At 40.5% G+C, this 144179-nt stretch overlaps 1 protein-coding gene and 1 non-coding gene across 4 annotated transcripts; one reads left to right on the top strand and one right to left on the bottom strand.

Moving 5' to 3' along the window:
* Positions 1 to 5705: 5705 nt before the first annotated feature.
* On the bottom strand, positions 5706 to 113893 carry MBOAT1 (membrane bound O-acyltransferase domain containing 1). Of its 3 annotated transcripts, none has more exons than XM_036870428.1 (13): positions 113377 to 113893; positions 56681 to 56826; positions 55717 to 55794; positions 51888 to 51983; positions 36593 to 36648; positions 34492 to 34546; positions 32956 to 33139; positions 30858 to 30984; positions 26109 to 26212; positions 24058 to 24122; positions 21817 to 21949; positions 19121 to 19272; positions 5706 to 7139 (listed from the first exon to the last, which is right to left on the bottom strand). In XM_036870428.1, the coding sequence occupies exons 1-13, from the start codon at positions 113470 to 113472 to the stop codon at positions 7013 to 7015; spliced, it is 1419 nt and encodes a 472-aa protein (XP_036726323.1). In that variant the 5' UTR covers positions 113473 to 113893; the 3' UTR covers positions 5706 to 7012. The 3 variants fall into 3 exon arrangements, with proteins under 3 accessions (XP_036726323.1, XP_036726322.1, XP_036726324.1); XM_036870427.1 differs by having other exon boundaries at positions 30858 to 31050; positions 113377 to 113891; XM_036870429.1 differs by lacking the exon at positions 51888 to 51983 and having other exon boundaries at positions 30858 to 31050; positions 113377 to 113892.
* Positions 102401 to 102507, top strand: LOC118904623. Its single transcript, XR_005022071.1, has one exon. It is a non-coding gene; the product is annotated as a U6 spliceosomal RNA (small nuclear RNA).
* Positions 113894 to 144179: the final 30286 nt, after the last annotated feature.

Genomic DNA, 144179 nt, shown 5'->3' on the forward strand with positions numbered 1-144179 from the left:
GCTCAGCTTTTGTCTCAGCAAATGAGTTTCCTAATTTTTCTTGGTTCTTCTTTATAGTCTCTAGTTCCTTTTTACAGTACTCTGCATTTCTGTCAATAGCCTTTCTTAATTGCTTCAGTATCTTCATTATCTCCTTTATAAAACTGGTGTCTATTAGACTGAAGAGGTCTGTTTCATTGTTTGTTCTTTCAAGGGAAGAACACTGCTTGTTCTTTCAAGGGAAGAAGTTCTTTCTTGGTCTTTTAACTGGAAGTGGTTCCTCTGCTTCTTCATTTATATTTCTCTTATTCTGGGGGTTTAGGAGAAACAGTTATCTACTGTGGTCTTAGAGGGTTATATATATGTGGGAGTGTCCCTGTGTAGCTTTAATATTTTTGGTGTGAGGGCTGTTTTTAGTGTGGATGTCTGTTGCCCCTTTCCTCAGTGTGTGCTGACCATTATGCGCTTGATAGGGACTGTGCAGACGAGGTGATTGGTGCTCTGTCCTGGGGTTTTTGGCGGCAGCAGCAGCTCACGTGTACCCCCAGAGCACACGATGGAAATGGTGGCAGTTCAAGACCTCTCCTGGAGTCCAGGAGTCCAGCAGCAGCGGCTTGCAACCACTCCTGTAGCCCAGGGGTGGGGGTGGGACGGTGGCTTGCGATTGTTCCTGGAGCTTGTAGCTTTATGTAAGTTTAGGGAGTTAGACAAAGCTCAGGTGGGCTGGGCCTTCTCTCAGCAAATGCCCTTCCTCTTGGGCCTCATCACATCATTCACTGAGCCTGGAACCTTCACTAAAGATCCTTCCAGGAGGGGACTAGCCACCCCACTATCTCTATGGGCAACTGTGAAAGCACAGCCTGCTCCTTTGGGTGGCCACTGCATTAACTGGTACTGATTTGTTGCAAAGGCAGCGTCCAATTTCAGGATAAGGGCAGGCTTAACTTCACCCGGACAAGAGGCTGGTGAGTGGTGACGTTGCTGTGCTGGGTAACCTTCAGGCACTGTGAGATGAGGTAGCTCCAAACTTACAGGAAAACAAGGATACAGTGACCAATCACTCTGTCATTCTGCATGCTGGGATTCCCCCAGGTATTCCTGCAGCACATGCTCTGGATCTTGTCTTTCTGGTCACATTGTGAGCTCTTCAAGGGCAGAGAATGGGTCTTCAGCATCTTTACCTGCAGTGCCTAACAGAATGCCAGACCCATTCCAGACCCAACAAAATTTGATAAATAAGAAAATGCATTAATTAATGGAGGGGCAGATCAGGGGGCTTTCAGACTATGTAAACTGCCTGCCTGAGTGGCTATTTCACATAATGTGCTTTCAGAATTCCCTGAAAACACATGCCTTTATTTCAAAAACTAATTCTGAAAAGCAGAAAAGATGTTTCCCAGCACAAAAACTGACTCCATCAAAACTGTCAAACCCAACAACGCATTAAACATGCTTTCAATTCCTCATTCATTCAATGAACACTTACTGAATCTTCATTACGTGCCAAGCACTATGACAAGTGCTGGAGACAAGAAGAGATAAGATGTGGTCTCTCGCGAGGCTGGGCATTGATCACTTTTTTTTTTTTTTAAATTCTGGCATTTTCTCTCTCTTTTTTTAAAATTAATTAATTAATTAATTTATGGCTGTGTTGGGTCTTTGTTTCTGTGAGAGGGCCCTCTCCAGTTGTGGCAAGCGGGGGCCACTCTTCATCGCGGTGCATGGGCCTCTCATTATCGCGGCCTCTCGTTGGGGAGCACAGGCTCCAGATGCGCAGTCTCAGTAATTGTGGCTCATGGGCCTAGTTGCTCCGCAGCATGTGGGATCTTCCCAGACCAGGGCTCGAACCGGTGTCCCCTGCATTGGCAGGCAGACTCTCAACCACTGCGCCACCAGGGAAGCCCTATCACTTCTTTTTAAACTTCCTGTTGTGGTTGTGATGTGCAGCCAGGGTGGAGAAGGGCTGTCCAGAAGGGCCCTCTGCTCACTGCCCTCAGCCTGCACAGTACAGAGGGCACACCCACCCCATTCTGGGACCACCCACCAACTCCTCTTTTGTCCTCCCGATTTCTGCCTTTTTCTCTCTTAGCCTGTCAAAATCTCAGACTGAAGCACTTACTGATTTTTTGCAGCTACTGAATAATGTTCCTCTTCTTTATGGTAACCTTAAAACTAAAATAGAAATGTTTGTAATTGAATGAAATATTCTTTAAAGTCTATAGTGCTTTACAATTTTCAAAAGTTTCATATACATGATTTCATATAATCCCATAATAACCCCTTTTTTCTCCTACCCCTGTGTTGCCCCTCCTTTCCCTCTCCCTACTGGTAACCACTAGTTTGTTCTCTATATCTGTGAGTTTACTTCTTTTCTTTTTTATTCACTAGTTTGTTGTATTTTTTAGGTTCCACATATAAATGATATCATACAGTATTTGTCTTTCTCTGTCTTATTTCACTGAGCATACATAATGCCCTCTAAGTCACTCCATGTTGCTGCAAATGGAAAAATTTCATTCTTTTTTACGGCTGAGTAGTATTCCAGTGTATGTGTGTGTGTGTACATACATATGTATATATGTATGTGTGTGTGCATGTGTGTGTGTGTGTATCTTCTTTACCCATTCATCTGTTGATGGACATTTAGGTTGCTTCCATACATTGGCAATTGTAAATAATGCTGCTGTGAACACTGGGGTGCTTGTTTCTTTTTGAATTAGTGTTTTGGGGTTTTTTTGGATATATATCCAGGAGTGGAATTGTTGGGTCATAAGGTAGTTCTACTTTTAGTTTTTTGAGAAACCTCCATACTGTTTTCCACAGTGACTGCACCAAATCTCACTCCTACCACCAGTGTACAAGGGCTCCCTTTTCTTCACCTTCTTGCCAACATTTGTTACTTGTGTTCTTTTTTTTTTTCATTAATTTTTATTGGAGTATAGTCGCTTTACAATGTTGTTAGTTTCTGCTGTGCAGCAAAGTGAATCAGTTATATGTATCCATACATTCACTCTTTTTTAGATTTCCTTCCCATTTAGGTCACCACAGAGCACTGAGTAGAGTTCCCTGTGCTACACAGTAGGTTCTCATTAGTTATCTCTTTTATACATAGTAGTGTATATATGTCAATCCCAATCTCCTAACTCATCCAACCCTCTCCTTCCCCCCTTGATAACTGTAAATTTGTTCTCTCCATCTGTGACTTTATTTCTGCTTTACAAATATGTTCATCTGTACCATTTTTCTAGATTCCACATATTTGTTTTTCTCTTTCTGACTTACTTCACTCTCTATGACAATCTCTAGGTCCATCCACGTCTCTGCAAATGGCACTATTTTGTTCCTTTTTATGGCTGAGTAATATTCCATTGTACATATGTACCACATCATCTTTATCTATTCCTCTGTCAATGGACATTTAGGTTGCTTCCATGTCCTGACTATTGTAAATAGTGCTGCAGTGAACATCAGGGTGCATGCATCCTTTAGAATTCTGGTTTTCTCCAGATATACGCCTAGGAGTGGAATTGCTGGGTCATATGATAGCTCTAGTTTTAGTTTTTTAAGAACCTCCATACTGTTCTCCATAATAGCTGTACCAATTTACATTCCCACCAACAGTGTAGGAGGGTTCCCTTTTCTCCATACCCTCTCCAGCATTTACTGTTTGTAGAGTTTTTGATGATGGCCAATCTGACCAGTATGAGGCGATACCACATTGTAGTTTTAATTTGCATTTCTCTAATAATTACTGATGTTGAGGAGATTTTCATGTGTTTGTTGGCCATCTGTATGTCTTCTTTGGAGAAATGTCTATTTAGGTCTTCTGCCCATTTTTTGATTGGGTTGTTTGTTTTTTTTGATATTGAGCTGCATGAGCTGTTTGTATATTTTGGAAATTATTCCCTTGTCAGTTGCTTAGTTTGCAAATATTTTCTCCCATTCTGAGGGTTGTCTTTTTGTTTTGTTTATGGTTTCCTTTGCTGTGCAAAAGCTTTTAATTAGGTCCCGTTTGTTTATTTTTGTTTTTATTTTCATTACTGTAGGTGGTGGATTGAAAAAGATCTTGCTGTGATTTATGTCAAAGAGTGTTCTTCCTATATTTTCCTCTAAGTGTTTTATAGTATCCAGCCTTACATTTAGGTCTTTAATCCATTTTGAGTTTATTTTTGTGTATGGTGGTAGGGAGTGTTCTAATTTCATTCTTTTACATGTAGCTGTCCAGTTTTCCCAGCACCACTTATTGAAGAGATGATCTTTTCTCCATTGTATATTCTCGCCGACTTTGTCATAGATTAGGTGACCATAGGTGCATGGGTTTATCTCTGGGTTTTCTATCCTTGTGTTCTTTTTGATGATAGCCATTCTGACTGGTGTGAGGTGAAATCTCATTGTGGTTTTGATTCACATTTCCATGATGATTAGCGATGTTGAGCTAAAATAGAATATTTTAAATCTGGCCTTTTCAAAAACAAACCCTAAAACGTATTTCTTTTAAACTGCAAGCTCATCAACCCAAAACATATTTATTAAATGCATATTATGTTTAGGACAACTAGGAACTCTAAGGCAATAGGAACAGTCCCAATCTTCTGTTTAAACTTTGGTCCTAAATTGAAATTTTTTCTATGGTTAAATGTTCTCAGGGGAAAAAAGGTACTAATTGCTCTTGGAGGTGTTGTCCTTTTAGTACTGAATAAGGCCTCATAATATGAAAAGGGTGTCCCAGGACCTAGCACTGTCTGAAATACAGAATCTATAAGCTCAGATTCCATAGGCTTTACTTCCATTCCATAATGAGTAATTGATTCTGAGTGGTCTCTTAAGGGACCAGTGGTCCTTGTTTGCCCAGGACTGAGAGGTTGGCAGAGTCTCTGCAAAGCAGGACTGCTGGTCTCCCTAATGATCACCTCTCCTCTTGCCACCAAAGTTCTTCTCTCAGAAATGAAGATATTAAATACAGAGAACCCCAGACGTAAATCATATTGCAAGTTCAAAGATTTCATTGTAAGATGGATTATTCCACACACTCCATGCCAATGGTGATGTATACCATTTTTTGCTGGTGTGCAAGATGGGTATTTTTCTTGGTCTTGGACCTCAAAATATTCCTGTTGGAGACAGACCCTGACAGATTTTAGGCACCTACATTCTCTTCCCTCTATCCACTATCTAATATTCCTCCCGGGACAGCAAAGTAGGGTTGCCACAAGGTTCCCTGGTTAAACTGGGGTGAGCCTCCTACGCTGGCACAAAAGTGCTACTTCTTAACTTCCATCGTCTCACATAAGGACTAGAGCTCTGGTTCTGAGCAGCACCAGGACCACACAAACTCTTTAAGGGACAAGCACATCGTTTCACATTTCATTGTCCAAAGAGATGCACCAGCAGGACACCTCATAGAAAGATCCATGGCCAGTGGCTTTCTTGGGACCGTCTTGGATTCAAATCTCAGCTCAAGCACTAAGTCTGTGACTGTGGGGCGGTTAGCAGCCGTCTTCCTGATTCTGTTTCTTCATCTGTAAAAGGAGGTTAATCCTACTTGCACCGTTAGGAACGAAGCTCAGAAATCAAACCAAAAACATCCAAGCACCTGACATGTAGTACAAATTGAACGTGTGATGCTCAAATAATAAGCAAGTAAAACCTTGTACACATTTGTTAAAACACACACAAAATACACACACGTGCTTCAGAACAGCAAGTCTGACACAAACAAAAAGCAATTCTTTTTAGAAATATTTCCTTTATGTAGAAATGCAGTATTGATTTAGTAAGAAACTCATTTTTCACCATCTGATTTGAACAGATTCTCTCCTCCCAAGGTATTTGATTGAGGGTACAACATTGTAGCATATATTTTATTATTATCATTATTATTTTCCACAACATTTAATGCCATGTTTCCTTCTCCCACATAGAATATCACCCAATAGAAGTTTCCCAAAGGAGCCACAGCACATTCATTACAAAGATAGAAAGGAAAACCGTTTTTCAATCTCTGCTTTCTAATAGGATGTTTTAACTAAAACAATGTCAGATTTAATCAGCTATGAAACTGAAAAAAATGGAAACCAGCCCAAGTGAACATCATGGCTGTGATCATGAACACCTCTGAGAAGTGAGGGGAAAAAAGAGAAATATCTGCCTCTTCTTCCCAAACTTCAATATAACTTTAAATTACTTTTAAAAATATTTATAAAAAGACATCCCTCTGCCTTAATGATGTGAAATCTGGGTGTTTTCTCAGGGCCATGCCTGGGCAAGCAGAAGGCACATATGCAATGGAAAACATTTGGAAAACAGTAGCCCCTCTGAGACTTCTGGTATGTGGACAGGAGACTTTCTGATTTCCAATCTTGGCTCATTTCAGAAGAAAGAAGTGTTACATCCCTGGTGGGGGGAGGGTTGGGGGGAAACGCAGCCACCTTCAGGGCACGTGCCTGACTTCCAATCCATTCAAGTGTCCATTCACAGTTAGTCCTCCAGGCTCATTGAATTTTCAGTATTCTGCAAACCTCTCTCCACACGGTCCCTCCCCGGCAGTCTTCTGAGTGTAGTTAATGTGTTTGAGAACAGTAATGTCACAAGGCAAAGGATTGGGGGACTTCCCAAGGAACAACCGTCTTGCATATGTTCTGGAAGACATGTCATCTCAGCTTTACCTTCTAACTTCTGGAGCAGACGCCCGGGTTCCCAACGTCCAGATTTCAGTGGTTGGAGATCATGCCAGAAAAGTGAAGACCCAGCTAGCCCAGAATGGACCGTCTCTGCAGTTCTAGCACATTCTCCACACACATCCATACTACTCAAATGTCCTAGAAAGTATTAAATCAACTGGACATGGCTGATTCAATGGTACAAAAAAAGCTTTATAAAAATACTCCCTGCACTTAAAAAATCAAAACAAAATAGATGCATGTAAACATCACCTCTAAGTCACTGGAGAACTCTGGAGTCTTTTTATCTCCTCTGTCCAGTGATTTGCAGTCTTACGTGTTCAGCTTTTGTTTGTTTCTTTTTTTTGGAGGTATCAATCTATTTTTTTCTTATTAACAGAGTTCAGAGTCTGAGGCCGCCTTTGATTATGAGCTTGTGGTTTGATTGGCAGGAATAGTATGATCAGGAGACTGATAATGTGTAAGTAAAAGTACATGGACCTAGGAATAAACACACAAATTATATTTCAAACAAGGGTGTATGTGTGAAATGTCACATGAAGCAATTACATCACCTTTTGGTACTGGCGGACCTGACTGCCCTCAGGCTTGCCTTGATCCACTCCACAGATAACTCCCTTTGGTGGGTAAGCGGGCCAGGGATGAACCAAAACCACGAAGCTGGGCAGAGCAAACCAACCAGCCCATCTGCAGACAGACGTATGGCGATGTCCCACTGATGTAATAAGCAGATCGAGAGAATCAACCCTGACAGCTAGAAACCCACCATATTAAAAGTCTAAGGAGGCATGGAATGAAATTGAAGCCCTACCCCAAACACAAATGCAACTGACACTTTAGCCAATGTGCTCCACTAAGTGTCAGGGGTTCTTGTATATATTATGAGCCTGAAGAATCCAGATTTCAAAAGCCTACTCCATAACTCGATTTTCATCCAAACTAAAACAAGTTTTGCTTATGAGGTTTGTGGACTTATTGCATAAGTGTGGTACTGGACACAGTGTAGATGCTCAATAAATACTGTACACATCAATGAATGCAAGTAATTAGAAACAGCTTTTATAAAATTGTTCTATATCCATTTGGGAAAACTGAACTTACACTTTCTCCAATGCTTTTTGAAGAGCAAAGGAAAATAATGTTAAGGGGCAGGGGACCCACAGTTGATTTACATATCATTCCCCAGCTTCTGTGATCATAATGTCAGGTCTATAGAATCGTTAAAAGCTCCAGCAGAAGCAAACATATCTTCATTTCTTCTTTCAATAAGCATTTACTGCCTAGGATGTACGAAGCATTGAACTGGGATCTACAAAAGGCAAAGACCCCACCCCTTCTTTTGGGAATGGAAAAGAAGAGACGTATAGACATAATGGTAGTAATTAGCAGAGGGGTGAATAGCCACAGGTAAGTGACCGTCTGATTTACTATTTAAACCAGGACATTAATGAGAGTGAATAACAGCTCTACAGATAAACACACTGGCTCAGCAAGTGTAAGCTGGGATTCTCACAGGCACACCCCAGGCAGAGGGAACTCCAGCTTTCAAAGTCTGCTCTCGTAAAATGTACTTGTTCTTGCATTTTGCCTTAATCTTTTACATGTGGCCAAATCTACACTGGAGCAATTTTGTTAGATTAAAGCCAAATATTCTGGAAGTCAAGGGAAAAAAAACTTCAATTTCCCAGGGAGGTTTAGTAACCTATTCTGACATTCCATACTTCTCTCAAATTTTAAGCAATACTTCCATCTTTTTGTTATGGAAAAACTCAGCTAACATTTATAGAGCATGCTAGGACTAAACTAGGTATTCCAGATACACAGATGAATAAAGCATAGTTCTACTCTCAAGGAGTTTTCTATCTACAAAAATTCCTACACAAATTCTAACATTCTTATACATTGAATTTAATAAAGTGTTATCTAGTTAAAGACAACAACATGAGATTTTGCTTTTGAAAATGATTTCATAGAAAGGTTCTGCTCTGGCTAAATGTTTGTGTCCTCCCCCAAATTCATACGTTGAAGCCCTGACTTCCAATTTGATGGTATTTGGAGAAGTAGACTTTGGGTGGTAATTTGGTTTAGATGAGGAAATGACGGTGGGGCCCCCATGACAGCATTAGTACCCTTATTAGAAAATAAAGGGAAATCAGAGCGTGAGCCTTCTTTCTCTGTGTCCCTCTCACTGTCCCTCACCCCATCTCTTTTGCTGTCCTTGTCTCCCTCAGTCTCTCTCTCTGCTACGTGAGGACACAGTGAGAAGGTAGCCTTCTGCCAGCCACAAAGAGAGCTTTCATCGGAAACCAAATCTGCTAGCATCTTGATCTTGGACTTCCCAGCCTCCAAGATCGTCAGACATAATATCTGCTGTTTAAGTCACCCAGTCTATAGTATTTAGTCATAGCAGCCTGAGCTAAGACAACTTCGTTCTTTTTTAAAAAATTTTATTGGATTATAGTTGATTTACAATGTTGTGTTAGTTTCAGGTGTACAGCAAAGGGATTCAGTATATATATATATATATATATATATATTCATTTGTATTCTTTTCTCATATAGGTTATCACAGAATATTGAGTAGAGTTCCCTGTGCTATACAGGAGGTCCTTGTTGGTTATCAATTGATATCTTATAATATAATAGTGTTTGTATGTTAACCCCAAGCTCCTGATTTATCCCCCCAATCTACATTTCCCCTTTGGTAAACATAAGTTTGTTTCTGATATCTGTAAGGCTTTCTGTTTTGTAAATAAGTTCATTTGTATCATTTAAAAAAATTAGATTCTAGATATGGGTGATACCATATGATATTTGTCTTTCTCTATCTGACTTACTTCACTTAGTATGACAATCTCTAGGTCCATCCATGTTGCTGCAAAAGGCATTATTTCATTCTTTTTTTTTTTCATTTACTTATTTATTTATTTATGGCTGTGTTGGGTCTTCATTTCTGTGCGAGGGCTTTCTCTAGTTGCGGCGAGCGGGGGCCACTCTTCATCGCAGTGCGCAGGCCTCTCACTATCGCGGCCTCTCTTGTTGTGCAGCACAGGCTCCAGACGCGCAGGCTCAGTAATTGTGGCTCACGGGCTTAGTTGCTCCGCGGCATGTGGGATCTTCCCAGACCAGGGCTCGAACCCTTCTCCCCTGAATTGGCAGGCAGATTCTCAACCACTGTGCCACCAGGGAAGCCCTCATTCTTTTTTTATGGCTGAGTAGTATTCACTGTATATATGTACTACATCTTCAGTATCCATTCCTCTGTAAATGGACATTTTATGTTGCTTCCACGTCTTGGCTATTGTAAATAGTGCTGCAATGAACATTGGGGTGCATGTTCCTTTTCAAATTATGGTTTTCTCTGGATATATGCCCAGGAGTGGGATTGCTGGATCATATGGTAGTTCTATTTTTAGTTTTTTAAGGAACCTCCAGACTGTTCTCCATAGTGGTTGTACCAATTTACATTCCTACCAACAGTGTAGGAGGGTTCCTTTTTCTCCACACCCTCTCCAGCATTTACTGTTTATAGACTTTCTGATGATGGACATTCTGACTGGTGTGAGGTGATACCACAATGTAGTTTTGATTTGCAGTTCTCTAATAATTAGTGATGTCGAGCATCTTTTCATATACTTTTTGGCCATCTGTATTGCTTCTTTGGAGAAATGTCTATTTAAGTCTTCTGCCCACTTTTTGATTGGGTTGTTCATTTTTTGTTTTGTTTTTTGACGTAGAGCTGCATGAGCTCTTTGCATATTCTGGAGATTAATCCCTTGTCACCTGCTTCGTTTGCAAATATTATCTTCCATTCTATGGGTTGTCTTCTTGTTTTATGGTTCCTTTTGCTGTTCAGAAGCTTTTAAATTTAATTAGGTCCCATTTGTTTATTTTTGTTTTTATTTTTATTAGGAGGTGGGTCCAAAAAGATATTGCTGCAATTTATGTCAGAGTGTTGTGCCTATGTTTTCTTCTAAGAGTTTTATAGGTCTTTGATGCATTTTGAGTTTCTCTTGCATATGGTGTTAGAGAATGTTCTGGTTTCATTCTTTTACGTGTAGCTGTCCCATTTTCCCAGCACCACTTACTGAAGAGACTGTCTTTTCTCCATTGTATATTCTTGCTTCCTTTGTCGTAGATTAATTGACCATAGGTCCGTGGGTTTATTTCTGGGCTTCTATCCTGTTCCATTGATCTATATGTCTGTTTTTGTGCCAGTACCATACTGTTTTGATTACTGTAGCTTTGTAAGTATAGTCTGAAGTCAGGAAGTCTGATTCCTCCAGCTCTGTTTTTCTTTCTCAGGATTGCTTTGGCTATTTGGGGTCTTTTGTGTCTCCATATGAATTTTAAAGTTTTTTGTTCTAGTTCTGTGAAAAATGTCATTGGTAATTTGGTAGGGATTGCATTGAATCTGTAGATTGCTGTGGGTAGTATAGACATTTTGACAATATTGATTCTTCCAATTCCAAGAACATGGTATATATCTTTCCATCTGTTTGTGTCATATTTGATTTCTTTCATCAGTGTCTTATAGTTTTCTGAGTACAAGTCTTTTGTCTCCTTAGGTAGATTTATTCCTATGTATTTTGTTCTTTTTGATGTGATGATAAATGGGATTGTCTCAATTTCTTTTTCTGATCTTTTGTTGTTAGTGTATAGGAATGCAAGAGATTTCTGTGTATTAATTTTGTATCCTGCAGCTTTACTGTTCATTGATGAGCTCTAGTAGTTTTCTGGTAGCATCTTTATGACTTTCTACGTATAGTATCATGTCATCTGCAAACAGTGACAGTTTTACTTCTTCTTTTCCAATTTGGGTTCCTTTTATTTCTTCTTTTCTCTGATTGACATGACTAGGACTTCCAAAACTATGTTGAATAAAGGTGGCAACAGTGGACATCCTAGCCTTGTTCCTGATCTTAGTGGGAATGCTTTCAGCTTTTAACCATTGAGAATGATGTTGGCTCTGGGTTTCTCATATATGGCCTTTATTATGTTGAGGTAAGTTCCCTCTATTCCCACTTTCTGGAGAGTTTATATCATAAATGGGTGTTGCATTTCGTCCAAAGCTTTTTCTGCATCTATTGAGATGATAATATGGTTTTTATTCTTCAGTTTGTTAATGTGGTGTATCACACTGATTGATTTGTGGATATTGAAAAATCCTTTCATCCCTGGGATAAATCCCACTTGATCATGGTGTATGATCCTTTGAATGTGTTGTTGGATTCGGTTTGCTAGTATTTTGTTGAGGATCAGTGATAATGGCCTGTAGTTTTGTGTGTGTGTGATGACTTTGTCTGGTTTTGTCATCAGAATGATGGTGACCTCATAGAATGAGCTTGGGAGTGTTCCTTCCTCTGCAATTTTTTGGAAGAGTTTCAGAAGGACATGTGTTTAACTCTTCTCTAAATGTTTGATAGCATTTACCTGTGAAGCCATCTGGCCCTGGAATTTTGTTTCTTGGAAGTTTTTAATTGCTGTTTCAGTGTCAGTACTTGTGATTGGTCTGTTCATATTTTCTATTTCTTCCTGGTTCAGTCTTGGAAGGTTGTACCTTTGTAAGAATTTGTCCATTTCTTCTAGGTTGTCCATTTTATTGGCATATAGTTATTTGTAGTAGTCTCTTATGATCTTTTGTATTTCTGTGCTGTCAGTTGTAACTTCTCCTTTTTCATTTCTAACTTTATTGATTTGAGTCCTCTCCCTTTTTTTCTTGATGAGTCTGGATAAAGGTTTATCAATTTTGTTTATCTTCTCAAAGAACCAGCTTTTAGTTTCACTGATCTTTGCTAATGTTTTCATCTCTATTTCATTTATTTCTGCTCTGATCTTTATGATTTCTTTCCTTCTGCTAACTTTGGGTTTTCTTTGTTCTTCTTTCTCTAGTTGCTTTAGGTGTAAGGTTATGTTGCTTGAGATTTTTCTTGTTCCCTGAGGTTAAGACTGTATTGCTATAAACTTCCCTCCTATAACTGCTTTTGCTGTGTCCCATAGGTTTTGGGTCGTCATCTTTTCATTGTCATTTGTCTCGAGGTATTTTTTGATTTCCTCTTTGATTTCTTCAGTGATCCATTGGTTGTTTAGTAACATATTGTTTAGCCTCCATGTTTGTTTTTTACAGTTTTTTTCCTGTAATTGATTTCTAATTTCAAGTGTTGTGGTTGGAAAAGATGCTTGATATGATTTCAATTTTCTTAAAATTACCAAGGTGTGATTTGTGGCCCAAGATGTGATCTATCCTGGAGAATGTTCCATGTGCACTTGAGAAGAAAGTGTATTCTGCTGCTTTTGGATGTAATGGTCTATAAATATCAATTAAGTCCATCTGATCTAATGTGTCATTTAAGGCCTGTGTTTCCTTATTGATTTTCTCTCTGGACGATCTGTCCATTGATGAAAGTGGGGTGTTAAAGCCCCCCCCATTATTGTGTTACTGTCAATTTCTCCTTTTATGGCTGTTAACATTTGCCTTATATATTGAGGTGCTCCTATGTTGGGTGCATACATATTTACAATTGTCATATCTTCTTCTTGGATTGATCCCTTGATCATTTTGTAGTGTCCTTGTCTCTTGTAACAGTCTTTATTTTAAAGTTTATTTTGTCTGACATGAGTATTGCTACTCCAGCTTCCTTTTGATTTGCATTTGCATGGAATACCTTTTTCCATCCCCTCACTTTCAGTCTGTATGTGTCCCTAGATCTGAAGTGGGTCTCTTGTAGACAGCATATATATGGATCTTGTTTTTGTATCCATTCAGCCAGTCTATGTCTTTTGGTAGGAGCATTTAATCCATTTACATTTAAGGTAATTATCAATATTAATGTTCTTATTGCCATTTTGTTAATTGTTTTGGATTTGTTTTTGAAGGTCTTTTTTTCTCCCCTTCCTCTTTTGTTCTCTTCTCTTGTGATTTGATGTCTATCTTTATTGTTGTTTTTGGATTGCTTTTTCTTTTTTTGTGTGTGTATCTATTGTAGATTTTTGGTTTATGGTTCCCATGAGGTTTTGATATAGCGGTCTATATATGTACAAGATTGTTTTAAGTCGCTGGTCACTTAATTTCCAATGCATTTCCAATATCCTGCATTTGTGCTCTCCTCTTCTCACAATTGCTGGTTTTGATATCATATTTGTGTGCAGATGATTTCCTACCTTTACTTTATGTTTGCCTTTACTGATGAGCTTTCCCATTCTTAATTTTCTTGACTTTAGTTGTGATCTTTTCTTTTCCACCTAGAGAAGTTCCTGTAGGATTTGTTATAAAGCTGGTTTGGTGGTGCTGAATTCTCTTAGCTTTTGCTTGTCTGTAAAACTTTTTCTCTGTTGAATCTGAATGAGAGCCTTGCTGGGTAGGGTATTCTTGGTTGTAGGTTTTTCCCTTTCATCACTTTATATAATATCATGCCACTCCCTTCTGGCCTGCAGAGTTTCTGCTGAAAAAAATCAGCTGATAACCCTATGGGGATTCCCTTGTATGTTATTTGTTACTTTTCCCTTGTTGCTTTTAATATTTTTTCTTGGTCTTTAATTTTTGTCAGTTTGATTAATATGTGTCTCAGTGTGTTCCTCCTTGGGTTTATCTTGTATGGGACTCTCTGCATTTCCTGGACTTGATTGTTTCCTCTCTCATGGTAGGGAAGTTTTCAGCTATAATCTCTCCAAATATTTTCTCAGGCCCTTTATCTCTCTGTTCTCCTTCTGGGACCCCTATGATGTGAATGTTGGTGCATTTAATGTTGTCCCAGAGGTCTCTGAGACTGTCCTCATTTCTTTTCATTCTTTATTCTGTTCCACGGCAGTGATTTCTACCATTCTGTATTTCAGCTCACTTATTCGTTCTTCTGCTTCAGTTATTCTGCTATCGATCCCTTCTACTTTATTTTTCATTCCAGTTATTGTATTGTTCATTTCTGTTTGTTCTTAAATCTTCTAGCTCTTTGTTAAACATCTCTTGTAACTTCTTCGTCTGTGCCTCCATTCTTTTTCTGAGATCTTGATCATCTCTACTATCATTACTCTAAATTCTTTTTCAGGTAGGTTGCCTATGTCCACTTCATTTAGTTGTTCTTGTCGGTTTTTATCTTGTTCCTTCGTCTGGAACATATTTCTCTGCTGTCCCATTTTGTCTAACTTTCTGTGTTTGTGGTCTTCTTTCTGCTGGCTGGAGGATCGTAGCTCCTCTTGCTTCTGGTGTCTGCCCTCTGGTGGGTGAGGCTGGTCTTGAGGTTTGTGCAGGCTTCCTGGCGGGAGGGACTGGTGCCTGCCCACTTGTAGGTGGAGCTGGGTCTTCTCCCTCTGGTGATCAGGGCCATGTCAAGGGGTGTGTTTAGAGGTGGCTGTGAGCTCAGTATGGCTTTATGCACTTTCACTGTCTGCTGATGGGTGGGGCTGTGTTCCTACCCTACTGGTTGTTTGGCCTGAGGCATCCAAGCACTGGAGCCTGTAGGCTGGTGGGAAGGGCCATGTCTTGATGCCAAAATGGCAACCTCTGCGAGAGTTCACGCTGATCAATATCCTCTGGGGCCTCTGCTACCAGTGTCCTTGCCCCACCCCACCCCCAATGAGCCACAGCTGACCCCTGCCTCCCCAGGAGACCCTCCAAGGTTCATAGGTAGGTCCAGCCCCAGCTCCTATGGAGGTACTGCTTTGTGCTGGGTCCCAGTGTACATGAAAACTTGTGCACGCCCTCCAAGAGTGCAGTCTCTGTTTCCCCCAGTCCTGTGGAGCTCCTGTACTCAAGCCCCACAGGCCTTCAAAGCCAAATGCTCTGGGGGTTCCTCCTCCTGATGCCAGACCCTCATGCTGGGGAGCCTGACGTGGGGCTCAGGACTCTCATTCTTGTGGGAGAACCTCTGTGATATAATTATTTTCCAGTTTGTGGGTCACCCACCTGATGGGTATAGGATTTATGTTGCAAAAGCACCCCTCCTACCGTCTCACTGTGGCTTCTTCTTTGTCTTTGAATATAAAATATCTTTTTTGGTAGATGCTAGTCTTTTTTGTTGATGGTTGGTCAGCAGTTAGTTGTGATTTCAGTGTTTTCACAAGAGGAGGTAAGCTCAAGTCCTTCTACTCCACCATCTTTTTGGAATCACAAGTTCTTTCATAATACATTTACATGTTCACTTGGGGCTCATTTACAACTTAAAGGAAAAAAATTAGACTAAGAAATTTAAAGCTGGGATTTGTAGTCACTGTACATTGAAAAGTGACTACACAGAAAAATGAAGCCCATCTAACATTTAAATGTCAATCAGGGAAGGGTATCCTGAGAAATGGATTTGCATACAACTGCCATTCATTGCCAGTTATTTAAATTATCCCCTAGTGAGGAACGGATCTGGAATGCATCTAGAGCCACCTCGACTAAAAAGATGATTCAATTTTAATTTCTTTTGCCAGATTCAGTGATTCTCTTAAGAGTTTCTGAAAATAATTATTTTTAAAAGATTCTGAAAACTATTTTTGAGAGGCAATCTATAATAGCCATTGGCAACATGTGGCTGTTAAAATTCAAATTAGATAAATTGAAAACTCCGTTCCTCAGTCACACTAGCCACATTTCAAAAGCTCAACAGCCACATGCACTGGTGGCCAACATACTGGATGGTATTTTGGTCATTGTAGAAACTTCTATTGGACAGAGCTGATATAGATAGGGAACTTAAATTATATACATAAGCAACTATGAAAACAACGTATTAGGTTGAATTGCTTGTAATTGACAGAAGTGACAGAAATGTCAATTTCACCCTAAACAAAGGTGTTTTCTAAAAAAAAAATAAACTAGATTGTTTTTAAAAAGAAATGGAAATCTACATGAGTGATCTGGATTGATAATGATTTAATTCTTTCCTTAGAACTCCTGCCTAAATATAGAAATTAGCATGCTTAGTTGGTTAAATGCATGTGATCACAAACAAATCACCATTTTGTGCTACTCCCCTAGCAGTAACATTCATCCAAAATAGCTTCTCCTAGAGAAATTTTTAGTAACTGCACTACTGCTCTTGCTGTTTAAAAAAGAAGAAAAAATTTTGCATCTGAAACTCGGGCCTTGCTGTGTGAGTTTTGTTTAACTGCTCACCCTCTCTGAGCCTCCACTTCCATATATGATAAACAGGGACACTGATACCTACCCTTGTCTCTTCTCAGCTCACTGCTCTATACCTTGGATTGATTCTATATTCTGCCCACACTCATGTTTCTCGGGGCTTCCTCCTATCACAATGGGGCTTATCTATGCTGCTCCCTGGGTCTGGAACACAGCCCACAGTGTTCCATCCACCACTCTCAGCACCCTCAGACTCCAGGACTCAAACGCTGCTTTCTCCCAAGAGCAGATTCCTGTTACATCATAAATCTTTGTACCATTCACTCAGAGTATGATGTTAGTGGGTATTAATAAAATTTTCAATTATTTCCTGTCACTTCCACCAAGCTATCTCTTCCATGGAAGTAAGAATGATTTCTACCTTTTGCTCACCATCCCATCCCCCAGCTTCTAGAAAAGTACCCAGCATACTGTAGGTATTAAATGGTACTGAGTTAAATACAGGCATTTCTGCTACAACATGATACATATATTCCTGAAAACAATCTTGCGTCTGGCAACATCATGTGCTTAAAACACCAGGACTAGGGTGGTTTTTCTGTCTCTCTCCAGTTCCTGTTTATTAGTCCTCATAGGGACTTAGATTTTCCAAACACTGGAGGAAACCCTCAGCCCCATCCATCTTACTCAGGAATGCAAGTCAATGTGCTTCAATGCCTGTTATAAAAAAACAAGTACCTCTTTTTTAAAAATCTGATTTAATGGACCATTTTTTATTTCACCGTTCCATTTCTTTATAAAGTCATCTCCTCACTAGCAGCTCTCTCCCCTAGAGTAAGGGAGTGTGGAGGGGGTCGGGCACCTCCAAAGAAAAGGGAGAGAAGGGCCCAGGGTTACAAGTTAACCTATGAAGACGGAAGCAGACAACTCAAAACCTATGAGACTCTGTAACCAGAGCGCTAACACAGACGATGAGCACCCAAGCCAGAAACTTGGACAGCCAGGCAGATAGCGCAGTTGGGCTAAGGCTGCTTCAGGGGGCAATAACAGTCCCAGATAATGAAGGGCAAATGCTGGCTAGAGGGCGCTGAGACAAGAGAAAGGACAACAGAGCTGTGAGCAAGTGGGGCTGCCCGGAGAGAGGGTGCAGAGGAGGTAAACCAAGATGGTGCAGCTTGGGCGGGGCGCCTGTGAGAAGAGGGAGCCCAGCGCGGGGCGGGCACTCATGGCTCCTAGTTCACTGTAGCAGCTGAACTGAGGGCTTTTTTTGGCTGAAGATTTCATTGTTTTTCCACTATTCTGGCACCCCTTGTCTAGAAAAATTTGTGTATAAACCAGCTCAACTTCCATATTATACGGACATAACTCCTGGGACCTAATCGGCATTATAGAAACAGATTTCATTGAGGAGCATGGTGTACTTCCCTCTACCTTCCTTTCCTATAACCTGGAAAAAAAAAGTCATCCTAGACTTTGATACCTGTACCAAGTAGTAAAATTTCTTTGATCATTCCTGACCAGTGAGTCCAATCCCTGATGTACAATAAGGCACGTTTGCATGTTTATCTCTAAGCCACTTTTCTGACTGTAGCTATGGTCCAAACTCAATCTGCAAAAGTCTCTGCAAATCAGTAAATAACACAAGTTGGTATTTATCGAGTACAGACTACATGCCAGACACTGGGCTGAGCCCCTTGCACGTTTGCCTCATTCAATCCTAACACCTAAAGGTGCTTGGAGGTGAATTCTATTCTTACCTTCATTTTACAGTTGAGAAAACACTGGTAAAAGAGGTTAATAACTTGCCAGAAGTCATGCAACCATTTCTCCAAGAGTAGAGAAACACGACTAATTCAACAAAAGAGGGAAACAATAAAAGTAAGCACAAAGAGGTCTGCAGTTCATCTGGAGGGCTGGTGTTTGAATATAAGGGCCTGACACCCTTTCCCTAAGACACCCTTTCCCTAAAGGCCTCTTGTGTGTAGGCTGAACCCAGCCCCAGCTGTGGCCTGCTCCTGTCCCTCGCTTCTGTCCCTCTCTGAGTGCCCCACGGCCTCCAACATAGCCTAACCCCAGGAAAAAGAGGCAAAGGCAGTGAACTCACCCTCTGAGTTTGTAATCTGGATACATCCCTTCAGAATTCACTGCCATAAGCATCTCTTACTTACATTAGGCGTGGCTGAAGGGCTACCTGTCAACTCTGCTCACTGTATTACTATTTGTCTGTTGGCATCTCCAGGAGAGACACTTCCTCTTAAAGCTTTCTCTAGACATTTTCCCATCGAAACCATACATAGAGATTGTCAGTACTGATTGATTCAATTTGCCAACTCCTAAGTCAAACACAGAGAGAAGAGACAAGTTTACTATAGAGCAATCGAGAACAGTGGAAACTTACTTGTATAAACTGATGGTGGGTTCAACGGCCAACATAACGAAGGGGGCGACTGTATAAGAGACGGCCAGCTGAGTGACAGCCCAGGTGACTATGTCATAGAAAACCTTGAGGGTTTTTGAAGAAAGGAAGTAATGTCTGTAGTTGTTCCTCACCTGCTCACCAAGGAAGTCATGGTGTATGGGGGGATGCAAAAAATAGAAACTTTTACTCCATGCATGCAGGTAATACCCCTCAGGAACACAGGAGATAAAAACTACCAACCATCTGAGTTCTATTTTCAACTAAAAATACCACTATGGTTTTTCTTATTATTAAAAAAATGTATGTTCATTCACTGTAGAAAAATGTTTAAAGAACAACTAAGCAGAATCAGATTTTTTTTCTTTAATATCTCCCAGAGAAAAGCACTGTTGAAAAACTTGGCATATACCTTCCAAGTCCTTTTATATTCATATATATCCATATTTACGTTTCCAGTGGCGTCAATATATGTTTAGCCTGTTTTTTCATTTAGTAACATAGCATGAATGTTTTTCCATGTCATTAAATATTAATCTGATACAATTTTAATTATGGGAAAGTTAGTCTCCTATCCCCTGCTATTGTAAACAATTCTGTGATGTATACTCTTGTAGAAAAGTCTCTGCACTGTTTCCTAATTATTTCCTTTGAATAACAGTAATAATATAATAGTATAATAACATGAGCTACGATTTATTGAGTGCTTACTGTGTGCCAAGCCTGTGCGAATTCTTTATGGGTATCATCTCTGTTGACTCTCCCCACAGGCCTATCATGTAAGCATCAGTATGCCTATTTTCCAGACAAGAAAACAGCATTCTTTGAGATGGAAAATGCTGGGTCAAAGGATACTCATTTGTAGGTCTTTTGACACAGATTTGGCTCTAGAAAGACACCTAATTTCCAGATGCCAGAACCAAAGACAGAGCTGAAACAATGGCTGGCTTATAGGTAGGTCAGCCTCAAAGCAGGAAAGGCTGCCTGGGAAGCTGAGAGTGCCTCCTCAGCTCTGAGTTCCTCAGGACAGAGGCTAGAGGTCCATCTGTGGGCAGTATTGAAAAGCATGTAAGAGATTTTACTAGGTAACTTCCCGGGCCTGAGACACTTCATGACTGTTTGAGTTCATTCTCCTTTTGGAAAAAAAATGGAAATACTGTTCTATCAACCCTCTTCCCTCCATCTCTTACCTAACTTATCTGTGAAAAACATTTCCAGGTCACCCAAGAGGCTTTACAGAAATTAATCCTTTTATACCCATTGAAATCAACTAAAGACATCTTAAGAAATAATACTCTGAAAGTATTAACAAAATTCTGGCCTTTGTTCAAGTTTGTCCTCCCATCTGTTTTTTAGTTTTGTGATCCAAGTTAGTATATGTATGGGAGAAAAGAAAATGTCTTCTGTTTTCAATGCACAAATACGTAAAATATGTACTTTAAAGTGTGCTAATCAGAATAATCAATTATCCATCTTGTTCACACATGTATCCCCACAAACCTTCTTCTAACTAAAAAATTCCATGGGCGAGGAACTTTTGTTCACTGCAATAGCCCAGCACCTACTAGCATATAGTAGGGCTCATGAAATATTAATAGAACAGATGAATTCAAGAATGAGTGAATAGCTGAAAGAAATGGAAAAGAATTCCCACTCTACCTGTCTCTCCATTTAACAAATATGAAGATGTTATCCATTTCTATTCCCAGCACTAGACCAGAAGCAGGGGCCACATCTGTTCTACTCTCCATTTCTTCTCCAGTACCCATTACAGTACTTGGCACGTACTAGGCACTCAATAAATATATTTTTAAAATAAAAAAAAAGAATGAATGAATAGCTGTGCTGGGGCTCCTAAATCCACATCTAAAATACAGCTCAACAAATCTCATTAAAAGCTCTTGGCACCTGAATAAGGAATGCCACAATCATTATCAAGTATTGAAATGAAATAAAATTCAAAGCTCTGTATTTGACAGTTAGAATACAGTGAATTGTAATTACTTATATACATGTTCACCTCATTCTTTGAGGACAGGCATATTTTTAAATTCTGTTATTATTCTTGCTCTACAGCCAGCAAATGGCAGGAACAGTCTAGGACAAACTGAAGGCTACCCCCAAAACCTAGAGAACCAAATTTATCAAATTCACAAAGGACTTTACACAAACTAATTTAATTGGATCCAACATGAGAGCTGAGAGCAATCTTTAAGAGAACAGTTCCTATAGCTGCAATTTTACCGGTTGCTCAGAAACCAAATTATTTTTAGGTGTAGGATAATGAAAAGAGAAATTAAGTAGAGTATAAGCAAAATGAAGTTTTACAGAGCCTACGTTAATTAATAATCATTGTCACCTGTAATTAGTAGACTGTATGTTTACAGCCTTTAATGATTAAAAATGTTTTCATCTCTTAAGGCACTAAACATTGTTCCTAAAAGTCCTTTTGTTTTGCAAACACCCCCTGCAAGTAATATGAAAATAAAATGCTTAACCATTTTATGACCATAAGTTCCAATATATTTAAGTATTTCTTTAATGGGAAGACTTGTTGATTTTTCAAAACATCACTCCTACCATCACCCCCAACACCACTTCTGCCGGGACCTAAAAGACAACAAACACACAGGCATCCGATTACTAAGGAAAAGACCCCACAGCCAAAGGGAGCTTACCGTTCTGGCTGCTAGCGTGACAAGGATTCCAGTTAAGAAGGTAAAGTAGTATCCAGGGTAGACACCATGCCACAAGGCAGACAGGATGAAGGTTAGCACTGTGGGGTACCAGGGAACCCGCTCATAGCACACTCTGTGAAGACAGGAAGGTACAACGGGCCACAGGTCAAACATACCAGAAACTTCCATCTACACCTGCATCATTTTGGAACCAATCATGCAGAAATCATTTGATCCAATATTGATGGCATGCCTGCCTCACCCTATTCAGGCACTTGCAGCGCAATCCAAGCAGCTCTGAGCTCTAGTTTTCTTAAACACTCCCAGACGGGCCATTCACAGTTCAATCTCTTTGTAAGATGCATGAATGTTTAACCTCTGTAGGACTAAATGATCTGGACCCCATCACACAATATCTAATAAAAGTCAGAATGGTCACTTTTCCCCAACGAGAGCTCCTGCCTTATAGAAGCTTATTCCACCAATGGCCTAATCTACCAGGGATACTTATGGATAAATAAGTGCCATTGGCACTAAAACTTTTAGAATCAGGGTAAGGGTCTTTAGAAGTGAGATCTTTATTTTGTCTAAATTAATTTACTTTTCCACGCTGGCCCCAATGTCATCTAACTCATCAACACTGCAGCCTTCTCATCTCTCTTGGCCATGACTCCAGCACAAAATCAACGTGTCAGTTACATGTCTTCTTCAGTCCTCAGTGTCTACTGGATTCCAATCCATGAATTTGCCTTAAAGAGTGAGGACATTGTAAGACTCTAGAAACTGTCAGCAAATACCCTGGAGATCTTTGGCTTCTTGGTTGTTTATTAAAACGACGTGACAGGGGACTTCCTGCCAAATTCAGTCTACGGATTGCCAGTGGCACCGTAGGAGCAACTACATGGCTTCCTAAATGCGAGCCCAGATGAAAAGTAAAACAGAAATCCCAACAGTTAACACCAATCCAGCCTGGCTGGGCTGTCAAAAGTAACCAAGTTAAACCCAAACTAAGGACTACAGCTCTCTCTTCATAGGAAGAAAGGGAATGCATTTGAGGAAAGAAACACAGGATGGGACTCCATTTGTAATGTTTCTTTTTGAAATGAGAGGTAGTTGGCATGGGTATTTGTTTCTTACCCTCTGTATCTTTTTGTATGAATGAAATATTCCATTTTCTAAAATGATTTTTAAATAGTTTTTTTTCATTTTTTATGTGCCCACATGTATGTTCAGTCACATAAAAAATGTTTATGTAGAACGAACTCCTAGTGGAGATTGTAGGACTCTCCATACATTGGGATTATTCAATATACAGAAAGAGGTTTATGCTAAAATGACTTGCAAAATGAATAGCAATAACATTAAGGGCAAATTTTCAAAAACTGCATGTTCAGAGTAGTTGCATGAGTTTACTTTGTTGGAATTATTATACATTGTCTCTTCTTTTACCCCGATGTTTTAACTGATGAAAAATGCTACTTATCAAAAACAACAGAATCAACAGCTTAATATTTTTATACTCTCCCTGCACTCATGTGATAGGAATATTCACAAGCTCAAGTTTGCCACTTCAAGGATAGCATATCATTAGTTCCACAATAACTAATGTTTCTAACTTTGGAATGTGTAGAAAAACAAAAGGACAGAGAAACAACAAAAATACAAAGTTGAAAAGCATAAGCATTTGGGGTACCATAAAGCTTTCGATACGGGGGATGAAATAAACACAGCAATCTTCAGTGATCTGATGCTGACATTGACCCTCCATGACATCTGAGCAATCGGCTCTCCTCTAGATAAGAGGCAGCACATCATAGAGCTTAAGAGCCTGGCTCTGGAGAGACACTCATATCTATTATCTATGAGATATGGGCTCATATCTATTGCTCATTAGCTATGTGACTTTGGGCAAGTTACATAACCCCTCTGTGCCTCACTTTCCTCATCTGTAAAATGGGGATAATAATTACCAACACCTCATGGGATTGTTATGAGGATTAAATGAGTACCTGGTACACAGTAATGGCAGTATGAAGTATTTGGTACAGTGATATAAATATGCTACATTGTGACCTCAAATTAACTGTATTTCTACTTTTTCATTTACACAGCATAGATGTTAATACCAAACACAAGTGTCAGATGAGGTTACCACTGGCAGACTATCGCTGTTCATCTAATGACACCCATCTAAACATATCCCAGTGCCATGAGTAATGAGGTCGTTTTTGTTTTCCTTACCGCTTTAGCCAAGTAGCTGTCTGAATATTCCAGTTTTCTAAGTACATTTTGAAACTTGTGGCAGTCTAGAAAGGAGAAAATAACACCTATCATTAGCTTTAAAAATACCCCAAGAAATGGAAAGTCCTCCCCAGAATTTCCCTGGCGGCAGATTAGACGTGCTATTTCAACAGTGACTACTGACTCAGGAGCAGATCCGCTGTTCCATCGCACACAGTCAAATTTTCTGGGGTTTATAAGATTTACTTTGCAACTAAAACTTGGCTCACAAAGTCTCAATTTTTCTCAATCTATTTTCAAATTATAGGACGACTAAAGGAATGTTTTGTAGGTTTTCCTTCCATTCTGGTGAAACACAAAATTTAAGTCATCTGAATTTTAAAACTAAATACTCTAAAATGGGATTTGCCACCGGAAAAGTTTCATCATGTGAATTTAGCGCCATTACGGAGACGGCTTGAATTTAATTGTCATCTTTTCATTCTGTGGCCATCTGTAAACCAGGTCAGTCTGGTGACGTTATTCTACAAATAGCTGCACAGGTTCAAATGCTTCCAATTGTATCTAGAATAGTAAGGAGATTTTATGCATGAAGGAGTCACAATACAGAAAAGAAAACAAACATCACCCAACTGGCAATGATGCAGGTAAATCAACCATTGAGGAAGAGAGATTCCAAAATAAGTCGTCAACTGGGTTTTCTCATTCAAAAGAAAAAAGAAGAAAAAAAAGACTTAATAAAGGCTGGTGGTAGAAAGCATGAAGCAAACCTTTAAGAACCAGAATTCCTAACGAAGTTGAAAAGTGCAAATGTCACTGTTTTCTGTTTCAACCATAAGAAAATCTTAGGCCACACACTGGCCTAATGTAATATGTTTGGAAGGAAGGAAGAAAGGAAGGGAGAGAGATATCAGACCAATGATGGACGGATAGACAGACTTTTGTACTATGAGTTTTTAATGTCAAAACCCTACGGAGTTTTATTTATCCATTTAGACACCTTCTACGGCTAATAAAATGCTATACACACAGCTTCAAGGTGCCTTAAATAAGACAGACTTCCTTGGTATTCTTTAGCTCCTTGCTCTATATCAACTTTATTGGAAATACAAACTTTCTCCTTCTGGTTTTCTTTTATAATAAATACATAACTCAGCCCTTTACCCAGAACACAGGTCCCCTGATGGCCTAGTTTCCACCAAATGTGGGTGGCAGGTGGTCAGTCTCCACATCCTGGGCTTCCTGCCCTATATGGACATCCCCTTTCTGCCCAAACTCTCCAGTGGCACTCTGCCTGCCCTGTGGCGGGTGGAAAATCAACCACCAGCAACCATGAGTCACCTGGCTAGAGAACCAACACTTCGGTATGTTGAGAATCATGCCCTTCCTCCCAACCAGCTGCCAGGAGGAAAAGGGCCCAAGACTTGGCATTTCTTTCAGCTCCTAGGGATGACAATGCCAAGGAAACCAAGAAGGATGTGGCCCCAGAGAGACCATCACTAGAGATGGAAACATATCCAGAACTGTGGTCCAAGAACAAAGCCAGCGAAAAAGAAAAACCACACTGATTCTAGTGGTCTAAAAGCTGTGCACCAATTACAATTCTTAAAAGTGAATGCATTATAAATGTTTCTAAAGGAACCACCGAGAACACTGGCAATATTGAAATCTAAATACAACTGCTAGTCTGTACCCTTGACTGACGAAAGGAGAATGTGAACAAGAGAAAATGATATCTGTACTTTCTAGCTGATAGAACAGGAATGTAAGCAACAAAAAGATTTTCCTGGCTCTTTTTCAGATTTTTCGTGTGTTGTTATTACTTGAACCATTAATACTGCCAAGAAAGTAGGCACCTTAAAAGAAAAGAAAAAAAAAAAAAGGAAAGAAGTTCCAAGATACAAAATGTCCCCAAGCCTGCTGGAGCCAGCATTTCCTGATAGCAGCTTTTCCTTGCACACTGATGATAAACTTCTATGGATACCACACTCACAGCAAACCATCTGCTTTATTCACAATGGCAGCTTGATTCAAAAGCATGATAAACTCACCTCAATTTTCCAGATGTTTAGGTTAGAAAGCAGATCCCAACAGAAATTTCCATTCTTATCCACTCCGCTGAACCCAAAGCCAGCTGCGTTATTCACTGCATCAGCTATGGTTTTTAAAACAACACATTAGGATGTGGAACAAAAGTCACATTGCTGCTTTAAAAGATACTAAATGTCTGTCTAGTTTTGAGATGAAGAGAGACAGTTTCCTTGGAAAAGAAACCAAAATAAATTTAAAGGACCTGGTACCATTATGAATCAGTTTTGGCTCTTGGGTGACCTCAACTTTTATTCATTCATTTTTATTCATTCACTAGCATTTAGTGACCACCTGCTAAGTAAGAAGGAAGGTGCTAGATGCTCATAGAATGCAAAATGAAAAAAAGAGGAATGAAGAAGCAAAGCAAAGAAACAGGAAGATTTAGTGACCAACTGGATATAAGGGGAGAAAGGGAAAAAGGTGAAAATACATATAAGCTCAGAGACCAGAAGATATAGGGGACTCCGTCCAAGGGCTGTCATTAAAGATGGCGGGACACAGGCTGATATCATTATATCAGGAGGAGAACCAGCTCTGAAAGAGAAAATGGAGCTTGTTCTGGACATGTTAAGCATGACATGCCAGTAGGATATCAGTGGGGGCAGCCAAGATACAGTTAGAAAAATTTAGAACCTAAGAAAAAGAACGGTTCTAGAGATGTGAATTTGGGACCAGCTGCCATAGAGGCCACATGTGGACACAATGACCAAAGCCACCCTACCCACAAAGTCAGTCCTGTGTCCATCGTTATGTCACTTCACTGAACTCTATGAAAATGTCCCCCGGCTGTATTTCAGTTCTACTCAATTCCTTAATGGAATTTTTTACACTCAAAAAGAGATCTGATGAAATCAACACAGTTGTATTATGATAGCCAAGAGGCTAATTTTTTCTCTTATCTTCTTTCAAGTTCAGTCTGTTAGAATATTTTCCTAAGAAAAATAAACTAATGAAATTATAAAGTCTGAGATCTGGGGGAGAGCTCAGAGAAAACTTTCCTTCGCTAGCTCTGTTCATTCCATTTCTATGGGAGTTCAGGTCCAACTCAAGCTGGACTTCTGAAGAAAAAGCAGCCACTCTAAGTATGCCTCCTTTCCTTTTGGCATCGTTGATGATTTAATATCGCTTATCTTATGCTTAGCTTCACTGTAAAATGATCTGGTTTCTTTTAGAAGAAAGGAGGAAAAGTACCGAGTCCTAATACATCTTTCTCCCAAGCCGACCGGAGGGAAACTCAGTGGAAAAGAAAAAGAAGAACAAAGGCAGGGTGTACCAGTTAAGAAACCAAGAGTTTTAAAATGTGTGGGCACAAACTGTGAATGACAGAAATAAACTAAACCAGGAGAGGACAAGCCCTTGAGGGTTGTGTTGACAACTAAAAACAGGGCTGGGGCTGACCATGCTGGGACCAGCATAGCAACCCAGGAATTCCCTCTCCCATCTCCAGCGTCAGATCTGAAAAAAAAAAAAACAAAAAAAACCAGAAGACTAATGACTTCTTTTTTTTTTTTTTGGTCCTTACTATTTTCCCAGGATTCTGTAAAGCATTCCACAGACATTTCTCATTTAATCACACCACTGTGAGCAAGATGGTGGTTCAGGGTGGGAATAACAGGTCTCCTGGATTCCCTTCTCCACTTGGGAACAGGGTCCATTCACAGCCTTGGGAGAGTTGTCTAACTTCTAGAAACCTATTCCCCTGAGTAGAAAATGGATGTAATAACAGTACCCATTTTAAAGGGATGTTGAAAGGATTAAACCAAATTGAATATATGTAGAGTGCATAACACAGGGCCTGGCCCAAGTCAGCACTCAAGAATGGTTAGCTGCCACCATTATTATTGTTATTATTACCACCCTCATCTTGCTATTAAGAAGACTAAAGCTTAGTAATGTTACCACCTGAGTGATCTTAATGTTAAACAGTGCCAGAATCTGAATACTAGAACTCTGGCTCCACAGCCTGAGTGGCTAGGAGTCATCTGAAAGATAAATGTAAGAACCAGAAGCAGTGACTCTCAGAACTGCTGCATTTAGACGAGGTCAGAATTCCCTGCTCCCCTTAGCGCATTCTGCTACCCTGTATCCAAGACTGGTTTTTGCTTTAGAGAAGTTAGAGGTTCTAATTTCACCAGTCTAAAACTGGCTTCGCTTGCATTGTACACGGCTCTAACATATGACTGAAGATAAATTCATTTGGACACCCATATTTTGGAATCTGTGATATTTAGAACACAGCCTGGGCTAAAACTGAGTCTCACTAATTAGTACTAATTAGTAGAAGAAAAACAACCAACCAGCCTCGTATGCTAAGAAGTCCAAAGAAAATAGCTGTACTCTTTCAATAGAAACAGTAGCTAGAACTAGGCTTACACAGTGCATCTCAGCTGAGATTCATCAAGAGGCCAGCTTTAAGGATTAAATTTATAATCATGTACAATTAGTACATCAATTATATGTAAATGGTGTTTGAAGGAGCTGGATAAAACAATTATTCAGTTAAGCAGTTTAAACATTCCCTGTTACACTATTCATTGCTTCTTTACTCATAAATAATACAAAGGTTAATTTCAGACCAGCCCATGCAATCTAAACTACAACAAACTTCAAATTGAGGCCATACAAAGTAATGAAGTGTTTCTACTGAAGCTACGAGAAACAACAAAGAAAGGGCAGTGGGGGAGAATAGACAAAGAGGTAAGTCCACGGAGAAAGCTGTCCATGGAAGGGGTCACTCCTCTATTCCAAATATCTGGGGTCACTCCGCAACGAGCAGACTGACGGCAGACACCCCTGTGCCCCGTAAGCCCCTCCCCACCCAGGTCCCCGCCAGCACAACCCACCTCATGTTAGACTTTCCCTATGAGACTACGGAATGGCCTTTCTTTCCTCCTTAAATCAGGAGCTGCTTTAGTCCAGGAGCCAGCCCATAAGCCCTGGGATACAGAATATGGGAGCGGGAAGGGGAGGGAGAGGGGAAAAGAAAAGGAGGAAAAGTGAAGAAGTAGAAGTTAGGAAAGGAGTGAGATTCTATTACACACACACACACACACACACACACACACACACACTCTCTCTCTCTCTCTCTCTCTCTCTCTCTCAAGGTTGGAGCAAAGCGAAAACTCTACTTCACATAGAAAAATATGCCCAGTATTCCATCCATAGTAGGCCTAATGCCTACCTATGAAGGAAATTATTTTTCAGTAATAAAGCATCTGCAGAAAAAGGAATCAGATACAAGGAGACTCTGGAAGCCCTCCCCAAGGACCAGTCCATGTACATTATCCCCTCTGTAATCCTACTACTGGGACAGCTCCTGACGTGTATTGCCTCATTGGTGTACGCGTCTGTGTCCTCACAGGCTGTAACGATCTTGGGGGCTGAGATATCTTACTCACCTTTGAGTTCCTCATAGCACACGGACTGGTACTCCACAAAAAAACTCCTTGAATTAAACTGAATGGGACCAGAAACAAAATTTCCCCCACGGCAGATTTTGGAAAAGCTCTGAAGTCTCTCTCTGGTCAAGTGTAACATAAATACTGCACTAGACTGAACTTGTCTCTGAACGTTGTGACCTTTAAAAATAATTTGGACCAGGAGCAGGGAAGAAAGAGGAATGGGGGGGTTATTGCTTTGTTTAATGGACAGAGTTTCTGTTTCAGGAAAAGTTCTGGAGATGGATGGTGGTGATGATGGTTGCACAACACTGTGAATGAACTTAATGCCATTAAATCGTACAGTAAAGATGGTTAAAATGGCAACTTTTACATTAGGTATATTTCACCGTAATAAAAATAATAAATGAAAAAAAAACAGTAGCTACGAACTTGATTTGGGGACTATAAACTTGGAGCATGAAATGAGAGAAGAGAACTCAATTAAGTGCTGTGCCCTTATGAAATATGGACTAAGCACTAGGAACTGTTTAATAATCTATTTGACTTCATAAACCAAGTCACTGTTCCCTGACATCAAGCCCCAGGTCACTGGCAGCTAAGGTGTTAAGCTTCCATTCCTGAAAGGGTTCCAAATGTGAAATAGATAGGGTTACCATGCCTTATCAAAACACTTTACCATTCTTGGTAAGTAAACAGAAGGTTTATTGCTCACTTTAGCAAAGGTTTCAACTTTTCTGGTCTAAAATTATTTAAAAGGAAAGAGATGAAAGGTTAATATTGACTAAAGTTATCTCACAGGAAAAAAAAAAGTGTGATAATACCAAATAAAGTTGAACTTTCTACCTTTAAAACAAAAAAAGTCACTTGAAATCAGTTTCTAAGGCATAAAGCTTAACCAACAATTTCTTAAAGAAGAAGTGTAACCTAAATGAGCACATGTGTTGATAAAATTAAGTCAGTGTGTATCCTGTATTACAGACAACCCAGAAAAATTACCAGAAAGCCAGATCATGCCGGAATTTTTCCCTAGCTTTCCAAGTTTGATTGGTAGAAGCAGCAGCTTCCAGGTTTTGACGTCTGTTAATAACAACAGCCAGGATTTCCTTCCTCCTTATCACAGATAATTGAGTTTATGGGCTGCGGGAAAGAAGACGGTTAGTCTGCAAGGTAGAAAGTGACCCCGGCTCAACTGCCTTCCATCACGCACTGGACTTTTTTCAGATTAGGCGATCCAAATGTTGCTCTGGCCAAGCCATCCAAGGAGTATCATTTTTCCCTCATTCATTTAGCACCCTCCAACAAACTCACCTAACGTCCAGGCAAAGTAATACTTGGGCTTCGAGGCTTGCATGACAACATATAAGTAGCAGAGTCGGGTCAGAAAGTTTGCTTTATGAACAAACCAGTCGTCAACCAAGCAGGTGACAGGGAAGGTCTTCGTAAGCGTCAAAAACAAAAGGAGAGACACCAAGGTCAGGCACAATTTGTGTATCACGGCTCTCTGAAAATGGGGGGAAAAATGAGGTAACTATTCAGAAGACACTGGTATGAGGAAAACAATTTCAGCAAAGGCACATTGAGAACAAAGCCATTTCAAAGCTGCCTTGGCAATATTCTCCAGAAGGAGTGGCAAAAGGCATTCTTCCTCAGGGCACGTATTGGATGATGGGCATTATGTGCTATATTTAGATGCAGAATACACCTCTGACACCTGAGGTGGATGGATCTAAAACAAAAGAAAACTTTTACCAGCACATTCTACCAACAAAGGGCAGGTGGTTTTATTACCCAAAACATAAGAGAAATCAGTAACATTACAGGGTGGCGATCTTCCATCAGAAAGAAAGAGCCATTGGCCTTGCGGTCCTGCAGCCAGCAGAGCCAAGGAAATGGGTTTGAATCGCCAGCAAGGAGCACAGAGGCTTAGTTGGGAAGGATTATGTGCACATGATTACATGTCTGAGCCAGGACGTGGGCAGGTAGTAGAAAGCTTTAAGAAAACCTTTCTGGATGGTGTACATGTAGTCTGCTCTGGGGTTAAGCTATACAGAGGTTTTAAATTCCTCTGGATGGAGTCGTTTTGCCTGGTTCCCCTGACATTCCAAACATCAACAGAATTATAGTTCCCAACTTTATAAAAACAGACTTCTTTTACTTGTAACATAGGGATAGCAATAGCACCTCCCCCAGAGGGCGGCTTGGGGTTTCAGCGCGTGAATATTTACAAGGGACTGAGAGCTGGGCTGGGCTCCCCGTTAAGCGCGCACCACGCTGAACTATGATGACACCGCTGACGGGCCAGCAGCTTGTGTGCACCAGCCCCTCCCATCCGTGTGTCCTAAACCAAAGTGCAACCTCACCGCTTCATGTTCTCTGTGCACAAAAAATGCGAGAGTCTCCTTGGAGGGTGATGTGAAGACTCTCTGATAATGTTATTTTCCAAATACAAGTATGTGAAACGCGGCACTCCTGTGACAGATACTCCCTAGAAACACCTGTGGTTACTTTGATGTTTCCCAGCCACGGTGACCTCACGCCTAGATTATGTCAATAAAGCCTCTGGGGCCGAGACATCTAAGTAATCATAAAGTGCAGAGGACCCAAATGTGTCAAAACTCTCCAAAAATGCATGCTTTATTAATCAATCACTTAAATTTTCAAGTACTTAATGGTGCCTGATGGTAGCACTTTAAAAATATTTAAATTATCCTCAATTTCTCCCTTTCCAATGTTCCCCATCCCTTCAATTAATTACAGATTTCCCTTAAATATAGGATATTTGATCTGGATAAATTCAGCATATTTGGAACGTTCAGTGAATTAAGCGCATGTTGACTAATTTGAGGTTAATACACTTCAGATTAAAATTAAAATATTATTTAAAAAAACCACCTAAACTCTCTCAAAGTCAGTATGACCAAACTACAGGCATGCCAGTGTAAAACTGGTTTTCCTTGCCATAAAAGCAGGATCTGCAATAAAAAGCACATTTATTCTGGTCCCACTCTTTCCTCCTCCACCATTTATGACATAGTATCTTTTGGCTGTCTATGAATTTCTATTCATAAAGAGAAAACACTCATAAATTTGAATGTGTTAACAAGCACAGTCATAGGCACATTGTAGGCACTAAATATTGGCTGGTTGGCAAATGGGTTAATTGCTTCAATATTCCCAGCCAATGAGCTTCTCTGTGAAATAAACATCTGTTGCTCCAATGCAGAGAACTACTGCAAATAAATACCAATATTGATATTTTAAAAAAACAGGGGGAAAAAGTTATCGGCCAAGATTTCTGGTAAACTGTTTGGCTTTTTAATTAGAACAATTAAAAGTGACAGTCAGCCCTGGCAGCAAAGCTCTATTTTCTGGACCTCTGGGTAAATACTTGGCACTAAAAACTTACAGTGGGAGAAGGTTCTGGCAGGCTGTGGAAGCCTTTTTCCTTCCAGTTCACTTCCAGCAACTTCATGTGTATATGTCTCCCCTCAATGAAGGCTATATACTCCTTGAAATTGTTACAAGGGCCCGCTATGACACTCATGAAATTGAGAAGGTAGCTTACGTATTCCAAAAAGGAGGGTTTTGCTCTGCGAAAATAAAGTAAAAAGTTAAAGGGTCTTCAGTCTTTGATTTTTCGTTCATATTTGCAAATATGCCGATCGTAAACACAGGTGTTGTCTTTGTGGGTTGTTAAACGCGGCATGATCCTTCCTTGTTGTGGTTCTTTAAAGATCCGTCTAAGGAGAAATCTAGTTGAAAGGAAGTTATTGAGGTGGGTGGCGCAGAGAAGGCACAGCACTCCGTGGCGCCCTCTCCTGGTCACCCACAGCTATAAACGCGGAGGGCCAGGAGTGGGCCAAAGGCAACCCTGAGGTTGGGAAATGTTCTTTCTCAGCAACCCTGGCTGTCTGTCTACCAGAGAAAAGGGTAGAACCGGTTTCCACTTGAGGCCACACAAAACTACTGCTGTAACAGCCTCTTGTCTGCTTTGGCATCCAGGCATGAGGTCCTGGACAACAGACAAGGGTAGTGGCAGGAAAAAATTGTCTAGAGACCAGTTCTGTTTCGTGTTTTAAGGGCCTTTTAAAGGGCATGCTCTTCAAGTAGGACAGAATTGTGGGGAAAGGCTTCCTCAAATGCCATTGCTAACCAGTCGCTGGAATGATGCCCTGTAGCATTTACACCCCCATGATGATTAGCAAAGAACTTGGTTCATTAGACTCTTCCAATGATACTTTCTACGTTGCTTCCAAGTCCCAATTTCTTAATGAAGGAATGGAGCTGGGACCCTCTCTTACATATCCCAGTTATTTCCCCCTGCTCTCTGGTGGGAACCCTCCACCATGGCTGCACCTCTCTCCCCCACGTGCTACCCCATAAGCCATTTCTGCTCCTCTGTCAGTGTTATTCTCCTGCTTTAGACGGCCTCCCTTCCTCTCCGATACCCATCCCCTTTCTACTACACATCAACACTGGCGAAGTCCACCTTCAGCCTTCAGCTTCCTCCTTCCTCCTATTCCCCAGCCCATATTTATCTCTCCAACCCCACTTCCTATCTCTTTTCATGTCAGCATAATCATACTGATAGGCACTGATAATCAACTGTTTCTTGACAACCCTCAGACACGTGCCCAATAAAAATAATTTTGGAATAAAGAGAACAACCCCACTGAAGGAGAATCCTGTAAAACTAACAAAATACAGAGCCATTTACCCTTCGATCTAGCACTCTCAGTTCTGGGAATCTATCCCACAGCTATACCCAAACCCATTTAAAATGACCTATGGACAAGGTTATCATGGCTTACCATTTATAAGAGCCAAAGACTGGTAGACAACCCAAGTGTCCATCAATAGCAGATTCATTCAATAAACAACATTAAGGAAGATCTCTGGATACTGATACCCAAAGGGCTCAAGAATATGTTGTCAAACTTACTTTACAGCAAGCCGATGTTGCTCCGTGGAAAGATCTTCAGCCTTTCGACCTAATCCTATGAAAAGAAATATTGAGAAATAAGATGTTTTAAGTGACGTAGATAACTTAATCCTTAAAGAGGCTTATAAAAACTCATTTGAAAGAAGTGATTCGTTTTTGTTTCATCAATCATAAACAGTCCCCGTTCTCCATTTTTTTCAGTGGATCAAAGGGCTGCCTATAAGGACACGTGTGAGGAGGAAAGTCTCTATAGGTTCTTATGAAGAGGGGAGAATTCAGGGGTTACCCCGATTTAATTCACACAGTATGAACATGGATCCCAGAGAACCCTTCACACCTCATACACTCCTTACCACACTGTATACGTTTTCATTGCTCCATGAGAGACATAAGCCTGCCTTTGCAGCCTGCACCTGCCTAACTGCCTTCCTGATTATGCTGGGTGCAGATACCTGGTATAAGCTGGGAATGCAATGGAATGGATGGGGAAAGGAATAGGGGACTTTCCTCTTCCAAAAAAACAGGAAACGTAACCCTGAATGCACGGAAAACACAAAAGAATTATCAAGAGGTTTTTCTTCTTTTAAAACTCATCCATGCCAGAAAAACTCCCAACCAAATCACATTTGTGCTTCCTATAAAATCTGTATGTTAACTAATAGTCAAGGATACTGAACTGTCATCTTAAGAGCAGAAGAAGCCGACTTTAAAACTGTATATTCAGCTAAGACTGATTAGGGTTACCGACCATCAAGGCAACTCAAAAACATGCCTAAGAGAAGGCAGAGTGTTTCTGGAATTTACTTGTTCCTCCCACACACAAGAAAAAAAAAAGAAAAAGGCAAATAAACATTTTGCTGCATGTAAGGGATGTTCCAAAAAACAGGGTAAACTGAGAATGCTTTAAAAAGTAAATTTAGGCAAAAAGCCTATGTATTAAAAACAAAACAAAACCAAGAAGCAATGTTAATTAAAAAAAAAATCACACTCACTTTTTTCTAAGATCTCATCAAATAGTACAGCTCTGGCAATCCCAGGAATTAAATTGATTTTAGCTATTGACTTACGGTGCTAATGTGAGTCTATAATGACTACCAAATGGTTTTCAGGTACAAAAATATTGACCAACTCACCCCATTTTGCCCAGGACTTTGCCAATGTGGGCACTAAAAATCTCATATCCTGGGAAACCTCTGGGTTCTGGGCAAACCAGGACATTTGCTCACCCTAGAAAGACTCCATCCTCAGAATAAAATTACTCAGTTCTCTACAGAATGACTAAATCGCCAAGTATGAACTAGGAATAAACAGGGTCAAAATGAAATTAAATCAGCTCCCCAGCTGTAAGGAAAAACAGGAAGACTCGCTAGCAGAGACTAAATCTTCCCAACCCGTCAACACATAAAGAAGTTTCAACAGTCGGCCAGAGCCATACAAATCCGCAGAAGATCCCTTTACTAATTGCACCTGGCATCTCTTAAGCCCATACTGAAACCTTCCACCTGGATGGAAGGGCCATCCTCCTTTCCTGGAACCCAGTATTAACAGTGGAAATAATCACACTTTCTGGCCATTATCAGGAAGGGCCTGAGCGAAGAAAATGTTCAGTTTTATATAAAGAAAAGATTCTTTTTCTTCCCAGCTTTTTATAGGGTTGGGCTAATCTCATTAGATAATTTTCCAAGCTGCCGCACCCCAAAAAGTGGTTAACTAGCCAACGCTGTTTAACCTTTTATTACCTCATGAGCTTCTCAGAGATTAAACCAAAGAAAAAGGATTCCATTTCTTCTGAATGGATTTGGAAATGAGGGGCAGAGAGCACCATACATTAACTTAAATTTAAAACACTGTAAAGCTAAACAGAAAACCCACCATTCTCAATACAAACATTTTAGCCAAGACTACGGATTCAGCTGGGAAATGGTAAATAATAGCTGGGAAAGTAAAAAGCTATGATTAAAGTGGGCTGCAAATTTTTTTTACAAGATACGGCAAGATCTGTCAGCCCTTGTCTAACCTTTGGACTGTGTATACAGTAGAAAAGAAGAGCTCTGAAGGTCAGGCTCACTCTTAGAACCAAAAGGAGGGCTCTTTTTCTCACCGTCATGAACTTGGAACGCCAAGGTTGTGATCTTCTGAGTGACAATCATCAAAGGCCTAAAAGGAAGATAGAAAACAATCAAGATTGGCAGGACTGCCACTGGAGAAAACATTTATTCCATTTCTGGGCATGGTAGTGTTTCATCTTGAAAATTATGAAATAAAATACAAAACCATGGAATTCAAACAATTTTTTTTCCCTTCCAAATCACTTTAAATAAGTAGATAGGCAACAGTGAACAAGAAGATCACCGTAGAAACTCCCTCTTGTATTCTTACTCAAAGCTAAGTTCTAGGACCAGCACTGCCGACATCGCCTGGAGCTTGTCAGAAACACAGACTCTCACACTCCATTCCCAGCCCAGAAAATGAGAACGTGCATTTTAACAAGATCTCTATGGAATTCAAATGCACATTTAAGTGTAAGCAGCACTGGTTTGGGAGATACCTAATCCAGTGCCCTGGTTCCACCTGGGTGGATATGTATTTTGGCTTCTTCATGCTAATATGCTCTAACATGCTTTGTTCTATTTAAAGGCAATTCTTTCATTCACACATAGTAAAAGATACATTTGTAAAATGTAGCTGCCTGTAAATAAACCATTTAGTGACCGAAAATAGCACCAATCTTATTTTGAAAAAAGCCATCAAATACAAGCCTAAGAAGTGACACCCATGTCAACAAGCATGTCAAGATAATTCAGTGTATACCTATATCCCCATATATATGTATACATATAGCTGATTCACTCTAGCAGAAACTAACACAACATTGTAAAGCAATTATACTCAATGAAGATGTTAAAAAAAATCACACCCACACAAAAAGATAATTCAATGGAAGCAATAGTCTTTTCAACAAATAGTGATGGGACAACTAGATATCCACATAAAAAGCATACAAAAAGTAACTAAAAATGGTCCAAAGACCTGAATATAAGAGCTAAACTATAAAACTGTTAGAAGAAAACACAGGCATAAATCTTCATGACCTTAGATGTGGCGATGACTTCTTAGATGTAACACCAAAAGCACAAGTAACAAAAGGAAAAAATAGATTAAATGGATATCATTAAAACTTAAAATTTTGTGCTTCAAAGGACACACACAACCAAGAAAGTGAAATTCACAGAGTGCATGAAAATATGTGCAAATCATATATCTGCTAAGGAACTCGTACTAGACTATATAAAGAACACTTCCAACTCAATAATAAAAAGACAAAAGTAACAATTTAAGAATGGCCAAAGGATCTGAATGGACATTTATATTAAAAAAATATATACAAATGGTGAATAAGCACATGAAAAGATGCTCAGTAGTAATCAACCATCAGAGAAATGCAAATCAAAACCACAATGAAATACGACTTCGCAAGCACTAGGATGACCAGAATCAAAAGCATAGATTGTGTTGGCCACGAGGTGGAGAACTGGAACCCTCACACATTACTGGTGGGAATATTAAATGGTGCAGCTACCTGAGAAACAGTCTGGCAGTTCCTCAAAACGTTAAACATAGAATTACCACATGACCAAGCAATTCCACTCCTAGGTGTGTACCCATGAGAAATAAAAACATGTCTACACAAAAACTTGTACATACATGTTCAGAGCAACATTATTCATAACAGCCCAAAAAGAAATAACCCAAATGTCCATCAACTGATGAATGGATAAATAAAATGTGATATGTCCCTCTAATAGAATATTATTCAGCAATAAAAACAATAAAGTACTGATACATGCTACAACATGGATAGACCTTGAAAACACTATGCTAAGTGAAAAAAGCCAGACATAAATGGCCACATATTGTATGATTCCATTTATATGAAATATCTAGACTAGGCAAATCCACAGAGAAATGGATTGCTGGTTGCCTAAGTCTGGGGGAATTGGGAGGAAATGAGGAGTGATAGCTAATGCGTACAGGTTTCTTTGGGTTGGGTGGGTGATGAAAATATTGTAAAATTAACTGTGGTAAAATGGTTACACTCTGTAAATTCACTCTGCATATGTGTTAAAACCTGCTGAATTGTATACTTTAAGTGGGTGAATTGCATTGTATGTGAATTATATCTCAGTAAAGCTGCAATTAAAATGACACCTGAAAACTGAACAGCTACACGTAAAAGAATGAAACTAGAACATTCTCTAACACCATACACAAAAATAAACTCAAAATGGATTAAAGATCTAAATGTAAGGCCAGTCACTATAAAACTCTTGGAAACATAGGCAGAACAGTCTCTGACATAAATTGCAGCAAGATCTTTTTCGATCCACCTCTGAGAGTAATGAAAATAAAAATAAACAAATGGGACCTAATTAAACTTAAAAGCTTTTACACTTTGAAGGAAACCATCAATAAAACAAAAAGAAAACCCACAGAATGGGAGAAAATATTTGCAAACGAAGCAGCTGACAAGGGATTAATCTCCAAAATATACAAATAGCACATGCAGTTCAATATCAAAAAAACAAACAACCCAATCAAAAAATGGGCAGAAGATCTAAATACACATTTCTCCAAAGAAGACATACAGATGGCCAAGAGGCACATGAAAAGCCGCTCAACATCACTAATTATTAGAGAAATGCAAATCAAAACTACAATGAGGTATCACCTCACACAGGTTAGAATGGGCATCATCAAAAAAATCTACAAACAACAAATGCTGGAGAGGGTGTGGAGAAAAGGGAACCCTCTTACACTGTTGGTGGGAATGTAAATTGGTACAGCCACTATGGAGAACAGTATGGAGGTTCCTTAAAAAACTAAAAATAGAGCTACCATATGATCCAGCAGTCCCACTCCTGGGCATATATCCAGAGAAAACCATAATTCAAAAAGACACATGTACCCCGATGTTCATTGCAGCACTATTTACAATAACCAGGACATGGAATCAACCTAAATGTCCATCAATGGAGGAATGGATAAAGAAGATGTAGTGTGTACACACACACACACACACACACACACACACACACACACACTGGAATATTACTCAGCCATAAAAAAGAATGAAAAATGCCATTTGCAGCGACGTGGTTGGACCTAGAGATTGTCATAGTGAAGTAAGTCAGACAAAGACAGACAAATATCATATTGCTTATATGTGGAATCTAAAAAATGGTACAAAGGAACCTATTTACAAAACAGAATAGAGTCACAGATGTAGAAAACAAACTTGTGGTTACCAGGGAGGGTAAGGGAGGGAAGGATAAATTGGGAGACTGGGTTTGACATATACACACTACTATATGTAGAACAGATAACAGATAACTAATAAGAACCTACTGAATAGCACAGGGAACTCTATTCAATACTCTGTAATGACCTATATGGGAATAAAATCTAAAAACGAGTGGATATATGTGTATATATAACCAACTCACTTTGCTGCACAGCAGAAATGAACACAACATTGTAAATCAACTATACTCCAATAAAAAATTAATTTAAAAAAAAGACATCTGTTTTTCCAATCATCTAGCCTAGCTTAGTACCTTTAATAGCTCTATCCTTGCCCAATGAGACGAGATAACATCCCACTGCCCAACTACCCTACTTTCCTTCAAACCTTCTAAGTTTAGCCTGGTTATCTGATCTCCATTCTCATAGCTTCTTATTGAATTTGCCATCTCTGACCCGTATGGACTGATGACTCATTTACATAGAAAGCTGAGGTTTGGTCAACGTCCTGTGACAGCATCTCTGGGATAAACCTAGGATGCCACACAGCCTCTGTGCCCTGAGCTCAGGCCATGCCCAGGTGTGGCAGGATGGGATCAGATGCAAACCATCTTTAGGCCAAGGCTGATGTGTCCACTGCACTTGGCCACCTCTCTGTGAGTCCATTTTCTTTAATTCCTCTCGTTCTCATTTCCATTTTCCATCTCTTTAAAATAACAAGCATGTAATATTTTAAACTGTCAATATAAACTAATAAGATAAACTATTTTAAAGAAAGTGCCAACAAATGCCCTTTGAAATCTTAACACCTACGCCCAACTTTATATCTTATTTGTAAAAGTCCAGTGGCCAGCGTTTGAAACAAGCTTCCTAATGTTGTGTAAGGCGAAGAGAAAGGGGAGTGAGTTGTCTGACTGTGGAAGGGAGGGGTGACTTGCTCTCCAGGACTGGGGAGAAGTGGGGGGTGGCAGACAAGGGAGCCCCCAAAGTGGTCATTCTAGGGCAGCAAGACATGCTCACAGCTGACACTAATTTTGACCACTCTCTTGTATAGTGAGAAAAATAACTGCTTCCAGAACACCGAGGTTTGGGTCCTAGAAATAAGGATTACATCAAAACTTTCTACAAGAGCAATTTCGTCTTACAGACAAATATATAACGTCACAGCCCATCTTAGTGATATTCAACAATACCTCCGACCCAGAATGTGTAACAGATGCCGGGAGCTGTTTTTCTCAAAAGGGACTCACACTAAGCATTACATTCAATGTAGTTGCCAAATATGACTGTTTTTGTTTTCAAAGCCTCTTTGTGCTTTTTTTCCCCTGTAAGGTTGTAAGCCTGAGGAATCACTAATAGGACTTAAACTCCCAGCCTTCTTTACACAAAGCCCATCACAAATTTTTTGTGTTTTGAGACACACATTCTGGTGACCATGCAATTTGCAAACCAAGTTCCTACATTTGATTTAATTGACAACTTCACTTTAAAAGGGTCTAAAAAATTGATATATCCATAAAGGAAACGTGTCATGGAATTAGCCTGACCTTCTGCCTCTACAGAAATGTAACATTTGTTTTCCTCTTTCTGGGGTTAGATTTAATGTATTCCATAATTAGGCACATGTTCAGCAAAGCATTTAGAGTCTATTCGCAGAAGTGGTGGGCATGAGAAAGCACCTCTCAGACTGGCTGCTGGGGGTGCGTAACTGGCTGCAGCTGCATCCTCTGACGCCACCACCTGGCTGGGGCTCCTCCCACGCCTCCCTGAGGCTGCGTCCAGCCAATGACTGAGCGCAGCAGGGTAGCCACGCCCCCCAGACCAGGCGTGGCGCTCCTCAGCCAGGGAATTCCAGCTCGAGGACTTATCCTTGAACTCGCTGAAACAGGCTCAGAACTGCACTACAGTCCAAGACCTCCCTTCCTTCCTTCCCTCTCCCATCTCAGGGGTGAGATGTGCATTTTAATCTGATGGCTCTCCCAGCCTCATCCAGTTCCCTCCCTGTTTTCCCCCACAGGTATTTCACCCAACAAATCTCATACATCTGTTCCCACGTTGGCGTCTGCTTCTCAGAGAACCCAGACTAATGCAATACACACTACTGAATATCTAGATCAATGTAAATAAGTAAAAATGACTCCATGTTCAATCTGTACCTTTGGGCCTATGTAAGAACCACATTGTTACCATTCTTTAGGGGAAAAAAAATCTCCCTTTTGGGGGAAAAAATAAGAAGCTATAGATCAAATTTTGTTACCCATCATCTAGACTATACTTTTAATAATATATCGCTTCTGTTTTAAACATCTGAAGAAGTTTCTAGCAACTTAAATAAGAAGCGACTCACACATGTGATCATGGGCTTATAAAACACAACATACTGACAACTTGCAGAAAAGGAAATGGAGTTAGACAACTTCTACATTCTTACTTTTCTGGGGGTGTAAGGAAGAGCGCCATATGCTCCTGTTCAGAGGAAGTCCATTCTGAACGCTTTTCACTGATCAATTTATTTAAACCGATGGGTAGATCAGATGCCAAACTCAGACTGCACAGCTTACTGAGATTTCAGAGTCAAATCCATAGAGTTACCAACTTAGGATAAAACTCAAATACCGGGACTTCCCTGGTGGCACAGTGGTTAAGAATCCACCTGCCAATGCAGGGAACACAGGTTCGAGCCCTGATCTGAGAAGATCCCACATGCCGCGGAGCAACTAAGCCCGTGCGCCACAACTACTGAGCCTGCGCTCCAGAGCCCGTGAGCCACAACTACTGAGCCCGTGTACCACAACTACTGAAGCCAGTGTGCCTAGAGCCCGTGCTCTGCAACAAGAGAAGCCACCTCAATGAGAAGCCCGCGCACCGCAACGAACAGTAGCCCCCGCTCGCCGCAACTAGAGAAAGCCCGCGCGCAGCAACGAAGACCCAATGCAGCCTAAATAAATAAATAAATAAAATTTAAAAACACTCAAATACCATCGATGTTGCATTTCAATCAAAACATAATATAATCTAAGACGTGTTTGTTGGTCTGTGATCGGAATTCATGCTTTTTCCGGAAGAAATACAAAACCCAGGAGATAGAAGCACATACGACAAGCACACAAAGGACACAGAAAGGCTCCTTGATGCAGCCAAAGGACTTCCTCAGGACAATGAGGCCTTAGAAGCTTAGCTGTACTCAGATTACCCACCCCCTGAGAAGTAGGCCCTGTCCTTGGATTTTTGCACACTCACCAGTCAGAGGCCCCTGCCCTTGAATCTATGGGAACCACCTGACCAATCGGAAACCAAGGTTTGAGTCCAACAGGGCTGAGATGGGGCCACTTCTCTTTTGTCCTGTGAATTTTTTTCATAATAAAAAAAAAAAAAAGCTGAAGAAAAATTTTTCTTCCTGAACCTAAAATTATTAGTCTAATTTGGATAAAGAAATATAGGGGGAAATAAAGTACCGGGAAAACAGGCAGATGGAGATATGTTTAGAGTAAAAAGAAAGAACTATGCCACTCTGCTCTCCCCACCACACACACACACACACACACACACACACACACACACACAATCAATGCCTTCTGATACAGACTTCGGGCAATTTACCAGTAGTGGTACCCATTCATCCATTTCCATTTCCCATATCAACTCCCAACAAAAGATAACCTGTTTTTAAAACACTAAGCAAAACTCTGTTTTGAGCAGTATTCCAGTATAACCTGCCTATTTTACCTTAATCTTTGGACCTTAAGTGGTTAAGTTCTCTGTCCTGGTAAAGCTAGGATGGAACAATGAGATGATGCAGTCATCAGTTAGAGGTGTCAAAAGAGCCAACCAATCACAGCTGGCTGGACAGCATCAAGCCAAATCTGACATTCAAGGATCTTATTTTCCCTAATAGGTAATTTTAGCCGCAAAAAGTTATACTTTATATTTTCATCAATTCTTTGCTTATAATACAAATCCACTTTCAATGCATACATACTAGGAAAGCAAGGAGTCAGGCCAGCAAGAAGTTTGACAGGATGGGAGAATCCAAGTACAACAAACTTCCAATCAGCCACAATCTAGGACGGGGCTGGATCTTGCACAACAACTAGGGGCGCCAAGATACAATGCAAACTGCAGCCCATGGCCCAGACCCAAGAGCTGAGGGACAGACAGGAGGCTGTTGCTTCTGCCCCTCCAGTATCCCGCTGCTCCCTGGATTACTGAAGAGGGGGGTGATGATATTACACCTTTAGTACAATGCTCCCAAACTCCTATCAACTATGCCAGCCTGGGGGAAGAAAACAAGGGACTCCTGGAGTCATAGCAAAGAAAGTACATGTTTCCACCAGGCTTCCTAGGGCTGCAAATGAAGGCAATGGAAACTCCTCTGGACTCACTTCAGAGTTCACTGTTATCTGTTCAGACCCATCTAATCGCTATACTTTGGCACTCAACAACAACAAAATCACCAGCTCTCCATTTTAACAGGAACCCACCAAATATACTTGGTATAACTTATACTCATGTCCTCAGAATTAAATTCCAAGTGATGGTGCTAATGACTGAAAAGCTGGCAGCAGACGGAAGGAGAAACATGAAATACGCTAATCTGGAAATCTCTTTGCAAATCTCTTCTTTTGCTCATATTATAGAACCCAGTTATTTGCACATACTGGGCTGGTTAGATGGAGTGATCAGGATATCATAAACCAACAGAGGAAAACATCTCGCCTGGAACAATAGGGCAACGATCTCCACTACTCCAAGGGATGTGGGCAAGTGATACTTCTAGAATGCCCAACAGGATAACCAGGAACACAAACGGCTATTGTTCCACTGGTGTAGGCTGCAGTTCACCATGATATGCATGCATAGTATGCATTCAAATATATTTAAATAACATTTAGAATTTATTATTATAATCATATAAAATAACAAAACAATTATTAAAATCACCAATAAAGACCACCCCCCCAACCCCAGACAGAATCACTGTCTTAGCATTTATTATTTCCTTCCACTCTTTTTTCTACACATGTCCACATTCATAAAAATGGAATCTTAATACATGTATTTGTTTTGTGGTTTTGATTTTCCATTATATTGTAAGCATTTTCCAATGTCATTAAATATTCTTTGAAGACATCATTTTTAATGGATGTATATTAGTACCATAATTTAATCATTCACCTCTTTTGGACCAATTAGGAGCTTCCAATTTTGCACTATTATCGACAACAGTTGAACACGCTTATGAATAAATTTGATTTCCTTAAGGTAATTCAGTTCCTAGGAATTTATCCTATTATAGGATATAAACTTTAAAAAAAATTCTTGCTTAAAATTTATGGCTAACTTGCCTTCCAGAACGGTTGTACCAATTTATACTCCCACTAGCAGCGTATGAGTTCTCATTTCATAATGTTTTCAAAAACACATGGGTAACCCAAATTGCCAACATGATGGGAGAGCAATTATCTGCCTGAATCTGGCCTCGCCTGCAAAAGGAATTAAGGTTCCTTCTTGCTTCTTCCCTCAGAAGAAAACTCGATTTGCACCCTTCTGTGAGCAAAAAGGAATCCGTTCACTATCACCAACTTAAAAGGAATCAAGTATCAGCTTTATTACAAGCAGTTGTTGAGCTTTCCCGGGGAGAACAGTAAATGTTCCAGTATTGTTAATAACCCATATTCACAGAGAAAACACGGAGGACACTGGCTTCTACATGTATTGATACAAACTACATTAGCAGCACGAATAAAAGTGTATCTTGTGTGTCATCCTCACCATTAACATCAGTCTTGATTACTTTCAGAATGGTAAATAAAACTGCGAGCCCCAGAATCATCTGAAGTACAAGTTTATGTGCTCCCCCCAAATTAAAAACATATATACGTCATTGGACACAAACACTGACATGATCCAATCCTGTTCAATTCCTGTCTGTGCTCTTACTCTAAATAAGTATGTTAAGCACATAGGTTCACATGCATGCTCAAAAGAGAATAGCTATCACATCAGGCTGCTTTAAAACGCCAAGTTCAACTTCAAATCACTGCTTGATTCCTCAACAAAATCCTAAATAAGATTTTTAGGCTAAAATAAATAGTAGTGTTAAACAAATTCCATTCTGAAGGAGAACTGGTGGTTGCTTGCATGTTCTTAATGAGACTAGACACTGGAAAAGAATCTCTCTTATTGACCATTTGTGATTTAAAACATCTTGTCAATTTCAGTAAGTACCCCTCCATTTATGTTTCTGACATTATCCAAGAAGATGGATTTATATCAGTGAGGCACTGTGCATTTATGGTGACAGGAAAAAAAATAATGCTGCTGCTTAACAATGCCCTATAATTTTTTTTAAAAAAGACATACCCTCCAAGAACTGGATAAAGTATGGTCACTCCACAATCAGGGATCTAAATCACATTCTACTTATAGGAGCAGACACATTTTTGTTGTATCCTTTCCCAAACAAAAGTGTCCTTTCTCATTCAAACAGTCTACACTTTTGTGTGTAAAGTCAGAGATTTCTTAATACAAGGAGATCCAAAAAATGCCAGAGAACAAACATCACCTAAGGAAATTTATCATGACTATGCCTATGCCACTGAAAGTGGAATGGACAGGAACTGATTTCCATCCTCCCCTGCTGTCAAACCCCAAATCCACCCCATTTCATAAGCACATGACTTATGCTTTCAAAAGAAAGCTGGAGTAGCAATTCTCATCATATCAGACAAAATAGACTTTAAAATAAAGACTATTACAAGAGACAAAGAAGGACATTACATACTAATCAAGGGACCAATCCAAGACACAACTGTAAATATTTATGCACCCAGCATAGGAGCACCTCAATGCATAAGGCAAATGCTAACAGCCATAAACGGGGAAATCGACAGTAACACAATCATAGTAGGGGACTTTTAACACCCCACTTTCACCAATGGACAGATCATCCAAAATGAAAATAAATAAGAAAACACAAGCTTTAAATCATACATTAAACAAGATGGACTTCATTGATATTTATAGGACATTCCATCCAAACACAACAGAATACACTTTCTTCTTAAGTGCTCATGGAACATTCTCCAGGATAGATCATATCTTGGGTCACAAATCAAGCCTTGGTAAATTTAGGAAAATTGAAATCGTATCAAGTATCTTTTCCGACCACAACGCTATGAGACTAGATATCAATTACAGGAAAAAAATCCGTAAAAAATACAAACACATGGAGGCTAAACAATACACTACTAAATAACCAAGAGTTCACTGAAGAAATCAAAGAGGAAATCAAAAAATACCTAGAAACAAATGACAATGAAAACACGACTACCCAAAACGTATGGGATGCAGCAAAAGCAGTTCTAAGAGGGAAGTTTATAGCAATACAATCCTACCTCAAGAAGTAAGAAAAACCTCAAATAAACAACCTAACCTTACACCTAAAGCAATTAGAGAAAGAAGAACAAAAAAACCCCAAAGTTAGCAGAAGGAAAGAAATCATAAAGATCAGATCAGAAATAAATGAAAAAGAAATGAAGGAAAGGATAGCAAAGATCAATAAAACTAAAAGTTGGTTCTGTGAGAAGATAAACAAAATTGATAAACCATTAGCCAGACTCATCAAGAAAAAAGGGAGAAGACTCAAATCAATAGAATTAGAAATGAAAAAGGAGAAGTAACAACTGACACTGCAGAAATACAAAGGATCATGAGAGATTACCACAAGCAACTCTATGCCAATAAAATGGACAACCTCAAAGAAATGGAAAAATTCTTAGAAAAGCACAACCTTCCGAGACTGAACCAGGAAGAAATAGAAAATATGAACAGACCAATCACAAGCACTGAAATTGAAACTGTGATTAAAAATCTTCCAACAAACAAAAGCCCAGGACCAGATGGCTTCACAGGTGAATTCTATCAAACATTTAGAGAAGAGCTAACACCTATCCTTCTCAAACTCTTCCAAAATATAGCAGAGGGATGAACACTCCCAAACTCATTCTATGAGGCCACCATCACCCTGATACCAAAACCAGACAAAGATGTCACAAAAAAAGAAAACTACAGGCCAATATCGCTGATGAACATAGAGGCAAAAATCCTCAACAAAATACTAGCAAACAGTACCCAACAGCACATTAAAAGGATCATACACCATGATCAAGTGCGGTTTAATCTCAGGAATGCAAGGATTCTTCAATATACACAAATCAATCAATGTGATAAACCATATTAACAAATTGAAGGAGAAAAACCGTATGATCATCTCAATAGATGCAGGAAAAGCTTTTGACAAAATTCAACACCCATTTATGATAAAAACCTTCCAGAAAGTAGGCATAGAGGGAACTTACCTCAACATAATAAGGGCCATATATGACAAACCCACAGCCAACATCATTCTCAATGGTGAAAAACTGAAACCATTTCCTCTAAGATCAGGAACAAGACAAGATTGCCCATTCTCACCACTACTATTCAACATAGTTTTGGAAGTTTTAGCCACAGCAATCAGAGAAGAAAAAGAAATAAAAGGAATCCAAATAGGAAAAGAAGAAGTAAAACTGTCACTGTTTGCAGATGACATGATACTATACATAAAGAATCCTAAAGATGCTACCAGAAAACTACTAGAGCTAATCAATGAATCTGGTAAAGTAGCAGGATACAAAATTGATGCACAGAAGTCTCTTGCATTCCTTTACACTAATGATGAAAAATCTGAAAGAGAAATTAAGGAAACACTCCCATTTACCACTGCAACAAAAAGAATAAAATACCTAGGAATAAACCTACTGAAGGAGACAAAAGACCTGTATGTAGAAAACTATAAGACACTGATGAAAGAAATTAAAGATGATCCAAGCAGATGGATAGATATACCATGTTCTTGGATTGGAAGAATCAATATTGTGAAAATGACTATACTACCCAAAGCAATCTCCAGATTCAGTGCAATCCCTATCAAACTACCAATGGCATTTTTCACAGAACTAGAACAAAAAATTTCACAATTTATATGGAAACACAAAAGACTCCGAATAGCCAAAGCAATCTTGAGAAAGAAAAACAGAGCTGGAGGAATCAGACTCCCTGACTTCAGACTATACTACAAAGCTACAGTAATCAAGTATGGTACTGGCACAAAAAGAGAAATATAGATCAATGGAACAGGATAGAAAGCCCAGAGATAAACCCATGCACATATGGTCACCTTATCTTTGATAAAGGAGGCAAGACTATACAATGGAGAAAAGACAGCCTCTTCAATAAGTGGTGCTGGGAAAACTGGACAGCTACATGTAAAAGAATGAAATTAGAACACTCCCTAGCACCATACACAAAAATAAACTCAAAATGGATTAAAGACCTAAATGTAAGGCCAGACACTATCAAACTCTTACAGGAAAACACAAGCAGAACACTCCATAACATAAATCACAGCAAGATCCTTTTTGACCCACCTCCTAGAGAAATGGAAATAAAAACAAAAATCAACAAGTGAGATCTAATGAAACTTAAAAGCTTTTGCACAGCAAAGGAAACGATAAATAAGACAAAAAGACAACCCTCAGAATGGGAGAATATCTTTATAAATGAAGCAATTGACAAAGGATTAATGTCCAAAATATACAAGCAGCTCATGCAGCTCAATATCAAAAAAACAAACAACCCAATCCAAAAATGGGCAGAAGACCTAAATAGACATTTCTCCAAAGAAGATATACAGATTGGCAACAATCACATGAAAGGATGCTCAACATCACTAATCATTAGAGAAATGCAAATCAAAACTACAATGAGGTATCACTTCACACCAGTCAGAATGGCCATCATCAAAAAATCTACAAACAATAAATGCTGGAGAGGGTGTGGAGAAAACGGAACCCTCTTGCACTGTTGTTGGGAATATAAATTGATACAGCCACTATGGAGAACAGTATGGAGGTTCCTCAAAAAACTAAAAATAGAACTACCATACGACCCAGCAATCCCACTACTGGGCACATACCTTGAGAAAACCATAATTCAAAAATAGTCATGTACCACAATGTTCATTGCAGCTCTATTTACAATAGCCAGGACATGGAAGCAAGCTAAGTGTCCATCGACAGATGAATGGATAAAGAAGATGTGGCACATATATACAATGGAATATTACTCAGCCATAAAAAGAAATGAAATTGAGTTATTTGTAGTGAGGTGGATGGACCTAGAGTCTGTCATACAGAGTGAAGTAAGTCAGAAAGAGAAAAACAAATACCATATGCTAACACATATATATGGAATCTAAAAAAAAAAAAAATGGTTCTGAAGAACCTAGAGGCAGGACAGGAATAAAGACGCAGAGGTAGAGAATGGACTTGAGGACACGGGGAGGGGGAAAGGTAAGCTGGAACGAAGTGAGAGAGTGGCATGGACATATATACACTACCAAACGTAAAATAGATAGCTAGTGGGAAGCAGCCACATAGCACAGGGAGATCAGCTTGGTGCTTTGTGACCACCTAGAGGGGTGGGATAGGGAGGGTGGGAGCGAGATGCAAGAGGGAGGAGATATGGGGATGTATGTATATGTATAGCTGGTTTACTTTGTTATACAGCAGAAACTAACACACCATTGTAAAGCAATTATACTCCCATAAAGATGTTAAAAAATATATTTAAAAAAATCAAGGGATTACAATTAATCCTCTAAAGGACACATGTATGTTATTGTTAAAAATAAAATAAAATTACTTTTAATGCTATAACTTCACGACTATATTGTTATCTTTGTTGCTGCCATAGTTTCCATATTTTGTTAGCAATACACATTGTTAAAAAGTAAAGAAGTTTGTGAACATGTTTCAAAAAAATTGAAAAATTATGCCCTACAATCTGGGAGGAAAGGAATAAAGAAAGGAGGCAATTCAAAGAGAAAAAGGTAAAATTGAAAGGACCGAGGGTAAGAGGAACCGATGCCCAAAAAGCCAGTCTTAGACCAAACTACGGTCATGGAAATCCCAATGCAACAGTTTTTGTGTCCCAAACAACACTTTGCCTTCCGAAGCCTCTTCACAGTGGGACAGTTGCACAACTTGCAAAGTTCACACCAATGGGCAGTAATTTGTAGCTCTTTATTTCATTGACTATTCTCTACCAACTCATCCAATGAAAGGCAATTCAACCTGAGAGGAGAACCCGGGCTCTCCCTGACTCCAGGCTGCCTGCAGAGACCAGAACCAAACTCCTAAGGAAGTAACGTGGATAATATACAATGTGTCATGAGGAGTAGCTCTGCTTTAGTACCCATTCCACAAGATTCATAAAAAGTTGTTCCTAAACGAATACCAACAGAGCAATAGAATTTTCACTGATCCACCGTCGTCTTCACCCAGTGACCAATCAGGAGAGGGGTGGCCCCCAGGTTAAGGCTATGGTAACAGACAAAATTTTTAGAAGAAGTATGGAGACCCCTGCTGTGCCAGGCATTGCCCTTCTCAGCGCTAGAAGTCTGGGGGATCTGGGGAGGGGGCCAGGGCAGCCAGGGGGCACTCAAGGGGCTCAGGGTAGCAGCTATTCATCAGCTAGTATGGAAGAATTTTGTATTATTAACCAGTAAGAGATAAACACCAACTCTGTGTTAAGGGCCTTAGAATAGGGGTTTTAAAAGGCAGACTTTTCCTGTAGAGAGCAAGATTGTAAATATTTTGGCTTTTGTGGGTCATATAATTTCTGTCATAACTACTCAGCTCTACCACTGTAGTGCAAAAGCAGCCAGAGGCAACACATAAATGAGTAAGTGCCTGGGTATGTTCCAGTGTAACTACAAAAACGGGTGGCCGGACAGATATAGCCCATGGGCCATAGTTTGCGACCCCTGCCTAACAACACAGCAGAGCTCACCGTCCTACAGAGCAATCAAATCTTCAACCTCAACCTCATTAGCAGAGTCTTACCAACTGATTGAACGAGCTGCCGATGACTCTTACGTGCATACTTGATCTTTACAGACCCCAAGGGACCGAGTCAAGGGACTCAGCAGTCAAGGGGCTGCTGGACTGAGTCAGCAGTCCAACTGTCCCCACACAAATTAAGATACTCACCCAGAAAAATCTGTAGTGAGAATGCCATAGTGGAAGATGTATATTCGGCTGATGTGGCATATCGTAAGGTAGCCCATCGCTACAAAAAAGGAGTATCTGGAACCAAAAACACAGAGGATCAGATTGTTGTGCACCCACTCAATCAACTTCCTCTTCTTTCTCTCCCTCACCCTCCACATGCAATTAGTCACAAAGTCCTATCTGGTCCCTCTCCATCCCAGCCCATCCCCTCTCCTCACTTTCACACCCACTGCTCTGAGCCCTTCATCTTTTCTCACCTGGACCACTGTAGTAGTTCTCAACTATGGCAGCATAATGGAATCACCTGGGGAGCACCGGGCCCCACCCCCAGATACTCTGATTTCATTGGGATGGGGTGCACCTAGCAGGTATAATCCCAACGTGCAGCCAGAGCTGGGAACCGCTGGCCTGTAAGGTCCTTCGCTCAGATTCTCCTCTTCACAAACCATCCTGTTTACACAATGATCTTCCTAAAATACAAACCATCATCATACTGCCAACCACTCCCTTCCCGAAACACTTTGTTCTCTTGGCTTCCATTCTCCTTGTTTCCTTCCCAGCTCTCTGGTCAATTCTTCCAAGGCTCTTGCTCAGCTCATCTTCCTCCATCGACTCCTTAGGTGTTAGCATTCCCAGTGGTCTGCTTAGGACCCTCCCTGCTGATGCCTGAGGCTTCAATTACCTCCTACTCATGTTCACTTCCCGGTCTCCTTCAGAGACTGGTCCTGACCATCCTATAGTATAAACCCCCAATGCACACACACACACACGCCATTCAGAACATTCATCAACTTGTACACATAAAGATAGGTGATAATCTGATTAACTACTGTCTCCCTTACAAGCCTAAAAGCTCCATGAAAGCAAGGATGGTCACGTGTGTTCCATTCACCACTGCCACCTACTGTGCGTTGAGTGAATAAACAATAAATGAATGTTCCTGGTCTTAAAAGTCTCCAGTGGATCCCACTATCTAATCACATCAAAACTCCTGAACACAGTATCCAAGGTGCTTCGCGTGCTAAGCTCTACTTTTCCTTCTGGACTCATCTCCAGCCACGTTCCATGTCCACCCTGTGTTAAAAGCACAGTGGACTGCTCCCTTTCCACAATTACATCCTGCATTTTCAGGCCAGGAATCTTTCTCCTTCCTCTGCCTGCAACTCTTTGCTCCCTCCTATGGTCTATCTGGAAACTAACTATCTGATGAGGCTCAGCTCCAACGTCACCTGGCATGGTCTTGCTCTATCCATCCCACCCCCACTCGCAACACAATTCACTGCTCCACTGCCTGTATTTCTCTAGTGCTACATGCTAACACATATAATTATAATGTTAAAATCATACGTATGGATCTATTTCCCCAACTCTGAGCTTTCATTTTTCTCCATCTCGGGAAAAAAATCTGTATCCTATAGAGTTGTGCTAGAAAGAATATATTAGCAATAATGATAGGAAATATTAAGTGTAATAGTATATTAAGTGATATACTAAATAAGAGTCTATAGAGCAAAATAATGAAACATAATATATTTATGAGTGCTCAGCCTAGCATCTGGCACCAAGCAAGTACTCCAAAATTGGAAACTGCATCACCAAGTTCCCACATGAGGCCTTCCATCCCAGGAGATACTATATTCTGTTCCAGTTGGTTCATATGAGGTAAGTGACCACCTGTGATTTCTGCCCAACAGAGTGGCTTGGGAAGGAAACAGAAACGGTACCCCAAGAACTCTCTAGATAAATCCTGAATAACAACAATCAGTCCTGAAATGGGTTAGTTCCACATAGCTGCAAATATTAACTGTCCCCTCCTATTCCCAGCTATGCATAGGACAGGACTCATAACTCGGTGAAAGGAAGAGGAAAACAATTCACAAAGAACACAGAAATCCTGGTCTTGAAGAGAACTTAAGCTCAAACCACCACAAACCCTACATTTCATAGGCAGGAAACCTGACATGCAAAGAAGCTGCCTGGCTTTTCCAAACCCACACTGCTGGAAAGAGCCAGGTTTCCTGACTCCAGCTTCGTTTTCTTTCCCAGAGGCAATAGGAAACAACTTCCATCCATCGGGAAATGTGAACCACTCCCTATTTCTGCAGTATTGGCAACCACACAAGCAACGAAAGAGGGGAAGAACTTGTTCTGGCATTTTTTCTTTGCGGTCTTATGACATGGCTCTCTGCTACCACAACATTATTTTGGGGAAACAGTCAGAGCCTGTCTGTAAAGGTCTCTGCCAAAGCTGGAAGATTCCACTCCTGGCCGGAGACTAACACAGAGAACCTGGAAATGCAGCTTGACCCTCTGCAAAACAGACTGCACCTCACCAACATCACATAAGTGTGGGGAAAGCTGACAAATTACAACTGGTAAGGTAGTTGGAAATGTGCTCTAGAGATGCAACAACACTTTTATAAATCATTTAATTGCTTCCAACATCAAGTGCAGGAAAAGCCAGGCATCTTTACCTCTCAGTGAAAAAAGCATTTTGTCATAATACGAAGCATTTCCAAAACCCATTCGTACCAAATTATAGAAATACGGATTTCCTATTTCCCTTCTGAAGGAATGACTCTATCCCCTTCAAGGAGGGCACTTAGAAGAGAGATGATTAGAATTCAAATTTCCAGAGCTCCTTTGAATACAAAGTTGAATGACTATCCAAGTTAAAAGCAGGCAAAAATAATTTCCCTTACAAATCAGAAATTTATTGGAAGTAATTACAAGATTATACACTCAAAAATTAAATTACAGTACTTTTAAGAAGGAAAACAATTGTGCTAATAGTCTTATTAATCAAAGAACTTTCTGAGGCTGAAATAAGGCATCTGCTTTTTAAGAGAAGCCATCAGAAAGGAAGCCATAGAAGGGTGAAGCTCTTTTCAAGTATATTCAGTCATTCCATAAATATTTATTGAGCCTTTATTTGTGCCAGGTATTGTTCTAGGCTCTGAGGCTATAACAGTGAACAGGAGAGAAAAGTCTTTGTTCCCACAGAGCTTCCATTCCAGTGTTACTGAGAGGCTGAATTATTTCTGAGGTTTCAGAAAGACCATGGGAAACAGAGACAGTGCAAAACAGCTATTCCAGGTATCTACCTGGATTGTTCAAGCGTGTAGCCTTCAAGGGAGAATTAAATTACTTCTGCACTTTGAAGTCAAAATAGCATAGTAAGAATATTTCTTCCTTTTTTTAAAAACACTTATTGGACATATGTAAAGTATACAAAATTTTTGACCTATTTCATACTCAGAAAACCTCAGCCAAGTTCAAGATAACAGACATATCCATCACCCCCCAGGTTGCTTCATGCCTCTTGTGGTTCCTTTCACGTCTCCCTGAGCCATCTCACCCCTGGTTACCTCTGATCTGATTTCTGTCACTACAGATTAGCTTGCATTTTTGAGAACAGAATTTGTGGGTCCTCCTTCATTCAGCATACTGATTTTGAGATTGATCCATGGCATTGTGTGTAGCAATCATTCATTCTTTTCTATTGCTGAGTAGTATTCCAGAGTGTGACCATCTGGGTTGCTTCCAGGTTGGTGCTATCACAAATGAGGCTGCCTAATTCTGACAAACTCTCTTTCACCTGAGTCCCAATTCACATCACACTTTTTTTCCGTAAAGCTTTCTCTGAAGACTCCTAGCATTTAAGGTTTCCCATCCCTCCTTTCTGATATCCCAGAGCACTTAGGATACGCCACATGTGGCAAATGGGGAGGGCATCCCTTCATCCTAGAAATATATTTCAAAGATCATGAAAAGCCTCACCTTGCATCATTCATTCCCAGGGTCTTACCTGTGAACATTGGATGCGCTTGCAGTGACCATGATTCCATAGCACATTAACACCAGCACAAAAAGATGCACAGAGTACCTGTAGAACATCATGGGGAGGAAAGGGAAACACTGAATATATTTCATATTAACATACCTCTTGGCCACCCACACTGCACCTCCACCTCCACTCCCACAAAAAAGCAAGTGATCAGTTACCCCATGTTTATGTAGGAGAAAATAAATCAAGTATTTTCGTTCTGTGTAATTAAGATACTGTATGACACTAGGAAGGCATGACATAGTCTGCCAACTGCAGTGAAGAGAGTTCTTTCTTTCAATTTTAAAGTATCAAGACCAAAACTGAGCTGCCCCAGATACCAAAATACTCATCATCCTTTCTCAAATTTTCATTGAAGGAGGAAGAGCCATAATCTACTACCCTGAACAAAGTCACAAATTCCCTTAAGTTGTACTTCTAGAAATGTTCATTCCTAAAACTTCTTCCCCAAGAAGTACCCCTCCCAAGGGATTTGCCCAGCTTTCCTAGTAGAGAAAGTCTTAGACCACAGGCTTTCTCTGTTAAAGAATGACACATTCCCTAACACCAGCACGAAAACTATTGTTCTACTCTAAATGCAGGATTAACACCAGTATCTCTAGCAGTGATGCAAGAAAAACACCAATATCTACAACAGTTAGGAAAGGTCCCTCGTTGGGAAAATTAAACCTTAGAACATTCCATTTACATGACCCAGGGTGAGATCAGCAGAAGTCTTAATTTTAAGAAAAGTTCACTGAATTGATTTCTAATAGAGTCCGTTTATTGGTTCCAGTTTCTTACAGTAAATGGAGATTACTCAACATCCCCAACATTTTAGAATACGAGTAAATATCATTTTTTTTCCCTTAGTGCCTGGGAAATGCCAAGAATATCGCTACAAAACCAAATGATAAATATTAGAATTCAAGAGGCTCATACTCACCAGCCAAAACAAAAGATGACAAAATAGATGCCAAAAATGGTGGCAAACGCATGCCGGACATCAGGACTGGTTTTACCAGGACTCAAGTAGCTGCGGAACCAGAAAGCAGCAAACAAAGCAAAGAGCTGGCATGTCACAAAATTCACCTGTATGGGAAAAAAAAGAGAGAATCGAGACTTTTACTGTTTGGCCTGTGTGTGAGTTTTCCCTACTTCTTTCAGATTCTACGTCAAGGTGCATCTCAGACTTGGATGTTTTCCTCAGTAGAGCATTCGTTTGGAGGAGGTGCGAGAGACTGAAAAGATAACCATACCCTCATCTGGTATAAGAAGTGACAAACCCAAAACTTTCTTCTCCAATCTCTGAGACTAGCCAAAGCTGCTTTCCCACCAACAAACCGGAGACTTTCTATTGGAAGGGGCCTTATCAGACTGTGAGATCACTTTGCTGGGTGTCTTCCCCTCCCCCACCACCCAGCGTTATGTTCTTCTCGAGATGCAGATGAATCAAATCCATGAGGCTTCCCTCATTGGTACCTCAGCAAACAAATGCTTCTCCAAAACAATCATCAGCTGTTTTCTGAGTCTAATTTTTCTCATTTTAAATTAACACGAAATAAGCAAGAACATTGCTCAAATCCAAGGTGCACCACTAAAGACCCACAAAGTAAGAACCAGCCCTGCACTGAACTTTCAACACCAAAACTATCCAGTTATGCAAAATAGGCACCACATCTCCTTAGAAAAATCTCAGTGATCTCTCTCTCAAAAATATTTTACCTAAAAGAAACTAAAATAATTCCCCAATACCCTTAGAAAAGATCAGCTGATTTAACACAAAACCAAAATACATTAAGTGGTTTAACCATTAATTAACATTGGAAAAGCGGTTTAAGCTTTTCAGAGTATTCAGAATGAAAACTTCGGTATCAATTTGCTTTTAGAACGGACGGAGGATATGAGTATCTGAATAAACCCTCAACTTCAGCCTCGAGAGTTTTTCATGCTACAAAAAACTGCGGCTGTTAGTGAAATTCATCAGGGTTTGCTCCAAGGTAGGGCTGGAAGTAGCCCACGTCAGCTCCACCCAAGCTCATTTGTTTTCCCAATAACAAGAATACTTTAAACTCCTTACAATTCATAGAAAATAACACTTGCAGAGAGTTTTTTGTTTTTAAAGTTGACTGTGCTGAGTTTCCCCTCTATTTGGAGATCACTCTTCACCAGTCTTTCCAAAAACTTATTCCTACTACTGCCCATGCTCAATTTCTACCTTCAAAGACAGGAGGTGAACAGGGATCCTATCCTGCATGATGTGGTCATATCTCTTTATAGCCGAAATGCACAACCAACAACACACACACACACACAAACACATACACACATAGAAAAATAACTGTCTTAGCAAGGTTCAGAATGTAAAGGAATTGGCAACTAGAAAGTCAAAGTTATGATTATTTGTAGACGATCAGTCACACGTTCTTTCATTCTCTCAGCCTGCAGACCAGCCCACGGCGAGAGCAGAACATAGTTACTCAGAAGAGCAAGCAAGGGGAAATTTGCTCCATTCTTTTTGGCTGGCCAGTAATTACTGAGCATCCTTGTACGTGAAGAATGGTTCAGGGGCTAGAGCAGCAGTTCTCAAGAGTATGGTCTCCAGACCAGCAGTAGCAGGATCACCTGGAAACTTGTTAGAAATGCACACTCTCCGGCCCCGCCCAGACCTACTAAATGAGACATTCCCAGAGTGCGCCCAGCAATCTGTGTTTTATCAGGCCCCCCAAGTGATTGTGATGCACACTCAAGTTTGAGAGCCAATAGGACAGAGGAGAAAAAAGGCATGATCGCTGCCTTCAGGAGTTTATAATCTAACTGGCAAGAGAACACAAATAACCTACAAGTAATTGTAAAGTAACATTAACATTGTGTGCCTTTAGATCCGAAGTAAATGACAAGAAGTTCATGCTTAAGGAGGGATGAGATTCAGGCAGACAATCAGGAAAACTGTTGAAACTGGTGAAAATTGAGGGATGTTACGAACATTAAAAAATTAAAAAATAATGCCTGGGTCCTATCCTCAACCATTCTGATTTATCTGGCCTGTCGTCAGGCCTTTTCTAAGTGTTCAGGTGATTCTAATATGCAGGCAGGATGGCGACCTCCTAGACTAGAAGTATAAAGAGAGAGACCTACAGAGGCACCCATTAGGAGCTGGGCTTTCCCAGAATGAAAAACACAAATACAGGACAGGGAGGTGGGACCGTGCAAGCTTGAGGCAAGGATGAAGTGGAAGAGATTTAAGAGTGATCAAAGCCTGACTGCCATCACTCAGCCAACCCAGGGCTCCTCAGGTCTCCTGAGCTGGGCTGGTCGTCTTCAAGACCCCTTCAAACATATCTCCAAGGAAGAGAGGGCCTCACTGTGGGAAAACTACATCTAATCTTGTCACCCCAGCAATTGAAAAGGAGAAAGAGAAGACTCACGTGGCCATTGAAGCAAACTGCCATTATTTAGTCACCATAATGTCATATGTAACCAACTGAATGCCCTAGTCCTGACACTAAAAAGCCAACTTGGGGCTTCCCTGGTGGCGCAGTGGTTGAGAATCTGCCTGCCAATGCAGGGGACACAGGTTCGAGCCCTGGTCTGGGAAGATCCCACATGCCGCGGAGCAACTAGGCCCGTGAGCCACAACTACTGAGCCTGCGCGTCTGGAGCCTGTGCTCCGCAACAAGAGAGGCCGCAATAGTGAGAGGCCCGCGCACCGCGATGAAGAGTGGCCCCCGCTTGCCGCAACTGGAGAAAGCCCTCGCACAGAAACGAAGACCCAACACAACCAAAATAAATAAATAAATAATTAAAGGTGCTAATAATTTTTAAAAAAAAAGAAGAGGAGCTTTACATGCTCTGGGTTTCAATTTCCTTTTATGAACTGGTCTCTAATGCCTCTTCCAGCTCTAATGGTCTCTGATTCCATACATATCTAACCAGAATCTTTTCCCTTAACTGTTCATGGTAAATGCGCAAATGCAACACTTCAATATGGATTAAAAGCCTTCCCCTATATACAAACACAACACACTCCCCCAGCCTCTTCCCAGGAGTAAGTCACAGATGGCTAGCTGAGGGTTCAGGGCAAACTGTTCCAAGGTAAAAGTAGAAATACACAATAGCAGCACTTGGTTCTCGCAGAATTGCTTTTCAATTACCAGAGGTACATCTTAAAAGGTACAGGCTGAACCACAAGTAGACACCACTTCACACCATTAGGATGGTAATTATTTTAAAGACAAAATAATGAGCATTGGCAAGGATGTGGAGAAATTAGAACCCTTGTGCACTGCTGGTGGGAATGTAAAATGGTGCAGCTGCCATGGAAAACAGTGGTTCTTCAAAAAATTAAAAATATAATTACATACAATCCGGCAATTCCACTCCTGAGTATATACCCAAAAGAACTGAAAGCAGGGTCTTGAAGACATATTTGCCCACCATGTTTATAGCAGTATTAACCACAATAGCCAAAATGTGGAAACAACCCAAATGTCTATAAACAGTTGAAGGGATAAACAAAATGTGGTATATAGACATACAGTGGAATATTATTCAGCCTTAAAATGGGGAAAATTCTGACACATGCTTCAACATGGATGAACCTTGAAGATATTATGCTAAGTGAAATCATCCAGACACAGAAGGACAAATATCTAATTCCACTTATATGAGGTACCTAGAAGAGTAAAATTCATCAAGACTGAAAGTAGAATAGTGGTTGCCAGGGACTGAGGAGTGGAGAGATGGATGGTGGTCATGGTTTCATAACAACGTGAATGCACTTAATGCCACTGAACTGCGCTATATGCTTAAAAATGGGTAAAGTGGAAAATTTTACATTATGTATATTTTACTACGGTTTTTAAAAATGTACAGGCTGGAGCACAATACCAATTTCTTTGTGTTTCCTAGTTCATATCAATACTGGTAGCTGGTAGGAACTATGACCATCTCTGCAGCCAAGAGTGGCTAGCTGCCGTGACAACAATTCGTATAGGAACATACTTAGATCTTTGTTCCCTTCCTCTCTAATGGACTAACAAAATTGGAGACATTATATTTTAAAAATATATCCCAAAATGGGTTTGATTTAATGTATGGGATCTACTTCCAAACAATCTTGAGGGGATGGGAAGAGTGGAGTGAGCATAGATCCGTGGTCCTCAGCTAGGGATGAACTGCTCCCCAGGGGACACTTTTGGTTGTCATAATCAGAAAGGGGGTGGGGGGTTGGTGCTACTGGCATCTAGTAGGTAGAGGCCAGGGATACTGCTAAACATCCTGCAAGGCACAGGGCAGCCTCCCACACAAAGAATTTTCCAGTCCAAAATGTCAGTAGTGCCAAGGTTAAGAACTCCTGGTATAGATGAAACAAGATTGGCCATGAGCTTCAAACTGTTGAGGCTGAGGGCTGGGCACATGAAAAGTTCACTCTACTCATCTCTCCACTTTCACATATTTTTGCCCTTTTCCCTAATAAACAGGTTTTTAAAACTACACAACTCTGGAAAGCAAATCACTGGCCCGAGATGATACAGAGTTTAAACCCTAGTGATTCCAAGTAGTTGAAACGGAAGTCTCTTTATCCACATCAGAGAAACAGCTAAGTTAGTGAGGGTATATACGTAAGTATAGAAAAAAACCAAAACAATAAAGGGATGATGCCTTCCTAAACAGGAAAAGAACCACCTTTTATGAAATGATCAAACTCCTGAAAGAAGAGAACCAAATTATACCAAATGCAAGAGAAAAGGATTTCCCGTCAATAATAATCAAATTAAGTACTTGTGGCCTCCCAGCCCATGACCAGCAACAGAACCAGCGGTTACCAGCAGAGGCAGACTACTGGGCTGCAAGACCCAGCTTCACCACTTACTGGTTGAAGAGCTACAAAGCTCACTTCGTCTTGGCTCCTGGTTCATGTGATGGAGGCAGTAACAGTATTACTACTTCTCAGGTTGTTTTGAGGGCTAAAGAAGTTAATGTAGAAAATCACTGGAAACAGTCCTGGCACTGACAGGCACTTGCTATTAATATTATTCTATATCCACTAAGTTAACACAAAAATTGTGCACAGATTAAACTCAATATGCGGTCACCACTGTTGGGCTGTTAAGAATCGGCTTCCCCAGTCTCCTCCCTGCTGCTCTTGGACTGATGCCCTTTCCCACCCATCATTCAGGCAGCTGCCTGAGTCTTCCACGTACCCATTCTTCCACAGGGAGAGGCAATGCAGCCTAGGACGAAAGAGTCAACCCCTGGGTTTTCCAGTTCCTGATTAGAGTCTTCTAAACCTAAAGCAGAGGTAAATCTGAAAGTCAAAGCAGTCTCCAGAAATTTAGGAAAGATCTCTTTTTCCTTTTTAATCCTGAAAGCTTATCTTCACAGATCAGGAGCAAAACTGAAGAATTTAAAGCATTGGAGTTTCTACCATAATCCTAGAGGGAAGAAAAGCTCTTAATGATTTAAGAGCTATTTTTCGGCACAAAAGTTGATAAAAGAGTTTGGCCAGGGATCTGAAGGAGGGATTCCGTGGGGCAGGACCAGCACTTAGACATGGGGACAAAAGGGTAAGAGCAAAGATGCTCAGACATTGAAATGGATGGGATCCCTGGAGAAGCCTGGAGGAAGGATGCAGGTTATCACAGAAGAAGAGAGGGTTGCCCGGCTTCTCAGAATGCAGCCCGGGGAGATGGCCAGCCCTGTAGAGAAGCACTCCAGAGGACCACAAGATGGGCTCCTCTTGAGCAGAGGCCAGCAAGGTTCCAATGGCACGGGAACCCAATGCCTGCCAAGGCCAGGGGGAAGGTCTGCTTCTCATTCCCAGGTGCAGAGGGAGACGAACCTTTACAGCCTTAAATGGGAGGTGAGCTGCCTAAAACTGGCAATTTAGCTTGAAAGGTAAATTAAGTTTAGCAGGGAGAAATTTTAAAAGTTCCATTTTTGCGTATCTGTCTGTGGCTGTAAATTTTTTTTTTTTTAAACATCTTTATTGAAGTATAATTGCCTTACAATGGTGTGTTAGCTTCTGCTTTATAACAAAGTGAATCAGTTATACATATACAATATGTTCCCATTTCTCTTCCCTCTTGCATCTCCCTCCCTCCCACCCTCCCCATCCCACCCCTCTAGGTGGTCACAAAGCACCGAGCTGATATCCCTGTGCTATGCGGCTGCTTCCCACTAGCTATCTATTTTATGTTTGGTAGTGGATATATGTCCATGACACTCTCTTACCCTGTCACATCTCACCCCACCCCCTCCCCATATCCTCAAGTCCATTCTCTAGTAGGTCTGTGTCTTTATTCCCGTCTTGTGTGGCTGTAAATTTTAAACCCACTGTTATTACCTCTATTAGAAATGTGCACCAAATTTTTACACACAAAAAAAGTACACCTCAGTATTATTTCTAGTAGCAAGAAGAAGGAACCTAAAAGTTCAACAATTAGTAAAGATGCTGGTTAACATATAAAACAAAGGATGCACCTTGCACTATAATCCTTTTCAAAAAGAATATGGTAGTATTTGCTACAAGTCATACTTTTGACCAATTCCCAGAAATGTATTCATTGGTTGGTTGATAAAAAGCTTAACGCTGAAAAAATGTCAAGGCATTATTTACAAGACAAAATAAAGCAATATCTACCTACATATAGGATAATAGAGGGATAGTAATTAATGGTAAACCCGTTCAGTATAATAGTATTAAAATGGGCATTACAAAGCACCTATAATGAAATGAAAAACATTTGTTGTAACTAATAAAAAGCAGAATATAAAACTGTATGGACATGTACAACCATGTTTTAAAAAAAAACAATAATGGCGTATGGAAAAAGGCAAAGATAACATGTAAAATTGAATATGGCTGTTTTATCAACATGACAGGAATCCAGGCAAATTCTTTGTAAATTTTTTTTCAACTCATAATATAATTTCCATAATGAATTTCTCATACACACACACACACACCCCCTACACACAATCAGGGCACTCTAAGAAACTCACAACAATTCTTATTTAATTCTACTCTATCCTCAGGGTTGCATTTATTGGCACCTACTGTAAATAAAGTTTAGGGAGGAGTTAGGCATAAATAGAAGTCAACTTGTAAAAAGTTTCACCTTAAAGAAAAACGCCCTTTTTACAGGCAGCAAAATGTCAGGAGTAACCGTGATATGCATGGCCAGAGAAGATGAAAATAGGTACCTTTACACTTAATAAACTCTTCACATTTAAAAGGAAAGTGTTAATTCTCGATATCACTCTGCACAGTAGCCAAAGAGTCAAGTTTTTACTTTTAGTATTAGAAACTACATGAATAAATGTATTTATAAACATATTTGTGCTAGTAATGCTATACTGGATGCACTATTTAATTTTTAAAAATCGCTTTTAAAACCTCTTTTCCATTTCTTAAATTTTACTATTTTGAAACAAACACGCCAAGCGGCAAGTTAATTTCAAGTTCCATTCTACTATTTAAACTCATATATGAATATTACATTCTGTCAATAGCACAGACCACAGTATTTTCATTTAAAACATGTAAATTGTATTTGCATATTTCAACTGTGTATTTATAAATTTTTACGGGACAACTTTGTTACTAACTAGACCTCTAAAATTACAAAATTATTTTGTTTTTGCCTTAGTAAAAAAATTAAATTAAAAAAAAAGGAAGGTGTGCCAAGTTTTTATTTTTTTACTGATGCCCTCCCTCTAGAGCAGGAAAGAAAGCTGCACTTTTATTCGTGATCTCCGACAATATGCCCTCCACAATTAAACAATTATGTGGGCCTTTCTACAGAAGGAAGCAGTAGAGCACAGCTGTTTTGATCCAACATAACCTGGATTCAGCAAGAGCTCAATTTTCACTGCTCTCGCAAGATTTCAAAGTCACGTACTCAAGGGTTTGACTTCTTATTTCACCAAAGCCCAATCACACTGAGCTGCAGTTTTCCAGTGTAAGTTTTCAATCTTTCTGCTCTCATGTGCTGCTAGAAAGGCATTTCTTGGGGATTTCTGTTCCACGGCCTTCATATGCTTCTCAAAAAAACCAAACTTTGCCAGGAGCACAAAACATTGCCTTCCTCCTAATGAAGAGATTCAAGCAGGCTATTTTTAACAAACAGCAAAGATTAACAGTCCAAAATGATTTCCCTGCTACAGTGAGTTACCAGAGGTTCACCAATGAGACGGAGGCAACTGTCCAGGCCTGGAATGCTCTTCTCAGCAATGCTGCCTTATATGTTCCAAGACAAAACCAATCTAATTAAGCAATTCCTTATTTAAAGGCGGGCTGTCCCTCCTCCACAAACAGTGCTTTTTGTGCACCGCCTCCTACAAATGCGTGTGGCCCAGGAAAGTATGAAAAATGCTATTCCCTTCTGTACCACAGAACAAAAAGTGGCTGTCCCATACTCTTTAGCTACTTTGCACTTTCAAAGACATCCTTGTTATACTTTAAATCTAAACTCGTTGGAATGCCAGCAAGAAATGCTTTTAAATCTGTAATAAGCCAGTGTTTTCCAAGCTTGTAGATGAACAAATATGATTTAAGACTGATAATCAATGTGTGTAATGTATAACCACACAAATTTCTAGTTGATATTCTGTCTCATCATAACAATAAATGCCTTTTTTTTTTTAGTGCTTACCAAGTGTTGGGCACAGTGATAAACTTTACATAAATGATGTAATTTCAGCTTCACAACTTTATGAAGTAGCTTACTCCCACTTTACACAGTAGGAGAAGGAAAAACAAAGGCTGAATTCACAAAGCTAGTGAGTGACACAGCCAGGGTTTAAAACCTGCCCTGAGTCCTCACTCATTACATTGTACTGCTTCCCCTCAACTTCAAACATTCTCCCCAGAAATACTGTCACAGGGAGAATTTAGTAGCTGCCTGGATTAATTTCCTCAGGCTGCCATATCAAAGTACCACAGACTGGGGGGCTTAAAGAAGAGAACTTTATTATCTCACAATTCTGGAGGCTCTGAATTCAAGATGTCGGCAGGGTTGTTTTCTTCTGAGGCCTCTCTCCTTGGCTTGTAGACAGCCGTCTTCTCCCTCCCAGAGGGTCTTCCCTCTGTCCGTGTCTGTGACCAAATTTCCTCTTTTTCATAAGGACATCCGTATTAGGACCTACCCAAATGACCTCATTTAACTTAGTTACCTCTTTAAAGACACTATCTCCAAATACAGTCATGTTCTGAGATACTGGGGGTTAGGACTTCAATATCTGGATTTTGCAGGAACACAGTTCAACCTCTAACACTTCCCAATAAAAATCCTCTACTCAAAGACATGGAATGAAACACACCTCATTTTCCTTGCTCCTGCAGGTGGGAAGTTAGCAAGACCCAAACCAAACTGTGAGGGATGTTGTGTCTCGGCATAAGCTGGAGCCCCCTCCTCGCCTGGAGATACCTCTGTGCAGGGAAGACTTGATAGAATTCAGGACTGTTTGGGGAATCCTGAAAAACCTTGTCCACAAGCACGCTGTCACCCACCTCCTCTGGAGATGTCATTTCGCCATTAGAATGAATTCCATTGTTAGCCAGTTAAAATATTATTATTAATAATAATAATATTAGCTAGTATTTAGGGTGCTTACTATATCCCAGCACTGCTCTAAGTCCTTCTGTCTGTAAGTCACAGAGAGGTTAAGAAATTTTCCCCAAAATCACACACCTGGTAAGTGGCAACACTGGAACTTAAACTTGGGGATACTGGGTCCAGAGTCCCTCCGCTCAGCCACCCCAGAATGATTCAGTTAGTTCAATCTTCTCATGTAATTCCAACATCTCATTTTCCGGATAAGGGAAGTGGAGCCCAGAGATGCCCGCTCACTCAGCCTGGGTCACACAGTCACCGAGAATCAGACTGGGACAAGAACTAAGGAGGCCAGCACACCTTCCCAAAATTCCCCACCAGCCTTGGGTGTGGGATGGAAATAAAACAGGGTGCAGGGGGTCAGACAGGCCCATCTAGAAATAAGTTCTGAGGAAGGATCCCTGGACCGCCAAAGAGGGGAGGGGAAACAGGCTTCTGTAGAAAACACCACTGAACAAGCACGTGCAACGTCTGCAGATGACTTTATAATCTTTTCTTTTTTTTATTGAGATACAACTGACATATCACATTATATTAGTTTCAGCTGTACAACACAATGATTTGATATTTGCATGTATTGTAAATGATCAATACAGTAATTCTAGTTAACAGCCATCACCACACACAGTTACAACTTTTTTTTGTTGTGATGAGAAATTTTAAGATCTATCTCATAGTTACCGTACAACACAGGGAACAATATTCAGTATCCTGTAACAACCTATAATGGAAAAGTAATCTGAAAAATATATATATATGGTAGCAACTTTCAAAGATACATTTCATTTTCTTATAAAATTAATAATTGCTCATTTGAACAAATGAACAAATACAGAGACGTGCAGGGAAAAAGCTCAGTTTCCCCACTGCCAACCTTCCACACACACTCTCCACCATTCTTCTTAGCAAACTACAGTATGTTTTTAAATACTTTTTTCTATTTGCAAAAATATACCCATATACACGGTTTCTCCTTTGAATATAATCACGGTATAAAAATTACCTGCAACTCAATTTTTCACTAACAAAATATCATAGACATCTTCCCAAGTCTGCTCACACTGAGCTAGTTTATACTTTAAAAAGTAAAAAGCTCCATGATATTCCAAACTACGTGTTGGGGGAGAGGGGAACACTCCCCACTTCGTAGATTTCCATAAGGACAAAATAATTTCCACTCCATTCCCTAGGAGGGAAAATACAAAATGAGAATTTCCACCTTCTGTCCACCCTGACCCCTTGCTTCCTCCTCCCCAGGGAGGGAAGAATGACTTAGCCAACTGGTGAATCGCAGAGGAGACACTGGGCATGCCTGGTTCAGCCCCCTGGGACTTCTGTCTTTGGGGTCCAGTCTGCATTTAGACAAGGACATTCTCTGCTCTGTGCTCCCTGCCCTGCTGCCCTTCTCCCATCAGTACCAGTAGTTGGGGGCATAAGTCTTTCTCATTCAAGGGTAAAGAAACAGGAAACTTTTGGTCAATCAGCTTTATCACTAATAAAGATAATATTTTGATCTCCCTCTGGCTGTCTCTTGGGTCTTATTTCCTAATTGGTTCCACATCTAGGAGAGGAAGAAAAGGATTTTGTTGATTAGTTTCCCAAAACGCCAATATTATGTATGTGACATAATTTATGCAAGCATCCTCCAACTGCCAAGTGATTTCCAGCTTGGGACCATTACAAATAGCACCATAAAAAAAAAAAAAATCCTTGTACATACATCCTTATGTACTGGTGATTTTATGTCTCTAAGATAAATTCCTAGGAGTTTGATCAAACAGAATATTTATTTAAAATTTCAATAAATATGACCAGGTTACTTTCTCTAAAAGTTTAAGCAGTTTTGTAATAACTGCTGGCCCTCCCGCCAGCTACATATGAGCATGTGTCCTTTCCCCACACCCTTGCCTGCAGCAGATGCTATGAATCTGTTTAATCTTTCCGATCAGGTAGAGAACTGGTAGTATATTAATTTCAATTTGCATTTTCCTGACTACTGGTTGAGCATCTTTTCATTTATTTTTGGCCTTTGGCCAGTGAATTTATTAGCCACTGGATTAACATTTTCATTATAGTAAAAAGGGAGTGATGCAGATCAATTAAGCACTCAGATTTAATCAACAGTACAGGGTCCCTCAGTATCTGTGGGGATTGGTTCTAAGACCCTAGCAGATACCAAAATCTGTGGACTGTTGGCCCTCCTTATCCTCAGGTTTTATCCACGGATTCAACCAACTTCACATCCGCAGACAAAGGAGGGCACACTGTAATGAGAGCTAGCAGAGTATAGAGATAAGAGTCCAGGCTCTGGAGCCAGACTACCGAGGATTGAATCCCACCCTAACTTACCTCCTAGCCGTACAACTTTAGCTAGTTATCTAACCTGTACTCCAATTCTTCTGTAAAATGAGGATAATAATATAGCTACCCTCATAGAATTAAATGAGTTAATACATGTAAAGTGATGAGCAGGGTGCCTGTCTAGCATGAAATGCTCAAAGTGTGCTAAATATTATCTTTCTTTCCCCATCAAGCTGTTTACCCAACACAGTAACAAGAAGAAAAGCTCAAATTACTAATTAGAGTTGATCAATTTCTCTGCACATCCTTTAGTAAAAAGCATATAAATGATGAACGTCCCCCCCATCACTTATGGCCTACCAAATGCATAATAAGCTCCTATATGGTCAGCAGCTGTCCTAAATGTAAAAATGCAATTCGTCCATCTTCTCTCCCAAGTGAGATTCAACTGAGTACTTTAAAGAGGCCACATTCATTACTCTAACATTTAAAAAAATCTCCTTATTATTTAACAGTTCTTAGACATTACCGATCTGAAATAGTAGAATTAATCAATAAACATAAGCCCAACCGGAATGGAGCATGAATCAATCACACTATGATACTATAATGTCATCTTATAAAAAAAAGTAACTAGACACACACACACACGCGTGCACACACATGTGCGCGCACACACACACACACACACGCACTGTATTTGGTTATTTCATGTCCCTAGGGAGGCAGTATGTACAAATATCATCAGTGTTTCCCCAGTGGGTAAAATGGAGAGGTTAAATAAGGTTTATTTAACGAGAGAGAGGAAAACAGACTCCCAAATCACCTCTTTCCCCAACAACCTATCACTGCCTCCTAAACAAAAAACCTGACCTGAACAATTTCTTTCTTGGTGGACTTAAGTAAAAACTTTACCACTCCAAAGAAAGGGCCTTCCACAGATGGATGTGCTTTCCCATCACCCATAATACTACTTACTATTTAAGATGATACTGTGAGTGAGATCTCTGGGGACAAGGGAAAATGCAGAACCAGGGCTATATTTTCTTATGCAACACCCTAGGGTGTGACCAATTATCTCAGACTGTTATGAAATTCTCAAAAGTCTCGACACAGAATTAATTTTAATTCAGTTTTAAGTTGAAAATAAAACATATCACCTTTTAGCTTTTATAAAACAGAGCTCTTGGGGAGCCAGACGGGATGCAACACAAATGCCACAATTCCAAGAGTGGACAGACCCAAGGCCTAGTGGCCATCGTACAACCAGGGAACAACAAAATAGGAGTATCTGTGATTCTGCCTGTCCCTAAGTACTAAGCTATTTCCAGTTTCTATTATGTAATCACCTTCTCTAAAATATGTTTATAATAAAAGGGAAACTCCAATTTGGACTAAGAGTCAAAGGAACTGTGTATCCCTTTTTAAAAAAACAAACGAACAAACAAAAAAAAACCTTAGCCTACTCAACAGGAAACAAGACAACCGTTTTCAAAGGCAGGAAACAAATGACCAACTACAGGTTAAAAAAAATTTTCAAGTAGTAGGCAAACGTTTCTTTGGTGCTTATTAATTCTCCCACCTATAGAGTCATAGGGAGGGACTGGGTGAAGGATTTGTACTTTTAAAATTTAATTACAAAGAACCCCTAAAATCAGACTCTATTTCTTAAACTCCCCTTCATGCCATAAATCACGACATATCCCTAACACTCCAAAACCACTACTCTGACCAAGTCACCAACCATCTCCTTGTTTGCTGAAGTCAATGAACCTTACCCAGTCTTTGCCTGCCATGAGCTCTCAGCAACATCCGACACAGTGCATTATCCTCTGTTCTTTCTTCTTGACTCCCTGACATTCCCTCGGTTGTCTTTACCTTCTGATCACTCCTTACCCCTCTCCTGTGAGAGCTGCTCCCCTGCCGCCCACCCCTACTAAGATGGTGCCCTCTGGGGGCCATCCCAGGCCAGCTTCGCTTCCCATGCCGAGTTATTGCCAATATATGCCAAAGGATCTCTCTTACTCCTGTGCCTCCAATTACCAGCCGATGACTTCCAGATCTTCTTCTGCAACCCAGATGTCTCTCCTAAATTCCCAGGCATACACCCCCGTGCCTACTGGAATCCTCACTTGGATAAACCACAGACACCTAAATTTCACGAGGTCCATAACAGCTCAACATCTTCCACCTCACCTAGCCCTTTTCGCCAGGCCTCTTATCTAAGGGTGGGCCCTTCAACCATCCAATTATTCAGGCCAGAAATCAGAGAACTGTACCTCTCTCTTAAATCCCATAAATGGAATCAATCTCCTCACTATATTAATTCTACCTCCTAAGTCTCTCTTAAATCCATTTGCTTCCCTCGCTACATCTACCTTAATTCAGGCCATCGTTCATTTCACCTGGACAACTTCAACAGCCCTTTAACTAATCTCCCAGCCTCTGACCATGCCCACCCTTCCCTCCCCTCCTCCTCCATCCTTCTAATTGCAGCTTAGAAGTCACCTCCTACAGGAAGTCTTCCCTTCTGCTGCTCCCCAGCACCCAAGCTTCTGCGGTCACAGCACTTCTCGCACTGTGTTGTAATGATCTCATTACCTGGGCAATAGCTTCAAGAAGGCAGAGGTCAGGTCTATCCTTTTGATCAGTGTATCCATAGAGCCTGCTATATATTGGGTTCTCAATATTGGAATGAATGAATGAATGAATGAATGAAAAGCTCAGGAGCAAAGGGGGTTAGTCAGCACATTAGGGGGATAAGAAAAGGTAGGTAAAGGAAAGGCAGAGCAGAGAATAAGTAGTAAAGGGCTCTGAAGGCCATGCTTACTCTTTATTCTGTAAGGAATACAGTTCCAGGCCTCTACCAGGCATTCAGAAAACATTTACTAAAAAGCTGATGTGCAAGGATGGACTGTTTTGGAGCCACGGGTGACATCATCAGAAGTGTTTCTTCTTTGAGATACAGGTGTCACTTTTTAAAAATGATCAATGTTATTTCATGTGCATACATTTAGAGGAAATTAATACAAACCAAACCCAACGATCTCTTTCCAATCTAATCCTTCCTCCCAACTTCAACAGTAAACATTACAGTTAACCCCATCAATCCAACCCCAGCAGCACTGCTAACAGCAGAGGATCCTTATACATTCTTGAACAGAAGCAAAACAAAAGAGAAGATAATAAATATGCTGTGGTATAAACTGCTATGAGAAACTGATTCCTAGGGATGCCTCAATTTTCCGACACTCTACCTGCAAATCAGAGGATCTGCTGCCTTGCTTTCTCAACTTTTGCTCTTTAAACCAAACAGAACGTGAAATCAGCTTGCTTGCCTTTCCAAATCTGTAGTTAGCAAATACCGTTTTCTTGTTCCAAGAAAAGTAAATTCCCAGAACTACAGTGAAAAGTCCTGCAAACACATAAATGTAAAATATGTGTGTGTATGTATACACACATATACATATATATATATATATATATAACACCTTGGTGTAGATCTACAGATCATCAATTGTATATTTAATAAACATTTCAGTATGATAGGATGTACAAAAACATATGGGAAAAAAGGCCAAAAGTGTAGAAATGTATGAACATGGTTTAGCTTCCTGGATGGACTCTATGAAGAAAAGGCAAGTTCTCCTCCATGTCACACAAAACTGGAATTTTGTGGTCTCTGAGTAATAGAAACCGGTATTCTCTAGACCTCTGTTCCCATACAAGAAAAAAACTTCTGAAAGTTAATCCAGGATTTAAATCTTAAAATTCCATAAAATAATCATAGAGATGCAAACTGGTTTTTAAAAGACACCACAACTGAATGGAAACATTTCATCAGAAATGATTAATGACTCATTTTGGAAAATACCTGAAATAAAGTCAGAATACATTTGGCTGTTCATAAGTAGGAGGACACAAAAGAGATTAAAAATTCTGTTTGACTTAGAAGAGACAGACCAGAAATCGGACAAATCTTTAAATCTGAGTATTACATGAAGAACTAGGCGGTGCCAGTAAACATTTAGGAATACTGGGTTTAAAGTACAGAGAAAGGAGAAAGACAAAAATGTTGGGGAAGGGAAATAAACAAGAAGGGAAAAGACAAAAAGGATATGGTTTAACTGCTGCTTCTTACAAGACTGTTCTAAAACTCAGATGAGGTCCTAGAATTGGCAGAATAGTGTAAACAATTAAAACTCTAGATACAGTCTATTTTTCAAATAGAATGTGAGGGTCTCACGGACAGAAATCTAGTGGCTTATTACTCTTTGGATTCCTGGCACCTAACACAGTACCTGGCACATGATAAGCATTTAATCTCTGTAGAATAAATGAATGAATGAGAAAAGGCATAAAAAAGAAAGCTAAAGAAAACCTAGGAAAGAAAGGAGAGATACTAAGACAGCTACAACAGGTATCACTCAGTGGTGCCCACAACTGGTGGCTCCAAAGAATGACTCTAACTAGTTCGTCTCCCTTCTTGGCTTTACGGTAGATCACAGCTATGTGAGTAAAGGCAAAATGATACCCAGGCTTTGCTGACTGGAAGACTGCTTACTTCTTTTGTCTCTAGAGTTGAAAGGCAAAGGTCAATCTACCCTGATGTTCTCACACTCCACCCACCTCTTCTCAATGCCCAAGGGACCAACCAGTCCTACACATCACAGTATGCACCAGGCTGGGGGGGGCAGGGGGTTGGGGGGGGGCCGGGGAGCAGCTCTCTCTCCATCCTGTGGACCAAGCTCCACAGGCTACCTCTCCCAGTAACCTGGGGCCAGCCACTTACTGGGGCCTCTGCAGACTCAAATGAAAAACGGGACTCATAATAACTGTCAGGACCTCTGCAGAGATCTGCGTGTTTTACAAAAAACAAAGGGTTTGAAGGAACCTTGGAAATGATAGCACAGTAACTCAACAAATCTGTGATGGCACTAATTGCAATGCTTGTGGTGCCCTCCAGAGCCATCGCAGTCCAAGAAAGGCGTGTGTGTGTGTGTGTGTGTGTGTGTGTGTGTGTGTGTGTATGCATATACACAATGTACATGGATGTCAGTGGACCACCTCTTCCAGGTGGTAAGGACGTACTTGTTCTTAGATAAAAACTGAGCCTCATAATACGGTTCATGCTGTTTAGTATGCTCGAAAGAGGAAAACTAAAACATCTGAGGGAGAAATGGGGAAAAAAAAGTATCACGTGTCCAGGTGCCCAGGCCACCAATCTATAGAAGGGAGTGTAGCGCGGCCACACCGGTCACCTCCAGGCGGCCCCTCCTGGTGTCACGCACAGTACCAGGTGCCCTGCTGTGTGCAACACTGGGGGGTCAAGAGTACTTGAAAACAGTTCCACTCATGGGATCCACGCTGAATAAAAATAATACCAAGTAGCCAATTATGGAGAGGAATTTTCAAAGCAAAAATTTAGTTACTATTTTAAAATTCCTTCGATTTCTATTTTCATGTCTGATATGATGGGGACACACCAGAAGAGGGGCAGTGACATCCAAGAGAGGCAAATTAATCAACCCTGGATGTATCATTTACTAAGACAGTCAAGAAAGAGAGTTCACAGCAAAGCTGCTGTTTGGTAAGTTCAGAATGCAGAATGAAGATGTCTGCGGGCAAGGAGGGGAAACAGAGAAGTAACCAAAAACCATTCCCTCCCCTAAAATCTGGTCCCCTTTAAGAGCCTACAAAAATATGTTTTTTAACTAATAAAAATAATATAGCCAGAAAGGCCCTAGGAGAGAAATTATCTGTAGCACAGACACTGCTTCCTCTTAAATGGAGAATTTTAAGCTTAGGTTCTTAAGAGAAATTTGTATTTTTCTCTTCAAGAGAAATTCAAGAAAAAAATATTACATATTGAAAAAGATATATATAATTGCAACACATATCAAGTAACCCAATAACATCACAACTGTTGTTGGCAAAGAGCTATTTGGAGCTTGATTATGAGGGCATGTGTGTTTTTGGTTTTGTTTGTTTTAGGATTAATACAGTGCAGCGTTGTGGTTAAAAGTTAATTTTTTTTAAAGCTGAAGTTTTAAGCAGTCCCAAAGTAAGATGCAGAAGGGATACTGGCATTTACCATCAGTTTTTACTCCATTTCAAAGATGATAAAGATGTCTAGCCTCATAATTATTAACTATAAAAATGGATAGAACTGGACAGTTTACAAAGCTATTTCATACATAGTAGAAACCCTGAAATTTTTTTTAACAGTCTAGCCTACCATCAAGAATTACCTGTCCATAGTCACTACCCAGATGAAAACACTAATAAAGACCCTAATTGTTGGTGTTTCAGCAATTAAAAATAGGCTGGTGCTTAGTCACCTTTCGCCAGTGAGTTGGCCTTTGATCTTCAGGAAGTTACATTCTCTACTGCTTCATGAACTTGTGCAGCAAACAGAAGGGTTCAGACCTGCCTTGGGGACGTTATAATAACAAGTATGCCTATAAAAAAATCCACCAAGGTATGTCGATATGGACAATACAGTGAAGCACAACACTGGATTTCTTATGAAACTTGGCAAATGCTTCTGACGCATCATCCTAAAACATCTGCTTTCTCTAAAACTTTATTTTCTCACTTTTGTTTTTTCCCCCAAAGCTCAGCCTGTCTGCTGCCACCTCTACCACCTTGCTTCCCCCTCCTTCCCTTTACTCTGATGCCAGCTTCTCTAAGTCCCTGGTGGCAGGATGAATGACGATGGGGCAGATTAGCTGGCATCAGGTGTCACTCACAAGACTCACATCCCACAGTTGTCTGAAAGGTTCTACAGGTGCAGGTGAGCATTAAAGCTACTCCCTGTCAGTGTGGAGGGAAAAGACCTTTGGGTTTTATATGTAACCCATTCATCCTCTAAAGTATGTAATTTAATTTTTTTCAGTAGTGTAAACATAAAAAAAAAAAATTACTCACCTCAGAAGCCTACTAAGCCAAGATGCGACTTCCTGTCTCCTACTGTGGTTTTTCTATTTGTCTTACATTTAAATCTGACCATTCCACAGTACAAGGCAGAAGTTACTGCCTCCTGCTACTGGCTTCCAATGATGTAAATTCTATGGGGAAAGAGGAAGAGGCAGAGGAAGAGGGGCACCTGCACATGATGACCAGGAAAGTCCCTACAATGTGTACGTACTGTACACACAGCCATGACTTGTTTACTCAATGAACGGACTCCTAACACCACCCCACATGACACCATTTTTCTTTAGAGCAAAAGCTAAGCTTGCCATGGCTACCTACTTCTATGAAGATTCCACGGTTGCAATACTTAACAAGTAGCTAATGCCACAGAGACAGGACAGTGTTAGAGAAGGATCATAGGACTCTGGGAAATATTTAGTTGTTGTTCTAAATGTGATGGCCCTTCCAAGGACACCTGGAGTCAGAGTAAGGCTCTCCATTCCCTGATCTTGGACCAGACACAGACTGGCTCTGAGATAGGCTCATTGTGGGCTGCAGTCAACGACTATTATATACTGAACATCAGACGACTCATCTAACCCCCGAGGTCCTAAGCTTTCCAAGTGGAAAACTCAGGAGATCATACTAATGATCCATAAGATCCTTTCTAACTCAAAAAATTCTTATAAATGTTTTCAGTGCTTTGGCTGGGATGAAGTGACTTAGCCTAGGGAAGCAGGCTGACTGCCATCTGTCAGGCAATGATGAACTGACTCACTTCATGTAAAGTCACTGGTGACTACACCGACAGCATGGGAAATAAATCCATTATACTGACACCAATAGAATGGTTAGAGCCCAGTAATCCCACCGAACGGCCACTCTCAGAAAACCAAACCTACAGTGGGTGCCTCGTTGGTATCAGGGACTTGCTAAGAGTTGGATTTTAAAAAAGAAAAAGCCAGTAGCTTCTCAAAGAATCAGAGAGAGGCAAGCATTGACTCTCTCCCTCCCTTCGGCAGCCACTGCAATTGCCTTATGCCAGCCTGTTGCACCCATCACATCCTATCTAGTCCCCTAAGTATCTGTGTACATGCCATCTCCACTACTAGGCTGTTTCTTCCCTGAAGAGTGGATCCTTACCCGGATGATCTTGGCACTGCCCAGAAAGTAGACACTTCTCGGCTCTTTTTGACAAACCTCTGATGTAGTTTAATACCCTCCGACCTGTTTTAATTTCCCCCTCATTCCTTTTTCCAACCACTTCCAATCCCCCTTGCTCTTACTCCTGGCCATTTTCATATATTCCCGATTCTCCTGCCCATCTTTCCCCACGCTGGCCCTGCCATTTTCCATCCTTTGCCCACCCCTGCCATCTCCCCAGGGCCTCCCAGTGTGGATTCTCAGGCCTCATGGGCAGCTCACTTACCCCTTTCTTGTTCCAATAACCGCCAGTGGCCCTGGATTGCCTGCACCCCACATTCTGCCCCTCACAGAATCAGCTGCTCTGATATTTTGCTAACTAAACTCAAGGGTCATCTGCATTTGGTGACTCTGCCCACAAAATTCCACTTTGAGTTATACCCTAACATTATTTAAATTTCTGGCCTTTAAATACGACACCAACTCTCTCTTCTACCACCCAACAAATACCAATTAATTTTTGATACCAATTATTTGTTAATTTTCATTTTTTAACTTCAAAACATACAGTATCCATGGACAAGTGAATTTAATGAAAACTTCTAGTTAATAAATGGCATCTCTTATGCAAACTTGTAAAATGTTTTCCAATTGGAGGTATAGAATTTTAAGTTCATTAGAACTTAAAATCTAAGAATGAAAGAAAGTGAAATGACCAGAAACCAGTTTGATGTCGCCCAAACTGAGTTTAAGGAGACTTATAATTAAAATAGAAATAGTAGCAAATGATTACCTTGAACTGATCAGTTTTAGGCAGTGCTAACAGCAGGCTAAAAAGAGAAACCAGATAATTTGGGGCTTCCCTGGTGGCGTAGTGGTTAAGAATCTGCCTGCCAATGCAGGGGACACGGGTTCGAGCCCTGGTCTGGGAAGATCCCACATGCCGCGGAGCAACTGTGCCCGTGAGCCACAACTACTGAGCCTGCGCGTCTGGAGCCTGTGCTCCGCAGTGGGAGAGGCTGCGATAGTGAGAGGCCCGCGCACCGCGATGAAGAGTGGCCCCCACTTGCCGCAACTGGAGAAAGCCCTCGCACAGAAACGAAGACCCAACACAGCCAAAAATAAATAAATAAATAAATAAATTTATATTAAAAAAAAAAAAAGAAACTAGATAATTTAATCTTGTCTGCTTCACAGCTGCCAGAGGACTTGCCCGTTGAGGGCATTTCCCATCTTGGTAGCTGCAACAGAGAGGGATGAATTAGGAACGACCTCTGGCCACTGCTGTAGTGATTCCCCTCCCTAAGCACCCACCCACCCCACTAAGACAAGCGTGATCAGAGCCACTCAAAAGGGTAGGACCATCTCAGGCGGAGGAGGAAGCACAACATCCCGGACCTGTGTCACTTCTTTCTTCTTTTTTAAATTTCTTTTCTTTCACCTCCACATTATCAGTTTCCCTCTGTCCTCCTCTTCCTGTTCCCACTTCATTCTGTTTTCAACTGCTGGCCTTTCCTCTCCATTATATTTTCTTCTCTCTTAAACTCTAAAGTATATGAAAAGTAGTCACTTAAATTTATTCAATTAAAAAACTAATCCCAGAGAGCCCGTCTGAGTTCAGGCATTGTGCTACATGGTACCATATGTACAAAAACGACAGGTGCTTTGGTGCCCACCTTCTAGAGAAAGGGGTAAAGCAAGTGCAACAGACCACAAAGCACAGGCATCATCGGTCCTCACATACAGGAGACAGGAAGCCCAAGGGCGTCCAGAGGAGAGAGCACACGTCTGCACGGGGACCAGGTGATGCAGGAGGGACCATCTGAAGTGGAGAGTGTGCTTCCAACACAGAACACAATTCAAGGGCACAAGTGTGTATATTTATGATCTATTACCTCAGATCACTGAGAGGCTATTTTACACCTACAGTAAATTTAAGAAAGGGATAACAGCATACACATTTTCTCATAGGTGACCTGGTGGCCTGAGTTTTGGAGTCTGGGGGACTTAGGTTTTGAGTTCCTGCTCTCCTACATAGATCTGGGTGACCCTGGACAAATTACTCAAACTCCTCAGTTATAAAATGGGAGTGAGTATTGGCCTACTTCTAGAGTTGTCAGGGGAATCTGAGTAATGCTCGGTTACTAAAACTTTTACAAGCTGTTAACCTTTCCTCCTGGGCCCATACATAATCAAAGACTTCTCATCTCTAGACCTTTGGGAAGAAACCATCCTCCATGTTCTCCTCTCCCTCACTCAGTCTGCACGAGGAACGGCAGGATGGACACTAGGGAGAACCTCCTCCCCCTAGAGGAGGGGAGCGATGCATTGAGGGTCCACCCTCCGGCCCTCTCTCCTGGGACGCCTGGTGAAAGGCTGCCCAGTCTCCCCCTCCCCTCCCTTCGGGGGCAAGCGCCCAAGGCAGCACCGTGCAGCTCTCCACCCACCACTGGGATAAATCAACTCAATTCAGGTTGCAGGAGCTCTCCATTTGAGCTTTCTCACTAGCAAAGATGTTATCTAGAACCCTAGCTGACACCTGTGCACATTTCTCAATTGATTCACAACCCATAGGAAGGGAAGAAAATGGAACTCTCAAGCCCCCATATTTATTATGAAAAATGATGGGGAATTTTTCACTGATGAAGAAAAATTTGGTAATCAGAATGGAAAAAAATTGGTATTACATTTATAAAAAGAACAAGTTGACATACAGAGCTCTCCAGACACTGAAAATCCCCCCACCTTATCTCCCACCCTTCTTCAGAGAGCTGAGCTATAGCCACAGCCAAAGGGAACTCCCCGTCCTCTGGTCCCCTCTGTTACTCTCTCACTCAAGATGACTGGCAGGCCACCGTGTCCTCCAGGCTGGAATGTAACTGAAAAAAAGTGTAATCTAATCCGTGGTACTATGATCTAGATAACGTGTTTACAGAAAGGGGAGGTCTGCAAGGATTTCATTAAGAAACAAATAAAAAAAAGACAAAAGAGTTGACTACGTGAGCACCCTCTAGGTAAACAGGTACAACAACCAGCTGACTCAGGTACAGCCATACTGGGTCCATCTGGCCAGCCTGGCTCAATCACCGTGACCATGATGCCCACACCCAGCTGACTCCACTTATTTCTGATCCGGCTTTGAATTTGCAGAGAAAGTCTCCTATATGGGAGATAAATAGAATGACTACCCAACATCAGTATTTCCATCCTGCTTACCAGTTGTATTAGTCACAGTGAATGGATAAGATGGCATTCTGTTTGGTTGGAGTCTGTCACTGAGTCCCATCAAGTGTAAGTTCACCAACAAAAAAATCAAGACTCTAGACTAATTAGCAAAGCTAACAACAGGACCTCTAGAGTTGTTACTACTGCTGACAAGGCCCTGTGCCAAAGGCTTGCCACTCAGCTCCAAAATCTTTGACATTGCTTCTCCTTAAATTGAACAGTAGCTTAGGAATCCATAGCCAATAATTCACAGCAAGACAGAAGGGAAGAGGCAGGGACCTACCATCAGGGTTACCCAGGAGGGGAGCATGTTGGGGACCATCTAGGGGCTGGTGTTAACAGGGAAGTCCAGCCTGGCTGCCAAAGGCAGCTCTGTTGATCACAGCATCTTTGGTCACTGTGCAGCTGGGGTAGGTGGTGGCGCAGGGGGAGGACGGGACTCTGTCTACAGTGATGCCATTCACAACAGGTAGGCAGAGAATAGTTGGGACAATGCAGGTAGACTAGACTAGACTGGAAGCCCACACTGGCAGACAGGCACACAAGGGATGGGCAGTTACCCTGGAGAGCAGGACTCTTGTCACTAAGCCAAGGCTGAGGGTTGGGCCTCGATCGCTGGTTGGATAACTAGCCCCTGTGTGACTATAAGACTCGCCAAAGTTTGTGGTGAGCAATTCGTCTATACTTACCCAAACCATCCTCCACCAAATGAACTGCTTAGAACAACCCAGCCATGTCTCTCCCAGGCTTAAAGCCCTTCAGATACAGCCCAGCGTCTGCCATCATCTGACCCCCAACTCCCTACCTAACTCCCTTCTCTTGGAAACCATCTCTTCATTCCCACCCTCCAACCCCCATCTCTGGACACACACATGCACACAGAGCTAGGTATCTGCCTCTATATTACCTCTGTACTACCATATGTATCTAATATTTTAATTGGCACACATAATTGCAATTTTGTGTGTGTGTGTCTATATTCTAGCTACGTTTGAATTCTCTGCAGCCAAGGAACAAGTTTTACTCATCTATATAAGCCTAGCACCTAGGAGAGTGCCCACCACGGGATAAGTAAAATTAATTTTATTCTCTATAGTCTTAGCACTTTCCATATTTTTTCATTCCATCCTCTTAAGAAAGCTGTGAGGCAGGTATTATCATCTCCATTCAAACAAATGAAAAGACTTAAAACTCAGGGAGGACAGATGGCCAGGAGGCACATGGAAAGACGCTCAACATCGCTAATTATCAGAGAAATGCAAATCAAAACTACAATGACGTATCACCACATGCCAGTCAGAATGGCCATCATCAAAAAATCTACAAACAATAAATGCTGGAGAGGGTGTGGAAAAAGGGAACATTCAGGCACTGTTTGTGGGAATGTAAATTGGTACAGCCACTATGGAGAACAGTATGGAGGTTCCTTAAAAAAGCAAAAGTAGTTTCAGTTGCATTGCTCAAATATATGCATTGGGCATATATCTGGAGAAAAACATGGTTAGAAAGGATACATGAACCCCAATGTTCATTGCAGTGCTGTTTACAATAGCCAAGACATGGAAGCAACCTAAATGTCCAACGACAGATGAATGGATAAAGAAGATGTGGTACGGGGGAGACCTTCAAAATGGCGGAGGAGTAAGAAGTGGAGATCACCTTCCTCCCCACAAATACATCAGAAATACATCTACATATGGAACAACTCCTACAGAACACCTACTGAATGCTGGCAGAAGACCTCAGACCTCCCAAAAGGCAAGAAACTCCCCACATACCTGGGTAGGGCAAAAGAAAAAAGAAAAAACAGAGACAAAAGAATAGGGATGGGACCTGCACCAGTGGGAGGGAGCTGTGAAGGAGGAAAGGTTTCCACACACTAGGAAGCCCCTTCGCGGGTGGAGACTGCGGGGGGCAGAGGGGGGAAGCTTCGGGGCCACAGAGGAGAGCGCAGCAACAGGGGTGCGGGGGGCAAAGCGGAGAGATCCCCGCACAGAGGAGTGGTGCCGACCAGCACTCACCAGCCCGAGGGGCTTGTCTGCTCACCCGCTGGGGCGGGTGGGGGCTGGGAGCTGAGGCTCAGGCTTTGGTCGGATCCCAGGGAGAGGACTGGGGTTGGCAGCGTGAACACAGCCTGAAGGGGGCTAGTGAGCCACAGCTAGCCAGGAGGGAGTCTGGGAAAAGTCTGGACCTGCCGAAGAGGCAAGAGACAATTGTTGTGGGGTGCGCGAGGAGAGGGGATTCAGAGCACCACCTAAACGAGCTCCAGAGACAGGCGCGAGCCGCAGCTATCAGCGCGGACCCCAGAGATGGGCATGAGATGCTAAGGCTGCTGCTGCCGCCGCCGCCACCACCACCACCAAGAAGCCTGTATGCAAGCACAGGTCACTATCCACACTGCCCCTCCCGGGATCCTGTGCCGCCCGCCACGGCCAGGGTCCCATGATCCAGGGACAACTTCCCCGGGAGAACACGCAGCGTGCCTCAGGCTGGTGCAATGTCACGCTGGCCTCTGCTGCCGCAGGCTCGCCTGGCATCCGTACCCCTCCCTCCCCCCGGCCTGAGTGAGCCAGAGCCCCCGAATCAGCTGCTCCTTTAACCCCATCCTGTCTGAGCGAAGAACAGATGCCCTCAGGAGACCTACATGCAGAGGTGGGTCCGAATCCAAAGGTGAACCCCGAGAGCTGTGTGAACAAAGAAGAGAAAGGGAATTCTCTCCCAGCAGACTCAGGAGCAGCGGATTAAATCCCCACAGTCAACTTGATGTACCTGCATCTGTGGAACACCTGAATAGACAATGAATCAACCCAAAACTGAGGCGGTGGACTTTGGGAGCAACTGTAGACTTGGGGTTTGCTGTCTGCGACTGACTGGTTTCTGGTTTTATGTTTACCTTACTTTAGTATTTAGAGTTTATTATCATTGGTAGATTTGTTTATTGATTTGGTTGCTCTCTTTGTTTTTTTTTTTAATATAGATATATATATATTTTTTTTTCTTTTTCTCTTTTTGTGAGTTTGTATGTGTATGCTCCTTTGGGTGATGTTGTCTGTATAGCTTTGCTTTTACCATTTGTCCTAGGGTTCTGCCTGTCCATTTTTCTTTTTTCTTTTTTTTAGTATAGTTTTTAGCACTTGTTATCATTGGTGGATTTGTTTTTGGGTTTGGTTGCTCACTTCTTTCTTTCCTTCTTTTTTTTATTACCTTTTAATTTTTTAAATTCTTAACAATTTTTATAATTTCTTATCTTAATAACTTTATTTCTTTTTTATTTCCTTTCTTTCTTTTCTCTCTCTCTCTCTTTCTTTCTTTCTCCCTTTTCTTCTGAGCCATGTGGCTGACAGGTCTTGGTGCTCCAGCCGGGTGTCAGGCCTGTGCCGCTGAAGTGGCAGAGGCGAGCTCAGGACATTGGTCCACCAGAGACCTCCCGGCCCCACATAATATCAAATGGCAAAAGCTCTCCCAGCGATCTCCATCTCAACGCTAAGACCCAGCTCCACTCAACAACCGGCAAGCTACAGTGCTGAACACCCTATGCCAAACAACTAGCAAGATAGGAACACAACCCCACCCATTAGCAGAGAGGCTGTCTAAAATCATAATAAGTTCACAGACACCCCAAAACACACCACCGGACGCAGTCATGCCCACCAGAAAGACAGGATCCAGCCTCAACCACCAGAACATAGGCACTAGTCCTTCCACCAGGAAGCCTACACAACCCACTGGACCAACCTTAGCCACTGGGGGCAGACACCAAAAACAACGGGAACTATGAACCTGCAGCCTGCGAAAAGGAGACCACAAACACAGTAAGTTAAGCAAAATGAGAAGACAGAGAAACAAACAGCAGATGAAGGAGCAAGGTAAAAACCCACCAGACCAAACAAATGAAGAGAAAATAGGTAGTCTACTTCAAAAAGAATTCAGAGTAATGATAGTAAAGATGATCAAAAATTGTGGAAATAGAATGGAGGAAATACAAGAAATGTTTAACAAGGACCTAAAAGAACTAAAGAGCAAACAAACAATGATGAAAAACTCAATAAATGATATTAAAAATTCTCTAGAAGGAATCAATAGCAAAATACCTAAGGCAGAAGAACGGAAAAGTGACCTGGAAGGTAAAATAGTGGAAATAACTACTGCAGAGCAGAATAAAGAAAAAAGAATGTAAAGAATTGAGGACAGTCTCAGAGACCTCTGGGACAACATTAAACGCACCAACATTCGAATTATAGGGCTCCCAGAAGAAGAAGAGAAAACAACAGGGACTGAGAAAATATTTCAAGAGATTATAGTTGAAAACTTCCCTAATATGGGAAAGGAAATAGTCAGTCAACTCCAGGAAACGCAGAGAGTCCCATACAGGATAAATCCAAGGAGAAACACGCCAAGACACATATTAATCAAACTATCAAAAATTAAATACAAAGAAAAAATATTAAAAGCAGCAAGGGAAAAACAACAGATAACATACAAGGGAATCCCCATAAGGTTAAGAGCTGATCATTCAGCAGAAAATCTGCAAGCCAGAAGGGAGTGGCAAGACATATTTAAAGTGATGAAAGGGAACAACCTATAACCAAGATTACTCTACCCAGCAAGGATCTCATTCAGATTCAATAGAGAAATTAAAACATTTACAGAGAAGCAAAAGCTAAGAGAATTCAGCACCACCAAACCAGCTTCACAACAAATGCTAAAGGAACTTCTCTAGGCAGGAAACACAAGAGAAGGAAAAGACCTACAATAACAAACCCAAAACAATTAAGAAAATGGTAATAGGAACATACATATCGATAACACCCTTATATGTAAATGGATTAAATGCTCCAACCAAAAAACACAGACTGGATGAATGGATACAAAAACAAGACCTGTATATATGCTGTCTACAAGAGACCCGCTTCAGACCTAGAGACACATACAGACTGAAAGTGAGAGGATGGAAAAAGATATTCCATGCAAATGGAAATCAAAAGAAAGCTGGAGTAGCAATTCTCATATCAGACAAAATAGACTTTAAAATAAAGACTATTACAAGAGACAAAGAAGGACACTACATACTGATCAAGGGATCAATCCAAGAAGAAGATATAACAATTGTAAATATTTATGCACCCAACATAGGAACACCTCAATAGATAAGGCAACAGCCAAAAAGGGGAAATCGACAGTAACACACTCATAGTAGGGGACTTTAACACCTCACTTTCACCAATGTACAGATCATCCAAACTGAAAATAGATAAGGAAACACAAGCTTTAAATGACACATTAAACAAGATGGACTTAACTGATATTTATAGGACATTCCATCCAAAAACAACAGAATACACTTTCTTCTCAAGTGCTCATGGAACATTTTCCAGGATAGATCATATCTTGGGTCACAAATCAAGCCTTGGTAAATTTAAGAAAATTGAAATCGTATCAAGTATCTTTTCCAACCACAACGCTATGAGACTAGATATCAATTACAGGAAAAAATCTGTAAAAGATACAAACACATGGAGGCTAAACAATACACTACTTGATAACCAAGAAATCACTGAAGAAATCAAAGAGGAAATCAAAAAATACCTAGAAACAAATGACAATGAAAACACGATGACCCAAAACCTATGGGATGCAGCAAAAGCAGTTCTATGAAGGAAGTTTATAGCAATAATCCTACCTCAAGAAACAAGAAACATCTCAAATAAACAACCTAACCTTACACCTAAAGCAGTTAGTGAAAGAAGAACAAAAAACCCCAAAGTTAGCAGAAGGAAAGAAATCATAAAGATCAGATCAGAAATAAATGAAAAAGAAATGAAGTAAAGGATAGCAAAGATCAATAAAACTAAAAGCAAAGATCAATAAAACTAAAAGGTTCTTTGAGAAGATACACAAAATTGATAAACCATTAGCCAGACTCATCAGGAAAAAAAGGGAGAAGACTCATATCAATAGAATTAGAAATGAAAAGAAGAAGTAACAACTGACACTGCAGAAATACAAAGGATCATGAGAGATTACTAAAAGCAACTACATGCTAATAAAATGCACAACCTGGAAGAAATGGACAAATTCTGAGAAAAGCACAACGTGCCAAGACTGAACCAGGAAGAAGTAGAAAATATAAACAGACCAATCACAAGCACTGAAATTGAAACTGTGATTAAAAATCTTCCAACAAACAAAAGCCCAGGACCAGATGGCTTCACAGGTGAATTCTATCAAACATTTAGAGAAGAGCTGACACCTATCCTTCTCAAACTCTTCCAAAATATAGCAGAGGGAGGAACACTCCCAAACTCATTCTACGAGGCCACCATCACCCTGATACCAAAACCAGACAAAGATGCCACAAAAAAAGAAAACTACAGGCCAATATCACTGATGAACATAGATGCAAAAATCCTCAGCAAAATACTAGCAAACAGAATCCAACAGCACATTAAAAGGATCATCACCATGATCAAGTGGGGTTTATCCCAGGAATTCAAGGATTCTTCAATATACACAAATCAATCAATGTGATAAACCAAATTAACAAATTAAAGGAGAAACACCATATGACTATCTCAATAGATGCAGAAAAAGCTTTCGACAAAATTCAACAGCCATTTATGCTAAAAACCCTCCAGAAAGTAGGCATAGAGGGAACTTACCTCAACATAATAAAGGCCATATATGACAAACCCACAGCCAACATCATTCTCAATGGTGAAAAACTGAGAACATTTCCTCTAAGATCAGGAACAAGACAACGTTGTCCACTCTCACCACTATTATTCAACATAATTTTGGAAGTTTTAGCCACAGCAATCAGGGAACAAAAGGAAGTAAAAGGAATACAAATCGGAAAAGAAGTAAAGCTGTCACTGTTTGCAGATGACATGATACTATACATAAAGAATCCTAAAGATGCTACCAGAAAACTACTAGAGCTAATCAATGAATCTGGTAAAGTAGCAGGATACAAAATTGATGCACAGAAATTTCTTGCATTCCTATACACTAATGATGAGAAATCTGAAATAGAAATTAAGGAAACACTCCCATTTACCATTGCAACAAAAAGAATAAAATACCTAGAAATAAACCTATCTAAGGAGACAAAAGACTTGTATGCAGAAAACTATAAGACACTGATGAAAGAAATTAAAGATGATACAAACAGATGGAGAGATATACCATGTTCTTGGATTGGAAGAATCAACATTGTGAAAATGACTATACTACCCAAAGCAATCTACAGATTCAATGCAATCCCTATCAAAGTATGAATGGCATTTTTCAAAGAACTAGAACAAAAAATTTCACAATTTGTATGGAAACACAAAAGACCCCGAATAGCCAAAGCAATCTTGAGAAAGAAAAACGGAGCTAGAGGAATCAGGCTCCCAGACTTCACACTATACTACAAAGCTTCAGTAATCAAGATAGTATGGTACTGGCACAAAAACAGAAATACAGGTCAACGGAACAGGATAGAAAACCCAGAGATAAACCCACGCACATATAGTCACTTTATTTTTGATAAAGGAGGCAAGAATATACAGTGGAGAAAAGACAGCCTCTTCAATAAGTGTTGCTGGTAAAATGGGACAGCTACATGTAAAAGAATGAAATTAGAACACTCCCTAACACCATACACAAAAATAAACTCAAAATGGATTAAAACCTAAATGTAAGGCCAGACACTATCAAACTCTTAGAGGAAAACATAGGCAGAACACTCTATGACATAAATCACAGCAAGATCCTTTTTGACCCACCTACTAGAGAAATGGAAATAAAAACAAAAATCAACAAATGAGACCTAATGAAACTTAAAAGCTTTTGCACAGCAAAGGAAACCATAAACAAGACGAAAAGGCAACCCTCAGAATGGGAGAAAATATTTGCAAATGAAGCAACTGACAAAGGATTAATCTCCAAAATTTACAAGCAGCTCATGCAGCTCAATATCAAAAAACACAAACAACCCAAGCCAAAAATGGGCAGAAGACCTAAACAGACATTTCTCCAAAGAAGATATACAGATTGCCAACAAACACATGAAAGGATGCTCAACATCACTAATCATTAGAGAAATGAAAATCAAAACTACAATGAGGTATCGCCACACACCGGTCAGAATGGCCATCATCAAAAAATCTACAAACAGTAAATGCTGGAGAGCATGTGGAGAAAAGGAAACACTCCTGCACCGTTGGTGGGAATGTAAATTGATACAGCCACTATGGAGAACAGTATGGAGGTTCCTTAAAAAACTACAAATAGAACTACCATACGACCCAGCAATCCCACTACTGGGCATATACCCTGAGAAAACCATAATTCAAAAAGAGTCATGTACCACAATGTTCATTGCAGCTCTATTTACAATAGCCAGGACATGGAAGCAACCTAAGTGTCCATCAACAGATGAATGGATAAAGAAGATGTGGCACATATATACAATGGAATATTACTCAGCCATAAAAAGAAACGAAATTGAGTTATTTGTAGCGAGGTGGATAGACCTAGAGACTGTCATACAGAGTGAAGTAAGTCAGAAAGAGAAAAATCAATACCATACGTTAACACATATAGATGGAATCTAAAAAAAAAAAAAAGGTTCTGAAGAACCTAGGGGCAGGACAGGAATAAAGACGCAGAAGTAGACAATGGACTTGAGGACACGGGGAGGTGGAAGGGTAAGGTGGGACGAAGTGAGAGAGTGGCATGGACATATATACACTACCAAATGTAAAATAGATAGCTAGTGGGAAGCAGCCGCATAGCATAGGGAGATCAGCTCGGTGTTTTGCGACCACCTAGAGGGGTGGGATAGGGAGGGTGGGAGGGAGACGCAAGAGGGAGGAGATATGGGGATATATGTATATGTATAGCTGATTCACTTTGTTATAAAGCAGAAACTAACACACCACTGTAAAGCAATTATACTCTAATAAAGGTGTTATAAAAAAAAAAGATGTGGTACATGTATACAATGGAATATTACTCAGCCCTTAAAAAGAATGAAATAATGCCATTTTTAGCAACATGGATGGACCTGGAGATTATTATATTAAGTGAAGTAAGTCAGATAGAGAAAGGCAAATATCTCACTTATATGCAGCATCTAAAAAAATGATACAAATGAATTTATTTATAAAACAAACAGACTTAGAGAAGGAACTTATGGTTACTGGGGGTAAAGGGGGGATAGATTGGGAGTTTGGGATTGACATGTGTACAATACTATATTTAAAATAGATAACCAACAAGGACCTACTGTATAACACAGGGAACTCTGCTCAATATTTTGTAATAACCTAAATGGGAAAAGAATTTGAAAAAGAATAGATACATGTATAACTGAATCACTTTGCTGTATACCTGAAACTAACACAACATTGTTAATCAACTATACTCCAACATAAAATAAAACATTTTTTTAAAAATGCAGGGAGGGTTAGCCAATTGTCCTCACAGGGAGTTAATACCAGCTCTGACTCCCTGCCTTTAACTAATATTGTACATCAATAAATGATTGGGAGGAAGGAAATGTGGGTAAGAGGGCTGGAGTTTGCCGGAAGCTTCCATACGGTGCTTATCTGTATCTGACTCATCTCACTTAGCATAATGCCCTCAAGGTTCATCCACGTTGTCACAAATGGCAAGACTTCCTTTTTTTGGGGTGGCGGAGGGCTGGATAATATTCTATTGTACATATACAAGCCACACTTTCTTTATCCATTCATCTGTCATTGGACATTTAGGTTGTTTCCATGTCTTGGCTATTGTGAATAATGCTGCAGTGAAAATGGGGATGCAGATATCTCTTCAAGATAGTGATCTCATTTCCTTTGTAAATATACCCAGAAGTGGGATTGCTCAATCATACAGTAATTCTATTTTTAGTTTTGTGAGGAACTTCCACATTGTTTTTCATAGTGGCTGTACCAACAAGTGTTCCATCTTCAGTGATGCTTCTAGCATACATATTCCTACTGTCCTCATTCTCCAGGTCCAACCACTTACAAATTCATGTGTCCTGAGTTTCACCACCCTTCCAACAGCCTAGGGTAAGTGAATGAGAAACCACTTACAAATTCCTGTGTCCTGAGTTTCACCACCCTTCCTACAGTCTAGGGTAAGGGAATGAGAAACAGAAGGAGAGGCAATAGTGTGACCCTGTGTAGAATAGATAAGCACTTGCTCTTTGAAGCAAGTTTGCCGGGCAAGTTCTTCCCTGGCTGGCTGCCGGGCCTGAATCTGGAGGGTCAATGAGGCCAGACTGAAATGCCATCACTTTGAAGCAGAGCCCTGGCGGAACCTTTGAAGAAGTAGCACAGATCACAATATTCCATCATGGTACACCTTGGACAATGTAAAGGCTTTTTAACTCTATCTGAGTCTGGGACTTAAGAAAACCACATGAGAAAGAGAACATCTACTTCTGAAAGTCAATAAACTAACCAGAAATTCAGAAGAAAAAACATAGAACCTTGAGTTATTCCCAATGACTAATTTCTAGTTAATTAAACAAGTTCTACACTCTGACAAGTGGAAAGCAAAGCATAAGCCATTCAGTTTTAAGCAAAACCTGCAGCCTGTAAATATGGTTATAAAACTATTTACCAAGTTGGTTGGAAACATTTATTTCAAACCTAAACATCTTTGGGATAAAAATAACTTCCTATGTTTTTCCGCTAAAACATCTTGGACCGTCACAACTTGTTCATTCAGATATGAATATAACGTCCTTCTGAGACATGAGAAAGGATTCCCAAGCTTCCTGGAATGTTTAAACACTGACCAACAGCAACTCTGTGTGCAATGACCATGTAATACAGAGGTCTAGGCTTCTCACCATGGCCACATTTTATTAATTCTGAAGATATGAGCAAAATAGTAAGCATGTGATATAGGAAAGAGCATCAATTTTGGTGTCAGACAACCAGTTCTGCCACTAACTAGCTAGGGTGTCCTTGGACAAGTGATCTAATCTTAATGAGCCTAGATCTTCTTGTCTTTAAAACGAGGAAGGGAAACAAATAATTGTTAGGATAATTCTGAAAATTCCATAACAAAATATAGGGATCACATCTAGTACAAGCATCTAAATGGCTCTTCCACAGTTTATGGGGAGTGTTCTCCAGGGCAAATGTCTACTATGGTTCCATAGAGCTCACTTTCTTCTTCCCACTTCCCCTACAAAAATAGTTCCAAATTCTTATTTTACAAATTTAAAACAATTTACAGCACCAGAAGAGGTTCAGCAATCTCTACCTTCGGCAAGAAGAGAAGGAAGAAAAGAGAGTCTCGGCACTAAGAGTTAGACTGCTGGATTAATTAATGTGAAAGAATAAGCAGAAAAAGAAGAATTTCCACAAGTCAGATCAAGAAAGGAAGAAACTTAACAGCGCACTGGTTTTCTACCTAAGTTTAAAAGTGAAATGGGAACACTATACAGGCATACCTCGTCTGAATGCACTTCACTTTTCTGTGCTTTGCAGATAATGTTTTTTATGAATTGAAGGTCTGTGGCAACCTTGTGTAGTCAGATGATGGTTAGCATTTTTTAGCAATAAGGTATTCTTTAATTAAGGTGGGCACGTTGGGGTTTTTTTAGACATAATGCTATTGCACATTTAACAGACTATAGTATAGTGTAAATATAACTTTTACATGCACGGGGAAACCAAAAAAATTGCTATATTGAGATACTCGCTTTATTGCAGTGGTCTGGAACTGAACCCCCAATATATCTGAGGTCTGCCTGTGTGAGGCGTAAGAGGCAACCCTGTGAACCTGGAAGAGCACCTAGAGAAAAGGACTCCAGGGTGCTCAGAAATGCCTTGGAGTCTTTGTGGGAACAAGACACGGCAGGCTAAGAACAGTAAACAACAAAACACATATCCACACCTACAAACGCAAACTCAGCCTTAGAAATAGCAAGGTGCCTAATCACCGTGGGAGACTTGACATCCTTAAGAGAGCAAAAATTCAGAACAAGCCCCTAAAGAAGTAAAGGCTCAGACAAACCTTCAGACAATATGCAAAGTATTTATGCTCCAGAAAGGCATGCTTCCTCTTAAATGACTCCTAGCATCCCAGGCAGCTCCTGAAGTGTAGATTGAGTCTGGTTTTTTTCCTTCCAGTTTTATTGAGATATTATTGACATACAGCACTGAATAAGTTTCAGGTGTACCACATAATGATATGACTTACATACATCATGAAACAACTATCACAATAAGTTTAGTGAATATCCATCATCTCTTATAGATACAAAATGAAAGAAACAAGTTTTTCCTTGCGACGAGAAATCTTAGGATTTACTCACTTAACAGCTTTCACATATAACGTACAGCAGTGTTCATTCTATTTATCATGTGGTACATTGCATCCCTAGTACTTATTTGTCTTACAGCTGGAAGTTTGTACCCTTTGACCACCTTCGTCCAGTTTCCGCCTCTTTCCACCCCCTGCTTCTGATAACAACAAATCTGATCTCTTTCTCTATGAGATCGTTTGCTTGCTTTTGAAGTGTAATTGACCTACCACACTATGTTAGCTCCATTTATACCATAATTCGATGTTTCTATACATTTCAAAATGATCACCACAATGAGTCTAGTTACATCACCATACAATGATATTACATAGCTATTGACTATATTCCCCATTCTGTACATTTTATACCTATAACTCATTTTTTTTTTTTTTTGGTTACTGTAACTTTTTTTTTTAAACATCTTTATTGGAGTATAATTGCTTTACAATGGTGTGTTAGTTTCTGCTGTATAACAAAGTGAATCAGCTATACGTACACATATATCCCCATATCCCCTCCCTCTTGCATCTCCCTCTCATCCTCCCTATCCCACCCCTCTAGGTGGTCGCAAAGCACCAAGCTGATCTCCCTGTACTATGCAGCTCCTTCCCACTAGCTATCTATTTTACATTTGGTAGTGTATATATGTCCATGCCACTCTCTCACTTCATCCCAGCTTACCCTTCCCACTCCCCATGTCCTCAAGTCCATTCTCTACATCTGCGTCTTTATTCCTGTCCTGCCCCTAGGTTCTTCAGAACCATTTTTTTTTTTTAAGATTCCATATATATGTGTTAGAGTAATATTCCATTGTGTATATATACCATATCTTCTTTATCCATTCATCTATTGATAGGCACTTAGGTCACTTCCATATCTTGGCTATTGTAAATAATGCTGCAGTGAACATAAGGGTGCATATATCTATTCTAATTAGTGTTTTTGTTTTCTTTGAGTAAACATCCAGGAGAGGAATTGCTGGATTATATGATAGTTCTATTTTTAATTTTTTGAGGAATCTCCATACTGTTTTCCATGGTGACTGCACCAGTTTATGTTCCCACCAACAGTGCAGAAGGGTTCTCTTTTCTCTACATCCTTGTCAGTACTTGTCATTTGTTGTCTTTTTGAAATAGCCATTCTGACAGGGGTGAGGTAGTATCTCACTGTGGTTTTGATTTGCATTTCCCTGGTGATTAGTGATGTTGAACATCCTTTCATGTACCTGTTGGCCATCTGTATGTCTTCTTTGGGAAAATGTCTATGCAGATTGTCTGTCCCCCATTTTTGGGACCCAAACAGGGACGTGAACATCTGCTCATTTTTTAATCAGGTTGTTTGGGTTTTTTGACGTTGAGTTTTCTGAGTTCTTTGTATATTTTGGTTACTAACCCCTTATCAGATATACTGCTTGTAAATATCATCCCCAATTCATTAGGTGACCTTTTTGTTTGGTTGATAGTTTTCTTCAATGTGAAAAAGTTTTTTAGTTTGATGTAGTCCCATATGTTCATTTTCATTTTTGTTTCCCTTACCTGAGGAGACATATCCAAAAAAATATTGCCTAAGACAGATGACAAAGAGCTTACTGCTTATGTTTTCTTCTAGAAGTTTTATGGTTTCAGATCTTACATTTAAGTCTTTGATCCACTTTGAATTTTTTTGTGTACATGATGAGAGAGAGTAGTCCAGTTTGATTCTTGTGCATGAAGCTGTCCAAAATTCCCAACACCATTTATTGAAGAGGCTGTCTTTTCCCCATTGTAAATTCTTACCTCCTTTGTCATAATTTCCCATTTAAGTGTGGGCTCATTTCTGGGCTCTCTATTCTGTTCCATTAATCTGTGTGTCTGGTTTTGTGCCAATATCATACTGTTTTAATTACTGTAGCTTTGTAGTATAGTTTGAAATCAGGGAACATGATACCTCCAGCTTTGTTCTTCTTTCTCAAGATTGTTTTGGCTATTCAGCACCTTTTGTTTTTCCATACAAATTTTAGAATTATTTGTTCTAGTTCTATGAAAAATGTCATTGGTTTTTTGACAGAGGTGGCATTAAATCTGTAGACTGAGTTGGGTAGTATGGTCATTTTAACAATATTAATTCTTCCAATCCATGAGCACAGTATATCTTTCCATCTGTTTGTGTCATATTCAATTTCTTTCAGCAGTGTATTACAGTTTTTCAAGTACAGGTCTTTTTCCTCCTTAGTTAGATTTATTTCTAGGTATTTCATTCTTTTTGATGCAATTATAAATGGGATTAATTTTGTAATTTTTCTTTCTGATAGTTCATTGTTAGTATAGAGAAATGCAACAGATTTCTGTATATTAATTGTATCCTGCAATTTTACTAAATTCATTAGTGAGCTCTAGTAGTTTTTGGTGGTATCTGTAGGATTTTCTATGTAGAGTATCACGTCATCTGTAGTGTCAGTTTTACTTCTTCCTTTTCAATTTGGATTCCTTTTATTTCTTTTTCTTATCTAATTGCTGTGGCTAAGACTTCTAATAGAAGTTGAATAAAAGTGGCAAGCATGGGCATCCTTGTCTTGATCTTAGAGGAAATGCTTTCAGCTTTTCACCATTGAGTATGATGTTAGCTGTGGGCTTGTCATATATGGCCTTTATTATTTTGAGGTATGTTCCCTCTATACCCACTTTGTTGAGAGTTTTTATCATAAATGAATGTTGATTTTGTCAAAAGCTTTCTCTGCATCTATTAGGATGATCATATGATTTTTATTTATTTTATTTTTTATTTTTTTGGCAGCACTGCACGGCATGCAGGATCCCAGTTCCCCAACCAGGGATCGAACCAGTGCCCACTGTAGTGGAAGCATGCAGTCCCAACCACTGGACCACCAGCGAGGTCCCAATCATATGATTTTTATTCTTCAGTTAATGTGGTGTATCATACTGATTGATTTGTGAACCATATTGTACCCCTTGGATAAATCCCACTTGATCATGCCACTCCCTTCTTGCCTGTAACTTGTGTTTCCCTTGATGCTTTTAAGATTCTCTCTTTATCTTTAATTTTTGCCATTTTAATTACAATGTGTCTTGATGTAGTCCTCTTTGGGTTGATCCTGTTTGGGACTCTGTATGCTTCCTGGATCTGAATATATGTTCCCTTTCCCAGGTTAGGGAAGTTTTCAGTTATTATATCTTCAAATATGTTCTCTGCCCCTTTCTCTTTCTCTTCTCTTTCTGGGAGCTGTATAATGTGAACATTAGTATGCTTGATGCTGTCCCAGAAGTCTCTTAAACTGTCCTCATTTCTTTTTATTCTTTTTTTCTGTTCTCCTTCACTGATTTCCACTACTCTGTCTTCCTGCTCGCTGATGTAGGTCAATTCTTTAGACTCCCTCAGTCTTAGACTGGGACTTCTTAGGAAATTCTGACTCAGAAAGATCAGGGGTGGGGCCTAGGAATCCCTGTGTTTAAAGTGTTGCCCAGGTGATTCTGATGGTGACCACTGTAAACAAGGACCACTTGAGCCACCTCATGACACCTTATGTCCTTAGGATGCCTTAAGTCCTTATGATACTTTGAGCTCCGCCCCACCCTTTTGATGGTTCCCATCTACTCGGCTCTTTCTGAAGAACAAATGCTGATAAATCTGTTTTCACATGTTCATCCAGGTATTCTTCAGTCAAATGAAAAACCAAAGCCAAGGCTATTCAGCAGGAGCACCCCATGCTTCTTCCTGTCTCCATCTTGAAGTGATTCAGGCTCACACCCACCCTTCCGGGTGCAGAGGGGACCTTGTCTCCGTGTCCTCAGCTGACCATGTGCTGGATCCTGTCCCCTCTCACATTTAACCGACTCTGCATCAAGTCTCTGTCAACTTCTTCTCCACAGGTTTTGTGATTTCTTCGCTTCTGTCTTTAGATATGGATAACTCCCCTCTAACTTTAAAACTGAAAACAAACCTCCCCTTGGCCCTTCCTGCCATTGTCTCATCTCTCTTCTTCAAAGCCATCAGATTTCTCTTATGAATGGTCTACACATATGTCCATTTCTTCCCTAAACACTGTATCATTTTCCCTCTTCACCACTTTTCTAAAACTGCCTTCTCCACCATCCCAAACAATATTTTTCTCAAAAAATTCAACCCTCCTCCTCCCTTGAGGGCCCTGCAACACCCCTCCCACCCTCACCTATTTCTGTGCTACTAAATTACCTTTTTAATGCTGCCCTCTCTCTGGGCTCCTCCATGGGCATTCAGTGGGGAGTGTTTACCAGGGCAAGTCTCTGCTGTGGTCTCATCTCATTTCCGCCCTCAGTGAGTTTGTTCCTTTTCCTGGTTTCATCCACCCCACCCCAACCCATGCCAATGACTTCCAAATCTCCATCTCCCCAGCTCTGATCTCTCATGCCTCACACTGCCTTCAGGGCATTTCTTTTTTGAAATCCTGCTCTCATCTTAATATGGCTCAAGCAGAAGTCATTAGTTCACCTCTTAGTCAACCTCTGTTTCCAGTTTCTCCATTTCTGTCAAAAGTAGTTCCGTTCACCAAGACACTCTTATACCCCCCTCTGCAACCCCATTGGATTTATGACTGGGAGAGCCCCAAAACAACCACCAGACCACCTGATATTTTGCACAATTATTTCATTCCTTTGGGTCTTGAAGATCTTTCCTTTTAATGTTTTTAAATACCCAAATACTATGTTTGCTTAAGCAAACACAGATGTAAAAATTTTAAAGTCTCCTTTATCCTCCACAGCAATCGGGGTGACTGTTAAGAGGGTCAAGGTCACTGTGACCACTAGCTACACATTGGTGACTATCATACCAAAACCAGATAGATAAATAGATGAAAGAGAGAGCATTTTATTTTTTTTACTTTAAACAGGACATGGGATCATAATATACATACTGTTCTGCAACTTGCTCTTTTCACTCAATATGATGAATATCTTTCAATCTGACTTTATTTTCTCTAATACTTGTATATAATTCCACAGCTTGAGTATACCATAATTCAATCTAACTATTCCTCTACTGCTTAACATTTAGGGATCTTTCTATCTTTAAATGCCCATTGAGAAAGGTCACTCCTTAAACCACTGACTTACTTGTCAATTAATACTAAAACTAGGATCACTGTGGACTGGCAGCTAGATAAAGAAAGAACTCAGGGCAAGCAGGGAGGGACATCAGGAAGGAAGGGAGTAGACCCTGACAGTAGGAGTCTTCACCACACAGCCTCTGCTTGAATACTGCCTGGGATGGGGGACTCATGAACTCCAATGATGATCAATTCTTTTATCTACACAACTCTCATTAATAAGAAATTTTCTGACAATTGAAACCTACCTCCCTAAAGTTTCCATCCCTTGAGTTTAATTCTGCAGAGGACACATCATAATTATATTCTTCAAATGTCTGAAAACTACTATTGTATCCTAAGGCTTTTCTTCTTTAAGTTAAACACCTCTTCTTCCTTCTGTAATCCTCCTCATAGGAACTAGGTTCAAAAGCTCTCACCTTCCCTCTCAGCTTATCTGATTCCAACACAAGTAATGTTTACCTGATAAAAAGAGTCATTTCTATGCGAGATTCTTTCTCACTTCCTGGGTTCACTAAATTTACTAATGTTTCAGCTTGGATCCCCACCTTCCCATTTCACTACAGTCAAAAAAAAAGTTTTCTTTCCAGCTGTCACTCCTTTCTTTACTCACTGCCCTTCTTCTGCCCCATCTTTTCTGCCTTGAAGTATGAAATTCCTTCATCCCATAGAATCCCCAAAGTCGAGTCTTTTCTTACTCTTCACCAGATTCTAACTGAAAACCCAACTTCCCCTCCAAACGCCACCTACACTCACCTCACTTAAGCTCAGTGCTATGACATGAGCATTTTTCCCTATGAGCTTCAAAAATGTGATGAAGGTGGTGATGGGGAAATGATAGCAAACAACATCCACATAATTACTGAGCAGTTTATTAAAATCTTCCCTATGGATCACCTGCCTCATGTGAAATACACAAACACCCCTAATGTATATATGTTAGCTTATTTTACAAATAAGGAATCAGGCTCTGAAAGGTTAAATAGCTTGTCCAAGGTCACACATCTACAAAAGACTGGCTCTAAGCCTAGAACCCAGCTCTTCAAAGTCTATTCCAGCATTGTTCCTACTATGTTAGAGCAAGGTAAGTTCACAGGACAGAACTCAGAAGGAAACAAACATTCATTACACAGCCTGGGTCTAAAATTTAGTCACTTTTTACAGCTTGCACTCCATAATCCCTTGAGAAGATTTTTGCATGAATTCTTGTGGCTTAAGCAATATACACTCAGAATGGTCCTGTTGAATGGACAACTGAGATGCAGAATAGTATTTCTATGGTCAAAACAATGAGGAAATATCTCATTGAGCAATGGTAAATGCCTGGAGAGTTTTGTCCAGGGGTGGTTCTGCTGTTTGATGTCACAGGGAGAGAAATATTTATCTTACTAAACAACTATTCATTCATGAAGATTACCTGATGAGGAGCCTGAGGATTCAGGATGAACCAAAAGTCCTTTATATCTTTACTGAAAGTGACTTAGATGCATGCAATGATTTTAATAAATCTGACTTTAAAGCAAAAGTGAATCTAAAGCACAAACACATACCAGTGTAATTGTGTGCTTTCTTTCCATTCTTCTGACTCGAAAATTCTCTAAAAGCACGCTGGTCCCAATGTTCACAGACATAGCACAACTAATAATCCCTGATTTAAAGTAAAAAGCATCATGTTTTAAATAAAATTTATTTTTCAGAACAGTTTTAGATTTACAGAAAAATTGCAAAGATAATACAGAGAGTTCTCATATATCCTACAACCTATTTCCTTTATTAGCATCTTACATATAAAGTTTTCATTTGTCATAGTTAATGAACCAATATTGATACACTAGTATTAACTAAAGCCCATACTTTATTCAGATTTCCTTACTACCCAATGCCCTTTTTCTGCTCCAGGACCCGATCCAGGACACCACATTGCATTCACTTGTCACGTCTCCTGAGACTTCTCTTGGTTATGCCAATGGTTATATAACCTTGTGAATATACTAAAAAAACATTGAATTGTACACTTGAAATGGGTGAATTGTAAGGTACAGAATCCTAGATTAGAAAGAGGACATTAGTGGAAAAATTGGTGAAATTCAAAAAGTCTGGAATTTATTTAATGGTTATCTATCAGTGTTGATGTTTTACTTTTGACAAGTGTACCTAACATTGAGGAAAACCAGGGGAGGCATATATAAAAACTGTTTGTACTATCAGTACAGTTTTTCTGTGAATTTTAAATTTTTCCAAAATAAGTTTGGTTTTTTTTTTTTAATTACCATAGAATGTGATCTATTATTATGAAGCAAAGGGCAAACCTTAGATGAGGTGCAAGTCGCTTCGTGAAATATTGGTGAGACACTTAGTATTTTCACTCGTGCTAAAGAGGGATAATTACAAAGTGACACAACAAAGGACTTCTCTGAGGCCATCAAGTTCAAGGCCTTCCTCAGGAAATGAGACGCATCAGTGGCATACCCCATCTATGGTTACCTAACCGGCATTTTATGGTCCTCATTGACGGCTACTCCACAGTCTGTGGCTCTTGCCATCTTTTGTCAGCTCTTTTACTCAAGTTCATTTCCTTTTTTGTTTAGGAACCTTCAGTCCAGTTGTTCTTAGAACCATTTTTCCTGCTCATTTCTAACTTCTCCATATCATCTAGAAACTTTGCAACAGAGAATCAAATTTCAACACATATAACTCTAATAAATATTTGAGGGTTGCCAAGCACACAAGAGATGGTTTTCCAGCTCTCCTAAAAACTTGTAAGTGGTCAATTTCTAAATCATTTTACAGCCCACTACCGTCTTTCTAATTCTCTCTGCCGTTTCCACTAGCTAAGATGCACAGTCATAATTCACTATTGGTTATGACAGTGAAATTGGGCCCCACTTGGTATCTTGATGAAATGATTACTTTTAGTTTATAGCCTCCTTTCGCCCTTCTTTCAAACTAAGATAACAAAACTGGCCATCAGATAAAGATATCTATAAAGGCTCTCAATACCTCAGTAGAAAGATAAACACATAAGTCAACTTCAGTTTTGCAACTTAGGCTCACTGTAAAACTGAGGTAAATGTTAACTCGATAAGGCTGAGATTACAAAATAGTCCTTTATTATACTCTTTTTGTAAACTCCACCCCCAGACCCTACACATTAAGAAAATGAAAAATCTTTTTGTTCTTCCCTCCACGATGTGTAGAAAACAACTCTCTGAGTAGAATTTCATATACAAATTGATTTGCTTCCCTTTTGTTCAATAACCTGCAGGCAGGTTAACACTTACTGTTTGGGGATGAATGGGCAATTCTCTTTTGGAACTGAGAAGGGAGGAAAACCAGCTCAACATCCCTAGTAAACAAGAAACAGAAGCTCTTTTTCACATGGTCTTATTTCCAGAGTAAAGCACACAAATTCCTAAGGCGTTCTGACCTTACTTTAATGAGGAGGTGGAAGAAGAGAGATTCCAGAGCCCTGAAGGTCATTTTGCTTCAGCCAACATGCATGGAAATGCACACATTTCACCGGGAGAAACAAGAAAGGAAAATATACAGATACAATCCTTTTAGCTACATCCACTGAAAAGTAAAAAGAAAAAGAAAAAGAAAAAGCCTTGGAGGGGGGCTTTGCCCTCAAGAAGTGTTTCTTTACGATCTAAAACCAAGCCTTCCTTGCTCCTGTTGAAGATCTTGGAATCACAGAATTCTAGAGCTGCATTGGGCTTAAAGAGCATCATTTCCAGCAGACGGAGAGACCAAAAATTCCGCTGACACCGGGCCAGTAGGAGGCAGAGCCATTTTCATCCCTGGGGCACAAGGGAAAGGGAATCTTTAACGTCCTCATGCCTAAGTCCAAAGTGTACGCTCTCCCTCCCGGGGAAATCGGAGGCAAAGCCCATCTTCTGCTCGCCCTGAGCTCAGCAATCATCCCGCCGCCCCACCTGCCCCGCTGTACATGGTCCCCATGTTCTCCATGTTCCTGGGAACCATGCCAATGTGGGAGACCCCTCCCCAAACCCATCACCCACCCCCACCAGCGTCTTTCAGCATTTGCTAAAGGACAAGGCCGTTCCTGGAAGCAGAGAAGCAGAACTCTCAGAAAAGGCAGAAAGGAAGTCAACGTCACAAGAACTCTGTAGATGCAGATATGAATCAATCCCTAAGAGACACTGTTAAGTTTTTTTAAAAAGGCGAAGAGTGGAAGAACCGTACACTCTCGTTCGTGTCAGAAAAGACAAAAAGATTCTGTGTACATGGCTGCCTCGCCTACCTCTGAAAGGATGCCACTGGCCGCCAGTGGGGAGCGGATCTGAGCAGCTGCAAACTGGGGGGTGGCGTGAGGGGGGCGTGAGGGGGGCGTACACCACAGGGACTGACCTTTCATTATACCCCCTTTTCTGCCTTGTGGTTTGATACTAAGTACATAAGCTACCTAGTCAGAAAACTCATTTTTTTAAACTGTATTTATACAAAATAAAAACCAAAAAAATTAATCAAACACAAACATTTTTTAATTAAAACAGATAAATATTTAAAATAAATGAAATTAAATTTTTAAAAAGGTAGAGCAAAAAATAATGCCAGGGATTAAAAAAAAGTCTTTGGAGGAAAGAAGTCTCAACCCAGTGACACTCACAGTTAAACCACTTCATGAAATTTCACAAAATGACTTTTGAATTTAGCAACTTCCTCTAGGCCTTAGCAACCTTGTGTTGTATACCTCTGCTGACTGTTTCAAATGAGAAGTACAGAATGATGAATGAGACAAAAATGGGGGTGAGGGGGAGACAACCACTCTATTTTTTAATGACTCGTTTGAAATAAGAAGTTAGAACTCCCTGAACAAAACTTTTCCAGTACCCCTGCTCCTTTTTCAAATGAGGCTTTCAAACCCGAGCTTTGTGTTGTTGTTTTGGTAAATAGGCTGGAGAATGGAATATCTGTAATAATATGATGGTTGCGAAATCCCCAGCACCATCCCCCAGCCAGAAGTCCTAACTCAACACTTAGAGCTCCTTTTATGCTGTGTGGACTTTCGAAACCATACTTCAAAAAAGATTAACCGTGCTCGCTTCGGCAGCACATATACTAAAATTGGAACGATACAGAGAAGATTAGCATGGCCCCTGCGCATGGATGACACGCAAATTCGTGAAGCGTTCCATATTTAAAAAAAAAAAAAAAAAAAAAGATTAACCACTGATAACAAAGTTATAGGCAGAGCCCCACTATTATAAGGAAGTTGGTAAATGATTAACCGAGTGCATATTTTTTGGCTAACTAAAATGGGTTAATGAGTTCATCTTGTGGCAGATGATCACGTTTCTAAGCCCTATGGGATAGTGGGCTTTTAATAAAGCACATTGTTAACCCGTATAAACTACTTGAAGTTACTTTTCCCTCTGATTATTCTCTATCCTTCGGCTATCCTGGCAAAACTACTAGAAATTGTCATTAGCAAGACTGCAGCAAGTTTTCCCTTTGTCTTGTTTACTGAAAGGGTTGACTTACTTAAAATAGAAAGCTTCTGAAAAGCATACAACCAAATACTGTTATTAAATTACACAGACTGAATTCTTTTTACAAGTTGCTGCTCCAAAAAGATATTTCCAGATTATATCTCCTTAGATATAATCTTTCTATGAAATTTGTCTTTATAAATGTAATTCAGAGGCCATGCTTCAAAAACACTTGGGAGTACTTGGGTATACAGCACTTTTTATATATAAGTGACTTGACTTCAAACTGCAAAAGGAAATTTGTACGTGTTGTTCACACACACTTGAGACAACTGGACAAAAAAATGATATTAATATCTGCCTTTATAATGGTAAGTAATGCATCTATCAACTCCACATAATGAAAACGGGAATGGAGAATTTTATATTTAAACAACCCAAGATTCACATTTAACTATCAGTAATTGGGCCATTAATTAACTCTCAAATCAGAAATTAGGCCTATTCAATCTGAAGTGTAGGGTCCAAATAATAAACAGGCCTAACCAGTTGGTAAAAAGAACTGGCTCCTAATTTTATCATCACTTAGTCATCCATTCCAGTGCAAATTATGTAAATAAAATTCCACTTCAACGGAACCAAGTTTATTTAGTTCTTCCTTTGTACTAATAAGCATACCAAGATGACTAAGATCCAGCCTCGCTCACTGCCCAAGAAGAAAGGTCATCTTTTCTCGGCCTCAGTACCTCTGCTCAAACAGCTTCCTCTTCCTGGCATATTCTGCCTGTCCTACCAGGCCTCACCCCTGCACTTTCCCCTTCTCCTTCTAAAGCAGCAGCTCCCAGGAAGCTCCCCTCACCTTCCCCAGGACAGGTCCAGGAGTGCTGAGGCCCGTGCGTACACATTTTCTGGAGCATTGAGCACATTGCTTTGCAAGAGTTTACACGTAATAAAGTAATTTACCAAGTGCGTATTGGTTTGTCTCCTAGAAGGCAGAGAGCCTAATTAACCTCTGTATCCCCCTTCTAGCCCAATATTTGGTATCCGGTGCTCCATAAGCAACTACAGAGAGAAGCCTCTCAGAATTAGGCAGGGCAGAAAGACGATAAATATCTGAGACATAAAGTAAGAGGCACCATGCGGGAAAAGAGGATGAAATATTGCCATTTGCAGCAACATGGATGGACCTAGTGTATATCCTACTGAGTGAAGTAAGTCAGACAAAGACAAATATTACATGATATCACTTATATATGGAACCTAAAAAATAATACCAATGCATTTATATACAAAACAGAAACAGACTCACAGACATAGAAAACAAATTCATGGTTACCAATGGGGAAAGGGAGGGGGGAGGGATGAATTACAAGTATGGGATTAACAGATACAAACTACTCTACATAAAATAGGTAAGCAACAAGGATGTACTGTATAGCACAGGGAATATATGTACTGTATATTCAATATATTGTAATAACCTACAATGGAATAGAATCTGAAAAATATACATATAACTGAATCACTTTGCTCTACAGCTGAAACTAGCATTGTAAATCAACTATATATTTCAATTTTTAAAAGAAGACAGAAACACACACATAACCAATATGCAGACAAGTAGATATGCATATACAAAGTCAATAAACATAATCCCTCCCACCAAAAAAAGAAGCACATACAGTATGGAGAGAGTGCTATGGAGAAACAAAGAAAGTAAAATCGGATCCATTTGGCCCTGGGGGAGGCGGGGGGATGATCTATAAGGGGAGAGGAGAGAGCAAGGCCAGGGTTACAGAGAGCAGACAGGAGGGGATGAAAAAGGAAATGAGGATGAGGACTAATGTCAGGGAGAGGGAAAAGTGTGAGCAGAAGCTGGAAGGTGTGAAAGACGCAGTGCATCTGAGGCACAGGAAAGAACTCATCCGCTGCGCTGATGGTACAGCGCCCAGGGAAGCAGTGGCTGGGATGCAGGGCAGTGACTAGAGCAAAGTCTGCAGAGGCAGTCGTGGGTGCGAGCCCTGCCTGTGCCCCTGCCCAGCTCCCAGGCTGCCCACCCTATTTGTGTGCAGCTCCAGGAAGGAACACAAGGCTCAGGGTCAGTCGCTGGCCGTGGCCTTACCAGGACTCTGGGCCTCCAGGGGACACCTCTACCTGCCAAGCACCCACCCTGCCGCTCATCCCTGAGCCTCCTGCCCAGCACGCAGGCTTGCAGTCATGGGCTCCCGACTTCCTCCTCCTCCTCCACGACTTATCTTCCCACCACCGACCTCCCTCCCACTGCCGAGGTCCTCCTCAAAGCCCTCCCTCTGCTCTGCTCCGGAAGCCTCAGTGTCTTCCCAGCTCTCTCCCTCCGCTCTTAGCCTTGCGGGAGAACTGTCCGCCCCCACGCGTTTGCTTTCCCATTTTACCACCACAAACGGCAAGGAGAGAGAAGAAAGTCACTGCTTTTCCAGATTCCCCCATTGCTGCTTTGGACCATTTTTCTTCCACCATCCTTCTGTCATTTTAGAATATACTTGTGGACTAAAAGATATAAGTGCTGTATAAAGTCAGCCAATTATGTGAAAGTAGCGTATCTGCCTTTACTGTGTTTGTCATTAACCTGAATAGAAAGACCTTTAAAATTCACTTCTTTAGAAAGCATTTGAATGCATTTTGTTTGGTATTGTATTTATTCAATAAAGTGTTTAAGTAGTGCCAAGTGCGAACTGGGCCCTAGGATGGTGTCGGTTGGAGGGAACGGGGGTGGTGGGACTGAAAGAACAGGGCAGGCTGGCCCCCGCTCATCAGGCTCAGCTGCTGCCTCCTTTGATAAAGGGGCTAAGAGAGCTCTTCCAACGCCCTTTGAGAGGCACCATCCTTCCAGCCAGGAAGTACCTCCCTCCAGACCCCACTCAGGGTCCTAACATTAAATGAGATGCGCCCTGGAGAGCGGCTGGCTGAGTGCCTGATAGCAGAGCCTGTCATACCCTCTCTGGTCCTTCTTCATTGTCAGGATCTACCAGTCTACCCCCACATTCCTGGAGAGTTTAGGTACCACAGAGTCTTTCTCTCCACCTCACATCCCCAGTCACCTGGGCAGCTTCAATGTTTAGGAGGACGATCAATCAAATCCCCCAGTTCTGGGCTTCCCTGGTGGCGCAGTGGTTGAGAATCTGCCTGCTAATGCAGGGGACACGGGTTCGAGCCGTGGTCTGGGAGGATCCCACATGCCGCGGAGCAACTAGGCCCGTGAGCCACAACTACTGAGCCTGCTTGTCTGGAGCCTGTGCTCCGCAACAAGAGAGGCCGCGACAGTGAGAGGCCCGCGCACCGCGATGAAGAGTGGCCCCCGTTCGCTGCAACTAGAGAAAGCCCCTCGCACAGAAACGAAGACCCAACACAGCCAAAAATAAAAAAATATTAAAAAAAAAAAATTTCTAAAAAAAAAATCCCCCAGTTTCTCGGCTTGCTAAACTGAATCGACTTTCACCCCTTCTCCCATGTCCACACCTTGACTTTCATCCTTGCCCAGGGAAGCTTCACTAGGAATCTTCAACTTAAATAGCCTGGCCCCCGGCTCTCTCACTTCCCCTGCACCTGCTCCTCAAAGTCCCTCCAATCTCCAAGTGTTTCCCTTTTCACTGCCATCACCTCCAACTACTTGTCAGCATCTTGCAACACCCTTACTTCTTAACGTTCCAACAACCTTCCCTGCACACGTCCAGCTATTTATTTTACTTTCGCTCCTAGAAGGAGCTGCTGAAAGACAAAAACCACATATTGGCACAAATCCTGAAATTTTTGATTTTCAGGGCATTGATTATACTCAGCAACCCATTAAATTGACCCCAGGCTGCTCCTTCTCTGCTCCCCCATAAAGACTACTCTAAACACCCACTCACTGTCAAAAGCCCCCGCTCCACCTCCATCCCTGCATCCTTCAGCCATGACCTCCTGCCCCACCTCACGAAATGAAAATCCGTTCACATCTTAAACCCTTCAATGCCTTCCCTTTGATGGTAGTAATGCCTCTAAACTTCAGGTAGCACAAGAATCACCCGGGCAGCCCTGTCACTCGGATATGTATTCGGATTCACTAGGTCTGAGTCAAATCCCAGAAGCATACTTGGCAATAGATACTGGTGATGGTCCATCCACCAAATGTGAGGAAAATCAGTCTATAACAGGGGTCTCAAACTCCAGTCCTCAGGCCAAATCCAGCCCCTGCCTGTTTTGTGTGGCCTGCATGTTAACTACATGTTTTACATCTTTAAAGGGTTGGGGAAAAAATCAAAAGAAGAAAATTTCACAACATGTGCAAATTACATAAAATTCAAATTTCAGTCCATAAATAAAGTTTCATGAGAACACAGCCAGGCCCAACGATTTACATATTGCCTATGGCTGCTCTCACGGCACAATGGCACAGTTGAGCCGTCGCAACAAGGGCTGTACTGGCTGCAAAGCCGAAAATATTTACTGTCTGGCCCTTTATAGACATAGTTTGCTTCCCCCTGGTCTGCAGGATGAAGTACAAACATCTCACCAGAGCCTCCCAGCTTCCTCATGATGTGACCCCGGCCTCCCTCCCCAACCTAGAGTCCCAACGTCTTCACCAGCCTCACCAGCCACTTCAGTGGACTCAGTTCCTTGAACGAAGTGCACAGTTTCACACCTCCCCACCTCTGTACGTGCTGTTCTTTCTACCCACTTTGCCTGACAAATACCTCTTTGGCCTTCAAGACCCGATTCGTGGTCCTCCCCACCTGTGAGATGCTCTCTGACAACCACATCTCCCCCCCCGCCCCCCCACCCCCCCGCCGCTTCCACTGCGCTTAATTAATTTGTATCCCAATTATTTGTATACAGCAGTGGTTCTCAAACTTTTGGGCATCCCAGCGCCACCTAGAGGGCTCATTAAATCCCCCGCTGGCTGGGTCTGCCCCCAGAGCAGCAGATAGGGTGCCAGGCGGAGAATAACATTTCTAACAAGTTTCAAGGCTGATGCTGCTGGCCCAGGCACCACACCACACAGGAGCAACACTTCTTGACTTCTGTGTCCCCACCCCACCCAACAATGAGTTTTTCGAGGATGGACCCTATTTTATTCATGTTTGAATGGTAGCAGCCTCACCCAGTCCCAGGAATTCCTGGAACACGGCAGAGACTCAGTATTTGCTGTTTGTAGTCTAACCAAATGATGTTCCTCCCATAAGCCAATGATTTCACTATCAGACAATGAAAGGGAAATTAAGTGGGGAGAGGAGACCTAGCCTTGTAGGAACTACTGAGGCCAAAAAAATTAATGAACTGGATCTCTGCAGGATGGACATTCTGTGACCTGCCATATGCATCCTGAGCTGGGGTCAGCTGGAAAGCCCCAGGGTGGAGAGTAGATTGTTCAAGTCAGAAACCCAAGAGTACAGCCTGGAGGCAGCACCAACAGGGGGAATGTTCGGTAGAGGACCCTCCCCACCTCTCCCACAAAGATCCATCTCTCTCCACTTTAAAAACAAGATTCTATATCAAAGTCTGATAATGTATATCATTAGCATTGGTATATATTGCTACTAATGATAAGCATTTGTTGAGCACGCTACTACTTGCTTGGAATACCCGGATAGATAAAACCTAGACTTCAAGGAGATTTTAAATTAGTTTGAAACTCAGTGTTATAAACCAGGCAGGATACCTAACAAAATAAGGTAACATTTTGTGTCAAGTGTCAAATATAAACTGTGTCAAAGGTAAACAGTAAATTCCACAAGAGTCCAAGGTGTCCTGTGGCTTTCCCTTCTCTGTTCCACTAAGGTACCACCTACAAACCTCTATTAGTACCTACATAGGTCTGTGAGGACATAGCACTTCTATAGGTCTTTTGTCTCCTCTATGGGCCTATAAACTCTTCAAGGATAGAAACCTTGATTTTTTTTTTTAATCCCTTTATTTCTGAGACCTGACCAAGTCCCTGGCACTACTAGTGTTAAATAAATATTTAATTGATTTAATAATGACTGTGGAATGTGAGCTGAGCTTTTAACCAAGGGCAAGACTTAGATAAGAAGAGAAAATTGAGGGTTGGGCTTTCCATGAACAGGCAAAAGAACCAACCAGGTGACTGAAAGCTCCAGGCAGGTATAGAAACTGTGGTCAGAGGCCCCGGTGGAATCACCAAAACCCACTGCTGATATCACCATGAGTCGAGAGGGTCAGGCCTTCAGAGCTGGTCTTCACTGATCTTGCCTTTTAAACTGTAACACAAGCTTACATAAATAGGCCTAAACCTGGACTGCTTTAATCTCAAAAACCATTTCCTGGATTCTTATCTCCTTGTCTACTTTTCCTTTGCCCCTTTTTCTGCTGATGCTAAACTGGGTGGGGGTGGGGGGTGGGGGTGGAATTGAAATTCAGACAAAGAATCCTAATTTCATACTGAATTGATAGTTTATGCAAATAAAAACAAATTTGGGGGATTCCAGTTGGTAAAAATAGCCTTGGCACTCAGCATTCCCCGCCACCAAATTGCAAATTCCTTAAAGCCAGGAATTTCTCCTCTTGCACAGCTCCTAGGATATGACCGTGTACCACACAAATTAGGAATGTCAGTATTACCGCGTCTATCCTGGTAGCTGAGTCAATTTTGCAAACTTCAAAGGCTAGGATAGTTTAAAGAGAGATCATGCCATACCCCACGACCAAAACAGAGTGGAGAGGGCATGAGCAGATGATTTAAACAAAAAAATCAAACAAAATAGTCACCCTCAGTTCTTTGCCCGAGCTCCACATCTGCTCGAAAGAAACTCAGTCTAGAAACGCAGTTTTCAACAAACTCATCTGTGAGGCACCTGTGAAGGCCCCTAAGTCATCCATTTCCTATACTCTGGATCTGAACTGCTGTGCTCTAGTCTCTAATTAAATAAGATGATTTTGCTTTTAACATCTTTAGGAGGAGGCCAGGCTAGTAAAAGTCCCTGGAAACTAAAACCATAGACTTTTCCTGAGTATAGTCACAATTGCACACAGGCTCCCCCCATAAGCTAACAGAACAGATAAATGGAAGAATCAGATGAAAAATAATTAAAGACAGCCACTATGGAGAATAGTATGGAGGTTCCTTAAAAAACTAAAAATAGAGCTACCATATATATGATCCAGCAATCCCACTCCTGAGTATATATCCAGAGAAAACCATAATTTGAAAAGATACATGCAACCCCAATGTCCATTGCAGCACTATTTACAATAGCCAGGACATGGAAGCAACCTAAATGTCCATCGACAGACGAATGGATAAAGAAGATGTGGTACATGTATACAATGGAATGTTACTCAGCCATAAAAAAAAAAAATGAAATAATGCCAACTGCAGCAACATGAATAGACCTAGAGATTGTCATACTGAGTGAAGTAAGTCAGACAAAGACAAATATCATATGATATCGCTTATATGTGGAATCTAAAAAAAATGGTACAAATGAACTTATTTACAAGACAGAGTCACAGATATAGAAAACAAACATGATTACCAGGGGGAAAGGGTTGGGGGAGGGATAAATTGGGAGATTGGGACTGACATATACACACTACTATTTCTAAAATAGATAACTAATAAGGACCTACTGTACAGCACAGGGAACTCCACTCAATACTCTGTAATAACTTATATGGGAAAATAGTCTAAGAAAGAGTAGATATATGTATATGTATAACTGATTCACTTTGCTGTACACCTGAAACTAACATAACATTTAAATCAACTATACTCCAATAAAAAAAAGAGTTCTTCACTCACATGGTAGAATGCTCAACAGATATTTCAGGTTTTGCAAACAATAAACAACTTGACACAGGGAGACCCAGAAGCCAAAGACATTCTCACAAGTGCAATCAATACAGAAATTACAAATATAAGTGTGAAATGCTAAGACGTTAAGAAAAGGATTCACTATCTTTAAGTGGCATGTGAAGAACCACTTGGGCAACTTGAGGTATATGTTTTATCATTGTTAGCAAATCGCAGGCCAATAAAAAGTCACTCTTTAATGGGCCAGGAGCAAACATGTATCACGGACTGGGCTCTTATCCTAGGACTGTCCCCAGACGTGGCTCCACTTTTCTCTTTCCAATTTTGTGCCCCAGGGGAAGCCCCTGCAGACCACATCGCCCAGATGCCCCTGGCCAGCCACCCACTGGGGGCCACTGCAAGAGATGGAAGGGCCAGGGGATGGGGAGCAGAAGGGCTGCGGTTCTCTCTCTACTTCCCCCCTGTATCCTTTCAACAGGACTTTCTCCCCTTTCCCTTGCCCAGGTCTTGGTACCTGAACATCCTTTATTGGTTCCCTTAATGCCACCCACACCTCTCTAAGTAGTTCATGAAAGTTTCTTCATTGCTATCCATTGAGTTGAATTGTTTCCTGCCAGGACCCTGTCTGATACAAGAACCATAGGGCATTTTATATCTATATAAAATGTCTCGACTCCAAAAGGCAGGTCTTTTTGTCGTCTCCCATTTTACACGTGAAGACACTGAGGCTCCGGGAGGGTAGAATACCAGCCAGCAGTCATAAAGGAAGTTTTCTGGCAGAGCACAAATTACCCCCAAGTCAGTCTAACAACTAAAAAGCCCTTGAAAGTGCAAGGGAGAAAAACACATCAAGCTTCCAAACTCTCAAGCCACAGTTTAGCCTCAAACCACATTATTTATGGTTTGGGATTCTCCCTCGGCCTGAAATGAGCCAGCTGGGGCATTGCCCTTTAAGTGCTTCTTCCAGCGAGAGTCGCTTAGATTTGACCCTGCCGGAGGGCAGTGGGGTTTCCTAAGATCTAAGAGATCACAGGTGCTCCTTCCTTGCCTATCGCCCACATTTTTCCTTCAGTTCATCCCAGAAATCCCTCCCTTCCAGCCTTAAACATCCCACAGGCTCTCTTGTTCTTTTTTATAAATTAAAACCAGAATTCCTTTGCCAGAAATCCAGGAGATGGAGGATGAGGGTGGACGCAGTTACAAAGCACTTAATAACATCATCCTAGGCACCTCTCAGTCGCCAATCTCTGGGATTCATTAACAATCTAACTCTTTCCATACAAAAAAACCTCCCTGGATTCCTCTTCTCTCTAGCTGTGCTGAATTGCTGAAAATGGAAAATGCAATTAAAATAAATTGTGATGGAGAGTAGAGGGGTAAGTACCAACAAACTCCCCTGAAGGAAATTCAGCTCTGAGTTATATTTCATTTCAGGGCTGAAGAATTTGCTATTATTTCTGCCTTTGCAGGTCCCTGGCAGTCACTACACCCTCACTACAAGAACAGGCGTTAGCAGCTGATACCTCTCCCAATTTCCTGACCGTCTGGATTTTACAATTGACGGCCGACAGTCAGATCAGGTGGAGTTCTGAATCAGATGCTCAGAGGGAGCCAGGTGGGAGGGTGGCTCAGTAAACAGCATCTGAATCAGGGAAACATCTAGGTCTCACTTCCTCGTTGCTGAGGGAATGTGAGTGGAAAGAGCAGCAGGGAGACCCTTGTTTGAAGGAAAGAAGAATTTTTTTAAAAGATCACTAGCGGGGCCTCCTCCAGCATGCCTTACCCAATTCCATTTAAATAACATACAGCTGACCCTTGAACTACATAGGGGTTAATCTGTCTATAATTTACTGTCGGCCCCTTGTATCTGTGGTCCCTCGGAATCTGCGGATTCAAGCAACCTCGGACGGTACAGTACTGTAGTATTTTCTATTGAAAAATATACACATATAAGTGGGCCCATGCAGTTCAAACCCGTGTTGTTCGCGGGTCAACTGTATACTGATTGACTCACTGCTAAATACAGGGCCTATCTAGCCTGCAGCACCTAAAGAGACAAGAAAAGGGGTTAAGATAACCTCAACCCTCGGGAAAATTTCTTACCTGGAATTACTGTTGTTTGCTGCCATTTTCAGTTTTAATGGTAGCAGACAGTTGCTGGACAGTCCAAATACCTGCAACAGTGCCTCTCTTCTCCCACTAACCTGTCCTACTAGGGAGCCTGGACCCCCGAGGGTAGACTGACTGAATAACCTAAGGCCCTCAGAAAACCACAGCATCCTGTGTCCCTCCTCCCTAGCCGATGTTGATCACAGGTGGTACAAAATAACTGTCAACCCGATTTCACAAGCCTCACTGCCGAAAACCCAGGTCTCTCATTCAAAAGCTACAGGCTTTTGCTTATAGATCACTCAGGTTCAGTTTCTAAGTAGGTTCACCTAACTTAAAAATAATAAAGACTTGACTACACTGATGAAAGAAACACTTGAGTCATTTATCAGAATGTTTTAGCCCTGGGTTACAGGAAACGAGGAAACCCAAAACTTCAAACAAAACAAAAAAAGTTTATTCGAACCTTCTGTGCAAGGTATACCAATATTTTTCACACTTACAGGAGAAAAACATCAATCGAAAACCAACAAACAAAACTCCACCTGTCTAGTTTGTAGCAGTGAAATCTGCTATGGGGGCGGGGACGGAGGTAGATAACAGCCCCCCGACCCCCCCGCAGGCTTCACGCCCGCTCCGGCTCGGGGGGGGAGGGTTCCCGCGGGCCGCCCGCCCGCCGTTACCTGGTCCAGAGGGATGCCCAGAAGCTCGCTGAGCGGGTGCAGACAGGTGGAGCCCGTGGTGCGGTAGGAGAGGCTGGGAGGAGGCTCTGCTGCCATCCTGCATCTTCGGGAGGCGGCAGCCCCGGCCCCAGGCCGCGCCACCCCGCTCGGCGTCCTCCCGCCCGAGTGCGCGCGGGCGGCTGTCCCGAGGGCCGCGCGGCCGCCTGGCTAGCGGGGACCGAGCGGCGAGCCGGAGGACGCGACCCAGCGCAAACTCTCGGGGCGCAAACTTGGCGTTGGCGCAGTGGCCGCGGGCGCGGCAGGAGGGCTGCGGCCGAGAGCGCTTGCTTCCCGCTCCCCTCCTCTCGCCGCTCATTGGCCCGGCCGCCCGGGACTGCCCGGGAGGAGGGAGGAAGGGAGGGAGGAAAAGTGGGGACTCGGAGCCCGGCCCTCGAGCGCCACCCGGCCCGCCCTGCCCGGACCGACCCGAGAGGGAAAGCGACGACAAGGGCGCCGCCGCCTAGCCCGGCGCCTGGTGCGCGCGGCCCCGGGGGCGGGAGGAGCCTCTGCTCTTCCTTCTCCCGAGCTCCCCATCCTCCCTCACCGCCGCAAGAAACGACCTCCACCCCGGTCACCCCGGCGGGCTCCCTGCGCCAGGGAGCACCCTGACCCCACCCCGTTCTGGTTCCGCCGCAGCGTCGGCACCCCGGCCCTCCCGGTCCCCGCGCCGGCTAAGATTTCCTGCGCTTTCCTTGCAAGGCTTCTCCCTCGCAGTCCTTGCGGCAAAGGGTTAATCTGCCAGGGGCTCGAAGCCCAAGGACACCCCAGGGCTTCCAGCCAGCACCCCAGCACCCAGCCTCCTCTCTCTCCTTACAAGCCTGTGGGCAAGATATAGTTTCCTCCACCCTGATCTGACACGGTCTGTGTCTCACAGGCGCAGACACTAGGACTGCTAGCTTCTGACCATTAATGTCCGGCCCTTTGGACTGTGAATTCTTTTTACCCCTGTAAGAAACGGCGCTACTGTTATGTGCATTCTGATCAGCTTTTGCCAGAACCGGTTCTAAAAAGAGGTACCTGGCCCCTTCACTTCTCTGTCCTCAGACACCCAAGTGTATCACTGGCACTTGGAAAACTTTCAGTTGATTAATAGGTTTTGAGAATCATAAAGTCTTGATCCTTTCCAAGCACTGTTGTATGCTCGCTGATGAAGAAGGCTTTCAGGAAAGCAGGAAAGCAGGAAATCAGATGGGTAGGAAAAAACAAAAAGCAAAGAAAACTGAGTTGGTGTCAATCCCTAGGCTTCACCAGGTAACCAAGCCCAAAGCTTTGCATCAGCAGTTTCCTGGGAGCTGGTAGTAGCCACAGAGCCACGGATTAGTTGGTGGAGAATCCGACCAAACAGGGGGCCAGTAACTTCGGGGCAGAGCTAACATTGTCATCAACGTGGCCTCCAGCTTCAAATCCAACTGAAGGCCTGTCAGACAGTCACAACAACTTCCCCTCCAAGGCTGGGCCTCACCCTGGCTTTCTGGAAGAGTTTCATCACCAAAAAGCTGCACAGAACTTTAAATGGCCGGGCCAGAGTTTCTCAACTCATGTCCCCTGTTGAGGAGCAAAAAACATGACCCCACCACTCCCTGTCCCCATGGAGATTTTATAGGAGGCCACCACCACCAGATGACAATCTGCTTTTCACACCACACACACATATACACACACTCACACACACATACATATACACACACTCTCACACACACACACACAGACATATGCTTGAGGATCGATTAGGCTAGACAGGCTCATTAAATATCACACAGTTCTAGAAACTGACCAGAATTGAAGCAATGTTCCTCTTATCTTGAGCAAAATGACAGCTTACATGAGGTGTCTGAGCGCAGAAGGAGCTTGAAAGCATTGTTAAAAAAAAAAAAAAAATCAACACTTAAATGTGAACTGCCAGAAAAGAAAAGTCGGCCAGTTTGGGTAGTATTTATGAAGCAAATGCTCAGACCACTCATAATTTTCCACAAAGCTATGCTCTTCAGACTTCAAAAACTAGTCTTCACATTGGTGTAGGTTTAAAAACAGAAGATTAGCCCTACACGGATTTTCTTCTGCTCAACAAAACACAGATTATCATCTAGTCTAAAATTTTCCCTTAAGAATGGAGGAACTACGCTTAGATCTTGAAAACAAAACATCACAGAACTTAAATCTTAATAATTCTGTTTTACTGATACTGTAGTACAATTAATGTTAAAGAACTATTAGGTGATGCAGCATCAAGAGACTGGATCAGTTACACTATAGGTTAATTCAGCTGGCTTCTGGAGGATGGGACATGATTCTAAGATGTATAAGAGCTGTACCATGGACTCATCACTCTTTTCCTTCCCCTTTATCTCTGTTTCCATCAGAGATAAATTCATAATAATAATTATTACATGTTAGATATACCTTTTAAAAAGCTCTCTCATTTACCAGTGACAATAACCCACGTGGTTGTTATTATAGTCTCTATTTTATAGATGAGAAGTCTGGAGTTTGGAGAGTTTAAGTATCTTGGCTGTGTTTAGGGAGGTTGAATAAAACATGCCTGTCTGATTCCAGAACCTGGGCACTCAGTCACTAACTATGCCACGTTGCCTCCTCTAAAACAAAACATTTCTCTCTTTATCAAGAGGCCCACTCATACACCCACAGGCCTGTCATTCCTGCGGACAAAGCACTGCGTTTACTGTTCAAAAATGAGGTGGCTTGGGGTGATACTACAGGCACTCCGTCTCACCTGTTTTCTGTCTGCCGTAGGATGAGGCTTGATATCAAGGTCAAGTTTCTAATCTCCTTTCTGAAGCTGTACTCAGAATGTGAAGTCACCCAGAAGACCCAGTGCTTATCTTGATGACTGGCCTAAAATTAAAGGCCAGACAAAAAGACCTGACAAAGGATCTGGCATATTTCAGGGAGGCAGCATGATACTGTCGACTGATAAAAATTCAACACCAGTCTCGTGCCAATCCAGACCCAGCCAAAGATACTCAAACAACAAAATTGAATTAAAATCAGCCTCAAAGTTTACAAAGGTGTAACCCTTCAAGAAGATAAATTCTCATGATTCAATCAAAAATAATCACCGACAAAAACTAATTAAAACCATCTACAATGACATAACTCACGTAAAAATAAAATACCATAATAATAATACCACATATTCGTGTAATGATATTGTGTATTCACAGAGCACACTCATTTATAACATCCCCTTTGATCCAACAATTCTATGAGGTTGAAAGGGCAGGTGTTATCACTTTTATTATTATGTCATCACCCTCTCCATTTTTATTCACAAGAATACGAAGTTTCTGGCAACTTGCAGCTAGCTTATCCAGCTGGTAAACAGCAAAAGTAGGATTCAAACTTGGCTATTCCATTGTTCTTTTTATTACACAGAAATCTTTTTATTATACTAGGAGTCCACCTTCAGGAAAACAGCAGAAACTGTTGCCTGCATAGAACATTTAACTCCACGCCTAACATTTATTTTATTTTATTTATTATTTATGGTTGTGTTGGGTCTTCGTTTCTGTGCGAGGGCTTTCTCCAGTTGCGGCAAGTGGGGGCCACTCTTCATCGCGGTGCGCGGGCCTCTCACCATCGCGGTCTCCCTTGTTGCGGAGCACAGGCTCCAGACGCGCAGGCTCAGTAGTTGTGACTCACGGGCCCAGCCGCTCCGTGGCATGTGGGATCTTCCCAGACCAGGGCCCGAACCCGTGTCCCCTGCATTGGCAGGCAGACTCTCAACCACTGCGTCACCAGGGAAGCCCCCACGCCTAACATTTGAGATCTGATCCGGAGAATGGTCTGAACTGACCCACGATGGGTATCACTCTTGCTTTTTAAGCAGTTTCTTTAAGCATCACCCACACAAAACCGTAGGGAATTTAGATTTTGCAATCAGTGCCCTACTCCGTCACATTTTAGCTCAACCATTCTGCGTTTGCTTGGGGCATCTGTTACCTCCTACCTGCCTAACGTATTTCCTGAGTTGAGGTCACAGTTAAACATTGTTTTTATATTTGTTCATGTTCAGAAAATTAAGAAATTAATATAACTGAACACCTACCAGTTTTAGCTCTTACTGCTGCATACTATAACATTTTCCCCTGAGAATACTATCATTCAGTCATTCAAGATAAATCAACACAAATCCTCTCAGCCTGCTAACCTCTGTACTTACATCCGGGAGATGCTGATATGTCTAAAGACAAAAGAATTCAAAATAATATGCCAACCTCTGAAAGAAACCAGTTATGAGAAATACAAAGCAGAAATTAGTCACGGATAAACAAATGCAGAAATAAATCCTGCTAACAAAACACCATTAACTAAAAATACACAGAACAATATTTATAAATACGATTTTGCACAACTTCTGAGTGGGCAGGATTGGAGGCTAAAATGTAGAAGAGAAACAGGTAATGAAAATCTAAAGAACCCAGCCTTTAGAGCAAAGCAAAACTGGACCTGAAAACCAGTACTGCTTTTTACTAGTTTTGTGACTTTGAGCAAATCAATTATCTTCTTCAAGTCTCCGCTTCCTCCTCTATAATGTGGAAATAAGACTTACCGTCTCTTTTGGCTGGTGTAAGGACTGAAGGAAAAATTATATATGAAATAACCCATCATCAAGTAATTGTTCAAAAAATATTAATTAACTCTGCTCAGCGGAGCTTACCCTCTACAAGCTAACATTTTATTTTTAACTTTAGTCTTTGGGGAAGGAGAGGTTTCTAAAATGGATCGCACATGTCCCTGCATACTTAAATGGAGTTCGTGAACATTACTGAGTTTCTGCTGATGAGTCAAGAACCCATCCTGCAATAGAGTGATGTCTTGGGAGTCCATTGGCTTGTCAAGAATTTGTCCGTACACTAAACTACGCCCAAAGAGGTCAGCTTTTTCAATTACTCTGTCTACTTTCTAGTGTTTCAATCTCCTCTCATATTTCGGTTGTTGCTGCCTTGACTGCTATTTTGGTTCTCCTATGAGTTAGGGAACTCTGTAAAATCGCTAGGCTTTGGCTGAATGCCTAAGGAGTTCTTGTAGAAGTCAAGTACAGTTGTCCCTCAGTATCCGGGGAGGGTTGGTTCCAGGACGTGCGGCAGACATCAAAATCCGTGGAAGCACAAGTCTTACAGTAGGCTCTCCTATCTGCGAGCTCCACCTCCGCGGATTCAACCTAGTGCTGATGGAAAACGTAGTACTGTATGCAAACTATATGTACGGAGGGCCGACTGTACTTCGTTTTTAAGTAAGCTCTATGCTATCTATCTCGGATATTCAGAGGGTTTTTTTTTTTTTTCTTCTTACTTCTTTTGGGTGTCCTGACATGCTTGGTGTCCTGATGTGCTTTGGGTGTCCTGACATTCTCCATCCCCTGCCCCAGCCCCACTGTGGGTGTCGTTGCTGAGACCGCTGCCATCTTAGGCTTCAGGGAGCTGCCCAGCATTAATCCTTTAATCCTAGATCTCATATTCATCTCAGAGGCCACTTGGACGCTCCCTCAACTCATATTTTTACCTTACTCTTCACTCTTTGTTCTGCTGCCTGATTCCTAGGCCCAATGATAGTGTCAAGCACAACAGTGCTTTAGAATGAAGGGATGGATGGTTTCCTGGCAATCAGTGCAGCCAGTGGTCCTCATGACTTCTCACTGAAATCCTCATGACCCAGTCTGTTGTTCAGAGACTGTGTGGCTCTCCGTGTCAGCACATTAGGCTGGCCAGCCCTAAATGCTGAGTGTACACTGTAGTCTGTTATTTATAGGACTAAAGTAGGTATTTGTCCCTATTCCCTAAGCCTTTCCTATACTCCTATTGTGCCATTTCTGCAACTTTCATTTACTTTGAAACAATTTCCATCATTATTGGTCAATTATTTCAGAGTATCTCAAAAACATACTAGCAGGCGCTCCTGTTGGCAGTCTCTAAGAAAGGAACATCAAGCTCCATTGACCACAGGACATTTTTTGTGTGTTCATGGTGCATCCTTCAGAATTAACATTCCCCAGATTCACTTGGGGAAACAGGGCTTTTGCTTTTGAAGACTGAGTTGACATTCAGCAGATGTTTATCGAGGAACTGTTATTTATAAAGCACTATTCTAAACTACAAACAGACAAAAATACCTCCCCCAATGGAGCTTATACTCTAGCAGGGGAAGACAACAAAAACATTAAATATATATATATGTATATATGTATATGATATGTATATGCAGGGTACATATGTTGTAGTGTTTTATAGGGTGGCCAGGGTAGACCTCATTAAGATCACGTTTAAACAAAGACTTGAAAGCAGCTAAGGAGTTAGCCAGGCAGATTTCTGGGCAAAGAATATTCCAGAAAGAGGAACTGTCTAGCACAAAGGCCCAAAGACAGGAGTAGGCCTGGCAGAGTGGAGAAACAACAGGCTGCCAGGAAGCCTGGAGCAGAGTGATTGAGGGGAGAGAGGGAGGAGATGGGCCAGAGAGGTATGCAGAGCCAGCCTATGGGGACCTTGGGGGCCATCATAACAACTTTGTCTGTTCCTCTGATTTCGATCGGGAGCCACTGCAAGGATTTGAGCAGAGGAGTGCCTACACTCTTTAAGCAGCTCCCCTTTCCCCTCCCCCTAGCCCCTGGTAACCACCATTCTACTTTCTGTTTCTATGACTTTGACTACTTTAGATACCTCCTATAAGTGGAATCATATGATATTTTTCTTTTGGTTACTGGCTTATTTCATGTCCTCAGGGTTGATCCATGTTGTGGCATGTGACAGGATTTTCTTTCTTTTGAAGGCTGAACAATATTTCATTGTATGTAAAGGCCACGTTTTGTTTATCCATTCATCTGTTGATGGACACTTGGATTGTGTCCACCTCTTTGCTATGGTGATAGTGCTGCTATCAAAATAGGTGTGTAAATATCTCTTTGAGACCCTACTTTTAACCCTTTGGATATATACCCATAAGTGGGATTGCTGGATGATATGGTAGTTCTCTCTTTAATGTTTTGAGGAACCATCGTACTGTTTTCCATAGCAGTTGTGCCATTTTACAATCCCATCAACAGTGCACAAGGCTTCCAATTTCTCAACATTCTTACCAACACTTGTTATTTTCTGTTTTGTCTTTATTCAGTAGTAGCCATCCGAATGGGTGTGAGGTAATCTCACTGCAGTTTTGATTTACATTTCTCTGCTGGTTAGTAATGTTGAGCACATTTTCATATGCTTGTTAACCATTTTACATCATCTTTAGAGAAATGTCTGTTTAAGCCCATTACCTATTTTTTGGTCATGTTATTTGATTTTTTGTTGAGATGTAGGAGTTCTTTGTATATTCTGGCTATTAACCCTTTATCAGATATATGATTTTCAAATATTTTCTCCCATTCCGTATGTTGCCTTTTCACTCTGTTGATTGTGTACTTTGATGCACAAAAGTTTTTAAGTTTGATGTCCCATTTCTCCCTTTTTACTTTTGTTACTTGTGCTTTTTTGTCATATATAAAAAATCATTGCCACATCCAATGTCGTAACGTTTTTCCCCTATGTTTTCTTCTAGTTTTCCAGTTTTAGGTCTTACATTTATGTCTTTAATCCATTTTGAGTTAATTTTTGGATATGGTGTAAGATAAGGATCCAACTTCAGTTTTTTGCAGATGGATTTCCAGCTTCTCAACACAATCTTAGACTGTCCTTTTCCCATTGAGTTAGTCTTGACACCCATGTTGAAGAACATTTGACCATATGTGTGAGGGTTTATCTGAATTCCCTCATTTTTTAATGTAAAACAATTAAACTATCTCTTTCCTTGCAAGCTCTTTAAAATCCAGCCTATAAAAGGACTTATTATTTTCCTACATAAAGATAATTTTCTCCCTGAAAGAGATTCTCCTGCCAGCTGTGAAAATTTTAGATTTTCCAGCAATTGTCACAGCTATGAATTCAGTCTTCCTGGGCTGCAGTTTCCATGTATGTGGATGAGAAATAAAACTGCCCTGCAACCATTGTAGATTTTTTAAACTATATTTATTGAGAGATACATTATATATGTAAATGTAATAATATATATACACACATATATATATAATTTAAATTAAAATAACCAAATTAAAGATATATGCATGTTCCCACAACTCTTTTAAGAAATAGAACATCAGGAATACCATCAACAGTGCTCTCCAAACCAAGGCCTGTACCGCCCTTACCCCCCCACCCCAGCTCAGGTACATAAGGACTTTCTGGGGGTACCTAAGCATCCACCAGTTTAAGTAAATTATCTCTAGATACCCAAATTCCATATATACTCTTCCTAAACCCAATTTGCCTGAGAACTCTTGAGTTCCCAATAGTCCTTCTCCCACTTGACCAAAGCACCCATTGCAAATCTCACAGTGCACCAGGGTCCTGGGTGTGAACCCCTCTCATCTCCAAATGGGCCAGGTCTCCTGAGGATTAAGCAAGGTACCATACACCCACAGGCCTTTCTGTGTTTCCCATTTTATGCATATTTCTGTCAATGGTAAAGCGTGAATTTTAGAATCAAGTATTGTGGCTCCTGTCAAGATGTTCTGAAATCAGATCTATGGTAGTGATAAGGATGGGGCTGGCAATGATAATTTTCTACCTCTTTCTTCCCCAGTTTATTTTCAAAGAATGAGGAAGAGTCCTGGGAGAGAAAAACAAAGAAAGCATGGATAAGAAATACTCAACACTGAAAACTTGGGCTTTATTTTTTCATATATTTAAAAACAAGCATTTCTTTTCAGCTATTTTCAATACTCTTTCCTAGGGTGTGTCATTTGCTGGAAATAAAAACATCTTGATCAGTTGAAGAAGCAGAATGATTCTGCTTCTTTTCCGTGTTACTGGAATGTTTTCTGGGACTGCCAAAAATATCAGGATAACTTTGGGTAAAATCCAAAGATAAAATTTTTATGTAACTTCTTTCCATTTTGGTATGTGGTACTCAATGTAGTAATTAAAACCCATTTTATCAATTATATTATGAATTTTTTTTAATTACAGTGAATCCTCGTATTATTTCATCCTATGAAATGTTTATTATTTTCTATCTCCTATTAATAAAAAAAAGTATTGGGCTTCCTTGGTGGCGCAGTGGTTGAGAATCTGCCTGCCAATGCAGGGGACACGGGTTCGAGCCCTGGTCTGGGAAGATCCCACATGCCGCGGAGCAACTAGGCCCGTGAGCCACAACTACTGAGCCTGCGCATCTGGAGCCTGTGCTCCACAACAAGAGAGGCCGCGATAGTGAGAGGCCTGCGCACCGCAATGAAGAGTGGCCCCCGCTTGCCGCAACTAGAGATAGCCCTCGCACAGAAACGAAGACCTGACACAGCCAAATGAATTAAAAAAAAAAAAAAAAAAAAAGTATATGAAATAACTGCTAGTCCCACCAGTTATTACCAGTATAAACCATTCTCTTTATTAAAAGCATAGAAGAAGTAAGATCATGATTCTTCTTATAAAAGGATTTATTTCCAAAGCCAACTATACTTCAGTAAAATGTAAAATAGATAAATAAATAAATAAGCAAAAAAAAGGATTTATTTCCAATAAATTTTACTTTTTGTGTTTAATGATTATTTATCAACATTTATAACATATTTAAGAATTTTTGATAAAGTGGGTACTAATAATAATTACAAAGGTAATTTTTTTTAATCTTGGAGCCTTATGACTTCAGAAAATGAGATAAATGTTAAGATGACATTTATACGCATATTTTGTTTTGGATAATCAAGAGAAGAGTTTCAATCATAAAGATATATTAGGACAAAAGCTTGTGGAGGAAGTAGAATAGAAATATTATTCAAAGAGAAAAAGGGAAGATTTACATATTTTAATGTTTTGTTTTATTGAAGGTGAGTTGATTTACAATGTTGTGTTAGTTTCAGGTGTACAGCAATGTGATTCAGTTATACCTAAATATATATCTATTTTTTTCAGATTCTTTTCCCTTATAGGTTATTACAAAATATTGAATAGTTCCCTGTGCTATACAGTAGGTCCTTGTTGGTTATCTATTTTAAATATAGTAGTGTGTATATGTTAATCCCAAACTCCTAACTCATCCCTCCTCCCCTTCCCCATATTCTTTAACAAGTTAAAGAGCTTGTTTACGTATGTTTTAAATGGTTGTTGGTAATAGTATAAAATTATTATAGTTTTATATCTTATTGAATACTTTTAAAAGCAAGACATGACAGTTTTATTTTTAAATGTCAAATTTTACAACACCCTGGAAATTACATTCTTTGCACTCTTTCAACTTATAATGAACATTTTTAGATGGTAATTTTAAAATGTAGGAACAAATACATAGTTTCTCAAAATTCTTTAGGGGAATAAGTGAACAAAATATTTGAAAGCCAGTGCCGTGAAAAGTCCTATGTGTCCCTTCTCAATGAATTACCATCTCACAAAGGTGACAATTATTTGAATTTTATATTAAGTATGTACTTGCTTCTTTTTGTAACTTTGACATGTATGTATATATCCCTAAGCATAATTGTTAGGTTTAGCTGGTTTTGACCTCTGTACAAGAATTCCCCATTCCTTGTGGGTTTTTTAAACACTCAAAAGGTTTTTGCAGTTCATCCATATAGGGATGTGGTTAAAATACCTTAATCATTTTCACTGCTGTGTGGTATTCCTTTATATAAACTATATCACAATTTAACAATTAGTTAACAATTAATTATCACAAATTAACAATTTAACCATTAGCAGTGGTTAAGAATCCGCCTGCCAATGCAGAGGACATGGGTTCGAGCCCTGGTCCAGGAAGATCCCACATGCCACGGAGCAACTAAGCCTGTGCACCACAACTACTGAGCCTGCGCTCTAGGGCCCATGAGCCACAACTGCTGAAGCCCGCATGCCATAACTACTGAGCCCAGGTGCCTAGAGCCCATGCTCCACAACACAAGAAGCCACTGCAATGAGAAGCCCGCACGCCACAACTAGAGAAAGCCCGCGCACAGCAACGAAGACCCAAAGCAGCCAAAAATAAATAAATTAATTAATTAATTAAAAATTATCTGGTTCGTTTGATATCTGGAAACAATGGAGTCCAGATTTTTGCTTTTAAAAACACCAACGTAGGGCTTCCCTGGTGGCGCAGTGGTTGAGAATCTGCCTGCCAATGCAGGGGACACGGGTTTGAGCCCTGGTCTGGGAAGATCCCACATGCCGCGGAGCGACTAGGCCCGTGAGCCACAATTACTGAGCCTGTGCTTCGCAACAAGAGAGGCCGCGATAGTGAGAGGCCCGCTCACCACGATGAAGAGTGGCCCCCACTTGCCGCAACTAGAGAAAGCCCTCGCACAGAAACGAAGACCCAACACAGCCATAAATAAATAAATAAATAAATAAATAAATAAATAACTAAATAAATAAAAATTTAAAAAAACAAAAAAAACAAAAAAACACTAACATAAAACCATAACAATGCTGATATAAATATTCTCAACCCCTCATAAACATAGATAAGAATTTCTTTGTAGTATAGATTTAGGAGTGAATATTGCTGGATCATAAGCTAAATGCACATTCAACATTACAAGATGAGACCAAATTGTTTCCCAAAGTGGTTGTACCAAGCTGCCCTCCCCCCAGCAGTGTATGAAACTTCCAGTGTTCCACATCCTCACTCACACTTGGTATTTTTTTATCTTTATTGGAGTAAAATTGCTTTACAGTGCTGTGTTAGTTTCTGCTGTATAACAAAGTGAATCAGCTATATGCATACATATATCCCCATATCCCTCCCCCTTGTGCCTCCCTCCCACCCTCCCTATCCCACCCCCTAGGTCGTCAAAAAGCACCAAGTTGATCTCCCCGTGCTATGCGGCTGTTTCCCACTAGCTATTTATTTTACATTTGGTAGTGTATATATGTCCGCGCTACTCTCTCACTTCGTCTCAGCTTCCCCTTCCCCCTACCCCGTGTCCTCAAGGCCGTTCTCTATGTCTGCGTCTTTATTCCTGCCCTGCCATTAGGTTCATCAGTACCTTTTTTTTAGATTCCATATGTATGCATTAGCATATGGTATTTGTTTTTCTCTTTCTTACTTCATTCGGTATGACAGACTCTAGATCCATCCACCTCATTACAAATAACTCAGTTTTGTTCCTTTTTATGGTTGAGTAATATTCCATTGTATATATGTGCTGCATCTTCGCTCAACATCACTAATCATTAGAGAAATACAAATCAAAACCACAATGAGGTATATCACCTCACACCATTCAGAATGGCCATCATCAAAAAATCTACAAAGAATACATGCTGGAGAGGGTGTGAAGAAAAGGGAACTTTCCTGCACTGTTGGTGGGAATGTAAATTGATACAGTCACTATGGAGAACAGCATGGAGGTTCCTTAAAAAGCTAAAAAAAAAAAAAAAAAAAAAACTAGAAACACACTTGGTATTGACAGCCTTTTAAGTTTTTGTCAGACTGGTGAAGGTTAGGTCCTTTTATTATTTTTTCTTATTAGTAATGAAGTTTAGCATCTTTCTATTTGTCTAGGGACCATTCATGTGTCCTCTTCTCTGAAATATCTATTCATGCTTTTTGCCAATCTTTCTATAATTTGTTTTGTGTTTTATCTATTTCTGTTTTATTTTTAGGAGTATTTTATATGTTCTGGATAGCAGTACTAAACATGTATCAGTCATAATTATTGCAAATATCTTCTCCCAGGCTGTAGCCTGTGTTTCACTCTCTTCATGGTGTTTTTAAGTAAATGATCTTAATTTAAATTTAGTCACATATTCAACCTTTTTCTTTATTGTTGCATCTTATTTAAGAAATCTATCTTACCCATAATTCACAGATAAGCTTATTTTCTATTATCTCCTAAATTTTTAATTAATAGATTTTTTAAGAGCAGTTTTAGGTTGACAGAAAAATTGATTGGAAAGTACAAAGAGTTACCACAAACCCCTCTCTTCCCACCCCGCCAGTTTTCTCTATTATTTACATCTTGCATTAGTGTGATACATTTGTTACAATTAATGAACAAATACTGACACATTATTATTAATGGGAGTCCATAGTTCACCTTAGAGTTCACTCTTTGTGTTGTACATTTTATATGTTTTGAAATATGTATAATGATATGTATCCATCACTACTGTATCAAACAATATGGTTTTCCTGCTCTCAATATATTCAAACAATATGGTTTCACTGCTCTCAATATATTCTGTGCTCCACCTATTTATCCTTCCCTCCCCCATCTCCACCTCTGTAGATTTGCCTTCTCCAGAATGTCATACAGTTGAGATCCCACAGTTTGTAGTCTTTTCAGATTGGTTCTTTTCATTTAACAACATGCTTTTAAATTTCCTCCCTGTTTTTTCATGGCTTGACAACTCATTTCTTTTCATCACTGTGTAATATTCCAATGCATGGATGCACCACAGTTGTTTATCCATTTACCTACTGAAAGACATCTTGGTTGACTAAAGCTTTTTAAAATTTTGTTTTATACTTAAGTCTCATCTAGGATTAATTCTTGGGTATGATGTGAGATAGAATTCAGGTTTCATTTTTTACATATGGATTATTAGATGTTTCAGAAACTTTTATCAACCTGTTCCTATTTTTCCCACCGATCCAGCTCTGTCATATATCAAATTCTCATTTTTGTGCTGATCTGTTTCTAAGGTCACTATTTTATTCCACTGGTCTCTGTGTCTACTCTGGGCCAATACCACAATGTCATAATTACAGTTGATGTATTAAAGCCTTGGTACCTGGTATGATGTGTTCCACCACATAGTTCTTCAGGAGCATCTTGACAATCTGGGACCTTCTTCTTCCATATAAATTTTAGAACCAGCTTGTTAGTTTCATGAAAAACTCTTGGGTTTTGACTGGAATTGTATTGAATTTCTTTCTCAATTTGTGGAGAAATTCTCATTTGTGGAGAACTGAAATCTTTATGATATATAGAATCTTGTGCTCTATGAGTATTGTATTTCTCTCAATTTATTCAGATCTTGATGTTTTCAATAAAGTTTTATTGAAATACCTTGATCATTTTAATTAGATTTGTTCAAGGTACTTTATATTTTCTTTTGCACTTGTAAATGTTCTCTCTTTTTTTAATTTAATTTATTTGTTTTTTATTTTTGGCTGTGTTGGGTCTTCGTTTCTGTGCGAGGGCTTTCTCTAGTTGTAGCAAGCGGGGGCCACTCTTCATCGCGGTGCGCAGGCCTCTCACTGTCGCGGCCTCTCTTGTTGCGGAGCACAGGCTCCAGACACACAGGCTCAGTAGTTGTGGCTCATGGGCCCAGTTGCTCTGCGGCATGTGGGATCTTCCCAGACCAGGGTTCGAACCCATGTCCCCTGCATTGGCAGGCGGATTCTTAACCACTGCGCCACCAGGGAAGCCCTCTTTTTTTTTTTACACTACATATTCTGTTTGCTGCAATTTACTTTTGTAATTGATCTATCATCTTATATATAGCAACCTTTTAAAATTTTTATTCATTTTATTTATTTGTATATAGATCCAATTTTTCTAAGTAGAAAATCATATCTTCTTTTAAAAGTTACAGTTTATGTCCTCCTCTCTAATCTTTATATTTTTATTTCTTTTTTTTTTTTTTATCCTATTGAGCTGGCTAGAACCTCCAGTACTTTCATATGGAATCTGAGAAGACATAGTCCTTCTCCTTGAAGTGCTTTATTGAGGGAAGTAAACTCATCAATATGATACATCGTGACAGGACATAGGAATAGTTTGTATAAATTATATGGAAATTGAGTATGGCTACATTTAATTCCTCCCTAGAAGACAGAGGTCAGGTCCCACTATGTATTGGGTTGGCCAAAAAGTTCATTCGGGCGACATGTTACAGAAAAGCCTGAACAAACTTTTTGGCCCATGCAATACTTATCATTGTAGCTTAGACATATACGTTAATATTTTGCTAACTGAAGTCAATTATATAATCATTCACAGAGTCTTAAGACAGGTAGAACATTGTTTTTGAAATGAGAAGATAGATTTAAAAAAACAATTATTTTATTCATACATGTACTGAACATATAACATCCTTACCTAACATTGTCCCCGACCATACAGTATACTGATGCACAGACAAACACAGTCTGCTCTCAGTTATTAACTGGGGAAGGGGGAGGGACTCTGTTTAAACAGTGAAACATTTTTGTGTCAGTTTGTTCTTCCAAGAAAATAACAAATACATGGGGCTCATATGTAACCCATGACAGTCACTGTGGAAAAAGCATATTGGTTAAAAATTTTGCTCATATTGAGTTAAAATCTGCTGTCCCGAAACTCTTAACCACTATTCCTAGTTCTGCCAAATGAAATAAAAAATATTTTCTTCCAATTGACAGGGGTCAAAATCTGTGAAAAGAGCTTTTTTTTTTTTTCTCTTCTAAGCCTTCCTTTCCATTGGCTAAACTAGTCCTTCAATAACGGTGTGATTTTAAGATCCCATACTATTTTAGTTACCCCCCTCCTGAGAAACTATTGTATGTCCCTGTCTCTCTTAAAAACCATTACACAAAACTGAAAATAATTTTCCAAGAAAGAAATCACCAGTGCATTGTAGATGGAGACTATATCATTGCTGTTTCTAGAAGTTAAAAATATCCCTGCCATATAGAAGTAAATTTACATTACTTCTTTTGGCCCCTCAGTATAGAACTCAGACCTACTGTCATCTATTTCAAGAAAACAATTTTAAATTAATATGAATAAGAATTTCTCCTAAGAGCCTCTTCCATACAAATAACTATTAGGCCATGTCTCCCCAATCCTATCCTTATTTATTAGCTTTTGATCACATTTTCATTGTTTCTTTTAGTTGTAAATGACAGAAATCCCATTTCAAGCATCCTTAGGCAATTAAAAAACAAAACAAAAAACAGGGTGATGATTTATTGGCTAACAAAGTGATTAGTCAAATAACTGAAAAGTCCAAGTGTATTCACACTTCAGACACATCTAGATCCCGGGTCTCAGTGTTTTCAGGATTGGTCTTTTGCCATCTCTGGATTTTGTTTTCCTCTATGATGTTCCATTATTATGCAATACTCCCTTTAAAATGGCAAGACGGCTGCCTGCAGTTCCAGGCTAGTGTCCTATCCTCTCAGTAACCAGAGCATGCTGTCCTGCCAACGGGAATCCCAGGATTGAGTCTCATTGGCTCTGGATGGGTCACATGCCCATCTCTGAACCAAATAAAGAATGTACAACTCTGACTGGTCAGGCCTGTGTTACATGCCCATCTGTGGAGCTGGAGACTGAATTAGCACAACTCAACCTTTTAACTGAAAGTGGGGGAAGAGTAATTTTCTAAGAAAAAAAATAGGGTTCTGTTACCAAAAGAAGGAGGAGTGGATTTCAGGCTTTCAATAAAAACAAATGTCCACTTTAGCTTTAAAGTTCAGATATATTTATCTCTATTAAATTGAACCCATATTTCTATATTCTAATGTTGATGTCTTCACTAGCTAGCTGCATGCTTTTGGTTTAATAATTTAATCCCTTTGATTTAGTTAACTCATTGTAAAATTAAGGCGAGAAGGAGGTGAAATAATCACTAAAGCTATTTCCACTTTTAATTCCCTCATTTCATGGTATATATGTTAAGTAAATGGAGGAAATTAGGACTTTAAAATGTATTCTCAAATGTGAAATTCTGCCGTTTGTAGCAATGTGGATGGACCTAGAGAATATTATGATGAGTGAAATAAGTCAGACAGACAAATACTGTATATTATCACTTATATGTAGAGTCTTAAATATAATGCAAACGAATGTATATAACCAAACAGAAACAAACTCACAGATATAGGAAACAAACTAGTGGTTACCAGTGGGGAGAGGGAAGGGGGAGGGGTAAATTAGGGTATGGGATTAAGAGATACAAACTACCATGTATAAAATAGATAAGCAGACTTACATTCTTCAAGATGGCGGAGTAGAAGGACGTGCTCTCACTCCCTCTTGCCAGAGCACCAGAATCACAACTAACTGCTGAACAATCATTGACAGGAAGACACTGGAACTCACCAAAAAATACTCCGCATCCAAAGACAAAGGAGAAGCCACAATGAGGCGGTAGGAGGGGCGCAATCACAATAAAATCAAATCCCATAACTGCTGGGTGGGTGACTCACAAACTGGAGAACACTTATGCCACAGAAGTCCACCCACTGGAGTGAAGGTTCTGAGCCCCACGTAAGGCTTCCCAATCTGGGGGTCCGGCAATGGGAGGAGAAATTCCTAGAGAATCAGACTTTGAAGGCTACTGGGATTTGATTACAGGACTTCGACAGGACTGGGGGAAACAGAGACTCCACTCTTGGAGGGCACACACAAAGTGGTGTGTGCATCAGGACCCAGGGGAAGGAGCAGTGACCCCATAGGAGACTGAACCAGACCTACCTGCTAGTGTTGGAAGGTCTCCTGCAGAGGCAGGGGGTGGCTGTGTCTCACCGTGAGGACAAAGACACTGGCAGCAGGTTCCGGGAAGTACTCCTTGGAGTGAGCCCTCCCACAGTCTGCCATTAGCCCCACCAAAGAGCCCCGGTAGGCTCCAGTGTTGGGTCACCTCAGGCCAAACAACCAACAGGGAGGGAACCCAGCCCCACCCATCAACAGACAAGCGGATTAAAGTTTTACTGAGCTCTGCCCACCAGAGCAACAGCCAGCTCTACCCACCACCAGTCCCTCCCATCAGGAAGCTTGCACAAGTCTCTTAGATAGCCTCATCCACCAGAGGGCAGACAGCAGAAGCAAGAAGAACTACAATTCTGCAGCCTGTGGAAGGAAAACCACATTCACAGAAAGACAGACAAGACGAAAAGGCAGAGGGCTATGTACCAGATGAAGGAACAAGATAAAACCCCAGAAAAACAACTAAATGAAGGGGAAATACGCAATCTTCCAGAAAAAGAATTCAGAATAATGATAGTGAAGATCATCCAGGACCTCAGAAAAAGAATGGAGGCAAAGATCGTGAAGATGCAAGAAATGTTTAACAAAGACCTAGAAGAATTAAAGAACAAACAAACAGAGATGAACAATACAATAACTGAAATGAAAACTACACTAGAAGGAATCAATAGCAGAATAACTGAGGCAGAAGAATGGATAAGTGACCTGGAAGACAGAATGGTGGAATTCACGGCTGCAGAACAGAATAAAGAAAAAAGAATGAAAAGAAATGAAGACAGCCTAAGAGACCTCTGGGACAACATTAAATGCAACAACATTCGCATTATAGGGGTCCCAGAAGGAGAAGAGAGAGAGAAAGGACCACAGAAAATATTTGAAGAGATTATAGTCAAAAACTTCCTTAACATGGGAAAGGAAATAGCCACCCAAGTCCAGGAAGCGCAGAAAGTCCCATACAGGATAACCCCAAGGAGAAACACGCCGAGACACATAGTAATCAATTGGCAAAAATTAAAGACAAAGAAAAATTATTGAAAGCAGCAAGGGAAAAATGACAAATAACATACACGGGAACTCCCATAAGGTTAACAGCTGATTTCTCAGAAGAAACTCTACAGGTCAGAAGGGAGTGGCATGATATACTTAAAGTGATGAGAGGGAAGAACCTACAACCAAGATTACTCTACCCGGCAAGGATCTCATTCAGATTCGATAGAGAAATCAAAAGCTTTACCTACATGCAAAAGCTAAGAGAATTCAGCACCACCAAACCAGCTCTACAGCAAATGCTAAAGGAACTTCTCTAACTGGGAAACACAAGAGAAGAAAAGGACCTACAAAAACAAACCCAAAACAATTAAGAAAATGGTCATAGGAACATACATATCGATAATTACCTTAAATGTAAATGGATTAAATGCTCCAACCAAAAGACACAGGCTTGCTGAATGGATACAAAAACAAGACCCATCTATATGCTGTCTACAAGAGACCCACTTCAGACCTAGGGACACATACAGACTGAAAGTGAGGGGATGGAAAAAGATATTCCATGCAAATGGAAATCAAAAGAAAGCTGGAGTAGCAATACTCATATCAGAAAAAATAGACTTTAAAATAAAGAATGCTACAAGAGACAAGGAAGGACACTACATAATGATCAAGGGATCAATCTAAGAAGAAGATATAACAATTGTAAATATCTATGCACCCAACATAGGAGCACCTCAATACATAAGGCAACTGCTAACAGCTATAAAAGAGGAAATCGACAGTAACACAATAATAGTGGGGGACTTTAACACTTCACTTACACCAATGGACAGATCATCCAAAATGAAAATAAATAAGGAAACAGAAGCTTTAAATGACACAATAGACCAGATAGATTTAATTGATATTTATAGGACATTCCATCCAAAAACAGCAGATTACACTTTCTTCTCAAGTGCGCAGGGAACATTCTCCAGGATAGATCACATCTTGGGTCACAAATCAAGCCTCAGTAAATTTAAGAAAATTGACATCATATCAAGCATCTTTTCTGACCACATGTTATGAGATTAGAAATGAATTACAGGGAAAAAAACGTAAAAAACACAAACACATGGAGGCTAAACAATACGTTACTAAATAACCAAGAGATCACTGAAGAAATCAAAGAGGAAATCAGAAAATACCTAGAGACAAATGACAATGAAAACACCACGATCCAAAACCTATGGGATGCAGCAAAAGCAGTTCTAAGAGGGAAGTTTATAGCTATACAAGCCTACCTCAAGAAAGAAGAAAAATCTCAAACAATCTAACTTTACACCTAAAAAAACTAGAGAAAGAAGAACCAAAAAAACCCAAAGTTAGCAGAAGGAAAGAAATCCTAGAGATCAGAGCAGAAATAAATGAAATAGAAACAAAGAAAACAATAGCAAAGATCAATAAAACTAAAAGCTGGTTCTTTGAGAAGATAAACAAAATTGAGAAACCATTAGCCAGATTCATCAAGAAAAAGAGGGCGAGGACTCAAATAAATAAAATTAGAAATGAAAAAGGAGAAGTTACAACAGACACCACAGAAATACAAAGCATCCCAAGAGATTACTACAAGCAACGCTATGCCAATAAAATGGACCACATGGGAGAAATGGACAAATTCTTATAAAGGTAAAACCTTCCAAGACTGAACCAGGAAGAAATAGAAAATATGAACAGACCAATCACAAGTAATGAAATTGAAACTGTGATTAAAAATCTTCCAACAAAAGTCCAGGACCAGATGGCTTCACAGATGAATTCTATCAAACATTTAGAGAAGAGCTAACACCCATCCATCTCAAACTCTTCCAAAATATTGCAGAGGGAGGAACACTCCCAAACTCATTCTTTGAGGCCACCATTACCCTGATACCAAAACCAGACACAGATACTATAAAAAAAGAAAACTACAGACCAATATCACTGATGAATATAGATGCAAAAATCCTCAACAAATACTAGCAAATAGAATCCAACAGCACATTAAAAGGATCATACACCATGATCAAGTGGGATTTATCCCAGGGATGCAAGGATTCTTCAGTATGTGCAAATCAGTCAATGTGATACACCATATTAACAAACTGAAGAATAAAAACCATATGATCATCTCAATAGATGCAGAAAAAGCTTTTGACAAAATTCAACACCCATTTATGATAAAAACTCTCCAGAAAGTGGGCATTGAGGGAACCTACCTCAACATAATAAAGGCCATATATGACAAACCCACAGCAAACATCATTCTCAATGGTGAAAAACTGAAAGCATTTCCTCTAAGATCAGGAAGAAGAGAAGGATGTCCACTCTCACCACTATTATTCAACATAGTTTTGGAAGTCCTAGCCACGGCAATCAGAGAAGACAAAGAAATAAAAGGAATACAAATTGGAAAAGAAGAAGTAAAACTGTCACTGTTTGCAGATGACACGATACTATACATAGAGAATCCTAAAGTTGCCACCAGAAAACTACTAGAGCTAATCAATGAATTTGGTAAAGTTGCAGGATACAAAATTAATGCCCAGAAATCTCTCGCATTCCTATACACTAATGATGAAAAATCTGAAAGAGAAATTAAGGAAACACTCCCATTTACCATTGCAACAAAAAGAATAAAATACCTAGGAATAAACCTACCTAGGGAGACAAAAGACCTGTAGGCAGAAAACTATAAGACACTGATGAAAGAAATTAAAGATAATACCAACAGATGGAGAGATATACCATGTTCTTGGATTGGAAGAATCAATATTGTGAAAATGACTATACTACCCAAAGCACTCTACAGATTCAATGCAATCCCTATCAAATTACCAATGGCATTTTTTACGGAACTAGAACAAAAAATCTTAAAATTTGTATGGAGACACAAAAGACCCCAAATAGCCAAAGCGGTCTTGAGGGAAAAAAATGGAGCTGGAGGAATCAGGCTCCTGGACTTCAGACTATACTACAAAGCTACAGTAATCAATACAATATGGTACTGGAACAAAAACAGAAATACAGATCAGTGGAACAGGATAGAAAGCCAAAGCCTAGAGATAAACCCATGCACCTATGGTCAACTAATCTATGACAAAGGAGGCAAGGATATACAATGGAGAAAAGACAGCCTCTTCAATAAGTGGTGCTGGGAGAACTGGGAAGCTACATGTAAAAGAATGAAATTAGAACACTCCCTAACAGCATACACAAAAATAAACTCAAAATGGATTAGAGACCTAAATATAAGACCGGACACTATAAAACTCTTAGAGGAAAACATAGGAAGAACACTCTTTGACATAAATCACAGCAAGATCTTTTTTGATCCACCTCCTAGAGTAATGGAAATAAAAACAAAAATAAACAAATGGGACGTAATGAAACTTAAAAGCTTTTGCACAGCAAGGGAAACTACAAACAAGATGAAAAGACAACCCTCAGAATGGGAGAAAATATTTGCAAACAAATCAACAGACAAAGGATTTATCTCCAAAATATATAAACGGCTCATCCAGCTCAAATAGTAAAAAAACAAACAACCCAATCAAAAAATGGGCAGAAGACCTAAATAGACATTTCTCCAAAGAGGACATACAGAATGCGAAGAAGCACATGAAAAACTGCTCAACATCACTAATTATTAGAGAAATGCAAATCAAAACTACAATGAGGTATCATCTCACACCAGTTAGAATGGGCATCATCAGAAAAGCTACAAACAACGAATGCTGGAGAGGGTGTGGAGAAAAGGGAACCCTGTTGCACTGTTGGTGGGAATATAAATTGATACAGCCATTATGGAGAACAGTATGGTGGTTCCTTAAAAAAGTAAAAATAGAATTACCATATGCCCCAGCAATCCTACTACTGGGCATATACCCAGAGAAAACCATAATTCAAAAAGACACATGCACCCCAATGTTCATTGCAGCACTATTTACAATAGCCTGGACATGGAAGCAACCTAAATGCCCATCAATAGATGAATGGATAAAGAAGATGTGGTACATATATATAATGGAATATTACTCAGCCATAAAAAGGAACGAAATTGGGTCATTTGTAGAGACGTGGATGGATCTAGAGACTGTCATACAGAGTGAAGTAAGTCAGAAAGAGAAAAACAAATATTGTATATTAACGCATATATGTGGAACCTAGAAAAATGGTACAGATGAACTGGTTTGCAGGGCAGAAATTGAGACAGAGATGCAGAGAACAAATGTATTGACACCAAGGGGGGAAAGTGGTTGGGGGGGAGTGGTGTGATGAATTGGGAGATTGGGATTGACATATATACACTGATATGTATAAAATGGATAATAAATAAAAAAATAAATAAAACAGATAAGCAGCGAAGATGTATTGCACAGCACAGGGAATTATAGCCATTATCTTGTAGTAACTTAATGGAGTATTATCTGTAAAAATACTGAATCTCTATGCTGTACACCTGAAATGAATATAATATCATAAATCAACTATACTTCAGTTTAAAAAACTGACAAAAACAAAAAAAAATTAAAAAGTAAAATGTATTCTCAAATGTTAGCAACAGGGCTTCCCTGGTGGCGCAGTGGTTGAAAGTCTGCCTGCTAATGCAGGGGACACGGGTTCGAGCCCTGGTCTGGGAAGATCCCACATGCCGCAGAGCAACTAGGCCCATGAGCCACAATTACTGAGCCTGCGTGTCTGGAGCCTGTGCTCCGCAACAAGAGAGGCCGCAACAGTGAGAGGCCCGCGCACCGCGATGAAGAGTGGCCCCCACTTGCCGCAACTGGAGAAAGCCCTCGCACAGAAACGAAGACCCAACACAGCCAAAAATAAATAAATAAATAAATGTAAAAAATAATCTGTTAAAAAAAAAATTATAAATGTTAGCAACAATAAAATTAAAATTCCTGTGGCTATAAGGTTTATCAAGTATGCTAGCTCCCTGGGAATCCTTAAATTAAATTCTAAAAATCTTCACTGAGTGCCTACTATCAATCAGCAAGCAGTCCTCTAAATGGAAAAAGACTCTTGGGAAGTATTCAAGAGAGGAATTCTGATTTCATAATTGCAAATATTCACCAAAGGGGGCAGGGGAGGTGTGTATCTTAAAAAACAGTTACAATTGCAGGCTCTATTTAACTCTAATTTTTAAAATGATATTCAGGAAGGGTGGAAGGAGGGAGACAACCAAGCACAAGCAAAATATGATACTGACCTATAAGAAATAATAGGAAGTCCAAAATCCAGAACTATTTGAGGTTTGCCTTGTGAGACATGGAATGGTGTAAAGAAGGAAAAACAGCATCTTGAACTCAGACAGAACTGGATATAAAGTCCAGCTCTGCACTTACTATTTGATGGCTTTGGGAATTTGAGCAATTTACTAACCCATCTGTCTCCTTATCTGTAAAATGGATATCATGACTTTTCTCAAGAGACTGGGATTATAGCAAATAAATTTCTGGCATGAAGTAGTCATTCAAAAGACACTCTTCTTCCTCTAGCAGGCCTGACCTTAGGAACATTTTTATCGATGACTTGACTGAAATCATGGAGACATTCACTTGATATCACAAATGATATGAAATTCAAGGAATAGGAATTATAATAAATGAAAGTCAAAGTTCAGAATGGTTTCCCATGTCCTTGCTATGTGATCTTTGGCATGTGTTAAACAACTGGAGCCTCAGTTGCTTCATCTCTACAATTAAGATAATTATTTTTACGAATTTTACAGGGTATGGTGAAGGCTAATTACATCGTTTTCGTGAAAGCTTGTCTAAACCATAAGGCACCGTATGAATCAGTGGTCACTCAAGGGTGCCATGTTTAGATGCGCAAGTGGTGCACTGTGTGAAGGGCTACATTTAAAGGCAACATTCACTTCAGAAACATCATAGATTTGTATTCTAGGGCAACAATTTTCTAACTGGTGGCAACAAAATGCCTTGTACTACAAAACTGGTATATTATAATAATTTTCCAACAGAAGAAAGTAAAGTACCTTGAAAGGGGGTGTATTTTTTCTAATTTTTACAAAAATACTTTATAGGCTAGCAGTGTCCCTGTGGCTATTTATCCCAACTCCAAAAGACAGAATAAAACTAGTACATAAAAACTATGGAGAAGAGTCTTTGTAACAATCATAACTTTGAAAACAAAATGGATGGAGTGAGCTCCCTGTCCCTTGGGGTATTCAAGAAATGGCTGACACCATTAATGAAGGATATTATATTAAAAAATCCATAGATCAAGTAAAAGTTAGAATTGATCACCTCTATAGGAAAGAGAGTTAACATTTATTAAGCATTGACTATGTGTTGGGTATTGTGCGGGAGTTAACATACTGTTAATTCATGATAAGAGTTAAGCCTGATAAGAGTCCTTCAGAGTTTGTAACATTATCCCTGTTTTGAAGACAAAGAGGTCAAGTAACTTGCAAAGATTCATACAAAGCTAATAAGTGGCAGAGAGAGATTGCCAGAGTCTATTCGTTTACTATGGCTGCTGTAACAAATTACCACAAACTTTGTGGCTTTAAAGAACAGAATTTTTTTTATCTTACAGTTCTGGAGGTCAGACATCCAAAATGGGTTTCACTGGGCTAAAATCAGGGTGTCAGCAGGGCCGCATTCCTTTCTGGAGGCTCCAGAGGAAAATCTATTTTCTTGCCTTTTCCATCTTCTAGAGTCTGGCCACATTCACTGGCCCGTAGACCCCCTCCATCTTCAAGTCAGCAATGGGCTGGTCAAGTCTTTCTCACGTCACATCACTTTGATACTGATCGACTCTTCTTCCTCCAGCTTTCATCTTTGAGGACCCTTGTGATTATATTCAGCCCACCTGGGTAATATACCTACTTTCAGGTCAGCTGATTAGCAAACCCAGTTCCAACTGCAGCCTTAATTCCACCACCACCACCCCCTCCACCCCGCCAAGTAACCTGACATATTCGCAGGTCCAGGAATCAGTTCATGGACGTCTTTGGGGGACCATGATTCTATCCACACAGACTCCAAAGCCCATCCTCTTTTCTTTATATCATACTCCCTTCTCACTGCCCCTCCAACATTCTTTCCAATTCTCAGTGAAGCTTATGGGAAATGTGAAAAGAAAAAAAAAAAGAGAGAGAGAGAGAAGACATGATCCCTGCTGTTAAGGAGCTTCCAGTGAAGTTGAGGTGGCGAGAAGAACTCGTATAAAGTGTAACACCCAATTTGGGTTTGCAAGTGACACAGCCCATAATAGACATCACAGTTAAACCTCCGCTTACAAACTCTCTGGCTGTGGAAACCTAGTGCTAATGTTTAGTCCTCTCACTGCTGTGCTCGTGAAAACAATTTTCTAATTTCCTTCACGCAAAAGGGGAGGGTACGGAACCGTTTGGGGTGTTGGACAACACAGAGAAAGTGATGTCCCAGAAGCAGGGGAAGCAGTGGCATGTGCTGGGGTGAAGTCACAGAGGCAGGGAAGGCCCAGGGAGGGTGATGGAAGGAGAAGCACTGTGGAGGTTGCAGGAGAGGCAGCAAAAGGCTCTGGTCGGGGAAGAACCGTTGCTGAGCACAGATGCCTCGTCAGCAGGCCAGAGCCTGGACCCCTCCTCATGAAACTCTGGACAAGAAGCACACCCTCAGAATGCTTCTGCTTCGTTCGTTGTGATGGTAGCAAGTCTATAGAAGGGAGGGAGCCACGTGGACCGAAATAGTCAAATTCTCAATGAAGTCATGAGAACTGAAACAGAGGATCGTTATTGTGGTCGCTGAGAGAGAACAGAGGGCAGTCCACGGCAGAAGCGATTGGAGAGAAAAGGATCTGAAGAGAGAATGGACAACCAGGAGAGCCTCTCATGGAAGGTTCTTCCAGCCATGGTTGCCAACTTCATCCCCAAGCCAGGTGTACTTTAAAAGCATCTGTATCACAGCGAGCGCTCTGCTGCCGCAAGCCCTGAAGCAGGCTCAGACCCTACCAGTACCAGAACCCTCTGAGGTACTTGTCAAAAATGCAGATTTGAGGGCTTCGGGGCAGACCTTCCAGAGCAGAGTGGCTAGCGCTGGGGACCAGGAATCTTCATTTTAACCAAAATTCCCCAAGGAGATGAAATTGAAAGCCAGGGAGGCAGGTGGCCCAAATCCTTCCCTGTAAGAAAGATCACTGAAAATAGATGAACACTTCACCATCAGGTGAAGGTCAATGAACTGGACCAATAGGAAGAAGATGTAAAGGAAAGAAGCTTTCTGTCTCCCGGTACTGTGGCCGCTGCAGAAAGCAGCCTTGAGAAACGTAAATGGGATCGCTAACATTTAGACTCCTTAGATACCTGTTTTCAGACCCAAACTTTTGTGGTGCCAACTACTTGGTAATTTTAAAAATAGAAAAAGGACTGTATTTTGCTCTGAAATAGTATTACTTCCATCATTCTGTCTCTTCTATAACTATGGGGGAAATACGTATTAATTGCAGTTGGGGGAAGGCTATCAGCAGCATTTAAAGGGAGAGATATCCCCTCGAGAACATAGGCGTCTATTCACCAGTGGCAGCTATGAACTGTGGGCAAATTGTAAGAAAAGGAATAACACTGATGCTCACTGGATACAGTTAAAAAGGCTTTCAGTTTAAAAAAGAAGAAGAATAGAAAGAAAATAACAATAAATGTATTACTATGTGTGCCATTTTTAATTTTAGTCCAGAGGGACTTCTGAATGTGGCTCAAGATTCAAAATACCTTTTAAAATCCTTTAAAGTTTCAACACTTCTTTTTAGCACCATCTGCATAGAGGAAAAATGCCTTCACATTACTAGATTGTACGCGTCTATTTAGAGTATTTTGTCTCAAACAGGTGTGGCCTTGGCCACACCTAAGTCTTTTTTGTGTTCGAGCTAAGTGAGAATTCTGTGGCTGGAGACCAATTCTTTCCATTTTTGGAGCTTCATCAAGATTCGTTGAGCTACTTTTTTTTTCTTTTTTTTTTTTTTAAGAGAATCAGATGTTTATTTATTTATTTATGGCTGTGTTGGGTCTTCGTTTCTGTGCGAGGGCTTTCTCCAGTCCTGGCAAGCGGGGGCCACTCCTCATCGCGGTGTGCGGGCCTCTCACCATCGCGGCCTCTCTTGTTGCAGAGCACAGGCTCCAGATGCGCAGGCTCAGCAATTGTGGCTCACAGGCCCAGTTGCTCCACGGCATGTGGGATCCTCCCAGACCAGGGCCTGAACCCGTGTCCCCTGCTTTGGCAGGCAGACTCCCAACCACTGCGCCACCAGGGAAGCCCGAGAGCAACTTTTTCAAACCTAGGCTTCCTCCTACACGGATGGGCATTTAATAGAGACTACTTTACAGGGCCGTAAAGAAATTTCTATTTCTCTCTCTTCCTTTCACTTCTTTAAATTTCATTTCATGGTCCATTGTCTTAGAAGATCCCACCTGTTCTTCAAACTGTCAAGCCAAGCCTTGAGTCATCTATTCTCTACTGGCAATTTTTGTTTATGTGTTTTTTATGTTTATGTTTAAGCTTTTAACCAAAGTTCACAACCTTGGCTATACATCAGAATCACCTGGGGGGGGGGGTGATAAATTACTGATGCCAGGGCTGTATTCCAGACCAATTAAAGTGAGGTGATCCCCAGCAAGACAAAGGCAAGCTTATTCTAAATTTGATATGGAAAAGCAAAGGACTTAGAATAACTAAGACAATTTTGAAAAAGAGGAATAAAGTGGAAGGAATCACTCCACTTGATATTAAGGCTTATATAGCTACAGTGATCCAGATAGTGTGATAATAAAAAAAAAAGATAATGTGGTACTGATGGAAGGATAGATACATAGATCAATGGAACAGAAAAGGACCTGTGAATAGACCCACATAAATATGCCCAACTTATTTTTGACAAAGGTGGAAGAGTAATTCTAGTGAGAAAGAATAGCCTTTTCAAGAGATGGTGCTGGCACAACTGGACATGCATAGGCAAAAAATGAATCTCAGACTAAACCTCATGTCTTATACAAAAAATTAACTTAAAATGGATCACAGACTTAAATATAAAATATAAAACTACAAACCTTTTAGAAAAAACATAAGAGAAAATCTTCAGGACCGAGGGTTAGGTAAAGAGATCTTAGACTTGAGGCCAAAAGCATGATCCACTAAAAGTACTGAAAAATTGGATCTCATTGAAATTAAATTTTTTTACTCTATGAAAGAACCTTATAAGAGAATAAAAAGACAAGCTACAGAGTGAGGGAAGATATTTACGAACCATATATCCTACAAAAGAGTTGTTTCTAGAAAAATATAAAGAACTCAAAACTCATGGTAAAAAGCCAACAATCCAATTTCTAAATGGCAAAAGTCATGAAGGGACATTTCACCTAAGAGGATATACAGACGGTGAACAAGCACATGAAAAGATGTTCAACATCATTAGTAATTGGGGAACTGCAAATCAAAATCATGAAATATTACTACACACTTACTGGAATGGCTAATTTAAAAAAAAAGTGTCACCATCTAATGCTGGCAAGGATGAGGAGAAACTGGACCACTCATATGTTGCTGGTGGGTATGTAAAATGGTATAGCAACTCTGGAAAATAGTTTGACAGCTTCTTATAAAACTAAGCATGTACTTACCATATGACCCAGGAATTCCACAGTTGGTCATTTACTCCAGAGAAATGAAAACTTAGGTTCACACGAAAACCTCTACATGATTGTTTATAGCAGCTTTCTTCATAACAGCCCCAAATTGGAAACAACCCAAATATCCCTCAGTGGGTGAATAGTAAAACAGACTGTGAAACACCCATCCCATGGATACTACACAACAATAAAAGGCAGCCAACTGTTGATACATCAACAACTTAGATGGATCTCAAGGGAATTATGCTGAGTGAAAAAAGCCAACCTCAAAACATCACATACTGTGTGATTCCATCCACATAACATTCTTGAGATACCAAATTATAGGGATGGAGAACAGATCAGTGGTTGCCAGGGGTTAGAGGTGGGGGAATAACATGAGGGAGACTTGTGGTGATGGCACAGCTCTGTATGTTGATTGTGGTGGTGGTTACACAATTCTACACGTGCTAAAATTGCATAGAAACACACACTCATGCACACACAGGAGCATATTAACACTGGTGAAATCTGAATAAGCTCTTGTAGACTGTACCAATGTCGTTTTTCTGGAGTTGATATTGTACTATACTTAATGCAAGATTATCATTGGGGGAAACTGGGTGAAGAGTACACAGAATCTCCCTGTACATTTTTTCCAATTTCCTGTGAATTTATAACTATTTCAAAGTTAAACTTTTAAGCAAAAAAAAAAAAAAAAAAAGTACATTAATAAAATGCTGATGCTTGACCCTTATTCCAGACTAATTAGATGAAAATTTCCTGAGGTAAGACAGGACACTAATATTTTTTAAACTCTTTACAGATTACTCTATGGTGCATTCAAGGTTGAACCACTGTTTTAAGCAAGCATGGATTTCCAAAAATATGTAAATTACAAAGATGATAACTTGCTTTATTAAAAGAATCTTTGCTCTACAATACTAAATTGATCACAAGAAGTCTTTCAAGAATTGAGCCCTCTAAATCACTTAAGAAATCTAATTTACACATTACCTTTTAGGAACACATATATCTAGTGTTCATGCTGAAACACGTGAGCAGTCATAAGTAGTTATTGCTATAGAGAAAAAAAACAAAATTCAAAAGGACATATGCACCCCTATGTTCATAACAGCACTATTTACAATAGCCAAGACATGGAAGCAACCTAAATGTCCAGCGACAGATGAATGAATAAAGAAGATGTGGTATATACACAATGGAATATTACTCAGCCACGAAAAAGAATGAAATAATGCCATTTGCAGCAACATGGATGGACCTAGAGATTAACATACTAAGTGAAGTAAGTCAGACAGAGAAAGACAAATATCGTATAATATCACTTACATGTGGAATCTAAAAAAATGATACAAATCAACTTATATACAAAACAGAAATAGACCCACAGACATAGAAAACAAACTCACAGTTACCAAAGGGGATAGTTGGGGTGGAGGGTAAATTAGGAGCTTGGGATTAACGTACACACTACTATATATAAAATAGATAACCAACAAGGACCTACTGTATAGCACAGGGAACTATACTCAATATCTTATAATAACCTATAATGGAAAAGAATCTGAAAAAGAATATATAGGTATATGAATCACTGTGCTGTACACCTGAAACTAACACAACATTGTAAATCAACTATACTTCAATTTTTTA

This window comes from Balaenoptera musculus, chromosome 11 (assembly GCF_009873245.2).
Source record: "Balaenoptera musculus isolate JJ_BM4_2016_0621 chromosome 11, mBalMus1.pri.v3, whole genome shotgun sequence".
NCBI lineage: Eukaryota > Metazoa > Chordata > Mammalia > Artiodactyla > Balaenopteridae > Balaenoptera > Balaenoptera musculus.

Excerpts from the sequence above, each read along its gene's own strand:
- MBOAT1 (XM_036870427.1), bottom strand. The coding sequence starts at position 113,472 with ATGGCAGCAGAGCCTCCTCCCAGCCTCTCCTACCGCACCACGGGCTCC. Across the intron at positions 31,051-32,955 it reads TGCCAGAACCTTCTCCCACT|AGAGCCGTGATACACAAATT; the intron begins GTAAGTTTTTAG and ends CCCCATTTTCAG. Across the intron at positions 7,140-19,120 it reads CCCACCATCAGTTTATACAA|GTCCATGTACTTTTACTTAC; the intron begins GTAAGTTTCCAC and ends GTTTATTCCTAG.